Source organism: Adiantum capillus-veneris, chromosome 22 (genome assembly GCF_014529385.1).
Source record: "Adiantum capillus-veneris isolate H3 chromosome 22, ASM1452938v2, whole genome shotgun sequence".
In the NCBI taxonomy this organism is placed as follows: Eukaryota; Viridiplantae; Streptophyta; class Polypodiopsida; order Polypodiales; family Pteridaceae; genus Adiantum; species Adiantum capillus-veneris.
The window spans coordinates 83,322,118-83,466,296 of NC_140952.1; positions in this window are offsets into that span (position 1 = coordinate 83,322,118).

Genomic DNA, 144,179 nt, shown 5'->3' on the forward strand with positions numbered 1-144,179 from the left:
AGAGTGTGTGTGCTACAAGAGCTACAGGTATTCGGAATCACAAACGGAGAGCAGCAGCGTGTTGCCCACGAGGAGAGCTACGCGTTGATGCTTACATCACGCACGTTCATCTGTGTTTTGGCAGATTCACCCGCGAGCTACTTTTGGAGTTTTGGTGAGTAAACGTTGTCCGCTTTTGCATTTCAGCATATCCACGTGATCAGAGCGAGTAGATCTACACATTAGGCATGTTAGATTTTAGAAACAGTGACCTGTAAAATCCGACCAGACATCCTACGTGTTTTCTGCACGGAGGGTATTGGGATTAGGATTTGTGGTTAGAGACCTTAGGGATAGCGGCCTTCCAGTGTATGTAGGACTTCCCTTGAGTTTCGTGAAGTTTCGAGATCGTTTGATGGGCTTTTGGCTTGTGGTAGCATCATAGGAGACTCTCACATTCACAGAACCAATGGCATGTAGATTTGATATCTCTGTAGGAAGTAGTCATTAGTCGGTCGAGTAGAGGTTCACACCCTTTGCTAGCTTCCACGCGCCTGCGGGTTTAGCTTCCTCCTCAGTTGACATTATATGTTAGGTGAGTTCTCGCTATGCTGACGTCCATTGCGGTGCATCCGCCAACATTGGCGCCGTTGCCTGGGACGAGGGCCCTAAGTAGGTGACCGAGACTAGTCGTTGAGGATAAAGGTCCCTCTGGCTTGCCAGAGTACTATTTTACATTTAGATAGGATCAGAGGGTGGTGGACTCTCTAGGTCTTAGGAGGAGTCTAGGGAGCGTGTGTCTAGCCTGGATCTTCCGTCTTAGGTAGTATTAGGTAGTAGTAGGTTGTGGTGTAGAGAGTAGGAGTTGGAGTGGTAGATGTGGTGGTAGGTTGACTTGAGAGTCTGGGTGAGGACAGGAAGCAACCAAGACATCAAAATCACCATCTCACATGATGAGTAGGAGTAGGGTAAGTAGGATATCTTGATTGATGATCTAGAGTACTTTATGCATGTCTTATTTGCTGTTAGGCTCATCAGAGAATTGGAAAATGCTAAGTAGGAAAGATGGTAAATTGTGTTTGGAAGCTGATTTGAAGTCCAAAAGTTTCTATGATTATTGCTGAGAGCTCTATAGAGCATAGGGAGTACTACTGCCAGAAAAAATTTGCATTTTATGAGAGTAGACATCCTACGCGTAGGATGTCTCCAGTGCACTTTTGGCAGGGAATTTGGGGAAACTGAGGTTACTAGTGTGTTCAGAGGGTAGGTTTTACCCTAGTAACATATTGACTTGAGTGTTTTTTCCTATTTTTGTTGACCAAAAGCCAAAAGGCGGAGTCAGACAACATAAAATTTCAAAAAAGGCTTAAATTGAGTGATTTTTGCATGTCTTTGCGATTGTGAAGTATGCTTGCACTTGCTGAGAGCATAAGAAAGCATCAAGGACACTTCAATCTGAAAAAATAAGCAGTAGACATCCTACGCGTAGAATGTCTACAGGGTGATCTGGGCATTTTTTTGAAAATCTGAGGTTACTAGTGTGTTTAGAAGGTAGGTTCTACCCTATTTTCACCTGGAAAGTGGAAATTTGACCAAATTTTGACAGATTAAAGCCAAAAGAAGAGAATTGCTAGACATCCTATCCAAATTGTATCCAAGTCCTAATTTTGAGACCAAACCATAGGATGACTCTATAGGCATGTTCTAAATGTTGTATTGAGTGCATGTGATAAATTTCATCTCATTTGGGTCAGTGAAAGTGAAGATTGAACAGACTTTAGCGTTTTTGGACAGACAAAAGGCAAGAATAGCTAGTTTTGGGGTCTTTTGACATCCAAACTCAAATCTAAGCATACCAGTGGGTTGCTGAAGACTAGTTGAATCTTTGGTCCAAGTTTGCGTTCATTCTAAGCAAAAAGACATCCTACACGTAGGATGTCTATTGCATGATTTTGAGACCAAAATTCTAATGTGACCATGCCATGCTTTCATATAGCCTTAGATAAGCCTCCTAGGCAAATTTGGTCCAATTTGGAGTTGATTTGACTTGGGAATTCATCAAAACAGACATCTGGCTTCTGGAACAGATTCTTGATCATTTGACCAACCTTTAGGTGTCAGAATCAAAAAGTGAGAAGAGCTGTGTGTTTAGCACATCAAGGGGAAGCTATAGTGCAAGTTTGAGCTTAAAAAGAGCAAAAAGACATCCTACGCGTAGGATGTCTCCAGCTTGATTTAGGACTCCAAACCAACATGTGAGCACACCACTGTGATCAACACAACAAGGAGAAGCTGGGGTGAAAATTTCAAGTCATTCTGAGCAAAAAAACATCCTACCTGTAGGATTTCTCAAGGTCATTTTTAGGTCCAAATGAAAATCTGAGCATACCATTGGGTTGATGGACACAAGGAAAGTCTTAGGTTCAAATTTGGGCCAATTCTGAGCAAAAAGACATCCTACCCGTAGGATGTCTCAAGGTGATTTTTAGGTCCAAATGCAAATCTGAGCATACCATTGGGTTGTTGGACACAAGGAGAGTCTTAGGTTCAAATTTGGGCCAATTCTGAGCAAAAAGATATCCTACCCGTAGGATGTCTCAAGGTGATTTTTAGGTCCAAATGAAAATTTGACCATACCATTGGGTTGTTGGACACAAGGAGAGTCTTAGGTTCAATTTGGGCCAATTCTGAGCAAATAGACATCCTACGTGTAGGATGTCTCTTGCATGATTTTGAGGCCAAAACCCTACTATGACCATATCATAGTGTTGTATAGCCTTATATAAGCCTACTAGTCAAGTTTGGCCCAGTTTGGAGCTGATTTGACTTGAAAATTCACCAGATCGGACATCTGGGTTCTGAAACAGATACTTGATCATTTGACTAGCCTACAAGTGTCAGAATCAAAAAGTGAGAATAGCTGTGTGTTTAGCACATCAAGGGGAACCTGGGATTCAATTTTGGGCTAAATCTGAGCAAAAAGACATTCTACCCGTAGGATGTCTCAAGGTCATTTTTAGGTCCAATTGAAATTTTGAGCATACCAGTGTGTTGTTAGACTCCAGGGGAACCTGTGGTTCAAATTTTGGCTAAATCTAAGCAAAAAGACATCCTACCGTAGGATGTCTCCAGGTGCTAAATGAACTTCTGGGGAAATTTTGACCTCATACAATTGTTTATCATGTCCTATTAAGCTTAGCCATCAAGTTTCACGTCATTTGGACATCATTTGCTCCTGAAAAAAGACATGCTACCCTCTGAGTGCACCAGAAGCTTATGCAGTCCAAATCTTGACCTTTTGGCATCCAAATTCAAATCTGAGCATAGCATTGGGTTGCTTGACTCAAGGGGAATCTAGGGTTCAAATTTTATTCAATTCTGAGCAAAAAGACATCCTACCCGTAGGATGTCTCCTGCATGATTTGGACCCTATACCAACATTTGACAATACCAAAGTGTTTCATAGCATCTTATAAGCCTGCCAGTCAATTTTGGTCCAATTTGGAGCTCATTTGACTTGAAAAATCAGCTGATAGAGTATCCAGCTTCTGAAACAGATTCTTGAGCATTTGACCAGCTTAGAGGTGTCAGAAACAAAAAGTGAGGATACCTAGGGGTTCAACACACCAAGGGGAGTCTCTGGACCAAAATTTTATTCAATTCTGAGCAAAAAGACATCCTACCAGTAGGATGTCTAGGAGCTTATTTTGAAATTTTGACCATACCACTGTATTGCTAGACCCAAGGGGAACCTTTGAACCAAATCTTGCTTCATTCTGAGTAGGAACAAAATTTGCGCGTAGGATGTCTCCAGGGGGTTTTTGGGCAGGAATTTGGGAATTTTGAGACCACCAGTGTGTTCAGAGGGTAGGTTTTACCACAGGAACATGTTGACTTGAGTGTTTTCCCATGTTTTTGATGTCCAAAAGTGAAAAGACGAAGCCAGAAAGCGAAAAATTCATAAATTGCTTGTTTGGAGTGATTTTGACATTCAAATGAAATTCTGAGCATACCAAGGTGTTGCTAGACTCAAGGGGAACCTTTTAACCAGATCTTGCTTCATTCTGAGCAGGAAAAAAATTTGGGCGTAAGATGTCTCCAGGGGGTTTTTGGGCAGGAATTTGGGAATTGTGAGACCACTAGTGTGTTCAGGGTAGGTTTTACCCTAGGAACATATTGACTTGAGTGTTTTCCCATGTTTTTGATGTCCAAAAGTGAAAAGATGAAGCCAGAAAGCGAAAAATTCATAAATTGCTTGTTTGGAGTGATTTTGACATTCAAATGAAATTCTGAGCATACTAAGATGTTGCTAGACTTAAGGGGAACCTTTCAACAAGATCTTGCTTCATTCTGAGCAGAAAAAAATTTGGGCGTAGGATGTCTCCAGGGGGTTTTTGGGCAGGAATTTGGGAATTCTGAGACCACCAGTGTGTTCAGAGGGTAGGTTTTACTACAGGGACATGCTGACTTGAGTGTTTTCCCATGTTTTTGATGTCCAAAAGTGAAAAGACGAAGCCAGAAAGCGAAAAATTCATAAATTGCTTGTTTGGAGTGAGTTCGACATTCAAATGAAATTTTGAGCATACCAAGGTGTTGTTAGACCCAAGGGGAACCTTTCAACCAAATCTTGCTTCATTCTGAGCAGGAAAAAAATTTGGGCGTAGGATGTCTCCAGGGGGTTTTTGGGCAGGAATTTGGGAATTCTGACACTACCAGTGTGTTCAGAGGGTAGGTTTTACCCTAAGAACATGTTGACTTGAGTGTTTTCCCATGATTTTGATGTCCAAAAGTGAAAAGACGAAGCCAGAAAGCGATATATTCATAAATTGCTTGTTTGGAGTGATTTTGACATTCAAATGAAATTCTGAGCATACCAAGGTGTTGCTAGACTCAAGGGGAACCTTTCAACCAGATCTTGCTTTGTTCTGAGCAGAAAAAAATTTGGGCGTAGGATGTCTCCAGAGGGTTTTTGGGCAGGAATTTGGGAATTCTTACACCACCAGTGTGTTCAGAGGGTAGGTTTTACCTTAGGAGCATGTTGACTTGAGTGTTTTCCCATGTTTTTTATGTCCAAAAGTCAAAAGGAGAAGTCAGAAAGCGAAAAATTCATAAATTGCTTGTTTGGAGTGAGTTTGACATTCAAATGAAATTCTGAGCATACCAAGGTGTTGCTAGACTCAAGGGGAACCTTTGAATCAAATCTTGCTTCATTCTAAGCAGAAAAAAATTTGGGCGTAGGATGTCTCCAGGCCAGTTTTAGGGTCCAGCTGTAATTTTGACCATACAGGGGTGTTCACAGTGTCACAGAGATCCCAAATCTTCTTTTAAAATTGAATTTGGACTCATTTTGACCATTATAAACTGCATTTCACTATTTTGGCCATAACTTTCACAAACGGTATTGGATTGGAAAAGTTTTTATATCAAAACGTAGCCTGAGAGCGACACTACAGATCTTAGAGCAAAACATGAACTAAATGTATGCCGTTGGCAACCATTTAGTTCAACTTTGAAAAAAACGTCGTTTAAGGCCTCAAAATGCATTCAGAAGTCAGGTGTGTCTAAAACCGACAGTTCGAAAGAATTGTGAGAAAACGATCACGATTTTGAACATAGTTTTGACTTTTCCCTAGGAGAGGGGCTAGTGAGCCATAAGTGAGGTCATCGAACCTAGTCTCTGGAACAGACCGCTCAAATCAACCTATACCGGACACGAGTGCATGTGAGATTTTCATTATCGGGAAGCTGAAATTTGAAACCATATTTGGTCTCTAGGCCTTCTAATTGACCATTAAAGACTGCTAAGTTAGCATATTGAAATTATCTTTTGGGAAAACCATTGGTCACCCACGCGAAGGTGTAAAAGTAACTACGGCCTAGTGTAAAATTTGAGCGTCCATACACAAATCTGGTAGCAGTAAGACCATACACAAGGACTCTTGATTTTTCAACAACAATCGCAAGTTTTGGAGAAACACAAGATTTTTGCTAGCAAATCGCTGCAACTTGTGCATAATTCTCTTGTGCTAGCTTAAGTTTAGTTCAGCTAAAAGCGAACTTGAAAGTCACTTCCAAGCTCACGGAACAAGTGTGGCCGTCAAAGGCACATCAAGAATTTTTGCATTCATTGTGGAAAATTTTGCCAGCTAAACAAAATTTTGCAAATTCTGTGCTAAAGTGAACACAGGTTAACTCGACTCAAGAATCGCTACGAAGGGAGCAGTCATTGCAGTATAGTGGTAAGTTGCATAACTTATCACAGTGCTTCCAATAGATCGAGGCCTGCTAAAAAGCTCTAGGCAAAGTAAACAGGCAGACAAGTCAGTATCAACCTTGGCAAGCAAGGGAGCTGAGAAGTTCAAGCAGTGCAAGCAAAGCCTAGTTCAGAAAACTCAGAGATTAAGGCATCCACAAAAGCTGAAGGACCTCAAGCAAAAAAGACCGACACAAGGGTGCTATTAATTTTTATTAGCATTGAGGCAAACAATTAGAGCTATCACTGAACTGGTACAACAAGGGAGTCAAGAAGAAAGCAATGGCGTCTCAAAGGAATCAGATGAAGCTTCAAGTACATCCACAGAAATTACAAGAGAGCAAATTTGGATCTATCTAATTGGATACTACAAAGGACTACCATGCTATGAGGATGTCAATCGGAATTTGTACATCAAGACAAAGAAAGATACAGAGGAAACTCGGACATCTCAATATGTGGAAGTTGAAACAGGGAAGAATGTACTACACCCACATCCAGATTTCATGGAAGACTGTCTGGGATCAATTTTAGGCACGGAAAATACATCGACAATGAGATAGAAATGTTGTACAAGGATCAACTTGGAGATATCTACACATATCCTCCAAGTAGTTTTCTGTACAAAGCACAAGATGGAAAATGGAAAATTGGTACCCTCTATGGAGATGAAGGCGGTCGATACTACAGGGCTGTCACAAGTCATGAAGTTCCTGTAGAAAACAATCATTATTTTGCAGCAGAAGCGTTTGGCTCAAGAGGAGAAGACTACATGTCTAAAGGTGGTAATGTATACCATCTCGTCATGGGTTTACCTCTAACTATGCACCTAGAAGAATTGACACCTACAGTTGTCACTACACAAATGAGTGACACACAATAAGGCACAACACAAGACACCACATGGAAAGACACGGCACAAGTCTCGTGCACCGCACCAGCACAAGACAAAGCACAAACACACCAAATTGCACAAACAGGGAATACGCCGGAAGTACCAGCTATGAAGATAGCACAACTTCAAAAAGAACTAGCTCGATCTCAAGAGCTACTTAACAAAGCACAAGAAGTCATATCATCGGGCATTAAACAAATGCCAACATCACATATGGAACCCTCTCGGATGGGGGGATTTCAAACTCAACATAGAGACCTAATCTCTTCAAGAGTGGGATTAAGAAGTCTAGTTTTACAAGAAGCAGTGTCCTTTTCAGGAGCCCAAGTGGAATTTCAAGAAGCATTGGAAGATGCCGAGCCGGAAGAGAGACCACCAAAAATTCACGATGCCAAATGTAGAAGGTCAGGTCAAGATGTCATTGTGGTCAACAAATACGGTAGGCACTATGAAATAGCCGATGTGAAAAATATGGATGAGTTTAGCATTTGTGGGCAACCTGTAAGTCACATACTTGGACCCCATCCAAAAGCACCATCCAGGGAAACGGAAAACAAAGATTCGGTTAGATCTTCACCCTCGGTGCAAACCTCGCCAAAATCAACTTGAAAACATAGCCCTAAAGCTATGCAAAAGCCCCACATCAAAGACCATATGCTGATGGAAGAATTAGCATTACGACTGCTAGAAAGCATGGATAGTGATTTAATCTTGTATGCAAGCAATATTGGAAGCTATTTTCAGCTTCTCAAGGACAAGACAATGGAGGATAAAGAGACGAAGCCAGTGGATACACCTAAGTCAGTCGTAATCTACAGGTTCATGCATGCAAAGAAGAGGTCATATCTGTATCGAGATACCATAGGAAATCATTATCAACAGTACTATGGAGAGCTGCCTCGTCCAAAGAATGCAAATGCTGAGATAGAGGCATATTGTAACCAGTGTGCCATCAGTCATTTAATCAAGTACTGCCCAACCAAAGCTCTACCTAGAAAAGAAGAAGCAACAAGCCAAAAGCAAAGTTCAGACAGTGACAACAAGGGAATGGAAGCAAGAATCCCCAATGAGATCTCCGGAAAAGAAGCAGATCTTGTCGCAGAGCACAAAAGATAGGCTCAAGACACAGTTGCTTGAAGTCAAGGGTGTCAACGACATTATCATAGAGAATCAGGCTTTCAAAAAAGATCAATTGAATCAGTTGATTCAAGATCGCTTAAAGAACCTCAGTGAGGACAAGTCAAAGCATCCACAAGGTGATGAAGATGAAGCTCGCAGTTCAAGGTTCGAGAGCAAAAGAAGCCAAGATTCTAAAGATGGTAAGTCAACCCAAGAAGAGGTGGCAGAGGTAACATCAAATCTTAGTGCCACGTCACAAGCGGAAGGCATGCAAGAAAAGTCAACGAATGAAGCTGAAATTCCACAAGGAAATTCCTCCACTTTGGAATCTGCAGTGGTGGTTAAAGAAATCAAAGACCAGCAGAAGCTAAAAGACGATGTAGCTGAAGTCTTAGAACCCACCGAAGAACAGGAAATGATCGACTCCAAGATTGACTACCAAGGAAAAGCAATGCAGGATATGAATGAATATTTTCAAGAAGAGACTCTACAAAAACCCATGGAACAATGGGAACCAAAGGCCACGACGACCATTGCATCAGAAGAAGAGAGTCAACCTCAACATCCTGCTACACAAGCTTCAAAAGATTTCCAAGAAGAAAAGTCACCATTGAATGACCTTCAAGTGCTAGAGGAAGTAAATAGTGACAGAGAGCTTCTGAAATCAAGAATCAAGGCATCACAGTTAGAAACTAGCAATGAAGACCAACAAGCAGCTCGGGCTATAGACCTTCCCCAAAGCTATAGATCAGAAGATAGTAAGCACTTGGGACATGCTACAACCAGTCAAATGACAAAGAAGTTCAACATACAAGAGGATGACAAAGCTTCCAAGGCACAAAAGTCCAAGACAAGTACCAAAAGCAAAGAGGACATCAGTTACATGGCAGCCAACAAGAAGATTAAATTCTCATTGGATGCCCATGAGAAACTGAAATTCAATTTTACAGCAGAGATAGATTGCACTGCCACGACTAATGTGATGTCTTATGGGTTGTGGTTACTTCTAGATAAGCCAGAACTGTATGAAACTCAGGTACAGGTTCCTATATCACATGGAATAGCTGTCACAAGTTTAGGAATTGCAAAAGCTACCCTTACACTACGGTCAAAGGTAATCAAAGACAAATTCCTAGTGGTGGATTTCTCCAGAATGAGTATACATTTGATTTTGTCCAAGCACTGGGCAAAAACATTGGCAAAAGAACCTGAATTTTCAACGATGGTCATCACGACTAGCTCTCCAGAAAGCCAGCCTACAACCGCTCCAAGATTATCAGCTACTGACAAAGGAAAAGACAAAATAATCCCACAAACGCCCTACCAACAAACACATCCTCTGCAATCAAAGTCTTTAGCCAAACCCATTCAGGTTCAAGAAAAATCTTCTACATCATCCGTCAACATGCTTCCACATCAAAGGCAGCCTCCAAAGAAAGTCTTTAAACCGAAATATCCTACACTGCGAGATCACCGTCGACAAAAGTCTTCAAAGGTCTGCATTAAAGCTAAAGAAATCAAAGTCAAGGACCCAATATGGATCGCTGATCCAAGCCAATTGATGAATGGTAAACACATGGGATGGATATCCTCCCAGTACAACTTAGCAGAGCAAGACTATTATGAGGGTCAAAAGAAACTTTGGTTACCAAAACCACAGACCTTGGCTTATGTGGTGGATAAAGGTTTCAAAAAGCATCCCCAAAAGCAACAAAGCTTATATTTATATCGCCAAAGGAGACCAACCAACAAGGCTCGCCAAAGGTACGCAGGAAATTTTTAATCCAGCTAGCCTTCATACCAACATAGGACTTCATCGGTAAAGAATCCCAAAAATGGCACTCTTGTACATCTCAATACGACATCAAAAACATCATGGGAAGTGCCATCTACAATTCTTCAAGCACAAGGTTACTATCAAGGAAATCGGAGAATCTGGCTACCAAAGATGCCAGGTAAACATTCTTCAATCAAACGACTTCAGCTTGAAAATAATCGCAATTTCACGGAAGGAAAAATTGAGGACAATGTCACAATTAAGGCAAAGGATATTTGCAAAGACACGCTAATCACACAATGCAGATACAAATGGGTGCCAAAAGAACAACACATACCGAAGAAGATTGAAGTCATCTCTAGCTCTCAAGAAATGTCAAGACATGATAGACAAAGTGTTATGGAGAATGGAGCGAGCCAATCTTCTCAACCAAGGGACCAACAACAACAAAAAGAAATTTTGACAACCAAGGTCACCCAGGTATGGCAAAAGAACCAATATTGCCAGTATGGTCCTTTACAAATCCTCTCTTCGAGGATGGGAGTTTTGAATTTCAAAACCTATTCTTGGTCGAAAGCTATTCTTGGTCGAAAGCTCCCAAGAGTAAGTCAAGACGCCATAAAAATCATGGCATAAGAGTCAAGAGTCGGGCAACTGAGCCACTAAATGAGCAAGCGTCAGACCCAAGCTTCATGTCTTAATATCTTTTGTGGTCTATGAGTCTAGATATTTAGATTATAGCTCAAGCTGGAAGAGTTGAGAATATGTAAGTCATGTCGCTCATGCTGGATAGGTGAGCATAAGAGTCGAAGTCTAATTATTTTAATCGGTGGAGTAGCGGAGTAGTCCAAAAAACACTCACGCACATGTACACAGTGAGGAGAGTGAAAAAAACCTCGAGCATCAACAGCCTCTTGTGAGTAACGGCAGCTCTTGAAGTCATATATATTTTTGCTTCTATAGCTACATTCACTCCTGGAAGCACCCATTCAAACTCTTCTTGCACAACATATTGTTTCCCATGCATCTATCTGTGCAATCATATATAATGTCCCATCATTGGACATTTGCATTTGACACGATTTGTGTTCCACCCATGCACTTACACAACAAAATGACGATGACAAAGCAGTAATAGGTTTCATAAGCATTTGCTCAACAACAACGACTCTGACTTCAAGCTACTAACAGTTATCCAATGTATATCCAGTCAATAATAGTAGCCATACGGCCATAAGTACTTTAACTCAACAAAACTCGATTACATCAAAACATAAGTACATATAGCCTTACATTTAATTGTGACTAAAGGCATTTTTTTCCCACTGGGTTTTTCCCTTTAGTCCTCTCCAGGTATCCAAGACCTTCATTTTGTAATATACGCCACATTTGATTTTTTATATAAAAACAGAAAAGTAGACCAACGACATCCCCAAACAACTACATGCTCATCCACTAGAAAATCAAAGGGGAGCAGCCCAGGAAAAATTCAAAAAGGCTTCAAGTTTACAGGTACACGTGCAGGATGACACCCAAAGAACAAACAATACAGAGCTGCCAAGATAAAGACTTGTTGCAACAACAAACCTCACTCAACCTATTCACGATACAACAACCAATCGGAGGAGGAGAGCTATGGCTTCAACTACACTACACGTACAAGAAAAAGGTAACTCTACAACATAAAAAGCATATAGTAGAAGCAACAACAAAAGCTTCAACCGACACCAAAACATGAAGCACTCGTCAAGGCCACTGCTCACATAGGGTCTTGTCGGGGAATTTGGAGGGGGAGAGTGTTGAAAGGTCAACCTTTCAACAACGCTTCCACAAAGATTCCATGAAGATTCCCCAAAGATTCTCTAAAGCTTCCATATGAAGATGCTGATGAAGTGATGAAGATGAAGACGGATGTTGTAATGTGAAGATACAAGCTCATGGACATCATCGAATATCCCGTTATTATTATTTTGAGCCATTACGGCCACTTTTGTAATGTTTATAGGAACTTCATATTTTAAGTCGGCAATTGTATTTTGGTCGCAAATGCTTGTTGGATGAGCAAAGCCAGCTCACGGTGTTGTAATTAAGCTCTATAGAATTCTAGGGACAAATCAGGTCATTTTGGTGGGACATTTTGGTGGGACATTAGCTTTTCTAAGGCTTAGTATATAAACCAAAACCTAAAGCTTTGTAAGGGGACTTCTAATAATCTTATCTTTTGTGTCGACTGGGAGACTGCGAGAGAGTGAGAGTGTGTGTGTGTGTGTGTGTGTGTGTGTGTGTGTGTGTGTGTGTGTGTGTGTGTGTGTGTGTGTGTGTGTGTGTGTGTGTGTGTGTGTGTGTGTGTGTGTGTGTGTGTGTTACAAGAGCTACGGTGGTCGGAATCGCAAACGGAGAGCAGCAGCGTGTTGCCCACGAGGAGAGCTACGCGTTGATGCTTACATCACGCGTGTTCATCTGTGTTTTGGCAGATTCACCCGCAAGCTACTTTTGGAGTTTCGGTGAGTAAACGTTGTCCGTTTTTGCATTTCAGCATATCCACGTGATCAGAGCGAGTAGAGCTACACATTAGGCATGTTAGATTTTAGAAACAATGACCTATAAAATCTGACCAGACATCCTACGCGTTTTCTGCATGGAGGGTATTGGGTTAGGATTTGTGGTCAGAGACCTTAGGGATAGCGGCCTTCCAGTGTGTAGAGGACTTCCCTTGAGTTTCGTGAAGTTTCGGGATCGTTTGATGGGATTTTGGCTTGCGGTAGCATCATAGGAGACTCTCACATTCACAGAACTAATGGCATGTAGATTTGATATCTCTGTAGAAAGTAGTCATTAGTCGGTCAAGTAGAGGTTGACACCCTTTGCTTGCTTCCACGCGCCTGCAGGTCGAGCTTTGTCCTCAGTTGACATTATATGTTAGGTGAGTTCTCGATATGCTGACATCCGTTGCGGCGCATCCGCCAACACTACCTGTTGTAAATTCACCTGCTTTTGATAAGTCAATAAAAGCTCGGTTTCCTTGTACATGATTTTTGTCTGAGAGTCTCTAAATGATGCTAATGTTTTAACAAAACAAAGTGGTAGGAATTCAGAAGAATTAAACTTGTCTAATTTTCTAAATAGATTCCAAGATGTATTTATCGATGACATCCCTATGGAGTTACCTCCAAAACGAGGAGATGATGACCATAAGATAGAGATTCTACCTGGGAGCTCACCCCCTAATAAACCTCCTTATAGAGTTTCTCAATCTCAACAAGAGGAGATTATGAGGCAAGTCCATGAATTGGTAGATAAGGGTATGGTGAGGTCTAGCTCCTCTCCCTTTTTTTCACTAGTCCTTCTAGTGCAAAAGAAAGACGGCACATATCGTATGTGTGTTGACTAAAGAGCACTAAACCGGATCATTATCAAAAACAGATTTCTCGTAGGGATGACCTAACCCAAGGAGTTTACATGAGTTACAAAGCTTTATTGGTATGTGCGCATACTATAGATGCTTCATAGGAAAATTCTCTCAATTAGCAAGACCACTACATGACTTAACAAAGAAGAATTTTAAGTATTCATGGACTACTAAAGAGAAAAATGCTTTTGACAAGTTTAAAGAAAAGATTACCTCCCAACCAGTGCTTACACTATTGGATCTCTCAAAGCCATTTGAGGTCCAATGTGATGCTTGTGGAGATTTCCTTGTAGAAGTTTTTCTCCAAGAAGGGCATGCCATAGCATATGAAAATCGAAGACTCAACACTAATGTGGGCATATATGAGAAAGAGCTACTAGTTGTTCAACATGCCCTAGACACACAGAAGCACTATCTTTTGGGAACTCCATTCATCTTACAAACGGACCACCAAAGTCTCAAGTACTTCATGATGCCAACCAAGCTTTCCAACAAAAAAATGAGGTGGTCAAATTTTATTTTGCAATTCAAGTTTTATATTGCTCATATTGTTGGTAAGCATAATCAAGTGGTCAATGCACTATCATGACGACCAAGGGAAAATGCAGTGTGTATAGAAACTCACAATGATCTATCTTCTATGATACATGAGTATGCTACTCACTCTGATTTTAAGGAGATAATGTCAGCCCTTGCCTTAGGGAAGAAAGAAGAACCATTCACCTTGTAGAATGGTTATCTTCTCCATATTAACACATAGCAACAGGCTATGTGTTACTCACTCCCTTTGTGAGAAAGTGATGTATGAATCCCATGCTCCTCCCTATCCGGGGCATAGAGGAATTCAACCTACTCTTTGAGGAGTAGAGACGTATTTTTATTGGCCCGCCATGAAAGTGGACATACAAGAGTATGTTTCAAAATGTGTGGTACGCCAAAAGACAAAGTATGATAGAGGGAAGCAACCTAGATTACTCCAGCCATTGTCAATCTCTAATTTGCCATGGGAGAGTATATCCATGGATTTTATCTTTGGATTACCTAAGTCTAACCATGGGAATAGAAGAATATAGACAATAGTTGATAGGTTTAGCAAAGAATCACTCTTTATTCCTATCAAAAAGACTATTAAGACACATCAAATGATGGCAATCCTCTTCATATCCCATCTTTTCAAACACCATGGATTTCCAACATCCATTGTGTCAGATAGAGATCTTAGAATGACCAGTAATTTTTGAAAAGGTCTCTTTGAAAATCTAGGTACAAGGTTGAATCTCTCCTTGGCCTATCACCCACAAACAAATGGCCAAAGTGAGATAGCTAACCTTACAATTCTCAATCTACTAAAGACTTATGTTGTTGAAATAGATCAATGCTCACAATGGGAGAAGTATTTACCACTTGTAGAGTATGCGTACAATAACACTGTCCATACTACTACAAGAAAGGCACCTTTTGAAATCATTGATGAAAGACCTAAAAGTCCCTTGCCACTTAAGATATATGGGACGATCTTTGTTGCCAATGAGTATAGCCAAGACCTACAAGAATCTTTCCAAAAGATTAAGGAGGCTATATCCATCTCCCAACAAAGGAAAAAAGTTACTGCTAACAAGCACAGAAGGGCCTTAACGTTCAAAGAAAATGATTGGGTCTTACTTAAGTTTCCCAAGGCTGGCGAAGACATAGGCAAGGGCTCTATGAAGCTTATTTCGCATCTTCGGACCTTTCCTTCGATGAAAATTCCACTCGCATGCTCGCGTGCTCTCTTGCTCTGCTCATTCTCAGCCCTTCTCCCTCTTTAAATTGCCACGTCGACCTGTCGCTAATTATTTCGCGCATTCATACCTCCTCTGTTGCTTCCTCAGTTTCCTCTGTGAGCTTGTCTTTCTTGGTTCCACCTGCTTTGTCCTCCTTCACCTGCGTCCTTGGTGATTAGTGCCATTGACGTGCTCACTTTGGCATGTGAAATGGAGACTGTTGCGAGCACCACCTTCAAGGGCTTCAAGATCAAAGCCAGGCAGTAAACTTGAAACCTTCAAAAAAATTAGAGAGATTTTTAGTCGGGTCTTCAGGGAATTCTGGAGGGGACCTTCTGGAGCTGGTGATGGAGGTACAGACGAAGGGGAACTTCTGGAGAGGAAGGACCTGCTGGATCTAAAGATGGAGATATGGCCGGAGGGGACCTTCTAGAGAGGAAGGACTTTCTAGAGCTAGTGAGGGAGGTACGGACGGAGGGGACCCTTCGCTAAGGGCTGAAGAAATTTGGCAAAGAAGAAGCACGTAATAACTCACGGCCATGATTACCGCATTGGAACTTGACCTCGCCATAGTTGATGGAGTGCATCCACCACCCCTTGCTCCTACTGTAGCAAATCGGAGTAATGCCGTTAGTGAGGTTTCACAATGAATGGGAGGCACAGAGTAGCAATGGTTTTTTCCAGATATGCATTGAAGGCATCCCCGCTCCCACTAACCATATTTGATGTCCGTTATCTTTAAATTCAAATTAAAGTAAAATCAAATAGTACGTTGTCAAGAAATTTGCGGTCTTTCCAGGAAAGCATCGGGCTTATGGCTGTGAGAGTTTATGAGAGAACTCCAAAAATCTATATGAAGGAGTTAAACCATAGATGCCATGAAGTCTAGGATTTGGAAGGAAATGCAATCAAAGAAGCCCCCCTCTTTCTCCCTTGCACTCACACACTCAAAGAAAGAACACAAAAGAGAATATCAAAACAGCACAAAGATGAAAACATCAAGGCTATGGTCATATCGTATCATGGGTAATATGAAAGGGTTAATAGATGAGTTAATGGCATTCAATCTTTGCTAACCAAATAGCCTATGAATTTTTCTTTGGAATATAGTTTTGTGCTTACCATAATATATATGTTTTGTCTAGTGATTGGGATTAATTGTGTGTACTAATCCTCTTGGTTCATAGCAAGATAACTACACTTACATCAAAAGAAAAGTTATAGTCTATGAGAGGTAGTATAAAGATATGTTGAAAGAAGTATTTCATTGAGCCTTTCTGGGCCAAAGAGAAACACTATGCGTTGTTGAAAGTGTATTTTACGGCTAATCCATACGTTAATTCTAATAGATCGCACAGAGTGGAAGCGATAGAAATTCTCATCATGTGGATTATTCATCTAGGATAACTATAGTATGTGCAAAATATAGATATGAGAAAGAGAAGAGAAGAGAATTTCCCTCATAAGCCCTATTCTTGCCCTTAGGCAATAAGGATACTACGGGGAGAGATGTACCTGTAGCAAGGAGAACCTAGAATTTGTAGAGAGAATGAATTTCTAAGAGTGAGAGAGATAGGTTTGGTTAAGGAGATGAGATTAGATATATATATATGTTGGATTAGAAATGAAAAAAAAACAATAAGAAATCAAGAAGACATCAATATAGAACACATCTTACTTGGCAAACCCTTCGGCACCATTATTGATGGAGACAGAAGAAGAGTGGAGAGTTCAACTTTTATTGATACACCAAGTTCAAGACCTTCTTTGATTAGAGTTGATCTTCCAAGGTTAGCTTGCAAGAATGGCTAGTCTTCCTCTAGGAGAAAGTGTAGGCTTAGGCTTATGTTAATGGCTAAGTACAATTTGGCATTACTACCCACTCCCTCATGAATTCCTCTCACCAATGGCTTGAATGCTTGAGCTGTTTTCAAGGAAGAAGAGACCCCTTTTATGGGTGAAGGGAACCCCCAAGGGTTTACACAAGAAGAGAAGAGCCAATGTAAATAGAAACTGGAAAAGCTCGAAATGAGCCATCCCTGCATGATGTGGGCAGACTGGGGTCTAGTATTTTGATCATATCTCCTCAACCAGGGCTTCAAATAAAAAAGTAAAAATATCGGCAAAAACTTCAGCTCATTAGCTACGACTTCCATTTTAAAATATTTTTCCCATTCGAATTGGAACCTTGTGTAAAAAAATGATTAAAATAGGGTCCATTCTGGCAGCAAAAGTCTTCCTGTGGTTCCCTTAGCCTAAACTTTCATTTGATTTCAAAGGACACCTCATGCCATATGAAAGGATGACATTGCTCCTTGACAAAGTTTTGTAATCATGCTTGAAATAATACATTGAAATCAGTGTATCTTTGAAATCATGCCACCTAGTATCCCACTAGGATTTGATTCCCTCCTAGTAGCTATTTAAAAAGAAATATAAGAAAAATATGAAAAATACATAGAATATATATATATATTGGAGTTTACCCTAGATATAGGATCTAGCTAGGGTGTGAGATGATAATGAGATAGTAGAAATAAAGAATCAATGCTTTTTTGCCCCAAGTTAAAGAGGCGAAGCCATTGACACTTTTCTCATAGTATTTTCTGATGGTGGTAAAGTAAGACTAGGTTACCCTTGAGATAAATAATAGGATGAGATAGAAAGCATATTATTATACTCAAATATGCATATGTACATTATAGAAAATATAATTATGTATCTAAAAAGCTACAAGATAACTCTTGTAGCATGTGTTCCCACTATGTACATGTCACAGCACGACATCCACCCCTTCTAAACCTGCACATCCTCCGGTATGTGCCACATTGTCTCTTTGTAAGATTAGCCCTCTTGTACATCTTCCTTGCTTTCTTCTTCGCTGGATGATTCCAAAGCTTAATCTTCACTTTGATCTTCACCTATGTTTTGTTCTTCCTCCTCATCAAAATCTTCTAGATCATTGTCTCCTCTTCTCTTAAACATTTTGATCCTTTTTCCTGCAATGGGAATCTTTACTTCTGTACAATCTAGTTCAGACAAGAAGTAAGTAGCATTTTCATGCACATGTTTTACAACATACGGTCCAAACCATCTTTTTGAGAACTTACGCATGACTGTGTGTTGGTTATCAAGGCTACTATCATACACTAAAACCCAATCACCTTTGTTAATTGCTTTGCTCCTAAGCCGATGTCGCGTATCAAAGTAGTCCTTGTTTTTCAACCTTGCATTTTTGAGTCATTATTTTGCAGTCTCAATGTCTCCAGGTCTTCTCTCTAGTTGCCTTATGTGCAATGCAAGGAGACCTTCCCTGCTAAGCCCCTCTTGCCAAGGTAGTACACTCCATGTGGGAATTGTATCTTCAATCGGCATCACTGGCTTTTGACCATACATTAGCTCCGCAGGCATGTAGCCAGTTACTGAGCTATGTGTTGTACGATTAGCCCATAAAGCATATGGTAACACTTTTGGCCACTCACCAACTCTTCTTTCACAAGCCTTGGCCAAAGCTTTGATGATAGGAGGATGCCCTCTTTCACTCTTTCCATTGCCTTCAGGGTTGTAAGCTGTAGTAAGAGAAAGCTTGATTCCTAATCTGGAAAAGAAGTACCTTGCTTCCTCAGCATCCATGTTACCATATACATTTTGGTAGTGATGTGTGTGAACACACTAGGACCGCCGGGGCATTTTCTCCCTCTTTAGGAGGTTTTTTCCCCCATGCATTGTATATACGCCCATCCCTTTAGGGCTATCTATCTTTCCATTGCACACTAAGTAACACACTCTCTATTCTGTGCCTTGAGCTTCCTTCGTCTTCTCCAAGCTGTGTGTGTTTCTCTGCAACCCTAATTCCAACAATTGGTATCAGAGTAGGTCACGTCCTCCCGGGCTTAGTCGTCAGCTGCTCCAGCACACGCCTGCTCACTTTCTCCAATTTCAGTGAGCTTTGGCGAGCGTTCACAGGTCTACTCAAATTTTCGATTTGGGCTCATTTCGGCCTCCGTTTCCACTACAGGCAGTATTGCACAGGCTATTTCGTCATTTTGTGCAGAATTTCTGTCAGTGCCGTTTTCTGCATAACAGGTGCCTTATAGTCTTCTACGGTTTGTGCTATATAGCACAGGTTGTTCCCGCTCCGTTTCTCCTATTTTCGGGCAGTTTTCACATCAGGTGTAGCATTTACCATGGCTGACAACAACAACACAGATGTGTTCATGATGTTTGTTGCTGAGGATAGGTTGGATGGGGACAACTACCCTATGTGGGCTTATATGATGCAACATGTTCTTCTGTCAAAGAGTGTCTGGAACATTGTGCAGGGCATTGATGTACGTCCTGGTTCTGAGGATGTAGGCGATGTTGAGGATGTTGTAGGTCTTGCTACAAGGATTGCAACTGTTAGAGTTGTTTTACCTACGGCAGAACAACCTCGTTGGGATGTTAAGGATACGTAGGCTCATGCATTGATTGCGTTGTCTGTGAAGCGCACCATTGTTCCTCACATCCGTTCAGCAAAATCTGCAAAACAGGCTTGGGATATTCTAGTAGGTCTTTATGCAAGCCACAATGAGGCTAAAATTGCTTTGCTCCGTAAAGAGCTAGAGTCGAAGATTATGCATGAGGAAGATGATATGGACACTTTCCTTGCTAGTGTCAAGGATATCAATGAGCAACTTATTTCTGCAGGTGAAGTTATTTCAGACAGTTCCCTTGTGCAGACTGTTCTTGATGCATTACCAGATTCTTACCGGACTTTTGCTAGTACTTCGAGACTTATGACCCAAGGAAATTCAGAAGTTGTCAAGTTTGATGCATTATGCGCATTGTTGTTACAAGAGTCACTTTCCACAAAAAACAGGACTAAACAGCATGCAGTTTAACAGGCTTTTACTGCTTCTCAAAGAAAGGGTGGTAACAGCAATGCATCCACTTCTTATGGTTCTACTGCGAGTGGCAAACATTCTGTTCCTAATGCTTCTGCTGGCAGCAATTCATCTGGAAATTCTGGTGATAAGGGCAAAAAGAAGATGCGTTGCCATTATTGTAAAGCCAATGATCACTTGATCAAGTCGTGTCCTAAGTTGAAGTCCAAAGAGGCTAAGAAGAAAGAGGGTGGTTCCACTGCAAATGTTGGTTCCACTACAAATGCAGCCATTGTTGAGTCTTCTGTGAAAGGAGACTGTGTTGCTGATGTTGATGCAGAATGGGCTTTTAGCGCAGAGTGCACTTACAATCCTGATGTCCATGATGCATGCTTGTCAGTACTGCAGATTCACATGTGTGGTATTTCGACAGTGGTGCTACAAAGCAAATTACCTCACATCGTGAATTGTTTACCTCTCTCGAGTCTGTCCCTCATGGGAATTCAATCACTTGTGCCAACAACGCATCTTATCCATTTCAGGGAGTTGGAAAGATTGTGCTCACTGCTGATGCACTTTATGTACCTGGGATCAAGAAGAATCTCTTGTCTGTATCCGCACTTGCTAGACTTGGACTTGTAGTCAAATTTGTGGATGACAGATGTACAGTTCATGATCTCAGTTTTGGTGATGAAATTGTTGCATCTGGGCTTTTGTGCTATGGGCTGTATAAGCTCACTTTGTATGACAAGTGTGGACAAAATTTTGCAAATGCTTTTGCAGATTCAAGGGCTATTTCAGATGCAAAACTTTGGCATGCACGTTTTGGTCATCTGAATTTTGCCAGTTTGCTGCGTTTGCAGAAATTTAATATGGTTGCTTCTTTGCCGCCTCTTGAAGCACCTGTCAAACATGTTTGTGAAGGTTGTATTTTGGGTAAGATGTAGCGTTCTAAATTTCCAAAGGATGGTTCAGTTCGGGCCACATGCAGGTTGCAGCTTGTGCATAGTGATGTTTGTGGGCCCATGCAAACTCCGTCCTTGGGCAATTACCTGTACTTCGTGACTTTCATTGATGATTACTCTAGGCATGCATGGGTATTTCCGCTTAAAGCGAAGTCCGAAGTTTTTATGTGCTTCAAACAATTTCTGGCTATGGCTGAAAATGTCTCGAAATGTACTATGGGCACCCTCCGTTCCGATCGAGGGGGGGAGTATATGTCTCATGAATTTAATGCATTTTTGGCTAGTCGTGGGATAAAACACCAATGTACAGTGCCTTATACACCTCAGCAAAATGGTGTTGCTGAGAGGAAAAACAGGTCACTGACAGAAATGGCACGATGTATGGTCAAAAGTCAAGCTTTGCCGCATTCTTTTTGGCTTGAGGCCATCATGTGTGCCACTTATGTACTTAACATGTGTCCTACGAAAGCTTTGTAGTCTATTACTCCATATGAAGCATGGCATGATAGAAAGCCTTCTATTGAGCACATGCGTGTTTTTGGCTGTTTGACATATGCTTTGGTGCCACAAGTGCAGCGCAGAAAATTGGATGATAAGGCTGTGAAATGTATTTTTGTTGGTTATAGTGCTGAAAGCAAAGGTGACAGGTTGTATCATCCGCAAACAAAACGTATTCTGTTTTCTCGGGATGTAGTGTTTGTGGAAGATTCTGTTCAGCCCTTGCTATCATGTACTAGAGACAGTAATGTAAGCTCACAGGACATTTATGACACTTTGTTGCCTCTTTTCAGTGGTGGAAATACGAATGTAAGTTCCAATGAGGCAAATGTACAGCCTATGGGGATTTCTGAAAATGTTTTAGATCAGCCTATTACTGATGCAGATGTACATGATGTACTTGATGAGGAAAGGGTTGAAAATGAGCAGGCTAGAGGTATGCCAAAATGGTTGGTGCACACTTTGCCTGACAGTAAATTGGATGCACCTTTGTCTAGTCGTACTCGTTCAGGCTCTCGCCATGCATCAGATTGTTATGCTTTGGCTGTGTCTAGCTTACATGATGTTGAGGAGCCTCTATCTTTTGATGAAGCACAGAATTCAGAAAATTGGATGGCTGCCATGCAATCAGAATATGATGCACTTATAGAAAATGACACATGGACTTTATGTGATTTGCCTCCTGGAAAAAATGCCATTGGTACGAAGTGGGTTTACAAGTTGAAACGCAAGCCGGATGGTGAGATCGATCGCCATAAGGCTCGACTTGTTGCAAAAGGTTATGCACAACAAAAAGGCATAGATTATGAAGAGACGTTTTCTCCCACTTGTCGTATGACTACTGTACGTTTTCTATGTGCATTGGCAGCTCATTTTGGTTGGGATGTACATCAATCAGACATTGTTACTGATTTCTTGAATGGTGACATATTTGAGGAAGTTTATGTAGCGCAGCCTTGCGGTTTTTTCATAAAAGGATAAGAGGACAAAGTGTGCAAATGTAAGAAGGCTTTGTATGGGTTGAAGCAATCTCCTCATGCTTGGTATGAGAAAGCCGACACTCATTTGGTTAAATGAAGCTTTCGTAATAGTCCAACAGAAAGCACATGTATGTAAAGCATGAGGGTGATGTACTTCTCATTGTGGTTCTCTATGTTGATGATTTGCTGATCACTGGACCAAATGAGAGACATATTGCTGAATTTAAGGCTGATTTGAATGCTACTTTCAAGATGAAAGATTTGGGATTGTTGCATCATTACTTGGGTATACAGTTTAAGCAGTGTGATGGTGGTATTGCCTTGTGTCAAAAAGGTTACATAGAGACATTGCTATGTAAGTTTGGACTTGAGGATTGCAAACCTATTGCCACTCCCATGGAAACAGGTTTGAAGTTGAGTCTACATGATGTTGGCGATCCTGCTGATGTCACTCTTTACCAAACTGTTGTTGGCTGCCTTATTTATGTATGCAACACAAGGCCGGATATTCAGTTTGCAGTCTCACAGGTCATCAGATTTATGCATAGCCCATGGCCTAAGCATTGGCAAGCTGTCAAGAGGATTTTCTGCTACCTTAGTGGCACTTTACATCTTGGCTTGTTTTAACCCAAGGGGGGATCATTGCCGCCAGACTTAGATGCTTTTTCGGACTCAGATTGGGCTGGTTGTTTTGACACGCGAGTGTCCACAAGTGGTTTTTGTTTCATGCTTGGCAGTTCATGTATATCATGGTTGAGCAAGAAGCAACCTACTGTGGCCACTTCGAGTTGTGAGGCTGAGTACAGGGCAGTCTTCACAGCTACGGTTGAGTGTGTATGGCTCAGACGCCTTATGGCTAATTTGGGTGTTGGACAGGACACTGCCAACACTATCTACACTGATAGTCAGAGTGCATTGGCAGTTGCGAGGAACCCAATTTTTCATGCTTGCACAAAGCACATTGAGGTGCATTACCACTATGTCAGGGAGAGGCTCTCAGCAGGAGAGATCAGCTTGGCTTATGTGCCAACATAGGACAACCTTGCAAATCTTTTCACAAAGGCATTTTCTCGTGAGAAGCTTGAAGCTTTCCGCAAAGCTTTGGGCTTACTCCCCTTTGTGGACTGATCCTATCCTTAGGGCATGGCATTTCCCTTTACTCATGTGCCAGCTCTCGTTCACCGCATCACTCCAGGGGGGATTTGTTACCATATACATGTGGTAGTGATGTGTGTGAACACACTAGGACCGCCAGGGCATTGTTTCCCTCTTTAGGAGGTTTTTTCCCCCGTGCATTGTATATACGTCCATCACTCTAGGGCTATCTATCTTTCCATTGCACACTAAGTAACACACTCTCTATTGTGTGCCTTGAGCTTCCTTCCTCGTCTCCAAGCTGTGTGTGTTTCTCTGCAACCCTAATTCCAACAATCCAGTTCACCTCTGTCTGCGGTGATCTTTCCCACACAACCATAACGGCAAATCACCTCATCAAGAAGGATTTTGCACATAGCTTCTGTGGTTTTAGCTCTTAATGCTCTTCCTTCAACCTGATTAGTTAGGTCCTCTCATGCAAGAACCAAGTACCTCATCTGCCAGAGTTCTAAAGGCATTATGACTAGATCCACAACCCATTTATAGTGCATGGCTAGTGGATATGTAGGGTGCAATCCATCACAATGTCGAACATTTGAATACATTTGACAAGTTACACATGACTCTACAAACTAAGATACATCTTTATACATACCCTTCCACCAGTATTTTTCTTTCAACTTGGAGAAGGTTGCCCACACACCCCTATGTCCAGCCCATAGACTCTCATGAAACTCTTGCATGAGCTTTACTTGAGTCTCTTTTTTACATATAACCCGTTGTGGTGTAGCACCCCGTTGTTAAGGATGCTTCCACAAGTAACCATCCCTCAAAAAGTACCCATACGCTTTCCTGCGTATCCTCTTGAATTCTTGTTCAGACCAATCATCCTGTTTTGTTAGAGTACTCAAGTAGCTTCCAATAAGAAGCCAATCACCTTCATAAAGATCTTTCAAGAACAATTCAAGTGGATTAGTCATGGAGACATTGTTACCTTTGACATGAGAGATGGAATAGAACTTTATGCCCACATCATCTCCCTCGTCAATCATATGTGACTCATCTTCATACCTTGCCCTTGATAGCATATCTGCCACTGTATTGTCTTTACATGCAATGTGCTTAAACTCGGGATTTAAGGACTTAATGTATGCAATCCCCTGCAACATAGCAATGTCTGGCATTGAATAGCTTGTAATCATTCCAAGAAGTGGTAAACAATCTGTTTCTACAACTACACATGCACCAATTAAGTACTCTTTCCCAATTTTTAAGGCTGTAACCATACCCCATAACTCTCTCTTTATCTGTGGATAGTTTCTTTGGTGAGAACTTATTACCTTTACTCCAAATCTTACCACATACCTGTGTCCTTCTTTGTCATCTTGCCCTATTGCCCATCCAATCCCTGTAGGACTGGTGTCTACTCTCACAATTACTGGCCTTTGACACTCACAGTCTACCTTTCTCAAAGTTGGTGAAGACTGAAGCAACTCCTTTAGCTTTCTCATGGCTTTTACATGTGCTTCTGTCCATTTAAACTTTTGATTCTTTCTAAGCAGTTGATAAAGTGGATCAGCTACATGTGCATAATGTGGAATCCAAAAAACATAAAAGACACATGCTCCCAGGAACCTCTAACCTCAGTGATGCTAGTGCACGTTTCTTTCATTGTTTGGATGGCATCTACCTTTGTTGGACAAGGTTTCCTACCATATGGCCCGCACATGTGCCCCATAATGAGCACTTCATTGACACCAAACATAGACTTTTTCCCTGACAAAGTAAGATTCATTTCCTCAAACCTAGATAGAATTTTATCACAATCATTTATGTGATTTACCACAAACCTGCAACATCCCCTGAGATCCAAAGCTTCATCTTTCTCACTTTCTTCACATCCTTTGATAGGCAAATCATCAATGAAAGGCATTGTAATTTGAGGAATAAAGTCACGTAAGACCTTATTCATCCCATTCATTATATGTGCAACCGAGTTGGTTGCCCCCTGTGGCAAGGTACACATCCTTACCAAACCCAACGGTGTCCTCATAGTTGTCAAGCCTTTTATTTCGATTGCAAGATAAAATTGATCATACCCTGAGTAGAGATCCCCCATCGAGTAGATTGCCCTCCCTGCAAATGCCTCTGCAAACTCATCCACAATCGATCCTATACCTACATTTTTAATTGTCACTTTGTTCACTGGTTGCATATCTTGGATGAAGCGTAGAGCTCCATTCTTCTTTGGAACTATGAACCACCTGTTTGAGTATGGAGCACGAGAAGGCTCCAAAATTCCCATTTTGACTTTCTCATTTAGTAGCTCTACTAACTTTGGCAAATGTGCCTTTGGAACCAGAATAGGCCGCAAATTCCAGGGCACATGAGGTATTGTGAAAATTACCATAGGAGCTACAATAGAAGGATCAACACATCCTATCTCATGTGGCTCAAATACAAAAGCCTTACCATGCTTTGAAATCATTCCTTTGAAGCACTTTGTCTCCTCTTGTGTTAGGAACTCCTCACAGCCAATTTGCAACTCTTGAAAAGACTCCTTTGTGAAGGTATTCCCAATCTTTTTAGGATTACTTAAACTTGGTTGCAAAGAAGGTTGCTCAATCTTTTCCCTGTTGTTGGGTGGTAAGGGTGAAGCTTTTGTTTTCACCTTCTTTGCTACACTCTTGTATTTAGTTTCGACATGGACTTGTGGGCCAAGTTTTTGATGTTCTTTGAAGGCTTCTATGACTTGGTACATTTCCATAGAGCATACTTCCACAACACTATTTTCAAAATGCAAACTAGACTCCATTATAGCATCAAGCTCACCCATAGTATCTACAAAAGAAATTTGCTCACACAAACCCAAAACATTTTCAGTAGGCTCTAGCAACCCACTCTCTTTCATGCCTATTTGTACATTATGTACATATTGCCTCTCACATCTCTTCAAATCTTCAAGTTTTGTAAAACATACTGATCCATTCCTTGTTACCAAGGAGCCCGTTGAGAAAGTTTCACCTATTTTTGGATCAGGCGAGACCCTTTTTCTTTCTGTACCACTGCAATCCCGCTTTACAATGGTACTTGGCCAAAACCCATCATTTCCCTATGGTCATGAAACTCTTTGCTTACCTTTGCTAGAGGATGATCTCTGAGGTTGTCACGATTTCTTTCATGGTTTACACAAAGTGTGAGAAATTGGACAGCTGGTTTACCATCTTTGCTACGTATTGATAGCCGTTTTTCGGCTCTTTGTAATTACCACAGTGAGTTACCTCACCCTACCAAAATCACCCAAACACTTTGGCTATCCCTACCATTTCACTGTACATAGGCGTGCGTGAGTCACGGGACTTTTCCCATATCTTCTTAAAAAACCCTCAATTAGTTAGTCATTCGACTAGTTGAGCCAAAAAAAAAAAAAATTAAAAAAAAATATTATGGCCCATGCGTATGTAAATATTTCTTTATATATAGGGCCTAAATAAAAGATTTTTTCATAATTATTTTGGTATTTATTTAAATATTTCTACCTAGGTGTGTGTTATTTATGCTCTGTACATTGCCTCACCATTACCACAATTTTTTCTTACCATTTTTCATACTCTTTATTCCATATAGAAATATTTTCATGTAAGCTTCTCTTATATTTGGTGTAACTCCACCCCAACAAAAATCCAAAAAAACTAGTTTTATTTATATGTATATTTTTTCACTATTTTGATTTTTCCCTTCCTACATCTATTTTGTTTTTTTCTAAAAAATTAGAACACCAAAAATATTTATCTTTTTATGGTAGCCTCATAATGAAAGAGATTTCTTTTGACCCCTTTATATTTTTTCCACTTATATTATTTATATTTGACATGTACATATTTTTTAGACCCCTCAATATTTGATTTTCTTAGTTGTACTATTCACTTATATCCTAATCTCAACAATATCTTCAATTATAGACCTACCAAATAAGGTCAAGGGTAGGTGACATGCATACATGCACTATGGAGGGCTCACTCTTGGAGGTATTCAAAAGAATCATCCAAAGAAGGACCCCACAAGGACCTTGCAGTGGAAAAAACGGTCGGTTTTGCTGAATTTTTAAAGTTCACTTGCTCTCCGAATTTGAAAAGGTGATACAAACAAAAGTTGTAGCTCGTGGGCTGAACTTTTGCCTCAAAGTTTTTCATATTTTTTTGAGCTACGAGCTGTGAGCTATGATTTTTTTAGTGGACCCCAGTTTTCCCATGCTATGCAGCCACACTCTCTCTTCCACTTTATCATTTTCCTCTTTCACACACACTTCTCCACTCATCATCCCCATCTCTCTCACCACTCCTCTCTGCACACTACTCACCTTCTCCTCAACCTTGAAGAATAAGAGAAACCATGGTGAACTCATACCTCCCACACACAATTCCATTCCAAAATTGACCACCTAGTCTCATTTTTCCTCCTCCAATTTACCCATATCTATCACAAAAACCACAAAATTCAGCCTCTTCTCTTAAAAGACAGCATCATGGTGGTTGATTACTCAGCTTCAATTATCTTGTCTCTCAAGGAAGGTCAAGAGTGGAGAAAAAATGTACCGTCAAAGCTAGTGGACCGTCAACAGGCGTCAAAATCGGCCCTACTCAAGACACTTGGAGCATCAACCTTGTAAGAAAGCCACCTTTTCTTACCTCTTAAGAGTTTTTTTCTTCCTTATTTGTATCCTACATGGATACTCCCATTGTAAATATCCAATTCCATTTGTAAATTAATACTAACTCTACTAACACTAACCCACTATGAAAAGTCCTATCACCTCCATTTCTCTCCTCTCTCTTTCCTCACCAACTTCTTGATAATTCCAAGCAAAAGAAATTAGATAAATTGCTGAAAATATAACCCAACCATGGTTAGAGGAGTAACCCTAGCCTTCAAAATTGCTATAAAAGGAGGGTGTAGCTAGCACAAAAGGGGGAGCCATAAGCAAGAGCACTATGCTATAGCTTGAGAAGCCAAGCTCAACCTCTCTAGAAGGAGCTCTTGAGTGGAAGCTCATTGTCTTATGCATGTGCATGTGTTGTAATAGGGGATTAGAAAGGGAACTCTATGCCATTGTAAGAGAGAGAGTGATCATTCAATTGAGAGTAGGAAATCTATCATTTCTCCTACTAGTGTAAGCCCAACATTTGTTGAATCAAGGAGGGTGGATTTGGACTAATCTTGGATACTTTGTCTCCCTTCCAACGTGAAGTAATGGACAACAATGATGCGTAAGTGTCTTGGTGTTTTTTGTTAAGTTCTTGATAGCTTGTCTCTGGTGTTGTCATCAATCTAGCCATAAATCCCACATACTGTAAGAGGGCGACAGGGTGGAGAGGACTCCCCTGGCCTTAAGACAGTGATTGGGGTGGCTTTTCTTGTGATGTTTTGTGGTGAAATTTACGCAAGCTATATTGAACAAATACTAATTTCACTTTGATTTGTCATGACAGATTTGTAAGAAGGTATTAATGCAACAAGCACCCCCTCCCCCCTTTCTCTCTCTTTCTTAAATATATAGTTGTGTTTGCTTGATCATTGCCGATACGTTTCAAAGCAGCCCGAGCACTATCTCTCTCTCTCTCTCTCTCTCTCTCTCTCTCTCTCTCTCTCTCTCTCTCTCTCTCTCTCTCTCTCTCTCTCTCTCTCTCTCTCTCTCTCTCTCTCTCTCTCTCTCTCTCTCTCTCTCTCGTGTTTTAGTGTGTGAGAGTGTTCCATTGGTGTTAGGGTTAGTGTAAATTCCTTGCTTGTTTGTGGGTTGCTCTAACGATTCTCCTCTTTTGCGTCCTAGTTCGCTCTTAAACTAGGTGGTGTCCCTTGTGTAGTTGGGATTTGGCTGTGGGTTTGTTGTTTTGGTTTGTGTTGTATTGTGCCCCAGCCCCATTGAGCAGCACGGGAGCCTTGAAGGGTGTCTAGAGGTTTCTCTTCTTGTTGCCCGCCCCGGACCGCCTCAGTATCCTAGCATATGCTAAACCATCATCCATTACCTTTGTTTCCATTTGAACTCCCACAATGTAGGGTTGTCCAAGGATGAGATGGTATGAAGATGTATCCTGTACAAAGAAGTTTTGGTCAATCTTTACATCACCTATTGTCACCTTCACACCTGGACATGCTGCATACAATTCACTGGATGAATTCTTTTCCACTTTTACCATCCAACCATGATCTATGTCCATCGGCCATTTGCACTTGTTGTAGAGACTCTTTGACATTATGTTTATTTCTGAACCATGGTCAATCAAGGCAACAAATGGCTCTTCAAGATCACCTACCTTGACCAAAGTTTATGTAGTAGCCCTTGCCCAGTGACTTCGTGAATAGTAGCTCCTAGGAATAGCTTCAACTTCTTCATCACCATTTGAGAAATGCACTTGCTTCACTCTCCCACTAGATTGGTAGCATCCTACCACAGCTCCATCATCCTCCTTATTTTGCAACTGCATCCCTTGTGTCTTCAAGGTTTCTCCATCAACCTGTGGACGAGCAACCTCAGCAAGACTTTGCCTCTTTCTCTTGATGATGTCAATGATCTCCTCGTGGAATTCACGCTTTGCAATGCCAAGGACTTCCCCCAGAGTGAACTCAATCTTGCGATTCAAAATCCTTTCGTCCAAAACTTTCTTTAAATCTGTAGCAATCTCAATATCAGATTGTAGTTTATAAGTTGGGCCTTTTGTCTTACCTTTTGTTGGCTCTTTCTTCTTTCCTGTTGTAGACTCCTCCATTAGTACTTCAGGTGGAGATGCTCCTTGTATCGAGGGTGTTTGAGAAGGCATTGAGTCGCTTTTTTCCCCACTTCTAGAAGCTCTTTTTGATGGTCCTTCATCAGCATTCTCACATCTACGCTTCTCTTCTACAATAACCTCATTTTGTTGGCATTTTGTAATGTAGGCATGCACTGACAATGAGTCCACTGGATCATTCCATCCTGTTTCTAGACGCTTGCAATCACCTTCTTCATGTAGAATCTCTTTTATAAGATTTTCCATTTTAGCTAATTGCATGACATTTGGCCAAATTTGACCATGATGGTCACTCACCTCTTTATCACTAAGATGCTCAATTTTTACTCCATAAGTAGCTGCCTCAACTGAAGAGGTAGCATGGTTAGTTGCCATATCTTCAACTAAGGTTTGCATTCCCCCCTTCCCAAAGTTAGTTCTCAAGGATAGACCTATCTCTCTTAAGTGGATCTTACCATCCTTTAAAAAGACAACATCTTTTGACAAAGCATCACTAAAATCATCACAATCTCTTCTTGCATGGTATGTACTATCACACCAAACACATCTATTAACAAACCCTTCTTTGGGCTGTTGTCTTTGCCTAGGAAGTGGACCTGATGGTTGGCCTTTTTCTTCAAGCTTTGCAAGCTTCACCTTCAAGTCACGCATTCCCTTCACAAGCTCATCTAGCATGGACTCATCAAACTTAGGAGCAATAAAAGTAGACTTTACCATTTTGTCAGAAGTTGAGGTGGAAGGACTTGTAGTGTTTACTACCATCTTGTCGCTTCTTCTTTGTTGTTTGGTAAGCAGTGAGACAGCACCTTCAACCTCATTCCAATCGGTCTTTAGTCCTTGCTCAGCATCTATATCTTCAAGAAGAAGCTCCAAATTTTCTTGAAACTCTTTACCTGTAGCTTGTAAGAAAAGATATGTCTTCTCTGCATCTAGTGTGGCCCTTTCTGTCCTGGTGAGTTGTGCATAGTGCCGCTCAAATTTCCTATGTAGCTTTGTTATTGATAGTCCTTGCTTTGGCTTGACTACCCATTCTAAGAATGTCCTTTTGGTCACTCTCTTAGAGTCCTCCATGAAATATTCCTCCTTTAAAGCTACTTTGAGCTCTTCCCAATTTCTCTCATGCCCATCTTCAATTCCCCTAACATGTTCTCTAATTTCTAGAGCAACAACTAGCTCAAAACTTTGAATCATCTCACCTTCTGACACGTGATGCATCTCCATCTCCTTCACATACTCGCGTACGTACTTGGTTACATCTCTACCATTGAACTGATCCATCCTGTTGACAATCACTTGTATGGCTTTCGTTGCTGAAATCTCCCTTATTTCAGTGGTAGGTTGTTGTTGCATGAACATTGCAAATGCTTGAAACATTTGCATTGTTGTTGGGTCAAAATGCATACCCTGTTGCTCAACATGATCACCCATGGTTACTCAAAAACTATCACCCTGACAGTTTCACGTCGGGTTAACCAAAAATATGTCAAGAAATTTGCGGTCTTGTCAGGAAAGCACTGGGCTTATGGTTGTGAGAGTTTGTGAGAGAACTCCAAAAAACTATATGAAGGAGTTCAACCATAGATGCCATGAAGTCTAGGATTTGGAAGGAAATGCAATCAAAGAAGCCCCACTCTTTCTCCCTTGCACTCACACAGTCAAAAAAGGACACAAAAGATAATATCAAAACAGCACAAAGATGAAAACATCAAGGCTATGGTCATATCGTATCATGGGTAATATGAAAGGGTTAATAGATGAGTTAATGGCATTCAATCTTTGCTAACCAAATAGGCTACAAATTGTTCTTTGGAATTGTAGTTTTGTGCTTACCATAATATATCTGTTTTGTCTAGTGATTGGGATTAATTGTGTGTACAAATCCTCATAGAAAGATAACTACACTTACGTCAATTGAAAAGTTATAGTCTATGAGAGGTAGTATGATGGGATCCGATGAAAGAAGTATTTCATTGAGCCTTTCTAGGCCAAACAGAAACACTATGCGTTGTTAAAAGTGTATTTTATGGCTAATCCATAGGTTAATGCTAATAGATCGCACATAGTGGAAGCGATAGAAATTCTCATCATGTGGATTATTCATCTAGGATAACTATAGTATGTGCAAAATATAGATATGAGAAAAGAGAAGAGAAGAGAATTTTTCTCCCAAGCCCTATTCTTGCCCGTAGGCAATAAGGATACTACGGGGAGAGATGTACATGTAGCAAGGAGAACCTAGAATTTGTAGAGAGAATGAATTTCTAAGAGTGAGAGAGATAGGTTTGGTTAAGGAGATGAGATTAGATATATATATGTTGGATTAGAGATGAAAAAGAAAACAACAAGAAATCAAGAAAACATCAATGTAGAACACATCTTACTTGACAAACCCTTCGGCACCATTATTGATGGAGAGAAAAGAAGAGTGGAGAATTCAACTTTGATTGATACACCAAGTGTAGGGTTTTATTCCCTTTAACTTTGTTGGCAAGTGGCTCCTCTTGGTTTACAACTGGCTCAAGGCTAAGCTGAGGGAAACCTTTCCCAAACAGTGTGCTCAACCTCAAGCTTGAATGAAAGGGATCGCCCTGAGCAAGCCTTGGAAGCATGCTTTGGCCTTTGGACTCCAAAAGTTGGGAGCATGCTCCAACCTTTACACTCTCCACTCTAGAGTGCTTATGCAATGGCCCTTAATCTCAAGTTTGAGCTAGAGTCTTTCACATTCTCTTGTCACAACAATTTAGTTCTAGACAACTAGAGGATTCAAATTTGGATTTCTATCATCAATGAACATGTCTACAGTATGTAGAAGCTAATTCCCAAGACCATGTATAATTGTAACATTCCTTGTTTCATCTTTGTCACCACAACAAGGATAGCCACATGGTTGAATTCCATGTACATTAGACCATGCTCGACCTAGAGTTTGGGCTTAAAGTTGTGTTTTGACATAATGCCTACTCCTAGAGAATCATGCTTGAGGATGAAGGTTCATGAGAAGTCATTTCTGAACAAGTTTGTAGTTTTGATACATGCGCTTTTACTAGTCCACGAATTAAAAACCACTAAAGACTGCATACAAAAACAATGTGCATCCTTAAACATTGTTCACCTCTTCTTAAGAAATACTATAGAGAACAAGAAGAATTGTCCCATTTTTGTGTATTTTTCCCATAATTCCTAAATATGTGTTTTGCCATCTTCTTCATCTCCATTACTATGCTATGCTAAGCTACAAGAGTAACACAAGTGAGGATTCCATTTATTTATCGTATGTTACTTCTTCTTCCTCTTCCCTTCCCTCACTTCTTGCTAGCTCTCTCCACCTTTGAGGTGTTTGAGGTCCTTGGATTGAGGCCGGGGACAAGTTAATGCTTTGGTAAGATAGTTAAGGGCATAATCTTGGTGCATGAAGCTTTCCATCTTCATTGCACTAATGAGGTCTCAAGGAACACAAATGTTGTATTGTATTGAGTCTCTAAATGGGAGAATCTATAATACAAAATCCTTTTGGAGGGGGGACAAATCCGGTTCTCAACTGTTGTTGAATTTCTCTATCTCTCTGTCTTTTTTACAAGTATTGTTCATGCCAAGCTAATTAGGTGTAATGTTCATTTTTCTACTCAATCAAATAATGTTCTTATGCTCCTTAAAGAACCCTCTTAAAGAAAATGTTCACTATGCTTATGTAAATTCCGCTACTATCCATGTCAGTCATATTCCATTACAGATTAATAGTGTTTTTTTTTAAGGTCTCAAAAACAAAACATCGAAAAAGGAAATGACAAAAGAAGATTTGTATCTTGTGGACATTGCAAAGCTTATGGAAAGATGTCCTTGTGAACAAGGTCCTCAAACCATTAGATGCCACCCTGAGTGCTTATAAGTTAGTCTTAAACCAAACCAGACTTTTGAGGAAAGATGGATGATATATCCATATGCAAAGGAGGCTGAGAAACAAATGTTGGAGATGTGCAAGAAATTGATTGAAAACATCGGCCTTGATATCACCAATCAAGCCCTCTAATCAATATATTCCTAAAAAATGCATAGTTACTTCAAGGTGTCGAGAGAAAATACTGAGGAAAGAATCCCTAAAACAAAAAAAGAGACAGAACCGCATATAAGGCTAATGCTAATCCTTTATAATTAGAGAATCACTTGTTGATTAATATAATCTCTACTTTCTTCATTAGACTTAATTCTTCTATATTCCATTATGTCATGAAGCAGTTTCACCTTCTCATTATTCTAAATTTGAGTGTGTGGTGATGATTTCTTGCTTATTGACCACTCCTATCATTCTATGAGTACTCAATTTGTGATATTTAACATCTTAGGTTGATTAAGTGAGTTCTTAATCTTGTGATTATAGTATGTGCCCTATTGTTTGCGCATATGTGGATGGGTTTAATGAGACTCAAGCACCATTCACCCTTGTGCGTGTAGCTTTTGATTAAGTACCTTGATTGACATGTGGTGATTGGAGAGGCTAACACCAATCCGATTAGTGTGTTCTTGTCCAAGAGAGTGCTTTGAGATTCAAGTCTATGGCAAGTTGGACTTTGGTGGGCTTAATGTGTGTAGGTGAAGCTTGATTGATGATTGTGGTGTGATTAGAGTTCATGATTCATGGCTAATCTCTATTGCATTAGAAGAGCATTCTTTTGAATCCTCTCATTCAATACATCCAATGATGCTCATGTCTCCAAGCTCTAGCCGAGTTGTCAATCCAAGGATTGATAATTTTGTTGGTCTTGGGTTTTGATTAGGTGATGCTACGATGACCCCCAACATTTGGTGCTGTTGTCGAGGATCGATAACCTAAGCTAGTGAGTAGAGGATGTTTAGAATAGAGTAATTTCACTACTAATTTCATCCATTTTTGAGTGTGTAACTCAAATTAGTGTGATTTGATGATGTTTTTGCAAGTAATTGAAGCTAATTCTTGAGGTATGAATACCCCAAACCCCCAATTTCACTAATTTCTCACTAACCATTACTAATTTTGCTTCATTTTCATGTTAATTGTACTAATTCCATGCTAATTTTTACTAATTTTTTACTAACTTTGCTAACCTAACTGCTAACATTTAATGTGTAATGTATGTTTAATCCCCTTATAAGAGGTGGAATCATCACTCTAATCAAGTTAATTGTGCTAATTTATGTCTAATCTATTGATTTAAGTGGTCGATTTTTGGCCTACAATGGTCAATTTTTGGGCCAAAATTAGAAGAGCTACACGTGTATGTGCAAGGTGGAGCCATTGCATGGAGCAAGGAATAGCTTGGAAAGCATTAATAATGTTCAATTGAATTCTTGATTGCTTAATGTTTCTCCAAGTGTGCTAATCACTTTCTAAAATTAGGTGTGTAAATCAAGTCACCTTTATTTTGTGCCTAATTTGAATGAATTTAGAGTGAAATTGATGGTCAATTTTGACCAGTGAATGATGTGTGTGTCAAGATTAAGCTTGATTTGCAACAAGAATTCATGTGTGTGCATAAAAATCATTGTGTGTGTAATGCACCAAAGAGGGAAAAAACTGTCATAAAAGTCAAGTGTGTGTGCACCTAATCTTGAGTGTGTGCATGCATAGAAATTGAACAAATTGATGATAAGTGAATGTGCAATCATGGAAGTGATGTGTATGTTAGGAAATTCCAACTATTGGATAGGCCTAATTGCCAAGAATGCGCAAAAATTGAGTGTGTGTGCCCATCCAAGACCACTTGATTTTCAATGATTGATGGTCGATTGGGGCACCCAAATGCTTTTTTATTGTGAAATGTGCATGAAAAGTGTGTGCAATCATTAGGTGTAATCCTAAATGCATTGCCAATTGAGCCAAATTTGAACTTTTGTGCTAAATTTTTGAGTGTGTGCATTGCTTGATTGGACCAAGATAGTGTTAATTTTTTAGAAATTGAGCATGCATACATTCATTATGCTTGATCAAGTGTGCAATTTTAGCATTGCAATGAGAGATTGATGGATTATTTGCATAAAATTTTGGTTTAAATTTGGGTGTGCAAGCCAATCGATGTCATGTGCAATCCAATTTGTGAATGAATAATTGGTATTTTCTATCAATTATGATAATGAATTGGCCAAATTCTTGAGGTGTATATCACAAATTGGCTTGAAGATTGAGATAAATCACTCAATTGAAGCTCAATTTTGAAGAATTTTTGTATTGCCATGCTAATGATTGATCAATGTTATGAACATGGCAATGTTACATTGATGTGTGTGCACAATTGTACCCAAAAGTCGTGTGTGTGTGTGTGTGTGTGTGTGTGTGTGTGTGTGTGTGTGTGTGTGTGTGTGTGTGTGTAGATCAAAAATGACAAATCCAATTGGATTTGGATGATTCAAGCTTTGAGATATGAGAAATTAATTTTGCAATGATTAAAAATCGAGCTTGAGTTTACCAATGTTTTGTGACAATTGGTCTGCATAATTGTGGATATCATATATGAGCAATTGAGTTGCAATGATTGATAAGTGGCATTGAGTTGGCAATTGAGGGAAAAATTGTGCAATAATAAATTTGTGCATGTCCCAACAATTGATTGTAAATTGATTCAAATTTTTTCATAAATGGGAAGTTGTTATGCATGATTGATTGACCTAATTTTTCATGTGTGTAATTCCATTCCCTTTTAAACTAAGATATGGTTTTATGATTATTCAATCATGCTCAAAAATTGAGATCAATTTCACAATGTGTTGGAACCAAATTTTTTGTAAATCAAGCTTCGCATTGTGAAACTTTTACGCTCAATCCATGTGTGTAGTGCGCGAGCTTAATGCTTTTTTGATCGTCTTAATTGAATTGAAAGTGAACAATTAAACAATCAAGGCTGAAATTTAGCATTGTATGTATGCATTAATGATTTATCAATGACGGTATGAAAGAGTAATTGGTGGAAGTTTGCTAGAAGATGTTAGCAAACGAGAATTTATGCCAATTCTCTAGACAATCTTTGTATACTTTAGTGCTTGGGTGCTCCATAATTACTATTGTAAATGCATGAAATGAATGAATATGTTCATATCCATTGCCACTCTTTCATGACCCCATGGGAACACCCTCCTAAGGAGATTTCTTTTAGAATTCAAACAAAGAAAAAGCCTCTCATGCTACTCTTGTTTGAATCGTTACAAACCTCACCTCACTGCCATAACTTTCGACCCCATCGTGATCCCTGGCCTGTCCCATGCCACACACACACACCACCTCTCCTGGATTCGCTCTCCTAGATTCTCTCTCCTTTGTTGCTAATTGGCTCGCTCCAGTGAACATCACTAAGCCGTTCAATACACACACACACACACACACACACACACCAATTTGCCCATTTATGGTGCATTAAAACACACACCTTATACCCGTCGACCCCACCCTCTTTTGTTCGCCATGCCATTCAGTTCATCTACCTGTGGCCTTATCTATCGTGAAGTGCCCCACCCTCTTTTGTTGGCCATGCCATTCAGTTCATCTACCTGTAGCATTATCTATCGTGAACTGCTACGGATCTGCCACATTCACATGCTGTAGAGCTTTGCCACCATTAGAGAAAAAATCACTTGCCCACTAGATGCGCTATTGATATCAGTTTATTTGGGGCTTTCCTGGGCCCTGGGTATCCTGCATCTGCCGCCATCAAGTGGCACCACTTGCATTGTTTCATAACACAACAGCGCTAAATCCTGGCAGCTCACAAAACACACACACCTCGTTCCCTTCCATCTCTCTGTCATCCCACTCCAGCTCCCTCTCAGGCCTCGACCACTCTCACCTTGCTTGCTGCCAAAACAACCCGCCTTTTTGCTATAAGGCCCTTGCTACTGGTTGGTGGTCCCACCTTGCCAAGTTTCACCTTGACCATAATTATGAATAGCTACGGCATGCCCACTGCAAGCATTGCAGAGCAAACATTTGCAAATAAACACACAAAAAATCCCTAGCTCTCACATAATGAGACTGAGAATCCCTTGGCTTTCCCCTCAAGCACCCTCTCTCTCGCTACCACTCGCTATCAAGGCATGCCTCCATCGCTCATTCAGTACACCCACACAAACTTTCAAATTCTCCTTCTCAACTCCTTCTCCTCGTCTCAATTGCACGATCCCAACCGAGACTGCCACAGCATAACAAAAATGAACAAAAAAATATGTTTTTTTAAAAAGGGAGGGGGTTTCCACACCTATCACCTCGGGAAAAGAAAAAAATTGATTACCATCTTGAATGTGACCAATTGGTCAACAATAGAGAATGATTCAGAGTTGGATTTTGAAGCTGCATAGAAAACTTCGACACAAGTGTGATAAGTAATAGCTTTCAGAATGGATGTCAAAAAAGATGCATGCTTCATGAGTTATGATTTCTTTATTGTGTGCCTCATTCACATGGAAGTTTCTTTCATGCACTAATGCTTAAAGTGTTGAAGATGATGATATCAAATTTCATTGGGCATGCAAGAAATTTTCATTGCGATGAAAAATTTGGTTATTACGATCTTTCTCATCATTTAATCAAGGCATACATATGTTTTTGAGTTGCACTTCAAAGTTAACCTTGATTGTTGAGAAAGAGAATTTTTTGCACTTCATGATAAAATCTTTGTCTTTCTTTTTTGGCACGTACACTGAAGGTGATAAATCATGCACTAAGTTTTGAACTCTCGTGCAACTATATTAGCCAATTACACAAAACTGGGTATTGAGACTGCATTGAAAGAATTGACATCTCACTTCTTCATATGCTCTCTCTCTTTGGCAATGTATGTCATATTTGCTACTATAGAGCAAGGATGTGGACATCAATGGTATGCTATGCTTGTGTGATCATTTGCATGCATAAATGAGCTCTCATTCCACCAAATTTTTGGCTTGTGCATGGTTTGATGCTTGATTTCATTGGCATTTTCATTGCACTACATGAAAATTTCTTTTGGGCATGCATGAGAGCTTCATTTGTCAAACTTATTAGCAATCTTGGTGGAGACAAGTGCACCAAAATTGGGCTTGAATGTTACATTTTAGTGCCTGATTATGATTACAACTATCTTTTTTGCACTAAAAGAAGATTTTCTTCGATAAAAGCTTTATTTTGACAGCCCATAAATAGCAGTTGATTGAAACATTGTACTAGAATTTGAGATTGGCATTGCTTGATATATTCTTAGTGATAAATATGTATGGAATTTTTTTTGGCACTAACAATTGAGCATTATTTTGAAGGGTTGTGGGAAAATTTGTGATTTCATTGATCCAAGGTGGTAGTCGGCATTGCATTAACTTGCAAAATTTCACTATTCATAGCCATTCCAATTCTTATGATTAACACTTGTATACATGCTAGCTCATAGCCTGCTCTAAAATTGTAAAATTTCATGTGAGCTAGTTGTTATCCAACTTTTTGAGAGCTTTATATTGCATTAGTTGTGACATTATACTAATAGATTAGGAGCTTTTTTATAGCCCATAGACATGATAGACTTGGATGCTTTATTATGATGGGTCGTATATTTTTTGGCTAGTAGGTTTATCAACTTGCATTAACCTAGAATCATAATTGATTGCTTGTGTTTCATGCATAAAACTAAAATTTGAAGTGGTTTAATCTTCATAATAGTTTAGGTGTTTTTTTGCTTTATGTTGTTAAGTTTTTTACTATGATTGACCCATCTTTTAGAAGCAAAAATTGCACTTTGCAAAATCTTTCATTGTACATCATGTTTTATTCATCCTTCTTGGCCTTTGATAGTCATGACTTGTTTTATGATTTGAAGCTCAACATTCCTCCATGGACGTGATTTCTACCATGTCATCGGTGATTTTCTTCATCGGCACACGAGAACGTGCGCCAAATTAGGAGGGGGGGAATGTTAGCAATAGCTAACACATGCTACACCGATTATGCACCAAGCTAGGGATGTGCTATGGATGTGCATAATATTTTCTATTCACGTAAGGTCTTGGGCTCATTTGAGAGTTCCAAATTGTATATGCTAGATGGCTCAACTTAATCCCATAGTAGAAAGGCTTGTGGTGCATGATTTATAAGAAGCCCTTTTATGCAAAGAGGCTTCATTCTTGAGTATCATTCTTGAGAGCTCTCTCTTGAGTGATCTTGGATGGCCTATCCTTGAGCATAATGCCCATGCTTAAAAGGTTAGTGCTAATCCTTTGTAATTGGAGAAGCACTTTTGACTAATTTAATCTCTACTTTCTTCATTAGTCTTAATTCTTCTATATTCCATTATGTCAAGAAGTAGTTTCACCTTCTCATTATTATAAATTTGAATGTGTGGTGATGACTTCTTGCTCATTGACCACTCCTAACATTCTATGAGTACTCAATTTGTGATATTTAATATCTCTAATTAGGTTGATTAAGTGGTTTTTTCATCTTGTGATTAAAGTATGTGCCCTATTGTTTGCTCATGTGTGGATGGGTTTAATGAGACTCAAACACCATTCACCCTTGTGTGTGTAGCTTTTGATTAAGTACCTTGATTGGCATGTGGTGATTGGAGAGGCCAACACCAATGCAATTAGTGTATTCTTGTCAAGAGAACTCAAGCACCATTCACCCTTGTGTGTGTAGCTTTTGATTAAGTACCTTGATTAGCATGTGGTGATTGGAGAGGCCAACACCAATGCAATTAGTGTGTTCTTTTCAAGAGAATGTTTTGAGATTCAAATCTATGGCAAGTTGGACTTTGGTGGGTTTAATGTGTGTAGGTGAAGTTTGATTGATGATTATGGTGTGATTAGAGTTAATGATTCATGGCTAATCTCTATTGCATTGAAAGAGAATTCTCTTGAATCCTCTCATTCAATACATCCAATGATGCTCATGCCTCCAAGCTCTAGCCGAGTTGCCGATCCAAGGATTGATAATTTTGTTGGTCTTAGGTTGTGATTAAGTGATGCTACAATGACCCCCAACACTTTGTTGATGTAAGGTCCACAATTCTTTCACAAAGATTGTGGTCTTAACTTTAGTGCCATTGACCTCTTGGAATTTCCCAATAAAGATATTGGCTAGTAATTTAGCGAGCTCTTAATTTGAGATGTGAGCCTTTTCCTTGGAGGAGATTTCCATCAGCTCATAGAGAGTAACTTCCCACTCCTTCTTAGTTCTTCTGTGACGCATTGTGGCATCAAAAAATCACCCAATTACCTTCAAAAATTGATCAAAACGTTATCAAAAAATTCAAAAATAATGCAAACTTGACCATAAAATGAACAATGAGCATAACTTGATCATACTTGCACGGCCAAATTATGCTAGGTGAATGGAACATCCCTATGAACTTGTTCTTGAATTTGGACTTGTTTGCTAATCCAAAATTCCTCTCTCACTTGGGTGACTTGGAAACATTTACTCAAGCTTTCAATTGATCTATTCCTAAAAATATGTGTAGCACGCTTGATAGAGGGCCTAGAAGCAAGGTAGTACAAGTGGCCAAGCTCACACAAAAATTTAGTGGAGACGAAGATATTAGAAAGAATATTGAGGTATTTGAATACATATGTGATTCTCTAAAAGAGCACAACGAACTACATAAGTGCAAGGCTATAAGCTTGACTCTAAGTGGGAAAGTGGGGGATTGGTATAGGACCTTAAATAATGAAGAGTGCACGCACTATCCTACTCTTAGGAGATTGTTCTTGAAAGAGTACATACAAGAGGGGCTACTTGGGGGTGTAGCATCTCAGCTCTAGAAAGCCCAAAGGAAGGAAGGTGAGTTAGTGAGAGACTTAGTGGCTTAAAGAATTTGAATTCTCGTTGTAATCCAAATGAGCATTTTAACAATAACCGGCTACTTGATAGATTCATTAGGGGGTAGCAACATGAGGATATCTATAATTCCCTAGTCATTATAGGAATCAGTACTTGGGAAGTAGTCACCACCAATGCAATCCAATTGGAAGACAATTTAATGATTGTAGGAGAAAGAGTGTATGTCTATTGAGGCAAAATAAACCAGCGCGCAAGCAATTAGGCATGAGCTAATGACCATAAAACCCATTGTTAAAAAGAAAAAGTTATTTGAGATGACTTTGATTGACCTCCCCAAGACGATTCAAGAAACTCTCAAATATAATTGTGCTCCACAAAACAATCATATGTATCCAAGAAGGGAGCAACAATGGTGCTCAATTTTCTTTGGTCCACATAGCACTAGTGAATGTCCTACATTTAGAGTAAAATTTAATGGGAATCGCAATGCATGTGGGAAATATGGTCATCAAGCCAAGGATTCCATAGTAATTAAGCACGCGATGGAAAATAGACCATCTTTGGCATGGATGGACACACCTCCAATTCTTGCATTGATGCCTATCCCACCTCTTGAGCAACTATCACAGCACATGGTCCCTAGGGACCAAAACATTGTTCAAATGACACAATTACCACCTCTAGTGCTAGGACCAAAAACCCCACATCTAAGAGTCGCCCCTATGAACTGAGTGTGTTGCAAGTCATCTAGTGCTTGTGTCAATTGCGAGGATGATATAGACCCTAGTATTCCCTATGGAGTGGATCACTTAAGGAGTGTTCACAAAACTACATGGAGGACTCTTGGGGACAAGTGAAGCCTATTTATCAAGTAGTGTTTCTTGCAACAAGAGGCCAAAAGATCAATCTCACATCCAAGAGACCACCTCAATGTTACAAGTGTGGGGGTCCCACATCATGTAGCGAAGTGTCATGTTAGACTACAAAAGAATGCCACACTAGTGCAGACTAGTCCATGGAGCACATCTACAATGCCAATACTCACATGTAATTGATGTGGCATAGATCATTTGATTGCCAATGTCCTAATAATCCAAATGCACCAAAGATCATGGATGCTATTGAACTTAATTGATATTATTGAGGCATCATCACAAACTACACATGTGGTATCGATAAACACACTCACACGATCAATGCTCCAAAACCAAAATTATATCCTTGAAGAAAGAGATGCAGCTTCAATTGCTCAATGAAACAAGAAGAATAAAACATGAAGGAATAGATTTCAAAAAGCAGCAAAGTTAAACCCTGGTTCAAAGACCAACATAGGGACCGATGTTGACCCCGTGTATATGAACGACCTTGAAGATGATTCAGATTGAAATGGGACCATGGAGACTAAGATGACCACTATGAAAGAAAAAAACAAGGAGAATCATCATAAGCCACAAGGGCCAAAATCCAAGGAACCCATGAAGAAGATCAAGACCTACCCAAACCCTATAGAGGAGATCAAGCGAGTCAAGTAGTTAAAGAGTTTGGTAGAAGAGACCCAAAGGGAGCTAGAGCCAACACCTAGGTAGATCCAGATTACAGACACAGTGTTTCCTACGTAAAAGCGGCCTCACAAGGACCATAAACTGCTAGCCATAAATAGTGCCATCCAGGAAGAAAATGACTTTAAGACATGGAAAAGTGGACATACTCCATTATTATTGGAGAGAATGTTCAAGGAGGGATTTCCATACCTATTACAAAAATGGAGATTCTATCTTCCTCTTATCAAGGAATGGAAAAGTGGATGTACTCCATTATTCTTGGGGAGAATGTTCAAGGAGGGATTGCCATACCTATTACGAAAATGGAGATTCTATCTTCCTCACATCAAGGAACTAAAGCACAAAACAAAAATGGCCAAATTAATTGATTTCATGGCTTTGGAAGTTAGAACCACCATCATGTCTAAATTGTATGGAGATCCCGAGCTATTCCTAGCTTTTTGAGCTTTCCTCAATGGAGAACATTAAAAGTTGGGTTACCACAATTTGCACAGGTGGATAAGGCTAACAAAGTACCAATTGAGGAGGAAACCTTAGATCCACAACCCAACCTAAATGAGAACTCTGTTTTTGAAATGGTTGTTAACAAGTTGTGACACTACTTTGAAGGCGACGAATCCAATGCGACCCTACCAATCACTACTAAAGGATTAATTGTGAAGGGAATCCTTGATGGAACTGGGATTAGCATTGTAACTAAAAATTGTTGGGAATCTATGGAAGACCTAACCTTGGGATCACAAACATAGTTGTAAAGATGACCAATGGGACTATTGTTAAACCTATTGGGATGCTAGAAGATCTCAAGATCAAGGTCCATGGACACAAGGTAAGGCATACTTTCATTGTTCTGGATTTTACCACGCATTCTATGGCATATGAGATGATATTAGGGCGTACTTTCATAAGGGAAGTACAAATGGTGCATAAATGGTCAAAAAACCACATCTAAGACTTTGTCATTCGAGTAGATTTTTGTAACCGATCGAGCGCATCCTCTAGGAAACAGATTTATAATTGACCATAGATATGACACCACAATTCACTCAGGCCCATTGCAGTATTTTTACACATGTCAACAGGACACTGATGTTGGGGAAAATTCCCCTTATATGGATGTTTTACCAAGATGGCTGATTGTGTCCACCTAGCACAAACCATGGACACCTAGGGAAATAGAGGGATGACCTGGGTAACACCTAAGGGGAACGAAGTGCCATAGCTCATACCTTTAAATATGATAGCAGCAATGCCTATATCTTTTGATGACATACAAGATGTAGGCTTCATAGATGTTGTAGTGTCTCTGAAGACTATAGCCCATACAATTTGGAGTCTGAATCATCAGTTGAAATTGACTATGAGCTTGATGGAGAATCTGAATTGAACATTGGCACAAACATAAAAACAAACCATTCGGAGCCCAGTAGTAGCCTATATGACAATCTAGCTTGGAGAAAAGAGGACACGTGTAGCAATTCATCCAATGATTATGCACTAGAGACAACTCGTAATCAAAAATTAGACAAGAGGAATATAATATTTAAGAGGCAACGATATCAAGCAAATGTGCGTGCTTGAATGAATGAAATTAAATCCACTACAGATTGGCTCAATTATGTGGGGGCATGTGATGCTCATCGAAAGTTGGTAGATAATTGGGGCGAATACCTTTAGAGGGTCATGTGGTGTAGTCCACAAGCCCTTGACATTGCACAATTAGAGATCACATAGAAGCCAAAGTTAAGTTGTACTGTGAGGAGACGTCAAACTGAAAGTCAGCTCAACAAAAAAAGGAAGCGGAAGTAAAATCACATTCTATGAATCCAACAAGATCCCACCGACTTACACCCTACACCTGAGCATTTCAAATCTTACACCATAAGGGAGTGTGAGGTTGTGTAAACAAAGGCCCAAAGAACACCTATTGAGGGAAGTAATGGAGTCTATGATGGTTTGATGATAGTTAAGGATATAGAGTTAGCTGACCAAGTGAGGAGTCCAAACCTGTCTTCATTGCCCAAGACCTAAAGGAGACCAAGGAATCTATACTTAGGGATATCCTCAAGGAATTCAAGGAAATATTTTTTTGGACATATCACGATATGAAGGACATTCTACCCTCCGTAATGCAACATACAATTCCAATGATTAGCACTGCTAATCTAGTCCAATAAAGACCCTATCCAATGAATCCTAAGTATGCAAAGATTGTTCAGGAAGAGCTCAAAAAGCTTAACAAATATGGATTCATATACCCTATTGAGCACTCAAAATGGGTATCTCCCATAGTCATCGTGCCAAAAAAGAATGGGAAGGTCAGAGTGTGTGTGGACCTCAAAAAGGTTAATGCAACCACTAGGAGAGACCATTATACATTACCCTATTTGGAACATGTGCTTGAAAGGGTAGCTGACAAAGAGGCATATAGCTTTCTAGATGGGTACTTGGGTTACAATCAAACTACGATTGCACTAGAGGACCAAGTTGAAATTACCTTCATAACAAAATTTGGGGTGCTCACATTTTGTGTGATGGATTTTTGCTTAACCAATGTCCCTATGTGCGCTCCTTGCCGCACTCTCGAAGCAAGGGACTTACCTAACACTGTGTGCGAGCCACAAACGGCTCCAAGCACACAACTAGCTTAACTAGTAAGCTCAAAAGAGGGCAATGGTGTGTCACTCACCGCTCTATGCTCCTGCCGTGGAGGATTCCTTGCCGCGAAGAAGAAGGAGACGCCGCTACGTTGCGCTCAACCGCTTCACTGCCGTCGTGCCGCCGCAATGCTCGATCACACCCACACACTCTCTCTCTCTCAAGTACACACACACACACACACTAGTACACAAGGAGATGGAGAAGGAGATGGAGCAAGAGCACTCTTCTTGCATTGCACAAATGAGAGAATAAGAGAATTTTAGGTTTAGTTGACTTTTATATGAGCTCGCCCCATTCACACTTGGGTGCCCATGCTTAGCCAACTAATCCCTTGAATGTTCCAGTTAGAGTGCGCCTGTCATCGGCGATCACTCTTACCCTTTTTCTATTGGACCGACAAGCCCGGTACCTGACTCTACCAAATAAATAATACAATGTCCGCCGTAGGTTACAACGTCCGTCGTAGGTGATAGGGTGTCCGTGAGCCGTGAGGGTTAACATGCCCCCCTTCCTGATGTAGATTCCTTCCTCGGAAGCTATTGAGTTGAAGCTTGTTCCTCGAAGTGGAAGAGAATTTGAGATGAATGTCCTTAGCCTTCTTCAGTCACTGCAAAATCAAACACCATTGGCACAGTAAATGCATTCTCATAAGCGATTAAAAAGCATATGCAATTTTAGGCAGACAAATTGATTGGTAACAAAAATTTAAACCATTTGTCAGCAATAAACATTAAATTGCAATATAATCAAATGCATAAACAGATGTAAAGGTAAAAAATTAAACAAGTCTGGGGTCGTTAATTTAACGGTCGAAAGGCACTAAAGATCGACTATTAATACCATGGGTAAGCTTCTTAATTTTCTCTGGTCAATTAAGTTGTTTAATCGCGAGAGCCAAGTATTTCATGTTCGAGGGCTGACTAGAGGCTATACCTAGAAGACCTTGTAGTTAAGCTACGATAAAAGGAATTTCTCATGAAATCATCGCCTGACTGATTACCTTTACTTTGACCCCCCAAAGTCTTTTCACAGTGATTCAATTTTGATGTGTGTGCTTATTTTGTATGCCTTGGGTTTTTTGCTTTTCAAGGAAAAGCGCCCACACTGGGAACCTCTAGGGCTCTAGTACCATAGGCGATACATGTGAGTGTAGTACCAATTTAAGCAGGGATTTCTCTTCCAGCTTAAAATTTTACATTGTGGCACTTTGAATTTTTTTGTTTTGTTTGTTTTCGTCATTTTAATTTTGTAGCTTTGGGGGGTCATATAACTCTGATACACCTCCCCAGGCTCATCACACTAGTAAACTCCCTTTATAATACTTAAGCTAAAGGTCAATAGGGTCAAGCCCACTAGAAAGCCCTCGTACATTTCACACAATGCTGCCTAAATCGGATTAAGAACCTAAGTAACCATTGCTTATTAGGAAGGCATTCCCCATGGTATTAAGAGAAGATTTCTAACACCTAGCTTGGTCAATTTAGCTTAGTCGGACTGCTTGAGTTTTAAACCTAGACAAGTGATTATGACAAAAGATTACATTGAATTAAATTTTTGATACTAAGCAAATGCATTGAATATTATGCTACCAATCACAATTAAAGCAGACAAACATGGATGCAAAAAAGATAAGGGGCAATGCTAATGGACAAGAAACACCTGTTTGTGTTGATGGTCGCGCTTGATTTAAAGTGGATGAGAGAAAGATTCCATGAAGGTCCAAATCCTAACCACAGCAACACGTTCCTGTACACACTAAGAAACACAAAGAATACCTCTAGGAGGCACATCAGTGGGAAAAAGGAACTTTGCTAATCACTCAACTCTAAAACAGAAACACTCCTATCGTACTAATCCTACCTACCCTCCATCACTGTAGTGATGAGGATCAAAGGTGTTTTATGGCATAGGTTTCTGTTTCATTGTATGCGAATGTGTAGGTCTGAGTCAATGTTTTGACTTTTATTGTGCATACTTGTTTGCTAAAATCTTGCTCTTTATTTTTTATTTTTATTTTTGTGAGTATAAGGCTATATATATACATTCCCTAAGATTGGGAGATTGAGAGGTCAGGGAAACAAGGTTGAAAGGGGAGTGAGTGAATGATGTCTGTCAGCATCTCCCCCCTTCCTTGGGTAGATCATACCGTTTGAAATGAGCTCATCACCCTTTGAAACCAATCGTTCCAGTTGGTAATAGGTGAGGATTTTTGCCAGTATTTTTCTATTACCTTAGGTGCCTCGTCGAGTTGCAAGGGTGGTAAGGAACTCTCCCAGGATCGAACTTGAAGTGGTTCATCGGGTGATTCTTGAACACTGGGAGGTGTGGATTCTTCTGTAGCTTCATGGAGGTCCACTATTGTAGGTGGAGGTTGTGGAGAAGCTTTTACTTCTATGGATGCATTACATGAGGAGCTAGAAGCTTCATGGGACTCCCCTCTTCTTGAGCTAGGTGGAGCAAATCGTTCTTTCTTCGGTACCCAAACTAGCTCTGGAGCGGGTGTGTAGCATTCCGTGATTTTTTCCTTTCCGCAATTGTTGATTCGTTTTGGAGCTACGGGATTCAGTTCACATGGGTCAGGTGATAGGTAAGAACACAATTTACGTTTTGGCACCCAGATTTGATCATTTCCTTGATAGTAGCCTTGGCCTTCCAATAGTCGTTTAGGTATCCATCGCAACATTTTCTTACTTTTGTTGGAGCGAGTGGGACGTTTCTTACAAGGCTTTTGTTTTTTAGCACTAGCTATGGTCTCTAAAGAAGCTTTAGGGACCCACTTGTATGTTCTTTTTGTTACATTAGGATGAGTCTTGACAGAAGCTATATGCATGGCTTGTAGCATATTTAAGGGTACGGGAATTTCATCCCCCTCAGGTGTTACCCAGGTCGCCCCCCTGTTTCCCCAAGTGTCTATGGTTGTTGCTAGGTGGACCCAATCCACAATCTCCGTCTCAGTCATCCCAGGTAGTACATCCATATAAGGAGAATCTTCCCCAACATCAGTGTCCGCTTTACACGTGTAACAATACTGCAATGGGGCCGAGTGAACTGTGGTGTCAGATGTATGATCAATATAAACCTGTTTCCTAGGGGATGTACTCGACCAGTTACAAGATCCACTCGAATGACAAAATCTTGGAACTGCAAGTAGACATGGTTTTTAGACCAGTCATGCACCTTTTTTGCTTCCCTCATGAAAGAACGTCCTAAGATCATCTCCGATGCCATAGTGTGCTTGGAGAAATCCATAACAATGAAGGTAACTCTTATTTTATGTCCAAAGACCTTGATCTTGAGATCTTCTACAATCCCAATAGGTTTAACAATAGACCCATTGGCCATCTTCACTACTATGGTTGTGGTCGCAAGGTGAGGTCTTCCCATAGTTTCCCAGCAATTTTTAGTCACAATGCTAACCCCAGCGCCACCATCAAGGATTCCCTTCACAGTTAGTCCCTTAGTAGTGATTGGTATAGTCACATTAGATTCATCACCCTCAAAGTATTGTCCCAACTTGTTAACAGGTATTTCTATAACAAGGTTCTCATCTAGGTTGGGTTGTGGATCTATGTGTTCCTCCTCTATTGGCATCTCCCCGACTCCATCCACCTGTGCAAATTGTGGTAGCCCAAACTTTAGTTCTCCATTGAGGAAGGCTCAAAGAGCTGAGACTAGCTCGAGGTCTTTATATAGTTTGGACATGATGGTGGTTCTAACTTCTGAAGACATGAAATCCATCAATTTGGTAATGTTTAACGGCACCTTTTGGCCTTGAGTCCCTTGACGTGGGGAAGATGGGATCTCCATTTCTTCGATAGAATCAGATAGTCCCTCTGTAAACATTCTTTCCATCAAGAAGTGAGTACGCCCACTTTCCCATGACTTTAAGTCACTTTCTTCTTGGATGACACTAGGTATGTCCAAGGGTCTATGGACTTGGTGAGGTTGTTGTTGTGTAGGGAACACGGTGTCTGTAATCTGGATCTTCCTAGGTGCTGGTTCTAGATCCCTTTGGGTATCTTCTACCAAACTCCTTAAATGCTTGACTCGCTCAATCTCCTCTGTAGGGTTTGGGTAAGTTCCTATCTTCTTTTTGGATCCTTGCCATTGTGGCTCATGAAGATCTTCCTTGTTGGTTTCTATGTTAGTGGTCGTTTTGGTCTCCATGGTTTCACCTGAATCAGAATCTTCTTAAGCATCATTCATATATACGGGGTCATCACCAGTCCCTATGTTGGTCTTTGAGCTGGGGTTTGACTTCGCTGCTTTTTGCGATCTCTTTCTTCTTTTTTTGAGATTGGGCAATTGATGCCGTGTCTCTTTTCTCAAGAATATAATTTTGTTTTTGGAGCATCGATCGTGTGAGTGCGTTTACTGGTACTATGTTTATAGTTGGTGGTGTCCCATCAACAATCTCTATTAAGTTCAATGGTGTGATTTTCGGTGCGTTTGGATTGTTAGAACACTGTGCGATCAAATGATCTATGCCACAACGATTACAAGTGAGTATTGGCATTGCCAATGCACTCCCTTGACTTGTTTGCATTAGTGCAGCATTCTTTTGCATTCTAATGGGGCACTCAGCTACTCGATGTGGACCTCCACACTCATAGCATTGAAGAGGTGGTCTCTTAGTAGTGTAGTTGATATTTTGGCCTCTTGCCGCAGAAGCGGTCCGGGGCGGCCAACAAGAAGAGCAACCTCTAGACACCCTTCAAGGCTCTCGTGCTGCTCAATGGGGCTGGAGCACAACACAACACAAACAAAAACAACAAACCCACAGCCAAATCCCAACTACACAACGGACACCACCTAGTTTAAGAGCGAACTAGAACGCAAAAGAGGAGAATCGTTAGAGCAACCCACAAACAAGCAAGGAATTTACACTAACCCTAACACCAATGGAACACTCTCACACACTAAAACAAGAGAGAGAGAGAGAGAGAGAGAGAGAAAGAGAGGGAGAGAGATAGTGCTCGGGCTGCTTTGAAACGTGTCGGCAATGATCAAGCAAACACAACTATATATTTAAGAAAGAGAGAGAAAGGGGGAGGGGGTGCTTGTTGCATTAATACCTTCTTACAAATCTGTCATGACAAATCAAAGTGAGATTAGTATTTGTTCAACATAGCTTGCCTAAATTTCACCACAACACATCACAAGAAAAGCCACCCCAATCACTGTCTTAAAGCCAGGGGAGTCCTCTCCACCCTGTCGCCCTCTTAAAGTATGTGGGATTTATGGCTAGATTGATGACAACACCAGAGACAAGCTATCAAGAACTTAACAAAAAACACCAAGACACTTACACATCATTGTTGTCCATTACTTCACGTTGGAAGGGAGACAAAGTATCCAAGCTTAGTCCAAATCCACCCTCCTTGATTCAGCAAATGTTGGGCTTACACTAGTAGGAGAAATGATAGATTTCCTACTCTCAATTGAATGATCACTCTCTCTCTTACAATGGCATAGAGTTCCCTTGCTAATCCCCTATTACAACACATGCACATGCATAAGACAATGAGCTTCCACTCAAGAGCTCCTTCTAGAGAGGTTGAGCTTGGCTTCTCAAGCTATAGCATAGTGCTCTTGCTTATGGCGCCCCCTTTTGTGCTAGCTACACCCTCCTTTTATAGCAATTTTGAAGGCTAGGGTTACTCCTCTAACCATGGTTGGGTTAGATTTTCAGCAATTTATCTAATTTCTTTTGCTTGGAATTATCAAGAAGTTGGTGGGGAAAGAGAGAGGAGAGAAATGGAGGTGATATGACTTTTCATAGTGGGTTAGTGTTAGTAGAGTTAGTATTAATTTACAAATGGAATTGGATATTTACAATGGGAGTATCCATGTAGGATACAAATAAGGAAGAAAAACTCTTAAGAGGTAAGAAAAGGTGGATTTCTTACAAGGTTGATGCTCCAAGTGTCTTGAGTAGGGCCAATTTTGACGCTTGTTGACGGTCCACTAGCTTTGACGGTACATTTTTTCTTCACTCTTGACCTTCCTTGAGAGACAAGGTAATTGAATCTGAGTAATCAACCACCATGATGCTGTCTTTTAAGAGAAGAGGCTGAATTTTGTGGTTTTTTTGATAGATATGGGTAAATTGGAGGAGGAAAAATGAGACTAGGTGGTCAATTTTGGAATGGAATTGTGTGTGGGAGGTATGAGTTCACCATGGTTTCTCTTATTCTTCAAGGTTGAGGAGAAGGTGAGTAGGGTGCAGAGAGGAGTGGTGAGAGAGGTGGGGATGATGAGTGGAGAAGTGTGTGTGAAAGAGGAAAATGATAAAGTGGAAGAGAGAGTGTGGCTGCATAGCATGGGAAAACTGGGGTCCACTAATAAAATCATAGCTCACAGCTCGTAGCTCAAAAAAATATGAAAAACTTTGAGGCAGAAGTTCAGCCCACGAGCTACAACTTTTGTTTGTATCACCTTTTCAAATTCAGAGAGCAAGTGAACTTTAAAAATTCAGCAAAAACAACCGTTTTTTTCCACTGCACAAGGTCCTTGTGGGGTCCTTCTTTGGAAGATTCTTTTGAATACCTCCAAGAGTGAGCCCTCCATAGTGCATGTATGCATGTCACCTACCCTTGACCTTATTTGGTAGGTCTATAATTGAATATATTGTTGAGATCATGATATAAGTGAATAGTACAACTAAGAAAATCAAATATTGAGGGGTCTAAAAAATATGTACATGTCAAATATAAATAATATAAGTGGAAAAAATATAAAGGGGTCAAAAGAAATCTCTCTCATTATGAGGCTACCATAAAAAGATAAATATTTTTGGTGTTCTAATTTTTTAGAAAAAAAACAAAATAGATGTAGGAAGGGAAAAATCACAATAGTGAAAAAATATACACATAAATAAAACTAGTTTTTTTGGATTTTTTGTTGGGGTGGAGTTACACCAAATATAAGAGAAGCTTACATGAAAATATTTCTATATGGAATAAAGAGTATGAAAAATGGTAAGAAAAATTGTGGTAATGGTGAGGCAATGTACAGAGCATAAATAACACACACCTAGGTAGAAATATTTAAATAAATATTAAAATAATTATGAAAAAATATTTTATTTAGGCCCTATATACAAAGAAATATTTACATACGCATGGGCCATAATATACTTATATTTTTTATTTTTTTGGCTCAATTAGCCCAATGACTAGCTAATTGAGGGTTTTTTATTTCAGTAAGGAGATATGGGAAAAGTCTCGTGACTCACGCACGCCTATGTACAGTGAAATGGTAGGGATAGCCACAGTGTTTGGGTGATTTTGGTAGGGTGAGGTAACTCACTGTGGCAATTACAAAGAGCCGAAAAACGGCTATCATTAGCCCTCCCCCTGGATGATGGTATATTCATGTACCATCATAGAGCATCTTTTCCAAAGAGAGTGCTTCAGAGTCCTTGACGAGATTTTTATTGTTTGGCCCCTTAGAATTTTGGCTAGAGTTACACTCATGCTTCATGTAACAATACTTACATGAGACAGTGGCCTTTTGACAGATCTTTGGTAGATCCTTTGGTAGAAGGCGACTCAAATAGGACTTCAAGCGATACCCGTTTACTTTCGTGGAGTGCTCTTTACCATTCAAGTCCATAAGCTGATAGTAACTTGAATTGAAAGCCTTCTTGACTATGTATGGCCCTTGCCATCTTGTTTCAAATTTGGCATCAAAACGATTATCGAGTCGATTGTCATACCTTAGCACAAGATCTCCTTCATTGATGCCTTTGTCCTTCAGTTTCTTGTCAAGCTTCTCCTTTGTCTGTGTGGCTTTCCTCTTATAGCCCTCGTATGCTGCTTCTCTTTTCCACTCAAGCTCAGATAAGGTAAGAAGTCGATCCATCCATGCTTCTTGATCATCTTGTGCTGATTTGCCATGAAGTCGCATTGTTGGAATGTTTAGCTCAATTGGCTGTAAAGCCTCTTGACCATAGACCAAGTGAAATGGTGTGAACTCCGTGGCTTCCCTATATGTGGTTCGATACGCCCACAAGGCACCATCCAAGAAGTCATCCCACAACTTTGTCTTGTTTTTCACCATCTTTCTAATGATGCCTGCAATGACACCATTATCTTTTTCTACCAAACCATTTGATTGGGAATAGTAGGGTGTACTGTGACGATGTAGAATGTGAAGTTCTTCACAGACTTCTGTGAGCAATCCCTTTCTAAACCCTGGACCATTATCAGAAACAATCTCCAAAGGTGTGCCAAATCTACAACAAATGTGAGCGTAGACGAATTTGCTCACTGTCCTCTCATTTACCTTTGCCACACTTTGTGCTTCCACCCACCTAGTCATATAGTCTACAGCCACTAGAATGTAGAGTTTACCATTTTTTGTCCTAGGCAGAGGACCCATAGCATCAATGCCCCACTTTTCAAAGGGTCCATTTGCAAGCACGATTTGCCTTGGACCATAAACCAATCTTCTATTCCCATTTACCTGACAATTGTGACAACTTTTACACCAATGTTGGACATCCACATGCAGACTTGGCCAAACATACCCCGCACGCAAAATCTTCTTCACTGTTAATTCTTGGGCAAAATGACCACCACATGCTTCTTCATGCAAACCTTTTAGAATGGCTGGAATTTCCTCAATAGTTGGTACTCTTCTGCATACTTGATCCCTCCCTCTTTGATAGAGGGAGCCTTCTAGGAAGAGATATGCGCTTGCCTTCTTCATGAGTCTCCTCTTCTGAGCCTTCGTGAAGTCTTGTGGAAACTCGCCCTCCAAAATGTAGCTAATAATGGGAGTCAATGACTCCAATCCCTGGTATCTCGGTTGCTTGACAGTTGCTGCCACCATGATGACCTGCACTTCTTTCTCAACACATGTAACTACTTGCTGTGCAAGTAAATCGGCATCTTCATTCTGTTTCCTAGGAATATGATATAGTTGCACTTCTTCAAATGGATTAAACAATCTACGAATGGCATGAACTTTTGTCCGTAAGCTTTCATTCTTGCATGCCCAAATGCCTAAAATCTGTTTAACAATGAGAAGTGCATCTCCCTTTACCATGAGGCGTTGTATCCCTTGGCCAATGCACATCTTCAAACCATGAATTAGTGTGTCGTATTCTGCTTCATTGTTGCTAGCTGAACTTGGTAGATTGAACTTCTCTTTCATGACCACCTCTCCACTTGGGTTGAGCAACACTAGCCCTCCCCCTGCTTTTCCTGTGGCTCGACGAAAAGCTCCATCAAAGAACAAGCTAAAAGCATTAGGAATACTTTTTGGTGGTGGTAATGGTAGGGTCTTTACTTCAGGCACCTTAATCTCCTTTTCATGCACCCTATAAGTGAGAATCCCTGCCAATTGTGCACGCACACTATCTTCTACCTTGAAAGAGTATTGAAACTCTTGCAACTCCATAATCCACTTTGAGATCCTAGTACTAAGATTCATTTGAGATGACACCCAAGGGAACAAATTCTCTGCGGTGAGAATTACAAAAGGTTTTGGGAGCAAGTAGGATCTAAACTTCCTTATCGCAAACATGAGAGAAAGCATCATGAGTTCTGCCTCCGTGTAGCCTCTCTCCAAAGCATTCATGACCCTACTAGAAAAGTAGATGGGTCGCATCCTGGTACTGTGGGGATCTTGTTGTAATAAAACTACACCAATTGTTTCCTTCCCAACACTAGAGCTAGCAAAGAATGTGTACTCCCAACATGGAGGCATGAGTGTTGGTAGCTCTGACAAAATGACTTTAATGTTACAAAAGTACTCTTCAAGCTCATCAGACCATGCAAATTCTACTTGTTGTGTCAACTTTTGCAAAGGATGAAGCAACTCCGAGGCTAAGTGAATGAAGCGTGACATGTACTTCACCTTCTGAATGAAAGAGATGACCTCCTTAAGACTCTTCGGTGATGGGAGCTCAATAAGAGCCTTTGCCTTTGAAGGATCCACCTCAATGCCTTTATAGGAAACCTTGTGACCGAGCAAGATCACTTCATCCTCACCTATGTGGCACTTGTCGGGGTTGAGTTGACCTCCCATGTCGTAGAGCTTCTTTAATCCTTCTTCTACCCTTTGTAGATGCAATGATTTTGAGCTATAAATGCAGAAATCATCAATGAACACCCTAATTGACTTTCCAAAAAATGCTTGAAACACCATGTTCATGAAACGTTGGAATGTTGCAGGAGCATTTGTCAGACCAAATGGCATGACTCTAAAAGCATAACAACCCCAAGGAGTGATAAAGGTTGTTTTCAATTGATCTTCCAATGCGATACCTATTTGAAAGTAGCCTGAGTAGCCATCACACACAGTGTACTTCTCATGACCAGCTACCTCATTTAGTATCTCATCCTGAAATGGGAGGGGAAAGTGATCTCTTTTTGTTGCCTCATTGAGTGGACGGTAATCCACACACACCCTCCACTTTCCGTTTTTCTTAGGAGTGACAACAACAAGAGAGACCCACTCTGAATTCTCCACTGGATAAATGAAACCTACTGCTAGAAGCTTTCTTACCTCCTTGAGTAGAGCCTGCTCCTTTATAACTCCTAGCCTTCGTAGCTTCTGAGCTTTAGGTGTGGCCTCAGGCTTTAACTCAATCTTGTGTTGAACAACATCTACTCCACGCACGTCGGTGTAGTCTTTAGCGAAAAGCCTAGGAAACTTCCTTAGCACACATTTGAACTCCTCTCTTTCATCCTTTGTAAGTGTTGTTGATAGCATACCTTCCAGCATCCCTTCATCTTGAACACCTTCGTTCTCTTGAGGACCTACCTCCTCCAAGCCTTGACAAGAGGTCTCTTGGTTACTTGGCTTAAACCTTACCCCCATGACTTCAATGGAAGACTCCTCTTCAATAATGCTGCTGCTACTTTCTTCTTCTGAAGTGCTATCGGTCCAACCTTCTTCCGTCTCACTTTGAGATGATTCTTCATGGAGCTCCTCTTGGCGTTGCTCCTTCATGTCAAAGACAACCTTCTTATGATTGTCATTCCTGCAAATTAATTTCCCACTCTCCCAATCCTGCAAAGCTCGCATTTTCATTAGCCATGGTCTTCCTAGGATAAATGGATAACCACTTCCCTTGGTCGACATAACATAAAAATCCACTGCCTTCTTAATGCCAAAGGCCTCCACAAAAACATTTTTACAAATGCCTACGCACCTAGCCTTGCTATTGTTTGCCATTTTCACTTTGATTTCAGGTGTCTCATGGATGTGCATGCCTAGTCTTTGCATGAGCCCTTCTGTCATGATGCAAATTTGTGCACCCCCATCCACTAGACCTTTCCTAACCAATCTTCCTTTTATGTAACAATCTAGCACAGGTGTAATATCCTCGTTCATTTCAGCACGTGCAATTTTTACAACAGGAAAACTCTCTTTTACCTTTCTCCTAGTGCTAACTGCCTTTGTTAAATCCCTCCTAACTTGTGGGCATAATACAAGAAACTGAGGCCATGAGATATCAAGACCCTTACCTCGCATGTCTTCCAACAGGTTGTATGGAGCCATACCATGTCCAAGAGGGAAGTCTTGGAGATTGATACGACGTCGAGTCCTCTTAGCTTCCTTGGTCTCCTTTGCCTTCTTGCCTTGTCCATGGTCACTCTGTGATGGGACACCCTCTTTCTCTTTACCTTTTCCTCGGCCACGCTTAATGCCATTTGCTTCCATGTCAACCTCATTTGAGTTTGTCACCTCTACCACATGCACATTTGGATCTGGCAAAGGTGGAACTCCTTCTACCCCTTGTGGAGGTGGTCTTGGTCCATTTGGTCTTTGTAGAAGCCTTGGTTGTTGACCAGTTCCTTCACCTGCATTCATCACTGAGTAATTCAAGTTAGGTCTCCCTGGCTCCCCATGGGGCCAAGGACAATTATACATCCCATGTCCAGACTCTCCGCAATTCCAACATTGCAAGACTCTCCTAGGTCGTGGATCTCGCTCTTCAGACTTCTTTGCTTGTCCCTTTGGACCTACAGCTTGTGCAAGGTGAATTGACAAACTGCTTAAAGATTCATTTAACTTCTCAATCACTTTAGCCGTTACCTCAGGAAGCTCCCTAGATGTTGATGCTTGTGACTTACCTTTGGGTCTAAGACCTTCTATTGGAACCTCTCCCCTTAAGCACTTGAGTTTCCTATACTTCTCAGCAGCCCTAGTTTCAGCTGCATCAAAAGTAGTAGGTGCACCCGCCTCAACTTTTACATTAAGGTCAGGAAAGAGTCCGGCTATGAACCTCTCCTTCTTTAAAAATTCTGCACCATCACCAGGGTTAGCAACATTTCGTATCCATAGAGCCCAAAGACGTAGAAACTCTTGCTTGTACAAGTAGTAGTCATCTAAGTCTTTTTGCTTATGAGAAACAATGTCTTGCCATAGTTTTTGAGTGTTTTGGGGATCAAAGAAGTATTTCTTGAAACGATTCAAAACTTCTGTGTAATTCCCCTTAACTTCCTCAGGCAAAGAGTCAAACCAAGTGCTAGCATCTTTCCTAAGGACCACCTCAAACATTTCTACACGTTCTTGATCAGTTATTATCCTCTTGATACGGCAAGACATCTTGAAATTCGCTAAAAATAATTCTGCATCATCTCCAGGCTCTCCAAAGAAAAGAGGATACCCAGACATTTGGCGTTGGCTTTCCATTGAATTGATTTCAAAGTGACACCCGTTTTTGTTTTTCTTTCTTAAAAAGATTTACACAATAATGTTTTCTAGCTTGCAATCTATTCTACAACAAAATAAAGATATTCACATCAAACGACCTATGATAATCAATAAGAGGTAGGATGACAGGGTTTGGTGATGCGAGAATTTCTCCTACTCTTTGGGCACCAAACATGAACACCATACGTTGTTGAAAATGGATTTTCCTACTAATTGCAATGTTTATTCTAATGTGTGGAGTGAAATGGAAGGGGAAACCTCTATTCCTGGGCCATTATCCATGGTCTATGCATGACCTAATGCTTAAAACAAAACAAAAATATAGACGTCCAAACTAAGGTCGTACCTAATGAGAGGCAAAATAAAAGGATTTACTGAAGCGTTTATCTCGGCCAACCTAAGAAGACCTAAAATTCTACGAATGACACGTTGAAATTGCAACTTAGTACTAACAATTATGTGTACCTTTTGCCTTGCAATGGGAATGAAGGGATCATACAAATTTTCGTGATTCATGCAAACTACTTCACTATGCTAAAGGTTGATTCTACACAAAAATACACAAGCCGTCCTCAGTGGGGGCACCAATTTGAAGGGGTCCGGGGCGGGCAACAAGAAGAGCAACCTCTAGACACCCTTCAAGGCTCCCATGCTGCTCAATGGGGCTGGAGCACAACACAACACAAACCAAAACAACAAACCAACAGCCAAATCCCAACTACACAAGGGGCACCACCTAGTTTAAGAGCGAATTAGGACGCAAAAGAGGAGAATCATTAGAGCAACCCACAAACAAGCAAGGAATTTACACTAACCCTAACACCAATGGAACACTCTCACACACTAAAACACGAGAGAGAGAGAGAGAGAGAGAGAGAGAGAGAGAGAGAGAGAGAGAGAGAGAGGGAGAGAGATAGTGCTCGGGCTGCTTTGAAACGTATCGGCAATGATCAAGCAAACACAACTATATATTTAAGAAAGAGAGAGAAAGGGGGAGGGGGTGCTTGTTGCATTAATACCTTCTTACAAATCTGTCATGACAAATCAAAGTGAGATTAGTATTTGTTCAACATAGCTTGCGTAAATTTCACCACAACACATCACAAGAAAAGCCACCCCAATCACTGTCTTAAAGCCAGGGGAGTCCTCTCCACCCTGTTGCCCTCTTACAGTATGTGGGATTTATGGCTAGATTGATGACAACACCAGAGACAAGCTATCAAGAACTTAACAAAAAACACCAAGACACTTACACATCATTGTTGTCCATTACTTCACGTTGGAAGGGAGACAAAGTATCCAAGCTTAGTCCAAATCCACCCTCCTTGATTCAGCAAATGTTGGGCTTACACTAGTAGGAGAAATGATAGATTTCCTACTCTCAATTGAATGATCACTCTCTCTCTTACAATGGCATAGAGTTCCCTTGCTAATCCCCTATTACAACACATGCACATGCATAAGACAATGAGCTTCCACTCAAGAGCTCCTTCTAGAGAGGTTGAGCTTGGCTTCTCAAGCTATAGCATAGTGCTCTTGCTTATGGCGCCCCCTTTTGTGCTAGCTACACCCTCCTTTTATAGCAATTTTGAAGGCTAGGGTTACTCCTCTAACCATGGTTGGGTTAGATTTTCAGCAATTTATCTAATTTCTTTTGCTTGGAATTATCAAGAAGTTGGTGGGGAAAGAGAGAGGAGAGAAATGGAGGTGATATGACTTTTCATAGTGGGTTAGTGTTAGTAGAGTTAGTATTAATTTACAAATGGAATTGGATATTTACAATGGGAGTATCCATGTAGGATATAAATAAGGAAGAAAAACTCTTAAGAGGTAAGAAAAGGTGGATTTCTTACAAGGTTGATGCTCCAAGTGTCTTGAGTAGGGCCAATTTTGACGCTTGTTGACGGTCCACTAGCTTTGACGGTACATTTTTTCTTCACTCTTGACCTTCCTTGAGAGACAAGGTAATTGAATCTGAGTAATCAACCACCATGATGCTGTCTTTTAAGAGAAGAGGCTGAATTTTGTGGTTTTTTTGATAGATATGGGTAAATTGGAGGAGGAAAAATGAGACTAGGTGGTCAATTTTGGAATGGAATTGTGTGTGGGAGGTATGAGTTCACCATGGTTTCTCTTATTCTTCAAGGTTGAGGAGAAGGTGAGTAGGGTGCAGAGAGGAGTGGTGAGAGAGGTGGGGATGATGAGTGGAGAAGTGTGTGTGAAAGAGGAAAATGATAAAGTGGAAGAGAGAGTGTGGCTGCATAGCATGGGAAAACTGGGGTCCACTAATAAAATCATAGCTCACAGCTCGTAGCTCAAAAAAATATGAAAAAACTTGAGGCAGAAGTTCAGCCCACGAGCTACAACTTTTGTTTGTATCACCTTTTCAAATTCGGAGAGCAAGTGAACTTTAAAAATTCAGCAAAAACAACCGTTTTTTTCCACTGCACAAGGTCCTTGTGGGGTCCTTCTTTCGAAGATTCTTTTGAATACCTCCAAGAGTGAGCCCTCCATAGTGCATGTATGCATGCCACCTATCCTTGACCTTATTTGGTAGGTCTATAATTGAATATATTGTTGAGATCATGATATAAGTGAATAGTACAACTAAGAAAATCAAATATTGAGGGGTCTAAAAAATATGTACATGTCAAATATAAATAATATAAGTGGAAAAAATATAAAGGGGTCAAAAGAAATCTCTTTCATTATGAGGCTACCATAAAAAGATAAATATTTTTGGTGTTCTAATTTTTTAGAAAAAAAACAAAATAGATGTAGGAAGGGAAAAATCACAATAGTGAAAAAATATACACATAAATAAAACTAGTTTTTTTGGATTTTTTGTTGGGGTGGAGTTACACCAAATACAAGAGAAGCTTACATGAAAATATTTCTATATGGAATAAAGAGTATGAAAAATGGTAAGAAAAATTGTGGTAATGGTGAGGCAATGTACAGAGCATAAATAACACACACCTAGGTAGAAATATTTAAATAAATACCAAAATAATTATGAAAAAATATTTTATTTAGGCCCTATATACAAAGAAATATTTACATACGCATGGGCCATAATATACTTATATTTTTTATATTTTTTATTTTTTTGGCTCAACTAGCCCAATGACTAGCTAATTGAGGGTTTTTTATTTCAGTAAGGAGATATGGGAAAAGTCCCGTGACTCACGCACGCCTATGTACAGTGAAATGGTAGGGATAGCCACAGTGTTTGGGTGATTTTTGTAGGGTGAGGTAACTCACTGTGGCAATTACAAAGAGCCGAAAAACGGCTATCACCGCAAGAGCAGCTACTTGATATACAGGTTTTACTTGTCCCCAATGGTCTTCCATATAGTACATAGGACACTCCTCAAGCATGTCGACTCCATAGGTGATACTAGAGTCTATGTCCTCTTCGCAATCTACATAAGTACTAGATGACTTGCAACCTATTTGGTTCATAGGTGTAACTCTTGGATGAGGGGGTTGCGGTCCTAGCACTGGAGGTGGCAACGGTGTGGTTTGGACCACATTTTGGGTTCTAGGGACCATGTGCTGTAATGGCAACTGTTGCTCCATGGGTGGGGTAGGCATCAATGCAGGAACTCGAGGTGAGTCTGCCCAAGCTATAGGCGGTCTATTTTCCATGATGCGTTTAAGCATTAGGCAATCCTTCGCTTGATGGCCATACCTACCACACGCGTTACAAGTCCCGTTAAACTTTACTCTGAAAGTAGGGCATTCACTCGTAGTATGTGGGCCCAAGCAAATTGAGCACCATTGTTGCTCCCTTCTTGGATACATATGAGTGTTTTGTGGAGCACAATTACCCCTAAGGCTTTCTTGGATGGCCTTGGTGAGATCTACCAAAGTCATCTCAGATATCGTTTGCTCTTTCACGATTGGCTTTATCTTCATTGGCTCATGCCCTGACGCTTGCGAGCTACTAGACTTCGGCTCCACAGACACTCTTTCTCCTGCAATCTAGCATCTCCGTCTCCACTGAATTTTTGTGTGAGCTTAGCTACTTGAACTGCCTTGCTCCTAGGCTCTCTATCAGGTGCACTACGCATGTTTTCAGCAATAGAGCGACCGATAGTTTTGAGCAAATGCTACCAAATCTCCTATTTGAGCAGGTATAATGGGTGTATGTGCTCCTGGAACCACATGTGAGATGGGATTTGGCCTTGGCCTTGGCATACGCGCGGCTCTTGGGTCCCATATTTCGTATGGTGGTGTACCAGACGGTGGTCCAAACTTTACAGGCATTGCCCTAGGCATAGGGGGTGCCTAATATGGCATGTTATTATTAAATGGCATGGCTCCCCTTGTATAAGAGCTTGGATAATGCCATTGTGGATTGTAAGCTCTTGGAATAATCGGAGGTGTAGGAGCTACGTGAGGCTGAGGTACAAGAGGTGCACATGATTGATACATACATGTAGGTATAGTTGGGGGCACTGTGCTACTAGGCATCGGCGCAGTATTAACAAATGAACTCCATGGTGTACTCCTTGCCATGCTCACCACTGGGATATGCATGGTAGCCGTAGTGTCATTAAGAGAAAGATGAGCTAGATCTGGGAAGGTAAAGCTGCCACTTGTAGGCTCAGATTGTACTGAGGCTCCTGGCGAAACAACATATGGACGATCAATGGGCCTCACTGAGGGAGTCTCCATTTGTGATAGGGTTGGTTGGTTGGCCTTTCCCGTATCCAAGAATCTCATTAGGCCTGTTGAAGGCATGTTGATCCCTGTGTTGTGTCTTTCTAACTCGACAATCCTATGGAGGACATCACAGACTTTCTGTTGTTGCTCATCTATGCTAGTAGCACCCGATGTGGATTGTAGAACATCTAACCAACCCACATGATAGGTGTGTTCTGTGTACCGATCCGTTAAAGCTTCTGCTTGTAGGTCATACTCTCAATTTTTGTTTAGGAATATCCCATCTAGGCATGGCGTGCTGGAGGTTTCCCTCGAAGTGGAAGCATTATTGCTCCCCATCGCTTGCCCCTCCGTGACAGCTACCTTGGGAGCACTCGGTTTCTCGACTAGCATGATTGTTGTCATAGGAGCCTTTGCTTTCAGGGCTCGACTTTGTTCTAGCCTTCGTAGGTTCTCAATTTCCCTCTCCCTTGTTGCTTGCATATAGCGTTCGATCTCTTGTACTTCGGCAAGACTCCTACCATCGAGTAGTAGAACCTCAGAGGGAGATAGTCCTAAAGGATCAGGAGGTGCAGTGGATGGAACATTCACATGCACACTCTCAAGAAGCATAGGGTCTATTTTAGGCATGAATGACGAATTTACTTCCCCACTCCCTTCATTTATTTCATTAACCGCATGTTCGGAGCGAGTAGCTCTACTAAGGGTCTCTTTTAAGCGGCTAAACACGCTGGACCCGGGCCGTGGGCCCATGGCATGCATGTCTTGACTTGAAATATCAGGGTTTGGTGTAGGATACCCCTCCATGACTTCGTAGTCAGAGGAAGAATCACTAGACGCGATATGAGGATCTTGGGTCGTGCTACCTTGAGTCCCGGCCGAAGGTCCAGAACCTAGGGTGGAGGAATAATGGGTGCCCGCGTAAATGGAGGCACTACCAATATGCACATGCTCTAACACTCTTCCAGAGCGTAGGTTCATATGACTTTGATCCCCTAGAAGTTGTCAGTGAGTGCCCGTGAAGGTTGCTCACCTAGTATTTTTGGGTGTTTTGCAACCCAAGTCTTTTCTTTATTTTTTATTTTTTATTTGTTTTTGTCCTTTTTTTTCTGAACCAGCTATAGAATAGAACGTATGATAGCTAACGAGCGTCTCGGTTAGAGGAACGTGCCGTGCTTTACAGCCCTCCGTTTGGTCACTTTATGCCCTCGGAATCCCTAAAACCGTCAATTTCTAGTAGGGAACTAAACTCAAATTAGAAAGTCTAAGGGTGCAAGTGGGAAGAGAAGGGAGGAGAGTGGAGGACTTGCCCCACATGCTCTCATTCCCTCTTGAGGGGGTAGGGTATATATATAAGAGTGAGTCTAGTATATATCATAAGACTGTGGACTGAGGCTTGGGCTTGGGCTTGGGCTTGGGCTTGGGCTTGGGGAAACGATCCCGATCAAAATTTTAGTGTAGCCCCCCAGTCACTCATGCTTAAATATTTTTGGATTTTTTACAAAAAAAAATTCTTTTTTTTCTTTTTTTTTTTAAAGGCGACGACCGCGCGCGGCTTAGGTGACCCTTTCTTGGCCACACACACTGTCAACACCTACCTAATCTCTCTGTCAACAGCTCACAGCTCACTACCTTATCTACTTACTAACAGTGCTGCTAACTACTTATTGACAGTGAGCTAACTGTCCACCTACTTCCTCTCTCACTACCTTACTATGCAAAGACTGTGTGCAGGCAAACCTTAACAGAAAACTGTGTATAGACTGTGTGCAAACAGAAATTGCTAACTGTCTACCTACTTACTCATTCACAGCGAACAAGCTAACGACTACTAATTGTGCAAAGACTGTGTGCAAACAGAAAACACAACATTATGCAGAAATCACAGAACTTGCAGACAATACAGAAATTAACAACTTGCAGAAAAATAACTCATTCCTCTTCTTTCCTACTACAAACAACTCATAGAAGAAGTACAAAGTGCCTCTTGGGCTTAGTGTAGGGCGATTCCCCGGCAGCGGCGCCAAAAATGTGCGCTCCTTGCCGCACTGTCAAAGTAAGGGACTTGCCTAACACTATGTGCGAGCCACAGACGGCTCCAAGCACACAACTAGCTTAACTAGTAAGCTCAAAAGAGGGCAATGGTGTGTCACTCACTGCTCTATGCTCCTGCCGTGAAGGATTCCTCGCCGCGAAGAAGAAGGAGACGCCGCTACGTCGCGCTCAACCGCTTCACCGCCGTCGTGCCACCGCAATGCTCGATCACACCCACTCTCTCTCTCTCTCTCTCTCTCTCTCTCTCTCTCTCTCTCTCTCTCTCTCTCTCTCTCTCTCTATCAAGTACACACACACACACACTAGTACACAAGGAGATAGAGAAGGAGATGGAGCAAGAGCACTCTTCTTGAATTGCACAAATGAGAGAATAAGAGAATTTTAGGTTTAGTTGACTTTTATATGAGCTCGCCCCATTCACACTTGGGCGCCCATGCTTAGCCAACTAATCCCTTGAATGTTCCAGTTAGAGTGCGCCTCTCATCGGCGATCACTCTTACCCTTTTCCTATTGGACCGACAAGCCCGATACCTGACTCTACGAAATAAATAATACAATGTCCGCCGTAGGTTACGACGTCCGTCGTAGGTGATAGGGTGTCCGTGAGCCGTGAGGGTTAACACCCTACTACATTTCAAAGATTAATAAACACTACTTTTAGAAAAGATTTAAGGGAATTTTGTGAAGATTTTTTAGATGACCTTTGTGTTTATTCTTCTTGGAAAGAACATCTATCATGTCTACAAAGGTGTTTGAAAAGTGTAGGCTATATCGTATCTCATTGAACCCTTTCAATTGCCAATTGTGGGTCAAGCATGGAGTTATTTTAGGGTATATAGTGTCCAAGAATGGTATCTCCACTGCTAAAAGCAAAATTAAAGTAATTTTAGAATTGCCACCATGCACCAACTATAAGGGAGTTCAAAGATTCATGGGTCATGGCGGTTATTATTGGCGGTTTAGTCTATTTTTTCCAAATATAGCTTGTCCCTTATACAAGCTTCTCATTGAATTTAAATGGGCCGAAGAGTGTGACAGGGCCTATGAACTATTGAAGAAATCCCTTGCAAGTGCTCCCGGATTTTCAGGGTGCCTAACAGGGATGTTATCTTCCATGTGCATATTGATGCATCAAACTTTGCTATTGGGTGTGTTCTAACTCAACCAGGAGAGCATAGATTGAACTACCCCATTGGCTTTATCAGTCACCAATTGAATGATGCTGAAAGAAACTACACCACTATATAGTGAGAAGGTTTAGCTATGATTTATGCAGTAAAAAAATTTTGCTATTATTTTCTTGCTAACAAGTTTTTTTTATGTGGATCATCAAGCGTTGTTGTATCTGGTGAACAAACCATTCTCCATGGGAAAAATTACACGATGGTTATTGATTCTTTCTGAGTTTGATTTCATTATTGTGGTGAGACCTAATAGAAGACATGTCATGACTAATCATTTATCTTGCATAATCAATGGTGAAGCCCCTACTAGAATTGATGATGAATTGTCTGATACTTCCCTATTCCTAGTCGAGACCATGCTCGAGTGGAGTGAGAAGATTGTAAACTTCTTAGTTAATGGATTTCCGCCCAAGAAGGAGCTTTGTAAGGATATAGCTCGGAAGCTAATCAAGGAATGTGAACCTTTTTGTCTACTTGTTGGAACTCTCTCGTGAGGATGAGTATCTGTAAGTTGCAAGAAGCACATATAGGCATAGCAGGAGGGTATTTTTCAAGAGAACTAACTATTAGAAAGGTGTTACAATCAGTATTGGTGGCCCACTTTATTTAAGGATGCATCAATTTTTGCAAAAGGGTGTGACGAATGCCAACATTACAAAACCACACAGTAGAAGGATAAGAAGCCCTTACATCCTATTAAAATGACTCAACCATTTGAAAAATGGAGCTTAGACTTTGTAATTCCAATTAGTCCCAAAGCCCATAACACTCAATCTCAATACATTAGTATTGCCATTGACTATGTGACAAAGTGGGAAGAAGCTAAGGCAACACGCAAGTCAGATACCAGGACAATAGCTAAGTTTCTCTTTGAGCACATTATTACATGATTTGGTTGTCCCTTTGAAATTGTGACTGACAATGATACCCATTTTATAAATGAAATAATAAGGGAACTACATCTTATTATCCACAAGCAAATGGCCAAAAGCCAAGAGCATTAACAAGTACATAATCTCTATTTTAATCAAGATGGTAGAGACTCATTGCACAAATTTGGATTTGAAGCTGACATTAGCTCTATGGGCTTATTGTACTACTTATACAGTGGCTATTAATTGTACACCATTCAAGACGATATATGGACAAGAAGCAGTTATGCCATGGAGTTTGTCATTCCTAGTCTTTGAGTAGCTTCACAAGAAGGTTGGGATAGTAACCCTTTAGTTAAGCATTTATATATCTTAGGCAGAGCAGAAGGGTGTGGGTAAATGGCATAGAATGCAACGAGCTGGTCCGTAGGGTGATTTAGGGCACAGGCGAGTAGGAGGTGCCAAGGTGAGGGCGAGTAGAGAGATAAATGGTAAAGGCAAGTAGAGAGAGGGGGGTGAGTAGAGAGAGAGAGAGAGAGAGAGAGGGTGAGGGTCAAAAGAGAGGTGAGGGCGAGGAGAAAAGGCTTGGGACTAAGGGAGTAAAGAGATAGGTAGAGTTGAAGGGAGAGGCGAGTAAGTGGGCAAAACTTAGGATGAGGCGAGAGTGGGCCGACGGTGAGCTGGGTAATCAATGCCTGCCCAGGTGAGGGAAATTGTAGTAGCGAGTGAGAGCACAAGGCAAGAGAGGCTAGCGAGCTAGTGTAGGGGTTGAAAAGGCATGAGAGAGTGCTAGAATTGAAATTTGAAACAAAAACATTAAGGAGGGCCAGATAGCAATCAATTGAAGTTTGAAAGGGAGTGTGATGAACCATATTGTAAGCAATGCACAAACTTGGGAAGATAATCCTCAAGGGAAGATAGAAAACATCGTAGAAATCATCCAGAATAAAGGGACTCTAGGCACTCTAGGCAACAATTACAACAATTATCAATGGTGATGAAATCAAAGATAACAATGGTTAATCAACTAATGGTGAAAGCTCAAGAGAATGCTATCCATAAACAAGGAGCAATATAGGAGGGCAAACAAATGGAGAGAGACTGTGAGAGTGAGAGTGGGGAAAACTCAGCGGAGACGAGAAGCAATCAAATTGTGTGCAAGGAAGGCATGTATAGACCAAAGATATCTAAGTGTAGCATGGTTTGAGGCAACAGCCCTTGCCACAACGGCAGTAGCTTCTTGGCCTTCTTCAAATACTTTGCCAGGTATAAAAGGACGAGTGAGCCTTTGCCAAACTTCCTGGTCTTGTGGGGCCAATCATGCCAAGCCTTCCTTCATTGGTGCTCTATTTTCAAGGCCTTGGCCGCTAATAGCCACTCCTCTTCCAATTTGGTGAGTCGATTAACCTTAGCAAAATGCTAGCCTTCAGGATAGTCCACCTTGAATGTTGTGACCTTGCGCAAAACCAAAGTGAAACTCAAAGGGTGACACTTCCTCTAGTCCAAAAGCTAGCTAAGATGGAGAGTGTTAAGTTGTGGCTTTGAAAAATTTGTTAGTGCTTTTAACCTACCCGTTGGCCCGAGGGTAGTAGGAGCATGACTTCCTGTGAAAGATTTTGTACCTAGCAAAAAGGTTGGCCAAGAGCTCATTGAGACAAAGTGGGTTCCTTGATCACTAGTGATTTCTAGAGGGCAACCAAACTTGTAGAGTATGTTTTCATACATAAATTTTTCCATTGTGGCTAACGTGCAGTCAGAGGTTCCCGCTATCTTTGCCCATTTGGTAGCATAGTCTGTAGCAACCAAAAGACATTTTATTCCCTGGTTGGCCAACCAGGTTGATTGGCCCAACAAAATCTATACCCCGTCACTCAAAAGGAAACCAGCTAAAGAGATCACAAGGGGTGGTTGGCATGGCGGGTTGGTTTCAGGGCACACCATTGGCATGAATCACAAGACCGAGCATATTGCACTCCATCACAAAACATGTATGGCCACCACAACCTAGTATGTAGAATGCGACAGTGATGTACCCTGGGTAGTGGCCACTTGTGCTGGTGGAGTGAGCTTCTTCTAGAATGGCTTGAACTTCATGTGGCAAGACACAAAGGAGAACAATCCCATCTAGACCACTGTTGTACAGCATATCGTCAATCATGGTATAGGGCTTACTTTTGATAAAAAGTCTCCTCTTTTGCAAGCTTGATAGATCTGGTGGATAAGAACCTGTGGACAAAACATGCATAGCGTATGAGTACTAGTATGTGGCAGTGTCCACCTTAAAAAGAAAATTTTTTGGAAGATCGTCTTCTACTCCCGTGGTTGGCTCCCTTGACTCAATCCTAGAGAGATGGTCGGCCATCTGATGTTCTTTGCTAGGGCAAAGAACAACCTCAAAATCAAACTCCTGAATTATTAATAACCACCTCCAACCCATCCGACTACTTGGGGTTTGCTCAGTAGATATTCCAGAGCTTGGTGGTCCTTATTACTACAAAATGGATACCCAAAAGATAATGCCTAAACTTTTGTAGTGTAGACAATGGCCAAACCCTCTCTTTCAGTGGTAATATATTTTCTTTTTTCCTTGGTGAGTAGCCGACTTTCATAGTAGATAGGCCAGTCTAACTTGTGCTCCTTGCTAGGTTGGGTAAGGGCTGCACCTACTGCTGTGATGCTAGCATCAATGTTCACGTGAAAAATGACTGACCAATCAAGTGTGACTAAGATGGGGGCATGTGTGAGGCATTTCTTCATATAGTTGAAAGCTAGATCTTTTGCAGAGGTCCATTGGAAGGGTTGGGTTGGACTAGTGAGGCAAGACAAAGGTTTGGCAATATCCACATACATTCTAATAAACCTTTGATGGTAGCTGGTGTGGCCTATGAAGCTCTGCACTTCTTTAGCATTCAGTGGCCTAGGCATGCATAAGATGGCTATAACTTTTTTTGGGTCAAGGGCAAGACCTTTAGCAAAAACAATATGACCTAACAGAGTGACTTGGGTGACCATGAAATGACACTTATTAGGGTTGAGTTTTGGATTTACCTCTCTACAACGAGCAAAAATGAGAGCCAATTGCTCCATGTGTTCTTGGAAACATTCCACTTGACTTGCACAGTCTTGGCCCAAGAAGCAATAAAAGTCATCCATGAAAATCCGTAGAAACTTGTTGGGGAAGGGCTCAAATACAATGTAAGCTATTATGTTCTAGGAATCTGGTGAATTCTTCAGGCCAAAGGGAATCCTCTTGAAGACGAAGACTCCCCATGGAGTAATAAAAGCTGTTTTGATTATATCATCTCCTAGAATGGCCATTTGAATGTGACCACTAAAAAAATCCATAAAAGCGAGCAGGGCATGGCTGGCTACATCTTCTAACAGTCTCTCAAAAAAGGGGGTAGGAAACACATCTGGGATGGTGACCTTATTGAGTGCTCTAAAGTCTACAAAAGCTCTAATCTTGTTTGATTTTTTCTTTGGGGCAATACCCATCGATGAGAGCCATTGTGTGTGTTCAATGGGCTCAATGATACCTACATCAATTTCTTTCTTGATTGCTACCGCGTACTTAGGGTTGAGCTTGTATGCCCGGCCTCGCACAGGCTTGGAATTTCCCTGTAGGGGTATGGAGTGAAGTCCCAAAGCTCGGTTGAGGCTTGTGAGATTCTTGTATAACTAGGCAAAGACATCCTTCCAACTAGTAATAAACAAAATCATCAAATCTAGTAATTGTGGATGATCCCAGAGCCATGTTGCTAGCAACACTAGGTTGGATTCTTCTGTAGTACCTAGGTTGACTTCTTTGACAGGATCTTGATAGTGGTGTGGGCTCCACTATTTAGCTACATCCTGGCCAGCTTTGATCAATGCTTCCACATCATGAGCATGTGTCTCATCAATGGGAAAGCCTTGTGCCTACTCCTATAACCATCCTTGAGGAAGTCATCCAGAGGCAAGGAGCTGGTCTACTGACTCTCTGGTGGGGTGCGGTTGATACTAGCCTTGCCCTTGGATAGGGAAGAATCCTTTGTGTCTTCTTCTTGTTGCACTTCTAGGGGAGACTTCCTACCGAGCGTGTGCTCAGTGAGGGATCTCTGATATCAAGAGACTTCACTTCTTCTTTGATATATGGTCTTCCTCAATAGCTTCCACTCCAAGAGCTTGTTGTCTTCAATGGGGACTATGGGTAAGACCTCTTCCTCTTGTGGGGTCTCTTTGGCCACTTTAGCTTCTGCCTTTTGGACATCATGCTGTGCAATATTGAGGAAAGACCTTCTATTGGATGGGTCGGCTCCACTTTCCCGCAGTTGGAGATGGCTATGCTTAGTGTGGTGATCCACATTGTATCATTACCCTAGTCATGGAGTGCACATGTATGTCATAGCCAAGGCCTACCAATTAGTAGAGAGAAACCACCGTCCACTTTTGGTAGTTAGACCACCATAAAATCAAGCCAAAAAGTGAAGTCTTCTACTACCATTGGGACATGTTCCACCACTCCGACTTGGTGTAGTTTGCATTGGTTGGCCAAAGCGATAGTAAAAGTGGCCGTCTTTGTAGGCACCAAGCCAAGGTGTCAGATGGTGAACTCTGGCATGAGGTTAATATCTGAGCCACCATCTAGAATGACGTTTGTAAACTACTAGCCATAAATGGACACTGAGGAGAGGACTTTTGTAGTCTATGAGGGGTGCCTGTGGGTAGGAAATCATGTATGACTCTTCAGTGGAAAGTGTTGGCAGATGCCCACCACTATTTGGGCACGAGGGGTAGAGATCTTGGATTTCCTTGAGAAGGTCACCTCTAAAGGTAGGATTTATTTGGAGAAGTTCATACAACAAGACACTTTTGTAGGTGGTTTTCAGAATCTCCTCAAATCGCAATGATGTTAGTCTGTGTAGCCTTCCTTGTGGCAAAACTTGGGCTTCCATGTCCTGTAGGTATTCTGTGTATGCTTGCTCCAATGTCAATGGCATAACGATATTCTATGGCTCTATCACTTCTTCTATTGACTGCAACTTAGTTGCGCCGTGGGGGATCTTGTAGGCAAAGGATTTTCCATGGGCATGGAGAGATTATGGGCTATTCTTTCGGCTCTTTTGAGTAGTGCCTGAGATTTCTTGAGACAAGGTAGCAGGTGAAGGTGAAGGGTGAGGAATGAGAACATGAGTGGATGGTGAGGGAATAGTGGATACATTGGGCTTCTGTGAAGTACGCAGAGAACTTATTAAGATCGTGTTGAGAGAAGAATATGGGTGTTGCTTTGGGCAATAGTGATCTTTGGCATCTAGACAATGTCTCCATGGTGGAGCTCCTTTTGTAAGGGAACATCTAGTTTGGTAGTGACCATATTCACCACATCTATAGCACATCACCGATCGGTTGGCTAGCCGAGGGTTGGGTGGACAAGGAGGGTGAGGTGTCATTGGAGTAGAAACTTAGTGTGGGTTAGGGGTGGTATAGAAGCTATGTATCATAGGACCACCATAGAGTAGGTACATTGGTGGATGGTAACAATGGCAAAGATGTACTAGGGCTTAAGTGGGTAGCCCAAGGTGAACTGGTAGAGGGGCCCATAGGAGAAGTGCTCATGTGCACGGCCAACGATTGCTACCATATGAAGGGTGTCCACCATATACACCAAAATAGAACTGACAGTGGACCATCTTGGGGCATTCCTAATGTGGATGGTTGGGGTTGTTGCAGTTTTTGCACCATACTTGGGCCTTGGCCTCTTGATGTGCTTTCAATTCTTCAAGATCCCTTTTGAGTTGTGCCATTATATCTTTTTGTTCAGAGGACCGAAATGATGTTGCTAATGAAGTCTTTTCATCTTGTAGTGCTCTTTGCAGCATAAGGGTTTCTAACTCTCTTTTGAGAGCAAGCAAGGTGTCAGCATTAGGGTCATTCATAAGAACAGCAGGAAAAGAGTTACCTAGAAAGCTGGAAAAGTGTAGTCATGCATTTTTTATTCTCATGGTAGTTGCAACAAAATCATCCATGGTAGCTTCAACCCGCAAGGTTTCTTGAAACTTCTGTTGATTCGAGGCAGGCAAGGCCTTCTCCACCCACTTCTTGATCATGAAATCACTTAGTTGTTGGGGTAACCTGGCTATAAAGGATCTAGCCCGTGTCATTAATTCGGTGAAGGTTTCCCTAGGACCCAACTCTAAGCTTTCCATCTGGTCCAAGGCCTTCTCCCTATAGTCTCTTGGTTGAAACTCAGCACAATGAAGGCCACTTTGAGGGCATTCCAATTGGCAAAGTGGCCCTCTGCAACCTGACTATACCACTTGTCGGTCACTCCCTCCAGGTGGAGGGAAAAAGCAGCATATAACCATCTTCTTGGTTTAGCCCACGGCTTTGGCAAAGTGACAAGGACTGCCACACATGGTCAATGGTGTCCTCAAGAGATAGTCCCTTAAAATTAGGAAACTTGATGTTGACCCTCAAGAGAGGGTTGTCAGTTCCTTCGCCATGAAATGCATGATGAGAGAAGTGGGAGGTGGCTTTGGAGAAGAGGCCAGAGGAGGAGATGAAGGTGGGGATGGCAAAGCTGGCCTTTGTGATGGAATGGGGCAAGGCTTGGGAGAAGGTAGAGGCAATAGTGCAGGCAAGGTAGCAAAAGGCGAGTACAAGTGACAACCGTGATGAATCTTCACAAGACTTCTTAGATGTGCTCCACTTGACTTAGAGCAAATAACATGCATGCATAGATGCAAAACGCGGTTCCCTAAATTTTAGGCTAAAATTTATGATAGGTGGTCTGAGCCCTGGAATGTGGCCACACTGATGGCTTGCCTCAATGTAACTCTTAGGTGACTGGCTATCTTGCAAGACCCGATAGAACGGTCCCACCGGGTGTGCCAAAAATGAGAACATCTGTAGATGGCAATGGTGCACACTGTGCTCTCTGGTGGTGGGGTGCTCTAAATGCAGTATGCATGCGGACTCACAAGCTACCTCAAATCAACAGACACAGCAAAAACATGAAAATGGAACTGAAAAATGAACTCAACAATGAACAAGAACTAAATCAGTAGACAGTTGAGACAACCACAAACCCTCCATGGCAACACTGTGCCCTTAGCCAAATGACCATACAAGACTAGTCTGGATGCGTCCAACTTTGCCCAATCCACTACACAACAAGGTACAAGGGGGATGTAGAGGCTGAGGTGCAATGGAGAGTGATGTGGGTGCAAAGGTACAAGACAAAACTAAAAACCACAATGTAACTAGACAACAGGACTACAAGGCTCACAGGCCCAACAATAGACAACCGAGTTGAAGTGCTCCAAAGTCTAAGGCCCAAGAGTGCAAGGCTAGTGCTCTTGATGGTGACACACACAGTGGTAAGGCTATGGCAAGAATAAGACTCACAAAACTCTGGCTAGACTCTCAAGATTGTCTCTCTCCAAGGTTGTCCACATGATGCTATATATATCCACAAACCAAGGCCATCGCATGGCCACCACATATCTGCTCATATTGGAAATATCTAGCCAAGGCAACTCTTGGAAACTAAAAATATCTACTATTTGTGGCCTAGTGAAGCCACTGGTGAGTCTCTCCACTAGTCACCTAGCTGGCCACTGGACAACCCTAGCCGCCCTAGTCCACCATCGCCCCGTGGCTACTAAAGAAGTGTCGTCTAGTAGCTCTTGAATGCTTTGAAAGAGGTGGCCATAGGCTAGCCACTCTATACATGGTGAAGGCTACCTTTCTAGCCAAGGAGATATCGGTCAGTGTGTCCACACTGGGTGCCAGTCAGTGGGCCCAAGAGTGCCCAAGCTTGACTATTAAACCCAGGGGATTCACCATGGAAAGCTTACCGCACCACGTAAGTGTAGGGGAGGGGGGTTTTGTTACAAGTTACATAAGCGTATAAGTTAGGGGTAGCCTCCCAATAATTTATCTCCTAAGCTTAAAAATAAGGGAGGGGGTATCATATTTAGGGGGGTAGGGGGGAAGTGAGAAAAGGGAAAAATGAAAGGAATTTTTTATGTTTGAAAATCATGGCTTTCCAAAAGATTCTTCCCTCAAACTTGTGAGTCAATAGCTACCAAGATACATGCAAGAACCAACCCTGCTTTGTATCAATTGCTTGTTTTGATATTATAGCTCATTTGTTGAGGGATGAAAGCTATAAAGAGCTTGTATAGATGAAAATTTACATGGAGAACCTAACACAACTTTATGACCATGTTTTTTGAGTAATTTAGATGGGTCAAAATGGAGGAGTAGCTAGAGTGCAGACTGAACGGGCACATGGTTTGAAAGTCAAACTAAGACACATTGAGGGTACATCTAGTTATGAACAAAAGTGATTCCTTAGTACATTGTCAGTCACTATGTCAGTCACTATGCTACACGCTCTTTGACTAGTTTTACTCAGTTGGATCATGTGAGACCTAAATTTTATATGTAAGATAGGGGTATGATAGTTTTTTGCATTGACTTTCGTATAAGCGTAGAAAGGGGGCTCATATTCCCTAATATGAGTCGTATATAGGGGTTTTATTAAAGTTGTCCGCTCGTAGGTGGCGTTCCGTTTTGTATATAGAGTGAATCCCCCGGGCTATTAAACAACTCTAACTTGACTATAAAAATTAGGAAGGTTACCCTTGGGGTTAATAGTTGACCTTTAGTGCTTATCAATAGTTAAATTAGCGATGCTAGACTTTTTGATTCGTTGACCTCCACAAGAACTCATGAGCTTAATTATATTGCATTTCAATGTTTAATGTGCAAAAAAATTGTTTAATATTTTGTTACCAATCATTGTTTGTGCTTATTCACTGCATAAGGAATTTTTTTTCCATGTTCTTATGAGAACGCAGTTATTGTGCTATTTCTTGTTGATTTTGCAACATTTGAGTGAAGATAAAGAGTCAAGCTCTTGCAGAGGACAAATTCACCCTCTTGTAGTATTAAACTTCTTGATTGAGAGCACGTCCATGGGCCACTACTATCATCAAGATGTTTAACTACTATAAGACCCATACTATGAGTGGATCCACCAAGTTCCTACTTTTTGAACACACATTCCTAAATTCCGAGGACAGAATCTACATCAGGAAGGGGGGCATGTTAACTTTTAGCACCATTTTTATTATTATTATTTGTATTGAGTCATGGGTCGAGCTTGTTGGTTCCCCTTTTGTAGTCATGGGTGATAGGCGCACACCAGATTTAGTAGAGAGAGACGGAGAGACAGAGAGAGACGGAGAGACAGAGAGAGAATATTTTTGATTGTTGATCGATTGTTGGTGCCCATATGTGGACAACGGGACGACCCACATAAGTGGTATGTAACCTAGTTTTTGGTCATTCTCAAATGTATAGTTTTGCTCTTCCGCTCCTCCTCTCCTATGTTATCTCTTAAGAGAGAGAGAGAGAGAGAGAGAGAGAGAGAGAGAGAGAGAGAGAGAGAGAGAGAGAGAGAGAGAGTGTGTGTGTGTGTGTGTGTGTGTGTGTGTGTGTGTGTGTGTGTGTGTGTGTGTGTGTGTGTGCACGTGCGCAAGCAAGCACGATACGACGCAGTGTGGTGGTTGAGAAGCGGTGGCAACTCCCTCTTCATTGTGGCACGGGTTTCCTTCATTGGCAGCTACATAGAGGTGAGTGACACGCCCACATGCATCTATGAGTTTACATGCATCTAGGTTGTGTGTTTGTAGCTTTCGTGGCTCATACATAATGCACAGCAAGTCCCCTATGATCCGACACAATCAATGTCCCCCAAGGGAAGATTGGAGCAAAACAAAGACCAACTCCTAAATGTTGACTTCTATCAACTAAAATCAAAGTGCAGAGATCTTCTCAGAATTGAGTTTGGACATCATTAGAGAATTCGGCAAGACAAGATATGATTTTTGTGAGAAGTGCGATTGATCAATCCAAGAATTTTTTGACTAACAGAGTGGCTGTAAGCTCATATCTGTCAAGTGTTTATTGTGCAAATTGCAAAGGTTAGAGCACTGCAGCTTGAGGTGATTTTGAGTTGGAGATTTTTTAAGCAACCAAAGAGGCAATAGGTTAGGGTTTTGCAAGAGTGATTATTTCTTACTGTATTTGAGATCAGATGGATTTTACTCAATTAGAAACCCTACCATAGGAGACCAAGTGAGAACTATTTCTACTGAAGAGAGTGTGAATCAAGGACCATTAGCTCCCTTAGAGCCGATCATTGAGGACATTCTGTCCGATACAACATCAGAGAGATCTTACACCTTCATGCTGAGGAATTCAACAAGGTGAGTTTTAAGGAGTCATTGAATGTGGAAGTAGGACCATCCCAACAAGCACCCAAAAGCACTTAAAGTATCGATTCAAAAATGACCACAGTGTAAAGATCTATAAAGATGGTATGGATCACTACTGCATGAAATTAGAGGAAAGGCCCAATGAGTATAAGGACATGATGCATGTTGACTATAGCAGTGATCAATACTTTGATGAGGAGGGAATGATGTATTTAGTTGTGCAAAATCCCTGTATTGTGGACAAATGGGGAATGACAGGCATGAACGAGAAATTTGAAGTAGAGTCCAAAGATGAGCCGCCTAAGTTGGACAAGCCAGCCAAACTAAGGCATGTGAACGACACGAAACTAGTCAACGCTGACAATAACCACATATGGCTATATAAATACAATAATGGTAAACAAATGCACTATTACAAATACGATGAACCCTACACAGGAGAGTTATCGAAGCACAAAGGTTTGTATGATTTTACATACATTGAAGGTGTAGACAGCCATATCATCATGCTTGATAAGTATGGACATAGGCACTCAACAATAGACTAGAAATATATTATATCACCCATAGTACAGTCATGCCTACTGTACTGAATACCAGACTAGAGACAAGAAAAATGAGTCTGAAATCTTGAGAGTTGTTGATTCAGTGAGCCAACATCACTTTTTAGTGACTAGACGGATAGAATCCTTGGGTTTCAAAGTTCCAATGATCACACAATAGGGGTAGTGAAGCTCCTAGTATGATATATAGAATGAGAGATTTGATTACCTTGACAAAAGAGAGCGATGTGCATCATGAGGGAGAGGGCCATAAAAAGGACACCAACTTTAGTTCCTAGTGGGAGTTATGAGGCTAGAGTTATCCTAGCAAGAGAGCTAGGAGTAGTGAGAATAGTTGCAAAAACATGACATATGTGCCCATCTCAAGTAGCTAAATATGCTTCTAAAAATTATAATGGATCAGAAGATCCATATTCTCATGTCTCAATCTTCAAACAAGTTTTGAGAGTTGAACGTGGTGCAGCCAAAGTGTGTCGACCCTAGCAGAGGGTGCAGGTAGTGATGCGTATTCTTATAGATGTAGGCATGGGTGATAAATCAATTACAAAGGCCCATTACAAGCAAGGATATCCAAGAAGTGTATGTTTTATGTGGTTATTAAGGCCTAAGCGTAGAGATTCCATGCTTGAAGAAAAGGTTTTTACATGTGAAAAGGCTCTTAGGACATGCAAGGCAACTTGGGTAGAGGAAGCATGTGGTCAGTGGTAAAAAGCAAAGTGAGTGAGAGACTTCACACCTTTGCATGAGGGAGGCAAAAAAAGTCTTAGTCTGTAAAATTTTTGTAAAACTTTTTTTTTTGTAAAAACGGGCCGCTTTGAGCATTTGTGTGTCTCACGCACAGAGGCTAATTCTGCACCAATTAGGAGATATTTAAGTTTTTGTACTCTACTATATTAAGGGGGGATGCATACAGAATAGAGAAGGAGAGAGCTTTGGTTATTGTATGCTCCACCATAGCCCATCAATTGAAGAAGAAGCAAGATCTGATTGTTCTAGTTTCGATGTTGTTCGCACTCCCCTTTCTTCTCGTCTGCTCTGTTGCACGGTGTCTCTGGGTGTGTGTAAGCAGGTGTGCCCCCCCCCCCCCCCCCCCCCCCCAGAGAGAGAGAGAGAGATGTGATTGTATGCAAGAAATTGATGTGTTTATGGGTGTGAGGTAGATGGTGCTCCGCGTGAGTCTGTGCGCATTGATTTGGGTATAATTGGGAGTTCATTTGAGAAAAGGATGTGTGTATGTGTATGTGTGTATGTGTGTATATGTGTATGTGTGTATGTGTGTGATTCTGTGTGGATAGGGGTGCAGCAGAATCCCTGGGCTATAGAGAGGCAAACATTGTGTGTGTTGGATGTGTTCCCTCTTCCCCTTTCCATCAGTAGAAGATGGAGAGGGGGAAAGGGGAACACACCCAGAACACAACACAATGCCTCACTGTATCCCAGGGTATACACAGCGCCCCAATCCACTAGAGTTCACCTTCAAAACTCGACACTAGTCACAAGCAATCCATTGTTTACACACAACCATATGCATTCATGTTTTACAATGCACCAAACAGACCCAATCATTCCGCTCTGTCCAACTCACAGCCTTCCACACGCACACAGTCCCTCTCTATCTCTCTTTGCACAACCGATCTCGAGGGACACACGTTGACACACACCCAAAAACGTACGCACGCAAGCAGAGTAAGGGGAAATCGATGCCAAGAGACAGCAATGATGGATTCCACTAGCATCAACACAACCATGTACAAAACAGCTCAATCGGCACAGCTTTGATGAGCTCAAAATCCGAGGTCGGTAGCCATCTCTCGCTATCCGTACCGTCAAAATGGCAAAAGCCCCTACAATTTCACGTGCATCTCCTTTATAGGAGTGGCTAAAAGACCAAGAAAAGAAAAAAAAAATGAGCTTTCCAGCTTGTGCATCTCAACTTGAGATCATTTTGGTATTTTTGTGCATTGCACCCACTTGGCATGCTTATTTAGTATGTTTGCATGGTGGACAACTCCTCTTGCTCTTGTCCGCCCGGCTTGGCCGTCCACCTTGACTGCCCTTTGGACTTGCCCATTTACCCCTCTTTGCACATGGGGCCCCCCTTGGGCGACCTTTGAATCCCCTCTCTCTCTCTTACACAGGACCTGCCCCTTGGGCTCTCTCTCTTTCAATTGTCGTGGGATAGTCCCCCTAGCACTAGCGATATCGCTAGTGGGGGCTCCCCCTTCCCTCTCAAAAAATTGGGCACATAGCGAGCACGTGTGAACTGCCTCTAGCCGGCTGACAGTGCCATATCATCAGCCTACAAAGTCCACTACAACATATGTACCGGCCAACGCGCCACCAAAAGGCCGCTAGGACCCGCCCCCGCTCGCGCTAACAATGCCGCCCAAGGGCCCTCCATTGCCACTCAAGGAGATCTCTCCCTTTCTCTTGCTTGTGAACAAAGAGGGACATGGCCCTACTCATATAGTCCCTCCTTCCGTGTGCACGTCTTGCATGTGGGACTTTCCTTGTGCCACATGGCAGCTTGTGAAAGCTCCACCCTTTAAAGCCTCCCTAAATCCCCTTAAATTTCCAAAAAGCAACTTTCTCTTTTTCCCCGGTTGCAATTGCCCACCAATTTTAACCTACAAGCTTGATGATCGACCTGTGAAGCCATGCTGAAACCCCATTTTCTTGACTCTGAACCCCCCCCCCCTTGCCGCATTCGAAGATTCCCAAGTCCACGAACCGAGGCCACAAAAAATTAGAAAAATCATATGTCACTTTCCTCCGCCAAATGCTCCAGACTTCATCAAGTCAACGCTCGAGGCTCATAATCAAGAGCCGTCAATCCCTGTTGATCCAATACATTACATGGCACCTTCTCAAACTCTGTCGAGGTCCAAAAAATGTCAGATGGCACAACTCTCCATGTGGTCAAAAGTGGGCACAAATTCGGCCCTCGGCAAAACTTCAAATGGTCATAACCTGCAATCCTTAGCTCCAATCTGCAATCCGAAAAGACGGGTATGCTCCATAATTCAAGAACTATGCGTCTATACACTGACATCCACTTGGGCAACCTATCCCTAGCTGCCTTGTCCGTCTCAGATCTACAATGCACGCACCTTCAAACTCAAATATCTTGGACTCTTTAGCTCCATTTGATGAGTTGTCTAGACCTGCTCCTTCAACACTTCAAGATCTACATTTCTAGGCAAAAAGATTGCACCTTGAACCTCTTTCATCTGCTGCCCAATAGCCCTTTTTGGGCCTATAAACCGCATCAACCATACATATCCGTTGCTACTTGTCTCCCCTGAATCTTTGTAGCTGCTCTTGTCCTTTGCCATGCTTCTGCTAGCCTGCGCATACCTGCCGATGCCATCTTCTATGGTTGACCAACTTTGGCTACACAAACGTTGGTGCAGGCAAAGTTGGTCGACCATAGAAGATGTAATGGGTAGGTATGTGCACGCTAGCAAAAGCATGGCAAAAGGCTGGAGCAGCTATGAAGATCATGGACTGACAGGTAGCAGCAGAAATGTATGGCTGATGCGGTTTATAGGCCAAGAAAGGCTCTAGAAGGGGCTAATTTGGGGAGCAAGTGAAGGAGTTTCCAAGTGCAGTCTTTGGGCCCAAGAATGTAGAGCTTGAAGTGTTGAAGGAACAGGTCCAGAAGGCTCATCAAACCGAGCTACAGAGCCCAAGATATTGAAGTTTGAAGGTTCAATGCATTGCAGATTCTTGTCAGCTATGGCAGCTATCTAGGAGACAGGTGGTCCAAGTGGATGTCAGTGTATAGGCACGTAGTGCTCAATTTATGGAGCATACCCGTCCTTTCAGATTACAGATCAGAGTTACGGATTGCTGGATATGGCCAGTTGAAGTTTTGTTGGGGGATAGGTTGGTGCCCACCTGACCACATGGGGAGTCCTTCCATTTGGCATTTTTTTGGGTTTTGGCAAGGTTTGAGAAGGTGTTATGCAGTGTATGGAGCTAACAAGAACTGACTACTCATCAAACGGAGCTCGGAGCAAGAAGTTATAGAAGTCGGAAGGTAGGGGCAGTTGCTCGAGAACCAACCCAATTGCTTTTTCCTGTCTTTCACGGCCTTGATTGGTGAGCCTAACAAAGTTCAAAGGGGGCAAGGTTGGTGTGGATCAAAGCTGGCAAGGAGAGCTCTCAGGGGAGTGTCATGGTTTGACTATCAGATATGGTAGCAGCAAGTGACACCACTTTCAAAGGGAGTGGAAAGGGAAAAAAGGGTTTTTTTACATCTTAGGGCATTCAAAGGAGGCCTCAAAAGGCCCACGCTCTCACAACCTGCCACATGGCACTGAGCATATCCCACATGCATGTGGTGGAGGGGAAAACTTGGGATATATTACCCAAATCGTGAGTGCCATATGGTTCACACCATGGAGAGTGTGTTGCTTGTGTGGATTGGCTATGGCGTTGCCAATCGGTGTTGCGTGAGTTGTGCACGGTGGCTCCTTCGGGCGCAGCTGGGCATCGCCTGACGGCCTTTTGGTGGCACTCTTGGTGGTAGTAGCCTTAGCTGGAATTCAATGGCTATGATGTGGATGCGAAGATGATGTGGCATTCCCCCCCCCCCCCCCCCCCCCCCCCCCCCCCCCCCCCCTCCAGGTTTTGTGACAATGTGAGGGAGGGCACTAGCGATATCGCTAGTGCCTCCCCTTGTGTTCTTGAAAGAGACAGAGAAAGAGAGAGAGAGAGAGAGTTCAAAAGGGTCCAAAGGGAAATTACAAAAAGAGGCTCAAGGGGTCTGTCCCCCCACAAGGGTAAGTGGAGAGCAAGAGGGAGAGAGAAAGTCAGTTCAAAGGCGGTCCCAAAGGGCAGTAAGGTGAAGTATAAGAGGGAAGAAAGCCGGGCGGTTGAGCTAGGCGAACAAGGTTCCCATGCAATTATTTCCAAAAAAGGAATGTGCCAAGTGCAAGCAATGCAAGGAAAATGCTAAGTGGAGCTCAAAGATGATTGAACGAGCTAGAGAGCTCACCCTTTTTTTCTTTTTTAGGTCTTCTAGACACACTCCTATAAAAGAATGTACACAATACTTTTTTAGGGAATTTTTGCCATAAAAGTTGTTGAAGACTTGCAAGCCTGTGTATTGGAAGCTTGCCACATTGGAGCTGCAGACTTGGTTGTAATATCTCCTTATGCAATACTACTAGGCCTTTGCCCCTCTCTCTCGTGTTGCTTCTCCCCATTGCCCCCCTTTTCTCTCTCTCTTTGTGTGCTTGTTAATGCTTGCGGAAGGGTATGCCTGCAGAAGCTTCTTACAAAGAGGGCGGACTCGGGGTGTTTTGTGAGCCGGAAAGGGTGAGTTGAGCAGTGTAGGTGCATTTGTGCTAAGTGGTGTTCCTGTAGGGTAGGAGATTGTTGTTATGTGTGCAAAGGCGGGCCTGTTAGTGCAAATTAGCCAATTTGAAGGTGTTATTTGAGAGGTTAGGGGTGTTGTGGATACCCTGAGCTGTAGGGAGGCTTTGTCTTGAGTGTCGGGTGTGTACCTTGTTCCCCCTCTACAACATATTGCAGATTTCCACACACAGTATGAAGAATATGGGCTAGCATTGGAAGGAACAGTCTTGATTTGGTTCTAACCTTTGAACATAGGTGATTTTCCAAGCACAAACCAAATTTTGCATGAATTTTCTGAGGAATTCTCTAAAAGAGGAATCAAGCTTAATATTGTGTCCCAAATCTATGCTTTTAGGAAAAACAAGAATGAGAAAGTGAAGGAAGTTTCACTTTCCTACAACAGAGTTACCACAAGATGAGATGTTATCAATTCTCTTTATAGAGGTTTTGAGGAATAAAACTCTCAAGAAGAACATGCATTTGGAAGCATGCACGGCGTTTGAGCAAGTCACTAGAGAGGCATTAGTTGACAATTGTAAAGCATATGGCAAGGTGACAGAAGAGGCAAAGAAATTGATGAATGTGACTAGTGATGCCTTTTCCATGAGGAGAAAATCCACAACAAAGCGGCATGTTCAAACTCCTACTGACGGGAGCAAAGCGAACCCCGAACCCCCGACGGCCTCTAAAACACCGGGGACCGAATGGAGCGCCTCGAGCCTGTCATGGTAAGGCAAACAGGGGCACCACCTAGCTTCATTGGCTAGGACGCAAACAACACACCACCATAACAAAGTTTTCATCCAAGAGAGATAGATGCTTGGGAGTATTGATGAAGAGGAAAGGGAATGAGATCAAGTGTGTGTGTGTGTGTGTGAGAGAGAGAGAGAGAGAGAGAGTGAGGGAGGGGGTATAGCGGCTTAGTACTTAGGCACCACAAAAGGATGGCGAATCCGCACACCCTTCACACATACACAAGCTCACTCCAAACACAAGATTAGGTGGCGATTCCGCACACCTCACATGGGCAAAACATTGCAAGAAAACATACTCACAAAACCTCAAGCTTTATTTAGAGAATAAGGCGATGAAATGGGGAGCATAAGGTAGGGGTATGAGAAGGGAGAGAGTGGTAGAGCACATGGCGGATAGGTGGGAGTTGATGGCGAAGACTCGCACGAGGGTTATGGCCATCATCCTTCATTTAGTTGCCCTTCATCTTCCATAGCCAAGGGTGTAGAGGTCATGCTCAAGACAAGCATGGTGATTGCGGTGATGGTGATGGTGTGGGTGTGTGTGTGTGCACTAGGCACACACAGTGCATAGTGTGTTCTTTGGTGATGTTGTGTGTGTGTATTTAGTGTGATGGTGACCCCTCTTTATATAGGGGAGGAGGGGGGAGGAATTCTAGAATTTAGAAATGAAGAAATCATTATCTACATAGGCCATGTGACTGTGGGGCCCACTTGTCTGGCTGTGTGTATATGTGCCAGAACAACAGTCTCATGAGAGAGAGACTAAGAGAGAGAGATGGGTTGATGAAAAAAAGTGAGAGGTGACATGGAGAATAAAGTAATTACAAGAGGGGAGAGAGGGGAGTGTGTTCAGAGGTGAATCTGTGTGCAGATGTATGTGAACACAAGAAAAATCACGTAACCACCGGGTGGGGATGGGTCTGTGGGCACCTTTTTCAGTGAAACTGAGTGTGTGAGAGTGTGGGGGAGGTTATTTAGCTACAAGACAAGAGACATGGCACCCTTTAGAGAGAGGGGGGGGTATTTGGGTCATGGGATATGATAGGAGAGAGAAAGAGGGGGTGGGGTATACTATTTTGGAAGATATGGTAAGTTGCATGTGAGTTAGGGTGCATTATTGGTGAGTTATAATGCATTATTGGTGAGAGGTGGGGTAGCTTGAGGGAGAGAGAAAGGAGAAAGGACAAGGGGAAGAGAGAGGGGGTTGACCTTTTGAGTGGAGGAGAGGAAAAGGGACACACAGCGGGACAACAGTGAAGAAAAAAGGAGGCAAGGTGGGGATGGGCTACCCCGCAGGCATGAGGTGGCCTATTTTACCTTTCTTATATATTTACATAATCATACTTTATTTTTTTCTTACTTTTTCCAATGCCTTTTATCACTCCCTCCCTAAGAGGGGGTTTTCATGGGGTGGGGACAAGAGAAGGGGGGTATGGGAGCTTGGCTTGTGAAACGCCCCCATCACTACCATGACGAACATTGATTAAATAGCTGAAGAAGTGGCAAGGAGGATGAACCAAAACTTTAGATAGAACCCAAATATACAACAACCACCAACAAGAACATGTGGAACTTGTGGAGGGGATCATCCCACCCCATGGTGTAAAACTCAGCCGAGACCAACAACTATAAATTCATAATGCATTTTGAAGTGGTGTGCTATAGAGCAAAAAAGGACCAACCACAAAACAAGTGAGTGTTTTTATAACAAGAATTACGTGAGGAAAAGACCATATGGACCTCCAAGGGTGTAACCATTTCCACCACCACTGAGATACCAAATAGGCCCGAACAACACAGTCCAAGGGAGAGACAAACCTCAACCAGTGTTGGGTTAGAAACCTCCTTTACCCCAAGAAAATTGATCGATCGTAAGGTACACACAACCTATAGAAACACTTGCAAGTCAGAGAATAATACCACCAACTTCATACTATGAAGAGCCGCTCCAATCTTATGAGAAGGAATCAAAGGTACACACAACCTATTCAAGCAAAAATTGAGAGTATGTCAATGAGGACCCAAAGGAAATCATGGAAAGCTAAACAAGACAAAATGAAAGGAAAAAATCTAAAAGAGCTAACAGTCTTAGAAATTGAGCTACAACAAACTAAAGAGCAGCTAAAACAAGAAAAGGAAAACAAGGGACAAATTGGAGGAGCGGTGTCATCGAAGACATCATCGAGAGGTTTAGTCTTGTGGATATAATTATAGAACCTTTAAAGGATCTATTGAAAGCTTATGAAGCTAGACTAAAAACCAATCAAACATTGGAATAGAGATGGTTGACATATCGGCATCTGGAGATTGATAAACAAAGACTTGGGTTGAAACGTGCAAGAGGCTCATAGAGACAGCTCAAGCTCTAATGGAGCTAGAGAAAACAAACATCCCTAGACAAGACATATTAATCCACAAAAGACAAGGGGAGATTGTGCACAAGGAAAATAAAACAAATCATAAAATGAAATTAGAAAACCACTATTGGAAAATAGGGTAGTGGCTAATATGATAGATGACTTATAGTCACAAGTGATGATACTAATTCCTAAAGTGGAAGAGCCATGGCCACAAGCCTTATGGGAAATGATAAGGAATAAAAAGGATGGTAGTAAGACTTTCAAGTATGCACCTATCCCTAAGGTCAACATGGATCATGAATTTTACCCAAGATATATACAATCTCTATATGGTGATGTAGGAATAAAAGCATATATAGAGAGTAAACCTGAAATGTTGAAAACTTTGTAGTCTTTTATAGGAGAACATGAAACGAAATTGGAGGTAGTTCCCTCATAATAGAAGTCAATTCCAAAGCTGATGGACACTAAGAGCCTACATGAACTAATGTCTATGGGGAGAGGTAGGCAAAAACTTGGACAAGGTGAAATTGAAAATTCCTCTTCAAGAGATCCCCTTAGATGATCAAGTGGGTGAAATGACACAAGACAAACCAAATGCAAAACCAATACTTGTAAACAAGGTGGGTGATTACCGTGAAGGAGAAGAAGGAAATACCACCTTGCCAGTCGAATATAAAGGGGTAAAAATGATGGCTATTCTTGATAGCGAGACTAGAGTGGCCATTGCCACTAAAGAGATATAGGAGAAATGGGAAAGACTAGCTTTCAAGAAAGCAAGAATGGAATTACAACGTGCAGATGGTTATGTTGAGAGGCCTGTAGGCATGTTGGAACAGATTATAATAACCTCTTGTGGGATAGAGTATGAACATACCTTCGTAAAAGTAGATTTTGGCAAGGGCAAAACTTTAATATCATTTTAGGGAGACTATTTATGCGTCAACTTATAATAGTACAAGATTGGGGCTACAATCGCATCTACTTGAGGCACAAAGAGATTACAATGAGGATCAATGTAATAGAATATAACTACAGAGATATTAGTCAGACTCCGATGGAGGAGTTTGACTCAGCCACATGATCAATGAGTAAAAGATACTTGCATGGCTACATAATAAAGCACGTCTTTTGATGTGTGGAGCTTCCGAGTGTGAGAGCTTAATGAGAGAAGATTGTATCCTAAAGAGACCAATAGAGGATAAGGATTATATCTCAAAACCATTTCTCAAGGAATTGTTTGGACCTTTTGGTTGGAACAAATACTAGCTACTCTAGATGTATGTGTAAATAAGGTAACCCCAATGAGATTGTGTGATGAAGAGGGCTCTAATATAACGCCCTTATAGATGGTGAGTGTTATCATGGAATCAGGGTCAGAGACCAAGCACCTAGATACACAAGAAACTGAATGTAAATGTATAGTTGATGAAATCTCCATTAGGGACTTGAGTGAAAAAAACAAGGAGGAATTCCAATCAGGGTCAGAGACCAAGCACTTAGATACACAAGAAACTGAATGTAAATGTATAGTTGATGAAATCTCCATTAGGGACTTGAGTGAAAAAAACAAGGAGGAATTCCAAGATTCACAAGATAATGAACTTCCACAGATAGATTCAAAATGAGCTAACAAATAGCTCTAAAAACAAAATAAAACCAAACAAAAAAGATGCAATCTTCTACAGTTTTCCTAACCAAAAACCTTAAAGATAAGAAAGGTATTGCTTGAAATGAGTGAGGAAGCAAAAGCGAATTAGAGTAAGACACATGCCTCTTATGAGGAATAAAATGTAGTATTTGATGATTGTAGGAGCAATAGATTGTGGCAAGGACAAGATTGTAAGGAGACTTACGAGACCTGCTTCAACAAAGACAAAAAATCCTAAGAAACAAAGAAAATCAAAAACCAAAGGCACAATTGCAACGTCATCTATGATGACAAAAACTAAGCATAAGCGAGAATACCAAAAATTAAAACAAATCATGAAAGAGGTTTGGACAACTGAGATGGAGAGTGAAGGGGGATCAAACAATTTGATGTAACCTCTCACTACAAGAGATACACCATGCAAGATCAAAAGATAGTATTTCAATGACCAATGCAGGAACTTAATGAACCAAGGACATCTTACAATGGTCCTGAGAAAGCCAAGTGCATAGATTTAGTTGAGCTAGGAGAGGAATAAAAAGTTGTGTATATTGCCATTGACCTCACTGAGGAGGAAGAGCAGATCTTGATAGCCATGCTCAAAGAATATAGAGATGTGTTTGTATGGTGCTACAAAGATCTTAAGGGTGTAGATCTCGACATCTGTCAGAACACTCAATACCCCTTAAGGGTGATGCAAAACTCCACATGCAATGTCCATGTACAAAAAATGGAACCTTCGTGAAGAAGATCAAGGAGGAGATAGACAAATTTAAAAAAGTAAAGTTTATCTATGAGATTAAGCACACAAATTTGGTTTCACCAATTGTGATATGCCCAAGAAAAATGGAAATTTATGAGTATGTGTGAATTTCAAGCAACACAGCTATGTTGAGAGACAACTATCCCCTACCTATTATAGATCATGTGATAGAATGAGTTGCATGAAAGGAAGCATATAGCTTTCTTGACAACTTTTTAGGCTATAACCAGCTTTCCATAAAGCAAGAGGATCACCATAAGACATCTTTTGGTACAAAATGGGACATATTTGCTTAAAGAGTAATGCCATTTAACTTAACAAATGCACCTGCTATATTCCAAAGGTTGATGAGCCATGCTTTTAAGGAGTATGTAATACTATTCTTAGACATTTACATGGATGACTTATGCATGCATTCTCTATTGAGGAGTGAGCACATAGAACACTTGAAAAAGATCTTTGAAAAGTGTAGAACATATTGTATTTGCTTAAATCTAGAGAAATGTGTTTTCATGGTAAGATAGGGAAAGATTTTAGGGCACATTGTGTCCAAGAATGGCATTTCTAAAAATCTTGTGAAGATTCAAGTGATTATTGCTCTTTCAAGACCTAAAAAGTTAGGGAGATACAAGCCTCTATGGGCTATTGCAGATATTATCGATAATTCATCTATATGTATGATTGCCAAACCCCTCTACTCCCTTATCACAAAATTTGAGTGGACCAATGAATGTGAGGAAGCATTCCAAACATGGAAGTAGAGATTGATTTTTGCCCTAATTTTGAAGGATCCTGATTAGACAAAGATTTTTCATGTCCACATAGATGCATCAGCTTATGCTATAGAGTGCATTCTAGCACATCCTAGAGAGAACAACGTGGATTTTCTTGTATGGTACTCCAGGTAGAGAGTTGAATAGTACAAAAAAGAATTATACGACCATGGAAAGAGAAAGATTAGGGGTAATTTATATTGTGAAGAAGTTTAGACACTACCTTCTTGCAAACAAATTTGTATTCTTTGTGGATCATAAGGCACTATTGTACTTGGTGAACAAACCTTGCAATACAGGGCGTATTGTTAGATGGTTCATCATATTGCTTGAGTCTGATTTCATAGTTGTGGTAAAAAAGGAAGGACTCATCAAAGGGCTGACCTTTTGTCAAGGTTGACTCATGGGGATTCACCTATTGGGGTTGATGATGACTTGCCTGATTCATACCTTTTTAGCATTGAGATGGTACCAAGGTGGAGTGACCCATGTTATATCTTTGCTCACCATTGGATCGTTATTACAAGTTAAGAGGCATCCATTCATTATTGAGGAAACCAAAATGGTTATGCTATTAGCTAGAAGGCTATATAAACAAGGAAATGCTAGAATATTAAGGCTATTTATAGAGCCAAGCAAGAGACAAGTGTATTTGAGCTAGGCTCATGTACAAAACATAGGGATTCACAATGGAAATACACAAACATATCAAAGATTGAGGATTGAGGAGACTGGGCATATTTTGGCATAAAATACAAAAAATGTTTGTGATTATATTAGTTCATGTACCATTTGCGCAACCAAAGCACCTATAGAACATGTGACATTGTTCAAAATTGTTGTAGCACCTAAATGGAGCTCATACATTGTGGATTACCTAACAATGGAAACCTCATTGGAAGAATTAAGCAAAGCAAGAATTAAATCCATCCAAACTAAAGCAAAAAATTATTTGTTGATTGAAATCACCTCTGTAAGATAGAGAAGGATCATCAACTATGAATGTGTGCCATAGAGAGAGAATACACTCCTATTCTAGAGCAAGCCCATACTAGACAAGCAGGTGGATATTTTTTGCCAACAAAACTGCAAAAACAATTCTTGTAGCGGGAATTTGGTAGCCTACCTTGTTCCTCAATGCTAAAGCTTACATGAAAATATGTGACAATTGCTAGCGAACAAAGGTACATATGCAAAGAGATGAGATACCTCTACGACAAAGATGGGGGCAAGAGTATTTATCAAACAGGGCATAGATTTTGTAAAACCCATAGCACCTCTAAGATATCGTATACATGCTCATTACATCATAGTGGCCACAGACTATATGACCAAATGAGTAGAATCAAAATCAACACAAAAGAATGATGCGAGGATAATAGCACAATTCTTGTATGAGAATATCTTTACAAGATATGGGCTACCAATTGAGATAGCTAGCGACAGAGGGACTCATTTTGTAAATGAAGTGATATAATTTTTGCTAGATGTATTCATGATAGTTCATTGCAAATTGGCACACTATCGCCCTCAAGCTAATGGTCAGGCTGAGATCACAAATAAAATTATGCACAGTGCTCACAAAGATAGTGAGTAGCGTTAAATGGTAACCTTGCATTTACACTACATTTCTACTCAAATGTATATATTTTTTATCAAAGTTTTAACCTAATGTTCATTCTCTCTTTCCGTAATAGTCTTTTTCCATACAAACACCTTACCCTTCTTAGATCTTTATGCATTTACATGTAAATAGTAAACTTAATTCTACTCTTCTAGTTTTTTTACTGTATATTCTTTTAACTAATTACCTTTACTAATTTAAATAGCTATCTACATCCCATAATTTATAAATAAATAATTTATGGGCACTTATCTTACCCATCTTCTCTCAAGGGTAGGGTTAACCTTGTAGGCCTTCCCTTCCCCACCACTATGTGACCCAAGTCTTGGATCATTTACTTGTGTTGATCAACAAATATTAAATATAATGTATATCTCCAATAAATCAAACTTTATTGGAGCCTACCTCATTTGTTTAAGGTGGATTCTCTTTTGAAAAAGCATGCTACACCTTGGATGCATGCTAAAGGGCCCCCTACAAGGAGACTTGGTTCAAAAGGTGTTTTGGATGCATCTTGAACGCCTTAGCTCGTGGGTATACTTGAGGAACACTCCAAAATCAGCTTAAACACTTTGAGAAGGTCAACTTTGCCTTTTACAGCACCCAATTATGAGTTACAGGCTGAAAGTTATGGTGAAAACAAGGTGCTGCGGACACTGTTACTACAGGTTAAAGTTACAATCAGGTAAACCACAAAGGTGAAAAGTTTTCTTGACTTCTTCAACATTCTAAAATACCAATGGGGAGTTAAAAACCACTTGCATGTGGAGGGGTCGGCTCAAGATGCTTCCAGAGACACAACAAACAGGATGGGGACACTCTGCAGGAGCCACTGGAGGGACATCATGGTGGGGCCCACATACATTATCAACCCTTATGGAGCCTCCACGACCTAAAAGGCTATTTTTAATGAAAACATAAGTCCCTTATTTGCATAATTGAAGGAATGGTCAAAAGGGAACCTAACTATGGTTAATTACCTACCCTAGTCAAGTTTAACCTAACCCAAGGTCTTGTACAACTATAAAAAGGCCCTTTGGCAAGCACAAAAATAGATACACACCTACTCCATTGCTGCAAATAAGCTCCTCTAAGGTTAGGGAAGCCCTAATCTCTCTCTCCTCTTGTCTCCCTATCCATTTCCTAAGCTCGCTATCATAAGCGGCACCATAGAGAGAGCATCAATATGCTATTGCTACCATTCTCTTGCAAACATTTCTCTTATCATACTCATCCCTAAATAAGGATTGTAGATTCTATATGAGAGCAAGGATATCAAGTTCAATGATCTATCTCATGGTTTGATCAACAAATTGTTGCAATTGGAGTGTCGTCGTCACACTTTTGCTTTAAACGCATGTAAAATTGGTAAGCCTATCTTGGTAGCTTCTCATATTTTGTGCTCATTGGGTTGCTTGTTTGTTGAGAAAGTTTTTGTGCACCATAGTGTCTATTTGCTTGGCTTCTCTCCTTATGTTGTGTGTAAGTAAGTCTTGGGGCTGCATAGATGGAGAAGAGCTCTCTATGCATGCCGCCTTATGTGTGTAAGTAGTCTCTTCTTTGGGAAAGGAAAGGAGTTGTCAAGTATTTGTGCATTGTGGTGTTTTGAGTTTTGAGGTTTTGTGATTGCTTTTCTTAGAAGTATATGAGCACTAATATGGTGAAGGTCAATCTTTGCATGTGAGTTTGTGCAGCGTTCAAAGGGATTGCTTAAGGAGTGTGTGTTGAATGGTTGAAGGGCATTTTGTGTTGAAGCACATAAGGAAGGTGTGAGTGTGTGTGTGTGTGTGTGTGTGTGTGTGTGTGTGTGTGTGCGCGGTTTGTTTTGGTTTCCTTCTTTCTCCATAAAAGAGGGTGGTGCCCCTAAGAAATATGCGTGTGTAGGTCTCACGGAGTGGTTGTGTGGTGGGAGCCTTGAGTTGAGCCCCATCTCAAAAAATCCGCTCTCAGATAGTAAGTGAATTAAGAGCATATTGGGACCAAAAGCTGCATTTAGCTTTATGGGCATACAAAGTGGCTTACAAAACATCAATTGAAACAACGCCTTTTAATATGGTGTTTGGTCTTAATGCCATAATTCCCATAGATTCCTTGATTCCAATGCTTAGAGTAGCCAAAGACTTAGATAGGATATGTCATGAGCTATCTCAGAGGTTAGATATTCTTGAAAAGCTAGATGAGACGCGCTTAAGAACTGTCACGACCATTTATGCTCAGAAAAGACGCATGAGATAATTTCATGGTGAACATGTGATTAATAAGGAGTTTAAAAGAGGAGACTATGTGTTAATATACACCTTGAAACAACCACTCCAAGAAATTAAAGAAGCAAGGTAATGGCCCCTTCGTGATTCATGACATGTCACCTAGTGGAGCTATAAAGCTTGCTATATTACAGGAAGAAGAGATACCCACTTGGATCAATGGTTTCAAGTTAAATGGATATCATATGCCACTGACCACAAAAGAAGATCCATGAAGCTACGGAAAGAAAGAAACAAGCCAAGGATCATAAAACAAAGGCCTGGGAGGAAGCTAAGCTGAGGATTTTAAAGCGCAAAGAATGAAGAAACAACTAGCGAATTCAGCCACAACCAAAAATGGCACCTCCTTAAATAGAAGTAATTCAGATGGAGTATAATTGGCTTGGAGGCATGGATGTATGCATCAAAATCCAACTTCTAGATGGATCAATAGAACGAGCACTTGTGGACATAGGAACAAGAGGCAATGTCATCAATTATTCTATATACAAGAAGATGGCAAATGCACCACTATCGACAAATCAAATGGAACTAAAGACTGCAAAATTAGGGAAGATTGTGAGCTTAGGCCAAATCAATGCATCAATCACTATTGACGGCTATCAATGCCCACATCAATTTTATGTCATGGCAGATATAGATATCAACGAGGCAATTATCATAGGTATTCTATATACAAGAAGATGGCAAATGCACCACTATCGACAAATCAAATGGAACTAAAGACTGCAAAATTAGGGAAGATTGTGAGCTTAGGCCAAAATGCATCAATCACTATTGATGGCTATCAATGCCCACATCAATTTTTATGTCATGGCAGATATAGATATCAAAATGAGGCAATTATCATAGGTGTTCCTTGGTTGCGAACATACAAAGCAACACTAGATTGGCAAGAGGATGCATTAAAGTTCATACTTCATGACACCTCTTATGTCACTCCACTAGCACAAAGTGATTACTTGTGGATAGTTCAGCCTATTGTTGCAGATCCATAGCAAGTGATGAAACCTACACCTATACGATATTTCAATGAACAATCAACAAGATAGGTATGGGTAAAGAAATACACCATGGCCACCAAACCTAAACAAACATGGATATGCAAGGCCACAACTCAAAAAGTGGTAGCCAAAACAAAACGGCATAGTACTCCTACAAAATCTCGACAACCTCAAAGCAATTATACTTGGCAGTGGCAACCAAAACGCCAGACAACGACAACCAAAACCATGGCACAAGTACTTCAACAACCCATAATCAAGGAAAGAGAACAATATTTTCAAGTACTTTTATTTGGCAAACAAAAATTAGATGAAGCCTCTATAGCAAGCACCACCAAACAAACGATTTAATACCCACATATTGCACAGCATAGTGTTTTTTCATGCATTTCTTCCATTGGCATGATAGGGCCACATTACACGGCCTTGCATAGACACGGTGTTATTGCCCATGCACATTGCACAACCTTTTGTCCGGGACGACTCAACATAGGAAGGGGTGAGTAGCAACCTATGGCTAATGCAAGATGAAAAGAATTCATGTGTACATTGTATAAAGTATGTTTTTTGCTTTTTATTTGGTTTTTACATCTTATAAGGCATATTGATGAGCCATTCTGACCAAATTTTGGCAATCATGATGCCTAGAGCGAGAGCATGCATATATGAGTGTGAGGAATTGTTTTGACTAATTTTTGGTCGAATAATAATAAATTCCAACAATTTCTTTAATTTTTACTTAATAAGGATAAACAATTAATAAAATAACCCAAGAGAACCGAAATCAAGTTTTGAAAGCAAACACCAATCAAAGCTTCAAGTGTAGCGAGTTCAAAAGATTGGTGCAAATCAATTTTTTGCCTACCTTACGACTAGTCAAAATTGCAAAATCAAGTGCAAACAGTGGCACAAAATCCAAATCACGAGTTGTGTGAGCCATAGGTGATATGACATGAGCAATCTAAGCGATACACTTTGGGTCCCAGGTAAATCGGATACTTTTTTGGGAAAACAATCATCATGATGTGTACTTCAAGGCTACATGGTCAATTTCTAGATTAGAGAGGGAACATGGATCACGATCCATGTCCCCCTGCACCCAAACTTCTCCCCATGAACCCACAATTACTCTGCATCAAAAACAATAAAAAAGGTGTCCAAACATGGATCGTGATCAATGCCCCAACTTGTTCAGATTTGGATCATTTTTTGTCAATGGCTAGAGCACAGCTTGGAAGGATTCTCCTTAAATTTGGTGAAATTTGGAAAGCATTTGACCTAAAAACTCCAAATTTTCCATAACTTAGAGTTCAAATGATCATTTTCACCCAAAGCAAGCAAAAATGGTGCAAAACCCAAAATTTTGATGACCCATGGTTGTAGAAATAGGCCAGGAGTTTCCCTAGAAATTCCAGGTCAATTGGCTCTGAAACATGGATTACGATCCATGTCTCCTAGATGTCATTTCAACCTGGATTTGATCCACTTTAGCTTAGTGTACATATAGGCCAGGGCATCACGAGTGTCAGAAAAATCTATAGGGTTGGCTAAAATTCAAGATATTGTACCTTCAAAGTCTCCAAGTATCATAAATTAGGACTTTTTGAGAAGAAATCTTGAATTTAGAACTTGCGAAGTTCTTTACATGACCTAAGGAGCCAAAATGTATCTAAAAAATGCTTGATAGGAACATAAAACTTGGCATCATTGGCAGAATGCCTAATTAGGGTCAGATTGTGGTGCGAATTGACAAACATGTGGATATAAAGGTGTTCTTCATCATCAAGGCATCAGATCACAGAATACTAACACTTACTAACCACAAGAAAAGGCTTCAAAAATCAATTTTGGTCAAAATCGGACATATGTGGCCATAAGCTGGAAATTCATGCTAACTTAGTGAATTTTGATCAAAATTTGAAAAGAGTTCATTAGTGTGTTAGGATTGGCTATTAGGACACAGTGACCAAACATGGATTGCGATCCATGTCCCCCTCCCATATTTTTGACCCAAAACCTAGCCATTTTGACACACGTGCTATTTATAGCCCAACCTCAAAGTTTCATAGCATTTGGATACAAAACTCTTCAATAGTATTTGATTCCAAGAGACTTAGATCTTTCTATAATCGACCCCTCTTTGTAGGGAAGCATTTTTGGAAGTTTTATTACACATTGTACTAGCCCTAGATGGATATTCTCCACTTCATAAGTAGCATATTTTGTACACATTTTTCTAGTGCTTCATCTATTGCAATTCTAGTTTCCTTTGGGTTAATCTCATGTCTCTTATCTAAAGATTACTAATCGTGAATGTCTCTTTGCTCTAGTGTTCAGGAAAGGCTTGTCTCAGCTTAGCCTTGAGCAAGTTGAAAATCGAGATTAGCCGGTTGCAAAACATGATAAAGGAAAGGAAAATCGATTTTAAAAAAAACAAGAAAATAGTTCAAAAATTCTACAAATTTTTAACACTCTACTAGTGTTTTCGATTTGCATTTTGACAAGGAAAAAAGACTTTCTCAAACACTACTTTACTCTAACCACCATAGCCAATTTGTGGAGTACAAATTGCAAGAAGTTGTCTTCACACACAAAAAACATGGTAAAAAGTATCACCTCCAACATGTTCTATTGGCTTCATTAAAAAAATAAGAATCGACACAAATACCAAGGTCACATAGAGGACAATAACGTCAATAACTTTTAAAGCATAAAATTTACATTTGCATAATAAGAGCCATGGTTTTAAGTCATTTGGCAGTCCAAGAATGCGCTATTGTTTCAAGGGAAGTGTGAGCCCTTAGATTCAAATGTTGTCCTAGAAACGTGATGGTGACGAATACATTGTAGTAAGACCTACAAGTTAAAGATGTAAGGCTAGTCAGATCGCCCCTTTGATGTATTCTTTCTTGGTTAACCTTGTGCAAAAGATATGCCAGGACTCTTTGTGATTTTTTGAGTATTAAGTAATTCAAGCTCAATTGACCACTTCTATTAAAAAAATTACAAAACAGCCTCAAGCTCAGGCCGAGGAGCCTTGAGATGTTGAGATTACAAAATGGATGTCTACCGCCTCTCACCGAGGCTAATCATAATTATAGTTCTACGCTTTTACTTCTCGTAGGCATGGGTAGCCCTAGACCAATCACCCAAAGGATTGTATAATGTTATGGGTGACAACTTATTTCTTAGAGTCAATAGACAAGTTTTGGGAATAGCACTGAATTTGTAGAATAATGCTAAGCACCACTATGGCCTTGCCCTTTGGTCTAAGTTTTTTTTTTTTTTTGCCAAACTCACAATAGTGAGTGTATATATTAGATATTCCACAAAGAAATGTACAAAGCATCCTCAAGCTCGTAACGAGCCTTGAGGGATCCAAGGTTACATCGAGAAAATACACAACCTCAAACCGAGACAAATCATAATCAAATGGCCTTTACTCACCACAATTGGCCCCGATGGCAAGAGCTACCCTGATCCACTCGTCCAAATTCTTGCCTTTTCCAATCACACAAAACATGTGCCTACTTTCTTAAGCAATCTCTAAGAAGTTGGCAATAGAGAGGTCCTTAATCAGACACTCGGTAGTTCTTGGCCTTCCACATATGATGGAAGAAGTAGAATCTAACAATTTGAGTACATATTAGAAGTGCTTGACTATTCATCCATTTTCCTCTTAGGAACAAATCATTCTTGGAGAACCCTATCTTCCAAGTCCTCTGGATCCATTTGCAAATCTTACCAATCAGGATGTAATCCCCGAGCACTTCTTGAAAAGGTGGGATAGGTCCCCTTTGGCCTAAGTTTTAATTAAGCCACAAACTATAAGAAACGTTGTGGCCTTGCCCTTTGAGCAGAAGAAAAACATCCTGTTGAAAATTCCAGCCCTCACAAAAAGTACTTAACTCTATCTCTTTAAAGCTTGTCCACTGCTAATAAAGAGAGCATCTTTTAAAATCTCATGCTATATGTAAGAAGATATTCTGACACCTTGGAGCCCCACTAGGGGTAGATGTAAACCCCAAGCAAAACTTCACTTCGGTCATGGAGAAGATAAGAAGCAAGATGCATAGATGGCAATTGTGCTTTTTCCCTTCCCCAGCATAGTCAAAGTGATCAACTCATTCATGCTCTTGTATATAGCTTTTAATGGTCCGTTGTTGAAGCTTGCCAAATGCAATTGGAAGTTTCTTAAACCGGTAAAAAGATTCCTATGGAAGAACAACACCAAAGACTTGACTGCCTTGGCACTGGGCTAGTTGGGAAATAGTGGCGAGACTGATTGAGCAAGGTGGTCTCTAGATTTTTAAACCTAGTATCCACACGGAGTCCCATTGTGCTAAGTTTGTTGTTGCACTAGCGAAGCAAGACTAGTCTTGGGCTACTATGCCAAGGCCATGATGGGCAATGCCAGGATCTACTTGCAAGGTGGTTAGTGGTGAGGGCGAGCTTTTTGAAATGGGGCCTCTAAACCCAAACCAATGGGCCTAGCCTCACAAAATGTTCGTAAAGAGGTACACACACTACTTGGGGCACCACCTTCTTTTGGGAGTGGAGAAGGAAACCGATCAAAATAACACTTGCACTCACCCACTCAAGCAACACACTTTGAAAACCCCCTTACTCTATATACACTTTGGACACTTGAACACCATCAACGATTATGCAACCCAATGCCGTGCATCAAATGAAATATGCAATTTGTGGAATAGCATTCATCTTCTCCCCATAAGAATACTCATAATACATACAAACTCCTCCTCTCTCAAGCACTCATCAAAAAATCATGCACACAAGACTTGCCTCTCAAACACACAAGAGAATCACTTACATCAAACTAACACACTTTGCATAGAGAGCTCATCTCCATCTATGCAATGCCGTGACACAAATAAAATCACCATGAGAGGTAGCCACATGCATATGTAATGAAGCAAAAGAGAGTTGGAGTGAGAAATTTCTTTAGACCAATTGAATAAGTGTGGAGAAACAAACCAATGGTAAATTGAGAATAGAACACTTACTTGATTTCTCGCACACCTTTTAAGGGGAGGACAGACGCTGGCTAACCATCACGAATTGCGACACTTGAAAGTTTTGAAGATGATTTAATGATCATTAACATAACCATGAGAGAGATCATGATGTATTTACAAGTTATTGAGGTGCTACAAATGATTTATTGGGTTGATGGAGTAAGAGATTGTAGAATAGAAAGAGTGGAGGATAGAGTTGCACTTCCTCCAAAAAGGAGGGTTAGGAGGGAGGATGTGAAAGAGGGAGAGTTGGGGTTTTCTCTACTATTGATCAAGAAACAACATGAAGTTGAAAATATAGGTGTGTGTCCTTGAGTCTCTCCAAGGGGGGCTATTTATAGTTGTGTAGGAGTGGGATTTTGCTACACTTAATTAGGGTGAGTGATTAGCCCTAATTAAGTGTCCTTTGACCACTCATTGAATATTGGACATAAAAGGGACTATTTATTCACCAAAAATATCATTTTAGACCGTGAAGGCTCCATAGGGGTGCATAATGTAGGTGGGCCCCACCATGAGGCCCTACGGGTGGCTCCTGCGGGGTATCTCAACTTGTCTGTCTTGGCATTTAGAAAGCATCTTTAGGTTGGTCCCATCACATGCAAGTGACCTTGAACACTCATTGCTCTTCCAGAAGATGAGTAGGGGAAAAATAAGATCTCACCCTCTTGATTTACTTGATTTACAGTTCCCTTTTGCTGCGAATCTGACAGATTTACACTATTTTGACCATGACTTTTTACCTGTAGCTCGGAATGACATGCTTCAAAAGGCAAATTTGACCTTCTCAACATGTTTGATATGAATTTGGACTATTCTTCATGCCCATGCACCAAGGAATTCGGTTTGGAAGGTCCACACTAGGCTAGGGAACCTTTTGCTTCCAAGTCTTCTTGTATGGGCCCTTTGCTTGTATGCATCCAAGGGGAATCATGCTTTTTCAAAAGGGTATGATGCTTAAACAAATAGAGGAGGGCCCAATATTATTTGCTTGTGAAAAGAATATACAATTTGAGTTTTTTTGAAAGGAGAAAAACTATATGTATATTCTTAAGAGATATTGGGCCACCTATGTAGGGGACATAGAAGACTTGTAGAGATGGACCATAATCTTTGGTAAAGACAAGTGGAGAGTTGATTTTCCATGGTAATTTATCTATATGGGATGGAAGATGGATATATTATTTTTCTACTACTAATTCACAAGAGGTAAGAATGTTTGGGGGTAGATAGTTGGTTATTGTATGCTTACTTTTATTTACAAAGCAAAAAAGAAAAGGGTGGTAATATAAATATATGACCAAGGTGACATTTTTGGGAAGAGTACAATGTATGTGTCGCCACAAAGGTTAAACGAAAAGGGGGAATTTACTCTAGATAACTTAATAGCGTAGAAAAAATATATACACATATGAGGAAGAGGACGTTGAGTAGGCTGAAAAATGTTGCAAAAAGATGGTTACCATTTTATGCCACTCAGTGGAAAGGGCTCAAGATACATGACAAATTGTGTGCCCTTAGGTGGACTAGCCTGGAGCTCGGGGGTGCGACGGACGAGCTTGTTAGGAAATGCAAAAGCACAGAGGAGAGTTTGGGGTGGGGTGAACTTACAAGGTATTATCACAACTCTGCATCTCATTGGTCCCTGTGGCTATCTAAGGTGGCAAGCATCTCTCTAAACCCATTTTGGAGGGAAGCTACTAGAAAGATAAATAACAAAGGTATCTGATGTTTGGGCCAACTATGAGATTACAACAGTAACTAGTGGAAAAGAACAGACCAAATGGTTCTCTAGTACAACCTTGATGGGAATGAAAGACTATTGATCAGTAGAGCCCTGGTACAGATGGACAGCTAGTGCTTACCTAGTTGTGAGTCTGAGTTTGAGTGGAAAGCATGGCGATGGCCTAAGGACAGACACTTTAGTAAGCCTCAAACCAAAGAAGTATATCAAACAATTATGGCTTCGGTGTATTGGTTCTATCCATTGAACAAACGGTGGGGTATGAATTGGCCAAAGTCAAGATGAAAGGAAGTCACGAAGAACATATGATGCCCACAGAGGCCACTCAATATGAAGGTCTTTCTCTGGAAGGTATAGCGGGGAGCCTTGCCGATGGGGGTTAAGGCTCTCCCTAGGGGAATTGGCCCGGATAGAGGCTCTCAATGCGGATCGGTTAGAGAAGACCTCTCTCAATTGTTCAAGGAATGCCCTGCGATCAACGGCCTTGCGGGAAAGGTATGCAAATGGGTGCAAAGGAAGTGGAAGATAGTCTTCTATAAGAACGATCTTTTTTTGGTAGAGAAGGTTATCAAAAGTAAGGAGCTGCTTATTGCAACACAAATTATTAGTTATGTGACTTCAAACATGTCTGGAAGGCTAGGAACGCAGTCGTATTTTCAACAACACCTTGGAAACAATCAGGTTACAAAGATAATACAAGAAAGCGGGGGGGTGATCCTAGCCTTTGGGAAACGTAAGAACTCTAATGAATGGAACGTGTTAATTGACACTGCAGTAATTGACTTTCATAGATAAAGGCCCTACGTGTACCGTAGGGTGGATCCCCTATAAGTCGATGTATCAATGACCTCTTAGAGATTTCATGGCTTGGCACAAGCATGGTAGGAATTTGTCATTTTTTGTGGTCGATTGAGAAGTTGAAAATCAACCTATCGATGAACATACTACCATATATATACCCTGGCTACTTTCCATTTTAATAAGTGAAATCTTCATAGATTCAAGAGCATGGTAGGAATCTGTAATTTTTTGTGGTTGTCAATATAATCTACTCGCCATTGTAAATTTTGCGAAGTTGAAAATCAACCTATGGATGAACATACTACCATGTATATACACTGGATACTACCATGTATATACACTGGCTACTTTCCATTTTAATAAGTGGATGAAGATTCCTTTGCCAAAAGTAACGCTTTTTACTTTTTCCTTTGACTTCCAAGTTTGCAAAGGCTTTTCCTTAAGCTTGCAACTAGGGTAAAGGGGCCAATAAAAAGCCACCCCCTGAAAGGGAGACACGGCTGCGCCAATGAATAAGACCAATCAAAACCAGTATTGAGACATCAAACATCGGATGCTTTAGTGGTTAGCATGAGTGATGATCAACTTCGGCCGTCAGATTTCCGGATCAAGCCCCGTTGGCCCATTGGCCCGTTTCTCACCCTACAGTGTTTCACTTTGCAAGCCCGTTTTTGTTACACGCAAAAATTCTTTTGTTGTCGTACGACACCTGTGATTGACTATTCGCATCGGGCTCTTTGCTGGTTGTTGCAATGAGCATTGGCCTTCTTTTGCGCAACTGCACGATTGATTTTGTGCAGTATGCTTTCACCAATTGCCCATGCCGCTTAGGTGGCCTAAAGTTGGCCCCTTTACACTAACGCAATCGTTTTTGCTACTTTCAGATTTTGTTGATGTTCTATTGACAAACATCTTCCAAAATCATCTCATCCTATTGTTCCTAGCCTCATCACGCTCAGACAACACAACACATAGCTAATATGAAGGTGACAAGGTATGGACATCAAAAAATTGATCAGAGCAAGCAAAATCATTTGATATTGTTGCATTGGTTAGATATAAATACAGTGCTTTTTTTGCAACAGAGATACGTGCTTAGATGTTGTTCCTGCTAAGGATATTTGAAAACTTGCATATTAGTGCATTGACTCTATTCAACTGCACTTTCGGGATACAATTTTGCTATGTAGAGCTAACACATGTCGTTCTAAGGTTGTTATTTGTACATTCGTGGCATTCGGTGCATAATTGTTCGCCACAAGATTCATGGCTTGTAATGGTTCTCCAATATCCTCCCTGAGTGATGCTTGACCAGCATGTCCACAAACTTCTTTCAAAACATGCAGCAATATGCATTCAATCCTTTCAAGCCGAGGGTCATCAACAAGTTCCAGCAATTCATCTTCTTGCGATCCATGCTACTTTTCAATTGGTTTCTCTCCTCCATTGTGACGTGCACCATACAAATGCAATGGTCTTCCAACTCACTAATCTATTTCGTGCCAGCGCAACAAAAACCAGTTAGACGGTGGTTGACAATTTGCATAGGTATTGTCACTCACAAATATACTGACGATATCTTGGTATGTGGTTGTTGTTGGAAACACCATACACCTCCAAAGCGCTTTTATCTTATTAAGTTGCATTCCACGGACTTCGATAAAGGGTAGTACTTCCCACTTTTTATCATTTTGTTCAAAGTAGAAAGAAACTCATTTCCAATTGGGTGTTTCAATTGAATCTCCAAAAAAACAATGCTCTATCAAATATATTAGTTGGCGCCAAGCAAACCTTATTCTTTAGTTCGCTATTCCATACAATGCATAGAGCTCAATGCCCTTCGTGATATCGTCAAATAGATGTTGTGTTCAACTTTTTGGAAGTGTGCTTGGCCTTAATCCTTCAACCAGTACCTGACCATGCCCTGAAAAGTATGTAGGGTGTGTTGCCTCAATGCACGACATAGAATTGTTCCACCCAAAAGGAGATCGTGTCCCATCCCAGGTACCATTTTACTTTTTTTGTTGATTACAATCACCGATGACTCCCACAGTCAAGCAACCATTTGCAAATGCAAATGGAACGAAGTCCCACCTCTCTCAACTGAGCAGATGCCAACCACTATTTCTTGCTCAAGGAACGCACGCATCCGTGCTAGTAGCCTTGTGTCAATATCCACCACTAGCTGATATTGTGATGCTAACCTCCATCACTTTTGTTCGCTCACCAACCAGCTTTTCTTTCCCCCGTTTTTCCCTCCTCAAATTGTTTCCCTGATTTGTATTTCCATTGAGGCGTGCCGGCACTTTTAACCATGCCATCCCTTCAACATTCGACAACCTTGCATTCACCCACACCTCAAGTGTATTACCTGACAATGGTTCTTCCACACAAACTTTTTTACTCTTCCACACAGTGTGTTAGTATACACAATTCCAAATCGAACAAATGCAAATCCTAGTTCTCTGACATACTTCATTTCAACATGCCAATCACATAAATACTATCACATAGATCAATGCTCGTTCGGGACGTTCAGTGTGTGTGTGTGTGTGTGTGTGTGTGTGTGTGTGTGTGTGTGTGTGTGTGTGTGTGTGTGTGTTTAAGTATGAAAAAACCCCTCATAATTAAACCATACTTAGACAATTGTATGAAATAACAATATTTTAAAACAAAATGTCATAAACCTCAATTATCATTTCATATACACCAATACAACATTCTGTATCTAATGGATAATACAATCATTTAGATCAAAAATTTGATCTTTGATCACTATAATATCTTAGTGTTGTATCTTATGTGCCCATCCTTTGGGATGAGCTTCCACTACATCTACATGTAGAAGGATCCAGCTGGTACATTAGTTGGTACATTGGACGATCTTCCGTTACTGTCGCAGTTTTCGTTGTAATCCCAAGGAAAGAATCTCTTACATGTCACCATCTAAGAAACACAAGCCTGTCAGAACTGGCATTACTTGGGAAGACAGGTGTCAACGACTCCCTCCCCTTGTTATTGGTGTCAAAAATTACAACAAAACCAACAACATAACCTAGATCAAATATGAAGTTTAAAGAATGAGCCATTTCTTTACAATAAAGTTTTCTTTATTTAATTCCAAAAAAAATCGGACAACATCTCCTTTGTAATTTAAATCGATTTTCAAAAGTCCAGTTACATGCCATCTCATCCGAGACCCTCACGTGAGGATTAAGGCCCTTTTTTAACCATTAAGTTGTTTTCAAAGTACATCACTAACATTGATTTAAAAAGTTAAGCTTTTATTCAACAAAAAGTATTTTATGCTTATTTTACCACCACCAATGGACTCATTCCCATGGAGATGCAGTTAAGAGTCATAAAAAAATCCAGCATTCCATCAACAAGGTACTGTCAACCACAAACGGTATGACTTCACGCCATGCTTTAAAACCTCATTCAATAAATAGAAATTCAAAGTTTTCTTTAAGGTTTAGGGTCTCGATCCGTGTATACAAAAGTAATTATATGATGTAAGTCAGGTTCTTAGTCAGCTTGAAGTCGTCAAGCCGAACCTCACAGCATATCAAATTTCAAATTTCTAGTCAAATCCATCTCTGCTGAGACCCTAACAGGAGGTTAACGACGTCAGAAACGAAAAACAAGTTCAAAAAATTATGTTCTCTATTATTCCATCTTCTAGTTTACCACTCTCTAAAACGTACAAATTTGGGCAGCTTTTCCTTTGTAAATTGGACACATTCTCAAATATCCAGTCCATGCCATCTCTTTTGAGACCCTCACGAGAGGTTTAAGGCTTCTAGTATCCAATCCAAAGCTAGTATTGACAAACCAAGTAATGCCAATCATATCATATTGTGTATGTCTCTAAAGTTCAAAAACACCTGATCAGCAATTTATTTGTATTCCGGCAGTCAACCAAAAGATGCCATAGGCTGCCATCCATGATAACTCAAAGATTCATCCAAATATGCGAGTTTGAAAAAAATCCAACCCGTAACCTAGCAATATGCAACAAGCTTGTATAAATTTATAACTTAAGTAACAAGCGATGACTTTCCACCCAAAATTCTGTACAAATATGGTAGTAATTTGCTTGTTCAATCCACATTACCAAAAAAACCGTTCCGGAAAACCTGCAGTTCCTGTGTTATATCAACCTAGAGCTGCTACTCCACCTCCAAGTATCAGCCATAGATAAAAAGCACCTCAGTATTATAAACCAATTTTATTAATGTCAGAAAAGCTTTCCATTTATGTGTCATGACTTTGTATGTTCAGCTAGAAACCCATTGGAATTTTAGTTTGACTCAATGCATTCTATACTAACCCAGAGTCACATTTAACATCTATATGTATTATACAAGCCATTTTTAAAAACAACTATATGCAGCTTTTGTAAATGTAATTGCAAAAATTTAAAAGTACCGAGTATTCCTGATCAGCCAAAACAACTATTATACATCTAATGCGCCTGCAATCACTACAGATGTGTACCGTTTCCAAAAAATGTTATCCATCCTGAGTAGGTGCATAGACACCTACCTATTATGCCGATGTTGAAATGTGGCTATTGGTTGCAGCCAGATTTGTTTCCGTAGTAGCATAGTGAATGTAGAGCGATCAGAAAATACGAGTTCACGAACAAATCCATAGCCTGCCTGGAAGGGTTGATAAAGTGGAAAATCTGCCATATCAAATCTATCCAAAGAGCTGCAAGGCCAGCATTTCCGCCATTGCTAATTGTGTTCATGCAAGGATTGTCCATGATGCTGCAAGCAGGGCACCAGGGTATGGCGAGTAGGAAGAAGTATATGCACTCTATCGGATGTGTGTGTGTGTGTGTGTGTGTGTGTGTGTGTGTGTGTGTGTGTGTGTGTGTGTGTGTGTGTGTGTGAGAGAGAGAGAGAGAGAGAGAGAAAGAGAGAACCTATGGTGGGTCGCTAGCATAAGCAAAGGTGCAGCCATCTCTATGTGTGAGTGTCTGTGTGAGTGTCTGTGTGTGTGTGTGTGTGCGTGCATGTAGTACGCGCTTAGAGAGCCACGCACCTGCGAGGGAAGGAGCAGAGGGCAATGAAGCAGGTCCGGGTAGCGTATACGAGATGAGAGAGGGAGTCTTGAGATTCATTCCGCAAAGAAGATAAAGTCGCTCATCATGTATGAACGATAGTGTGTGTGTGTGTGTGTGTGTGTGTGTGTGTTATATACTATGCAAGGCAAGTAAAGTGCCCAGAGCTGTGTTAGCAAGATATAAGCAGTAAGAGAACTACCCGAGAAAATGGTGCTATTTTTAAGGTGTATAATGCATGCACCAAAACACACAGATTGAGTGGGTGGGTGGGTAGAAGTAAATGCTCGAGTCAAAGTACATGTGATCTGGGTTGAGCAAATTTGGGCTACTATCCCTGATTGATATGCAGTGAGGTATATCATACGCATCCAACTGTACCATGAATATCGACCAAATGGGTAGCCTTAAACACATTACGCTATATTTAAGTTGGAAACCAACTACTCAAGCCAGCCAAATATGATCACGACCCTCAATTTATGATAAAGAAGATAAATAACTTAAAGGCTACCACCTTTCCTTGAGTGAGTGGTTGCTCAAAAATTTACTGACTTTGTGTGTGTATTGCACACCATTGAGAAGGGCGGGCAACACCAGGATGTATCACCAAGCCAAGGGATCCCACAAGGACTTCCAGAATGCCGTCATAGAGTAGATATAGGAATCGACATTGTCAGCTCGTAGAGTGAGACAAAGGTCGTGACTGGAGAATTGCCGAAATAGAGTATATTATCTATATTTAATAAGCAAGGGTGTGTGTAGGTGTGGTATACATTTGGTAGAGATTTGGTACCATGAGCAATTACATGTGGTCTTCTCTAGAGGCTCGGTGAAACTTTTCTAGAGAGTAGTAGCTCTAGGTTAGCACACCAAAAACGAAAGCTGTCAACCAAGGGTTAGCCAATGACCTGTCAACTAGATAAGTGTGTGTGTGTGTGTGTGTGTGTGTGCGCGCATGCATGCATGCGTGCGCACTCGCATGCACGTCTGCATATGATTGATAGCAACATTGGGCGGGAAAGAGAGAGAGAGAGAGAGAGAGAGAGAGAGAGAGAGAGAGAGAGAGAGAGAGAGAGAGAGAGAGAGAGAGAGAGAGATTGATTTATCATCCTCGGAGGTCCTGTATGCCCTATGTGTTTGAATTTAGGGTTGCAGGAAAAGACAAACAGCTTGGAGAAGATGAAAGAAGCTCATGGCACACAACAAAGAGTGTATTACTTAGTGTGCAATGGAAAGATAGATAGCCCTAGAATTATGGGCGTATATACAATGCATGGGGGAAAAACCCTCCTAGTGAGGGAAAAAATTCCATGGCGGTCTTAAGTGTGTTCACACACATCACTAACACATGTATATGGTAACAAATCCCCTGTGGAATGATGCGGTGAACGAGAGCTGGCACATGAGTAAAGGGAAGTGCCATGCCCTAAGGGCATGATCAATACACAAAGGGGAGTAAGCCCAAAGCTTTGGGGAAAGCTTTGAACTTCTCACAAGACAAATGCCTTTGTGAAAAGATCTGCAAGGTTGTCCTGTGTTGGCACATAAGCCAAGTTGATCTCTCCTGTTGAGAGCCTCTCCTTGACATAGTGGTAATGCACCTCAATGTGCTTTGTGCGAGCATGAAAAACTGGGTTCCTCGCAAGTGCAAGTGCCAATGCGCTCTAACTGTCAATGTAGATAGTATTGGCAATGTCCTGCCCAACACCCAAATCAGCCATAAGACATCTGAGCCATACACACTCAATCGTAGTTGTCAAGACTGCCATGTACTCAACCTCACAACTAGAAGTGGGCACAGTAGCTTGCTCCTTGCTCAACCATGATATACATGAACTACCAAGCATGAAACAAAAACCACTTGTGGACACTCACGTGTCAAAACAACCAGCCCAATCTGAGTCCAAAAAAGCATGTAAGTCTGGCGGCAATGATCCCCCCTGGGGATAAAACAAGCCAAGATGTAAAGTGTCACTCAAGTAGCGAAAAATCCTCTTGATAGCCTGCCAGTGCTTAGACCCTAGGCTATGCATAAATTTGCTGACCTGTGAGACTGCAAACTGAATATATGACCTTGTCTTGCATACATAAATGAGGCATCCAATAGCAATTTGGTAAAGAGTTACATCAGCATGATCACTAGCATCATGTAGACTCAACTTCAAACTTGTTTGCATGGGAGTGGCAATAGGTTTGCAATCCTCAAGTCCAAACTTACATAGCAATGTCTCTATGTAACTTTTCTGACACAAGGCAATACCACCAACACACTGGTTAAACTGTATGCCCAAGTAATGATGCAGCAGCCCCAAATCTTTCATCTTGAAAGTAGCATTCAAATCAGCCTTAAATTCAGCAATATGTGCCTCATTGGGACGGGATTGGGACCAGTGATCAGCAAATCATCCACATAAAGAAAAACAATGAGAAGTACATCGCCCTCACGCTTGACATATAATGTGCTTTCTGTTGGACTGTTACAAAAGCCTCGTTAGAGTGCCAGCCTTCTCATACTAAGCACGAGGAGATTGCTTCAACCAATACAAAGCTTGTTACATTTGCACACCTTATCCTCTTGTCCTTTCTTGACATAATTGTGAGGCTACGTTACATAAAGTTCCTCGATTATATCACCATTCAAGAAAGCAGTAACAATGTCTGATTAATGTACATCCCAACCAAAATGAGTTTTCAATGCACTTAGAAAACGCACAGTAGTCATACGACAAGTGGGAGAAAAATTATCTTGGTAATCTATGCCTTTTTGTTGTGCATAACCCTTTGCAACAAGTCAAGCCTTATAGCAATCAATCTCACCATCCGGCTTGCATTTCAACTTGTAAACCCACTTTGACCAATGACCTTTTTTCCAAGAGGCAAATGACATAAAGTCCATGTGTCATTTTCTATAAGTGCATAATATTGTGATTGCATGGCAACCATCCAATTTTTTGAATTCTGTGCTTTATCAAAAGACAGAGGTTCCTCAACATTATGTAAGCTAGACACAGCCAAAGCATAACAATCTGATGCATAAGATGCATGGCAAGAGCCTGAATGAGTGCGATTAGACAAAGGTGCATCCAATTTAATGTCACGCAATGTATGCACCAGCCATTTTGGCATACCTCTAGCCTGCTCATTTTCAGCCCTTTCCTCATCAAGTACATCATGTACATCTACATCAGTAATAGGTTGATCTGTAACATTTCAGAAACCCCCATAGGCATAACATTTGCCTCATTGGAATTTACATTCAAACTTCCACCACTAAAAAGACGAAACAAAGTGTCATAAATGTCTTGTGAGCTGACATTATTGTCTCTAGTACATGACAACAAGGGCTGAACAGAATCTTTCACAAACACAACATCCCATGAGACCAAGATACGCTTTGTTTGCAGATGATACAACCTGTAACCTTTGCTTTCAGCACTATAATCAACAAAAATACATTTGACAGGCTTATCATCCAATTTTTTGCATTGTGTTTGTGGAACCAAAGCATATGCCAAACAGCCAAAAATACGCATGTGCTCAATAGAAGGCTTTCTATCTTGCCATGCTTCATATGGAGCAATAGAGTGCAAAGCTTTTGTAGGACACCTGTTTAGTACATAAGTGGCACGTATGATGGTCTCAAGGCAAAAAGAATGTGGCAAAGCTTGACTTTTGACCATACATCGTGCCATTTCTATAAGTGACATGTTTTTCCTCTCAGCAACACCATTTTACTGAGGCGTATAAGGCATTGTACATTGGTGTTTTATCCTACGACTAGCTAGAAATGCATTAAATTCATGAGACAAATCGGAACGAAGGGTGCCCATAGTACATTTCGTGACATTTTCAGCCATAGCCAGAAATTGTTTGAAGCACATAAAACCTTCGGACTTTGCTTTAAGAGAAAAAACGCATGCATGCCTGGAGTAATCATCAACGAAAGTCACGAAGTAAAGGTAATTTCCCAAGGATGGAGTTTGCATGCGCCCACAAACATCACTATGCACAAGTTGCAACCTACATGTGGCCCTAACTGAACCATCCTTTGAAAACTTAGAACGCTGCATTTTACCCAAAATACAGCCTTCACAAACATGTTGATAGGTGCTTCAAGGGGCAGCAAAGAAGCAACCATATCAGATTTCTGCAAACGCAGCAAACTGGTAAAATTCAGATGCCCAAAACGTGCATGCCAAAGTTTTGCATATGAAATAGCCTTAGAATCCACAACTACATTTGCAAAATCCTTCCCAACTTGTCATACAAAGTGAGCTTATACAGTCCACTACATAATAAGCCAGATGTAACAATTTCATCACCAAAACTGAGATCATATATTGTACATCTGTCATCCACAAACTTGACTACAAGTCCAAGTCTAGCAAGTGCAGATATAGACAAAAGATTCTTCTTGATCCAAGGTACATAAAGTGCATCAACAAGTGTGAAAGAACTGCCATTTGCAGCAGTAAGCACAATCTTTCCAACTCCCTGAATCGGACAAGAGGCATTGTTGGCACAAGTGATTGAATTCCCATGAGGGACAGACTTGAGAGAGGTGAACAAATCATGATGTGAGGTAATGTGCTTTGTAGCACCACTGTTGAAATACCACACATGTGAATCTACAGCAACTGACATGAATGTATCATGGACAGCAGGATTATAGGTACACTCTACACTAAAAGCCCATTCTGCATCAACATCAACATCACAGTCTCCTTTCACAGAAGACTCAACAATAGCTGCATTTGTAGTGGATCCAACATTTGTAGTGGACCTGAACCACCCTCTTTCTTCTTAGCCTCTTTGGCTTTCAACTTAGGATATTGCTCGATCAAGTGATCATTAGCTTTACAATAATGGCAACGCATCTTCTTTTTGCCCTTATCGCCAAAATTTCTAGACGAATTGCTGCCAACAAAAGCATTAGGAACAGGTGATTTTCCACTCGCAAAAGAACCATAAGAAGTGGTTGCATTGCTGTTACCACCCTTTCTTTGAGCAACAATAAAAGCATGTTCAACTGCACACTGTCTAGTGTTGTTTTTTTGGAAAGTGACTCTTGTAACAATCATGTGCGTAATGCATCAAACTTGACAACTTCAAGATTTCCTTGGGTCATAAGTCTCCAAGTACTAGCAAAAGTCTGGTAAGAATCTGGCAAGGCATCAAGAACAATCTGCACAAGGGAGCTGTCTGAAATGACTTCACTTGCATCAATAAGTTGCTCATTGATATCCTTGACACCAGCAAGGAAAGTTTCCATATCATCTTCCTCATGCATAATCTTTGATTCCAACTCTTTACACAGCAATGCAACTTTAGCCTCATTGCGACTTGCATAAAGACCAGCCAGAATATCCCAAGCCTGTTTGGCAGATCTCGTTGAACGAATGTGGGGAGTAATAGTGTGCTTCATAGACAACGCAATCAATGCATGAGCCTACACATCTTTTACATCCCAACGAGCTTGCTCAGCTATAGGCAAAACAACTCTAACATCAACAATCCTTGCAGCAAGAGCTACAACATCCTCAACATCGCCTACATCCTCAGAACCAGGACGTACATCAATGCCCTGCACAATATTCCAAACGCCCTTTGACACAAGAACATGTTGCATCATATAAGCCCACATAAGGTAATTGTCCCCATCCAATCTGTCCTCAGCAACAAACATCTTGAAAGCATCTGTGTTGTTGTTAGCTATGGTAAATGTTGCACCTGATGTGAAACTGCTCGAAAAAAGGAGAAACGAAACGGGAACAACATGTGCTATATAGCGAAACCGTAGAAGATTGTAAGGGACCTATTATGTAGAAAATGACACTTATAGAAATTTTGCACAAAATGATGAAATAGCTTGTGCAGTACTGCTTGTAGTGGAAACGGAGGCCGAAATGAGCCCAAATCAGAAATCTGAGCAGACTAAACTCCACCAACTGTCCCGAAATTTTTATCGAATTGCGAACGCTTGCCAAAGCTCACAGAAAGCGAAGAAAGTGAGCAGTCGTGTGCTCGAGCTGCTGGCAACTAAGCCCGAGGGGACGCAACCTGCTCTGATACCAAATGTTGGAATTAGGGTTGCAAGAAAACACACACAGCTTGGAGAAGACGAAAGAAGCTCAAAGCACACAATAGAGGGTGTATTACTTAGTGTGCAATGGAAAGATAGATAGCCCTAAAACAATGGGCGCGTATACAATGCACGGGGAAAAAAACCTCCTAGTGAGGGGAAAAAATGCCCCAGCGATCCTAAGTGTGTTCACGCACATCACTACCACATGTATATGGTAACACTATGGGACCAAAACATGCGTACAAAAGGGGTGTCTCTCGCCAGTTATATGAGAGAGAGAGAGAGAGAGAGAGAGAGAGAGAGAGAGAGATACCTCTCGCCAGTTATATGAGCAACACCTCGTCGTCGCCAGCTCTCAAATCGGACAGCAACACGTCAAAGACATAAAAACAAAAAAAATGCACAGTTTAACGCATGCATGCTTTGACATGCGTATCTCCATGCCTCTTGCCACCTACAACCAGGATATAGAAATCCTTTCGAGCGGATTCTTAACCAAAAATTTGGTAATTTAAATTATATTTACACTATTTTCTTGCAAAATCCAAACGAGTGTTTTTCTTTTCACTCTCCTCTAAAGCGGCTAGCTTGAATTTCCAATAGAGTCAAGGCTAACCTAAGACGCACTTTTCCCGAAAGCTTCACTTTTTTTATCGAATTAAAAATCTTTTTTTTTTTCAAAACTCACAATCGTGAGTAAAGTATATTAACAACCGAAAAGAATCACTTGGTGGAATACACAAGATGCTTGATTGAATAGACAAGAAGCGACGAGATGTTCCAAAAAATTTCTAGATGAAAAATTTTAGCTCTTGGACAGCATTTGTACCTTGGATATGTCCTCAAAGTGAGGGTACCTTAAAAGTGGGCTTTTTATGCCTTGTTTCACAAAAGGCAAGTTCCTTTCCCTTTTGATGGACCCAATGGTCCCAAATGTGTCCAAGAAGTTTCTTCAATTTCAAAGGTAGCCGAATCAATGTGATCTCCATGGCTAGCTTTTTAAGCTTTTGACAAGTACTCTCTCCTTAGCTTGACATGTCAAATCAACCTGTGAAGGAACTCCTTTGTCTAGAGATGAAGAAATAGGCCTAGGCCTTGAGCTCCATTTGAATTTTTCACAATTCACATTGCCAATTGTTCAAAAGCTCAATGTTTGAACTTTGAAAGTCCCACTCGTTTGTAGTTAAGGGACCCACCAAAATATACCATCCTCAGGGGGCACATTATGAGAGTCAAATTATGGAACACAACCTTGGGTGAATGGGTGTGCTAACTGGGTCTCTCATTCAATAAGATAAGGCATGACCCTCAATTATGTTATTTAGGGCACTTTCACACGAGGAGGGGTTACATGTTTTGCAGTGCCTCCCTCCAACTGCCATGAGTCATAAAACACCCACACTGAACTTTTCAGCACGACCCCAAACTCATCATTGGTCGTCAATAATATACAGTAAATAATTAAAAAATTTGAAATCTTCAAAACGTAAACTACGACGTCGTTAAAACCCATGCCCCTTATTCAAGATGGAAAAAATAGTTTTGATTAAAAGATAATATCTTGCTTTTAAACGAGTCAAAATATAAGCCAATCATGACATTAGAGAGGACCTCTGAGTCTTAAAAACGGTATTTGAAATATACCAACACATATGATGCCTCCTTACGAGCAAGGCTGAGGACAGTTGCACCCCGAAGAGCTTCAGTCCCCCCTCCCCCCCCCCCTCCCCCCCCTCCCCCCCCCTTTCCCCTTTTTGAATAATGTCTACCCCCTCCCATCATGTGTGTGGGTGAGAAGGAAGGGGTAGAAATTTTTAAATTATGGGTTACCCCCCTCGTGTGAAAGGAACCTTAGGTAATGCGTTTCTCATGAAACCATCATCATTAGTGTTTCCTTTTCAAGGTGAGAATTTAGCTTGCCTAAAGGTTAGGTTTCTTTCAATTATGCCTTGCATTATGTCGTGCTTTGTGCAATCTCATGAAAGCCATCACCTTAAGCTATGTAACCTTTACTCACAAGGCAATGGGCACTTTGCCATCTCATGAAAGCAGCATTGCTCCACAATCAAGCTCTTGGACTTCTGTGCATCTGGCTTTTTTTTTGTTGTTGTAACCATAAACGTTGGCAGAGATATATTTATAAAGCCAAAAAATCACAACATATAGGGAAACTTAAAAAGCAAAAGTACATTGGGTAGATGCATGGGACAATTGAACACTCTCACCCAATGTTTAGGAAAAGTGTGCCTCAGTTTCGCCTTCAGCTGGTTAGAAATCCAAGCTAGCCAGTTGAGGAAAGAGTAAAAGAAAAAAAAATGTTTAGATTTTGCAAGAAAACAGTGTAAATATAGTTTAATTTGCAAAATTTTTACTCAAAAATCAGTTCAAAAAGATTTGTGCATGTTTATGACAAGGGTTTTTCTTGAGCACAACTCTCACCATATCAATCTTCGAACGGGAAGAAGAACATGAAATGCCCATCCAACGCACTCACAAAATGAAAAATTTTGAACAAGAAGAAGGTGCAAACTAGTCCCGCGTGCATCTAGCTTAAAATTGAAGGTCTTTTGTGCTTTGCTTGAAGGTTTCCTAATCAAAGTTGATGATTCGAGCAAGAAAATCCTAGGTTGGCATGGCATTGTCAGCCTTGGCCTGGCGTACAAGGCAACAACGTCCAGGAGTCAAGTTTTATGAAGGCACAAGGAAGATGGTGGGTTGGGCACTCATCTTCCGACAAACAAAGGTCACAAGGGCAAGGGATTCTCTCAAGGAGGGGGACTTGGCTACACTTAGCTCTAATCGGTGTCTCCAACCTCGCTATTGGCAGTGATCTTTTTTGGACAGGGGTCTAGTGGTAGCCCCCTCTTTGATTCTGAAGGGATACTCTACACACCCTGTCTTTTGGTGCACTTATGTCAGGTTTGCTGCAATGGCTTGCCTATTGAAGTATAATGGTGGTTTTGCTTGTGGGGTGTAGCCATCTAGTGGCTCCCCTCACTTCCCTTTTGGTGATATCCCTTTTGGGCAAGTGTTGCAGTGGCTTGCCTAGTGAAGTATGATGGTGGTCCTGCTTGTGGGGTGTAGCCATTTGGTGGCTCCCCTCACTTTCCTTTTGGTTATGACCCTTTTGGGCTCCACTCATTCTTTGATTTTACTCTACGGTAAAGGTGGTCTTCCTTGGCAGAGGGCTAGTAAGTGGTAGATGCTTACTCTTCGGTGGTGACTAAGGTGATTCTCGTAGGTTTCTCCCTGTATGAGATGGTGCTTTGTTTGATAGCTAGTTTGGATCCCTTTAGCTTAGCAGGTGATTTCTTCTACAGGATGGCCACTTTATCAGACTATTTTATTTTATGTACTTGGGTAATGGATCTTCTTGAGGGGGATGTCTTATGGGGGTAGCAGTCATGTTCATGTTACTATATGTGATGTGTGTGAACACACTTAGGACCACTGAGGAATTTTTTCCCTCACTAGGAGATTTTTTCCCCCGTGCATTGTATATATGCCCATTCATTCCAAGGCTAAATTATATTTTCATTGTACATCTTCCACGAAGGGTCTTAAAAGACTCACGTGAAACGCATTATGAATCTTCCAAGTATCAGGTAATTTCAGCCTATAAGCAACATCGCTGATCTTATCAAGTACTTGAAAAGGCCCATAGTAACGCATGCTGAGCTTTGAAAACAACCGTTTCTTGCCCTTCATCTTCTTCAACCTTGCCTTTACTAACCAATATACTCTCTATTGTGTGTCTTGAGCTTCTTCATCTTCTTCAAGCTGTGTGCATATTCTTGCAACCCTATTCATTAGGAAGTGAATGGGGTATAGGAGGGCCTCTTTATTTGGCAGTTTAAGGGAATGCTTAAAGCTAAGCCAAGTTGACGAAGCCTAAAAGAGAGGGCAAAAAGGCCTATGCTGAGTTTTTTTAAAAAAACCATTTTCATAATTTGACTTTGAAAATAGTCTATTTAGTAACCCAAAAGAGAGGTGGGCAAATGAATTTTAAAATGTCCTTTTCCCACCCCTCTTATCTCTCTAACATATAAAACACTCTCTCTCACTTAGAACTCAATAAAGGAGCCACTTTTCAGCCCCTCCCCCTGCTAGAAAAGCATATTTTTCCCATTCTCTCACTGCATTCTCTCTCTTGTCACTTTCCCTCCCAATCATTAAGGAACATTCTTGGCTGCCTCTTTCTGATAGAGTGCAGATCCTCCAAGGTTGCAAATCTACCCTCTCTCCCACTCTCTCTTCCTTTATTGTCTTTCTATCTCCCTCTCTCTCTCTCTCTCTCTCTCTCTCTCTCTCTCTCTCTCTCATGCTTCTCCCACTCCAGCTCCAGCTGAGAGAGATGGAAAACTCCATTATCTCTGTGTGCAGTAGCATTTCTCTCTCTACACTCATGATCAACAATTCGAATTCAAAGGAGAGTGAGTTGCACTCCCCCTCTTTCTTCCCTCCACAACATAATCCTTTTCTCCTATCTCTGAGTACTCTCCACTTCTTTCCTCCATAGCCACCTTCACCTGCTTGTAGTAGTCACCATTACACACTCTCTATTATTTGATTGATTAACTAACACAAATGTCATTCAATCCCCTACCACGTCAAGACATTACAAACAAGTCAAAATGATATCGATTAAATGCTGATTTAGAGCAGGAGTACCTTATTGTGCGACTTAGCACATCTAATCCCAATGTTGGAGATCAGCTATGGAACCTCGGATGCAAGGCAATCAACTTACAGGTTGATGACCATATTTACCTTGGCGATCCAATGACCAATGCATCACCGCCTTTTCGTAATGTCACTCAACTATTGCGTTTTATTGGAGATGGGAGAGACGGATTGTTTAGCTACTGCTAGAGATTACATTCAACTTTTTTCAATGAAAGGGAAGCAAGAAAACATCTATGTGCTTCCTACCTATTCATCGTTGCAAGAGAAGTACGTGAAAGACAATCAACAAGTCAAAGAGGAAGCCAACGAGAAGACGAAGCAACTAAACGGCGAGATGTCAAAGCTTACTAAAAAAGCAGAGCATCAAAAAATGGAGCAAGAGCACCATATAGACAATTATGTTCAACTACAACAGACTGCATGTAATATGCATCTGCGAATCAATCATCTCACACACATTCCATTGGGCTACCACATTCGCAAGCGCAAGAGACATGCGATGTCTATGCTATCTTCAAGCGGTGGAGCTCAAAAGAAACGTATTCGTCAAACTCGATAGGAATACAAATGCAAGCTTCTAATTTCTTATATTTTTTGCAGGTTGCTGTAATATTATTTCAATATGCAGGACCTTGGCTCGGATGATGATGGAAATTGATTCTAATGCTCAAACGACTGGACATACCCTCTTGTAGCATATCATCAAACCAAAGGAGTTGGTGGAGCTATTATGATCCATCCAATGCTGGCATTGCTAATGTTTTACTATTTCAGTGAGCTAAAGAACATTGTGTCACCTCAAGAGATGATGGCGGTGTATGACAGCGCAGGAATAAGTTTCAAGGCCTACGAAGCTTTGTATAGACTTGTCACACTAGGTCACACAGCAAAAGGTTAGTTTAAGTTGCTGCCAACACCTTATAGTGTCAGCGTTGCAAAAAGGTGCACCACCAATAATGATGTTGCAAGCTTGTTGGGTGGATTTCAATCTGTAGAGGATGCCCTGCCATTAGAAGAGAACAAATCCTTCCATTGCAACGAGTTCAATAATGTCTATGTTGACTTGTTGAAGCTCCAAGAGTCAATGATCAGGTTTTATGGGTTGACACAGAAAGAGTGTGATGGTAAAGTTATATTTGTGATGAAGCTTGATGAGTGCCAGATTGTCAAAGGTCAACGCGTGAAAGGGTAAGCATTACGCTTACGAACAGAGACTTGGTGGGCATCGATGCTGAGCTAAATGCTAACAAGAAGGGAAACACCAGTTTAGGCGTTCAGTCCAAAAAGAATATTTGGTAGCTGGTAGCTTTTCATCTCCCACACGAGACACATGAGTCCCTCAAATGGTATTTTAATCATACCCCAATTGTTGATGTCATTTGGCAACAACAAGAAGGACAACGATTGCAGGTTTCAGGGTTGCGTACGTTCCAAGTGGAGTGGCATTTGGCAGGAGACTTAAAAACTCTCAAGTGTATACCAGAGTGTAAGCAAGGTGCAATGACCCTCTTTCCATGCATTTTTTGTTGCCAGAGTAAAGTCTCATTAGGAACTGAGGGCAAGGGTTCAAAGGCCAGCAAGTCAAAGGGCGGTAAGGGTAAGGGTAAGGGTGGCAAAGCTGCAATCAACTTTGCGAAAGGTGTGACCACCACACAAACAGTGGGTAAAGCACTACAACAATGGTTTCAAGGTATCCTCAGTTGTAACCAGAGTGTACCCCCTAATCGAGACATAGACGATCCAAATTGGAATCCTATTCTACCGATTCCTTCAATAAATGTGCATGTGTGCACTCTTCATGCCCGTCTACGAATTCTTGACGAGTTGCTTATGATCCATATTAATATTGCTTGGAATATGGAGCCTGCAGAAACAAGAGAAGAGTGTATTAGAGAACTCAAATCTATTCTATCAAGTGTTGGCCTACATGGGGGTTCAGTAGAGTTATCAAAAGGCATCTGAAAGTACACAGGATCATCCTAATAAAATGTGTATCTAGGCATATGCTTTTAGACTATTATGACTCCCAAAGTCCCAATGAGTTTCAATTGTGGAAAAAGGTGTATGCCATTACCACCTATAGAGGTAATGAAGCAGCACTAGGAATTAAGTGTGCTTGTGTGTGGCATCTTGTAGATAATATTTTTTGTTTGCTTGAAAAGGCAAAGCTAACCTCTGCTAAGATATCCACCTTAAAGTTTGTAATCAATAGTTTCACAGCACAAATGGTGGATGCCTGGGGAGAGATGCACATAACACATTACATGGTGGGTTGAACACTTTGTCTTTGCAATAAAAAAAACATCAGTGTTTGAACTAAAGTTTTATTATTTTTGCAACACATCCGTTTTGCTCATAGCTCATTTTTTCTCGACACAATTCGGTTCATTGGGCATCTGGAGTAGCCAAGGAATGGAGAGCTCACACTATCAAGCAAAAGCATTGTATTTTAAAAATACACGGCATGGAGGTGGGAGGAAAAAGAGCAATGCCCTACACGAAATGTTCAATTGGTTCTACATAGTTTTAGCGAGGAGAGAAAAGGAAGAAGACTAGAGTGCAAAGAAGTTTGAAATGCAGAATAGAGAAAGTGGTTAGCGTGAGGCGATCACAATCGTGTAATGGGAATGGCCTATGAACTTTGAGAGTAGAGGAACTAGGAAATTTGATGAAGCACTTCTGTGAGATTACTTTCTTAGCATAGCGGGTGAACTTAATTGATGGTAGCAACATAAACATGGTACTTAGTTAACTTGGCATGAACAATACTTTTGCAAGAGAGAGAGTTTAGAGAACATGACAACAGTTGAGGGCCGGATTCATATGGAGCTGGTCCCCCCTCCAATAGGCATTTGTATTATAGTTTCTCCCATCAAGAGAGACTTGGTAGAATACAAACTTTGTGTTCCTTGTGACCTAGGTGATGCAATGAAGATGGAAAGCTTCATGCATCACAAGCATAACGTAAACTTTGTCGAAAGCATTAACTATCCCAAGCCTCAGTCCCAAGGCCTCAAACACCTTCGAAGGTGGAGAGAGCTAGTGGGGAATGAGGATAGGGAAGAGGAAGAAGAAACATTCCATAGGAGAAAGAAATAGTTCCTCACTTATCATCACTCTTCTTGCTAGCATACATAATAGCATAGTAATGAAGATGGAGAAGATGGCAAGTTTAAGCATTGAAGCATGGCTCTTGGTTGGATTTGCATTCCATAGCCAAGAGTGTTGGTGTAGGCTCTCACTTCTCACAAGCTTGGAGAAGGAGGTGGAGTTCCTCAACTTTCACCAAGTGAGAACGATCCACAAAATGAGTGTGTGTGTGTGTGGTGTATACCCCCCAGCACATTTCTAGCCTTTCCACATGCTTCAAACTCATTGGACCCCTCTCCCCCTAGCCAATCACATACAGCATGCATTCAAGTACACGGGTAGTCTTTGGACAAGTGTCCTCCTTACCCCTTAAAGAGAGAGAGCTTGAAAATATCTAGATATTTGTTGGATGGAACTAGAAGCTCATTGGACCCCTCTTTAGCCCAACCAATAGCATTCAGGCACACCATGTGGCTAAGCATAGGGAGAGTCTAACGTGTGTCCCATCTGCCCCTTGAGAAAAGGGGTGCCCTTTGGGTGAGTGGGAGGTTAAGTCAAAGATTCCCTAACTTTGGGACTTTCCCCCTCCTTTGTAGGGTCTCTTTTTGACTCAAGCACCTTACCCCCCATGCATGGGAAGCTTCTTAAGCACCTTCCTCATTAAGTTTTTAGGTCTCTTTTTGACTCAAGCACCTTACCCCCCATGCATGGGAAGCTTCTCAAGCACCTTCCTCATTAAGTTTGTAGGGTCTCTTTTTGACTCAAGCAACTTATCCCCCCATGCATGGGAATCTTCTCAAGCACCTTCCTCATTAAGTATGACAAGCACCTCAAGTACCTTAGTCATCAAGCATGACAAGCACCTCAAGCACCTTAGTCATCAAGCACGACAAGCACCTCAAGCTTAGGTTGGGTTCCCGCCTCAACCGCCTCAAGCTCAGCCCTAGTTTGCCTAAGGTCAAAAGACTTTTAACACTAACCATTGGAGGTCTTTAATGAAGCTAACCCTAAGGTCTTTTAAACTCCATTTTATGCACAGTGCTCTTTGATAGACTACCTCTTTTTGGACCCCTATTGAAATGTAACCACCTCTCCTCTTGGTCCCTTGCTGAGGTAAGTCTGGAAGCACTTATTGCACATTGCTCTTTGTTAGACCATCTCCTTTTGGACCCCTATTGAGATGCAACCATCTCTCCTTTTGGTCCCGTGTTGAGATAGGTTTAGAAGCATATGTCTCTATTCTAACTCTTGTTCCCGTTTATTCTCCCACATTAAATGACCAGTTTAATATGAGAAAATCATTTGGTAAAGTTAGATATCATATTTTATGACTTTACCTCTCTCTTGAAATCATAGTCGTCCTCGACTATAAGGTAGAGAAGATAAAGCCTAGTCATTAGTCCATGTTTCTTAGCGGGTAGAGGATCCCTTTTTACCCTACGACATCATTCCAAGATGAATGACTAATCCATTTGGTGCTTGGGAGATGTATCTACCGCAAGCATTTCTGCTCTTTAGCCCATATCATACTTCCAAAGTAGAGTGACAAGTTCTACTTGGTGTTGGGAGATGTCGTCACCACAAACATTATTCTAAGCATGCATACTATTTAAATTTGCGCACAATAAAAAGAGAACTAGTCTTATAAGACAAAAACATTTTGCATTTAAAATGCATTTTCATATGCTTACTCTAGTGGGGCATTGTAAGCATTGACAAGGTTCATACTATCCTTAAGCTAAGTTCCTTGCATCCATTTAGCATCTTTAAAAGGATAATTCTTTAACTTAATAAGATATCGTCAAATAATCTTACCGTTTCTTAATACCTTGTCTTCATGTCATAGGATAGACTTAGATTGAAGTACTTCTTCTTGATCTTTGATTTTTGGAGGGTCTGCAACTATTGCTTCTTTTGATGGCGCTCCTTTGTAAGGCTTATATAGATTCTCATGGAAAACATTGTGCATGAACCAATGGTTGGGCAACTTCAATTGATAAGCCATCTCATTGACTGGCTTAAGAATTTTAAGGATCATAGTATCCTTTTGCTAGTTTAGCATCATACTCTTGGTGGTCCGTAGGACTCTTGCCCGTAGTATGCCTCAGATGAGCCTTGAGAAACTTTAGCAAGACCCAATCATTTTCCTTAAAGGCTAAGGCTCTGCTGTCCTTATTAGCAGCATCCCTTTTCGCCTTTCCTGTGAGATAGATATAACCCCTTTAATCTTTGTAAAAGATTCTTGTAGGTCTCGGCTAGATTCATCAACAACAAAGATCTTCCCATGTACTTTAAGTAGTAAGGAACTTTTGGATCTTCCTTCTTTAACCTTAAAAGGTAATTTCCCCATAGAAGTATGTACAATATCATTGTACGCATACTCTATAAGAGGTAGGTACTTCTATCATGGAGAGAATTGATCTACTTCCATGACATAGGCTTTTAGTAGCTCAAGAATCGTTAGATTAGTTATTTCACTTTGGTCATCCGTTTGTGGATGATAGGCTGAAAGAGAAATTTAATCTACTTCCTAGATTCTCAAAGAGACCCTTCTAGAAATTATTGGTCATTCTAGGATCTTTGTCAAACACTATGGGTGTTGGAAAGCCCTTGCATGTTGCCATAGCAACTGGTGCTCACACCACAGTGGAAACCACGCCACAAAAGTTTCCACCGTGTGTCAAACAAAGAGTAATCAAGGTAATACCAGACGGCTCAGTTTTTAAAGCAAGAGAGGCAAGAGGAGGAAAAGAATGAGAGAGATGGAAAAGAAAGAGGCAGTTGAGAAGGAAGCACAGAGAGTACAAGAAGAGCAAAGAAGATAGAGAGAGCAAGAGGAATGGCAGAGAGAGCTCATTTAGCGAACTTACAGGCAGAGAGAAAGGCGATAGAGGATAGAGCTCAAGCCACCCAACAAGCAAAGGTTGGGAGCTCAAGGCCTTCAAAAATACCTCAAAGAGCCAAGCAATGTGCACAAAGAAAAAAGGATAAGGTGGCACCTGAAGAGCAACAAGCCCAAGAGAGAGGAGGAAGAAGTATTAAGATGATCCTCCTCAATGGGCCAGGCAGGTGGCTCCTCGATCACCATCAATAGCACAAAAAAAGCGGAGATGAAAGCCAGGCAAGGTTGCTATGCGTGAGATCAAAAAATATCAAACGAGCACTAAGCCAATCATACCCAAAGCGGCCTTCTCTCGAGTGGTGAGAGAGATGATGGATGAATATAGAAATTCTGTTACACGTATACAACGTGCAGCTTTACTGGCCCTGCATGATGTTGCTGAAGACATTTTGGTGTAGCTTTTTCAGGATGGCATCTCCTATAGGGTGCATGCTAAGCGTGTAACATTGAAAAATACGGATTTAGCTTAAGCAATCAATTTACAAAATGAAGGATGCCTTCATCAAAAATAGTTTATCCCATGTACTCTCTCTTGATGAGACTTGTAATCTTTTCTTATAATATCAAATATCAAATTTCTACCATTCCGTGCAATTGTTCAAATTTGTTTTGTACATTGTTTTTTATAAGTATTTGAATTGTTGGGTATGTTAAACTTAAGTTGACCACCACATCACACGGTTCGTCTGGCAGTGTCAACATGCACAGAACCTCAAACATGCAGCAATCGGGCGGCCGGGGGCATGTCTTGGTGACGGGTGCGCATGGGCTTTTTTTGCCTTGTCCGACCCCACTGGGCGCCTTCATGGTCATTTGTGGTCCGGTTGACCCCGTACGCCCCCTGTCTCACCCCGTTTCGCAAAAGAATCATCGGGACGTGCTCCTCGGCCGCTCGGTGGCTGCATGTTCGAGGTTCTGTGTATGTGTTGCAGAAATGAAATTTATTGGACAATATGAATTTAAAAAAAAACAAGTACTGAATGTTGACAAAAACAATTATTCTGTATGATTTGGATATTACATCATGGTCGATTAGTTTCTCTATGAATTGAATTTGTGGGTATGGGGCGAATGGCTAACTTTACGCCAAGGGATTTTACAATTTCCTTTGGGTTTGTCAACCCTTGACCTAGACTCAAGGCGGAGTGGGAGAGGAGCGAGCCTGGGTGCTTGCCTGTAAAGGCATACAATGTTGCCTCTCAGTCCACCAATATACATTTGTGAGCATTTTGTGAGAGAATCTTCAGCGAGTATGGCACTTAATCTTTGCACTTTAGCAGCTCCATAGAACCATTCTTGGAGAACTCAGTGTGCGCAACTCTAAGAATCGATGGTCCAGGTGGCTCGGGTAGTGCCAAAGTGAGCTATCCCTACCCATGGACATGTCGCACGAACCTCCAATACGCATTGCGAACTTATCAACATGGTATGCCGTCTTCAAAGCATTTTAATTGACCTTAACACTTGTAGAAGGAATAATAGATAATCTACCAGGTTAAAATTTGTTTACCTCAATTTCTTCATCCTTCTCTACAAGATTTTTCTTTGTAAGATTGATGCTAGATCGATCATCTCTACCAATCACGATCAATGGTTTGTGTGGATGAAATGCGCTTTTCGGTACGCTTTTGTAGAAAGAGGCACATGATTTGATTTCCACAAGTGTACTTGCTATTGTTTGCACCAACTTCTATTCGTTTTCATTGGGGATGAAAGAGAGGCTTGCTGGGAGATCTTGGCCTTCAAAGTCAATTTGAAAATTGAATTTCTCTTCCTTTCCACTGGGATCCTTCATGCTTGCATAGATAGCAGGCACTACAAGCGACTCATCTTCTCTGAGTTCTAATGTTTTGGCAATGTCGCCAAGGAACAAAAAGTGACGATCATCCACCACCACCGCATGCAAAATGAGAATTTGGAGGTTTGGACCTCTTCCAGCACCTCATCTCCCTCTATCATTCGATCTTCCTCCTCAATGGAGCTGGGATCTTGCAAGAGGACGAGTGTAATAGATGTTTCAGTCTGCTCATCAATCTCTTCGATACTTCATTTGATCCCTCCACAATGGTCACAGGTGGTCTTTGGTTGACCTTTTCCTTTGATTTTCCCTTATCCATGTCCTCAAGCACAAGTAAGACCAGAACCATGTCCCAAGAAATGAATTGGGTGCCTATGCACCCCATGTCCAAATCTATGAGATCATCTTCATCATATGTCCTGTAGTCCCATTCCGTGAGGCCTTTAATAAACCTCACCAAGCGAAACCGAAAGTTTTTGTCGGCCGCATAGAGATGCTTCAAGAAATCCATTGGCAACCACGCCGTGTTGGATCCCTCAAAGATTATGGCATATTCTTCCATGTGTTGTGCCATGTAGTCAAGAAAGCTTTTGAATGTCTCTGCATGAAGGTTGGCAGTGGCCTGCATGTCAATTGTCCCCTTGCACACACTGAGTAGTTCATGTGCTCGATCTTCAAGTCCTACCTTTTCTAATTATGTGAGAAGTGCATCAGTAGACGTTGCCATGGGTTCGTTTGGGAAAAAGATGCAAAGAGAGCTTACAGCTAGAGTTCTGTAAATGTGAGAAATGAAGTTTAAAACCTAGAAAGTCACTTCTATACCCAAAGTCACTTTTTAAAAAGCACTTAAAATTAACGTCAAAATAACTTAAAACTATAATTTTAAACAAAATCACGCGACAAAGCATTGAAAGACACCAACATTGAAAACATTTGTGCTCCACATCAAAGAAATTGCATGTTTCAATCAAAAACTTGAACAAGTTGAGAATAAACAAGTATGCGTCGAAACGAAATTCAAAACACCGTATGTATAATGGGAGAAAAATCCTTGTCAGTTACAAGTTTTTACAAAGAAACATCCCGAAAACGAAACGTTCTCACAGAGAAAGCTCTTCTCTTTTCTGGAGCGAACAACCTTTTCATTGATTACAAAGAGATATTGCTTGGGCAAGGTATATTTGAGATTAAGATACTCACGAAGGTGACTGAGGTGCCAGTCATTGTTCACTATAAAGTGGTGCACTACATTATCATGGAGGCGTATTTGCAGGTCAACTTATTCTTCTAGCAGCAACCTCAGAGTCTAGTGCCTCCCATTCTCCCTATGTTAGCTTCCATCTTCTATAGGGAAAGACCATCGACAAGCTTTGCTTCACAATATTGCATCTGAACACCACATTGTCAGAAACTATAGAGCACTTGATTTTATCTGCCTGGTGGTTGACCACCTTAGTTTCCCATCCAGCTGCAAGGAATTCGTTGATCTCACTTCCCCCTTTGCAAGTCCACATTGTTAGTGTCCTATGAACACTCTAAAGTCAAAATATAAACACAAACACATGAAGAGACACAACCATGTTACCGTGGCTTTGTGGGAACCATAGGTGTACTTCATTGCTACTTGCACATCCACCTCAGTTCTCCTTTTGGTTGCTGCAATCAAGGCACTATCTAGGTTAGGCCATTCCAAACTCTCCAAGGTTGGCGAGTGAACCGAAGAAAGATTACCCTATCCATTTCGCCTAGGTGTGACATAAGTATAATTATAAAAAAAAATGTCACGTGAGGCAAGCTCAGAGGATGGAACACCAGCATAGAGAAACTTGCCAAGCTCAGTGTGGATGGCCTCAAAAGTTCCTGTGAAGGACTCAATTAGCTCCCACTCTACAAAAGCGGATGGAAAAACATCTGCAAACATGAACAAGCAATGGAAATCTTACAGTCATCGACAGCAACACACAAGGCAAAAATACTACATAGGCAACCAAAAAACTTGAAAGAGGAGTAAAATTGTAATTTGCAGGACACCTCGATGGAGCCGCTACTATCTCTAGCTTCAGTTGTGAAGCAACATACACATGTTGCACCTTCGCAAGCCTCTTGTGTTTGCTTGAACTCCATGATTCTTCCCTTCCAATGTTGTGCTCGCGAAGCCATGTGTCTCCTTGTGAGACCTTGTGTGCACCTCTTCAGCTGGGTTGCATTGTCACCCACATCATTTGTTTAACTCCATCGTCACCCAATATCCATTGTCGTCTTGTATATTGCTGCATGAAATGGATTCATTGACACTCCTAGGTCGTCGAGTACTTGATGATGCCATGGGGAATAGTGGCACAACCCGTAGACAAATAATTATGATTAGACATTGCACGTCCATGTTCTCAGCTGTATAAAGAGCAAAATTCTTGATGATACACAAAGGTGAAGGATGTCACTTACTGTTATACTGCTCCACCTGCTTGTTGGCTTAATGGGAAAGATAATGTTGCAAAGCTTGAGAGGGAAGTAGATCCTCTCTAGAGAGCTTATGGAGAAGGAGCGGGAAACCTGTTGAGGAAAGAAAGAGGGATGATCTAGCAGATTGATATGCTGCAGATCTTCAACTTTAGCTAGAGGTGTTTATTGAGGTGCATGGAGACATGGAGAACTTCATCTTGAGGAGAATGCAACCCTCAAGAATGCAGTAAGCTTGAGGAGGGAAAGGAGGTTCAAACTTCTGTTGCATAGCTTTTGGGAGGGAAAACTAAAAGGAAGGAAAGAGAAGCAACTTGCAAGGTGAAGTGAAGAGAAGTGAGAGATGGTACAATAGAGAGAGAGAGAGAGAGAGAGAGAGAGAGAGAGAGAGAGAGAGGGAGGGAGGGAATGATCATCACATTTTTGGAGGGACCCCCTTTTAGGAGAGAGCGGGGACAAACTAGCAGCCACTAGAGAGAGAAAGAATTGGTTTTTACTCAACTATTTAGAGAAAAGTTTAGTTTTTTTAATTTAAAAGAGATTTTCTCTTTATATTTTATAAAAGAATACAAGTTTGACCACTTACCTTTAGGCCCTGCCATACCCACCATTTTAGTCCACATGGCATCCACCCATTTTTCCTTTCCATATTCTTTTTTAATCCCAAGGCAAATAAAGAGGCCCCCTTAGACCCCATTCCCTTCCTAATGTTCCAAAAATTGGTATCAAAGCAGGTTGCATCCTCCTGCGCATAGTCGCTAGCACATGCCTGCTTATTTTCGTCGATTTGGGTGAGCTTTGGTGAGCATCACAGAGGTCGACAAATCTTTCGATAAGCACTAAATTTTCACTACTCTAAATTTTCATTCGCACTCATTTTGGCCTTCGTTTCCACTACCGACAGTAGTGTGCAATTAATTTTGTTCTTTTGTGTAGAAATTTTGTCAGTGCAATTTTTTGAATAACATGTCCTTACCACAAGATTCTTTAGATTGTGCTATACTTGGCCTTGTTGTGAAATTTGTGGATGATAGATGTATAGTTCATGATCTCAGTTTTGGTGATGAAATTGTTGCATCTTGCATTTGGTGTCATGGGCTACATAAGCTCATTTTGTATGACAAGTATTACCATATACATGTGGTAGTGATGTGTGTGAACACATTTAGGACCGCCGGGGCATTTTTCCCTCACTAGGAGGTTTTTCCCCCGTGCATTGTATATATGCCCATCATTCTAGGGCTATCTATCTTTCCATTGCACACTAAGTAATACACTCTCTATTGTGTGCCTTGAGATTCCTTCATCTTCTCCAAGATGTGTGCGTTTCCCTGCAACCCTAATTCCAACAATTGGTATCATAGTAGGTTGCGTCCTCCCGGGCTTAGTCACCAGCAGCTCTAGCAAACGCCTGCTCAATTTCTCCAATTTTAGTGAGCTTTGGCGAGCATTCGCAAGTCGACAAAATTTTTGGGAAATCTCGAAGAGCTCAATCTGCTCAGATTTTTGATTCGGGCTCATTTCGGCCTCCGTTTCCACTACAAACAGTACTGCACAAGCTATTTAGTCATTTTGTGCAAAATTTTTGTCAGTGCTATTTTCTGCATAACAGGTCTCTTACAGTCTTCTACAGATTGTGCTATATATAGCACATGTTGTTTCCACTTTGTTTCTCCTTTTTTCGGGCAGTTTTCACATCAAGTGCAGCATTTACCATGGCTGACAGCAACACAGATGTGTTCTAGATGTTTGTTGCTGAGGACAGATTGGATGGGGACAATTACCCTATGTGGGCTTATATGATATAATATGTTATTGTGTCAAACGGCGTCTGGAATATTGTACAGGGCATTGATGTACGTCCTGGTTTTGAGTATGCAGGCGATGTTGAGGATGTTGCAGGTCTTACTGCAAGGATTGCTGTTATTATAGTTATTTTGCCTATGGTTGAGTAGGCTTGTTGGGATGTAAGAGATGCGCATGCTCATGCATTGATTGCATTGCCTGTGAAGCACACTATCACGCCTCACATCTGTGCCAAATCTGCAAAACAGGCTTGGGATATAGGTCTTTATGCAAGCCGCAATGAGGCTAAAATTGCTTTGTTGTGTAAAGATCTGGAATCGAAGATTATGCATGAGGAAGATGATATGGACACTTTCCTTGCTGGTGTCAAGGATATAAATGAGCAACTTATTTATGCAGGAGAAGTCATTTCAGACAGTTCCCTTGTGCAGACTGTTCTTGATGCCTTACCAAATTCTTACCAGACTTTTGCTAGTACTTGGAGACTTATGACCCAAGGAAATCCTGAAATTATCAAGTTTGATGCATTATGCACATTGTTGTTGCAAGAGTCACTTTCCAAAAAAACGGGACTAGACAACGTGTACTTGAATAGGCTTTTATTGCTGCTCAAAGAAAGGGTGGTAACAGCAATGCAGCCACTTCTTATGGTTCTTCTACGAGTGGAAACTCACATGCTTCTGTTGGCAACAATTCATTTGGAAATTTTGGTGATAAGGGCAAAAAGAAGATGTGTTGCCATTATTGTAAAGCTAATGATCACTTGATCAAGCAATGTCCTAAGTTGAAGGCCAAAGAGACTAAGAAGAAAGAGAGTGGTTCCACTACAAATGTTGGATTCACTACAAATACAACTATTGTTGAGTCTTCTATGAAAGGAAATTGTGATGTTGATGTTGATGTTGATGCAGAATGGGCTTTTAGTGTAGAGTGCACTTACAATCATGTTGTCCATGATGCATGTATCTCAGTTGCTGTAGATTCACATGTGTGGTATTTTGATAGTGGTGCTACAAAGCACATTACCTCACATCGTGATTTGTTCACCACTCTTGAGTATGTTCCTCATGGGAATTCAATCACTTGTGCCAACAATGCCTCTTGTCCGGTTCAAGGAGTTGGACATATTGTGCTTACTGCTGCAATGGCAGTTCTTTCACACTTGTTGATGCACTTTATGTATCTGGGATCAAGAAGAATCTTTTGTCTGTATCTGCACTTGCTAGACTTCGTCTTGTAGTCAACTTTGTGGATGACAGATGTACAGCACACGATCTCAGTTTCGGTGATGAAATTGTTGCATATAGTGTAATGTACCCAACATTTATCCATATAAGTCATTTCAGTTATTTTTCAAAGTAATTGAGATTCTCAATTTTGTGAGTCATCATGAGTTTATCAGAGCATCGGATTGAAATCGGATTCAGAATCTATTTATTTATGATCTTTCTTCATAACAATAGGTTTATGTGGGAACCTAATCTATGTGTGAAGAAAAAGCTTAGAGATAGTATTTTTAGGAAAGAAAGAGAGGTGAGTCAAAATTAAGATACTTCTTTCTTTCCCTCTCAAGATAGAATGGGAACTTGTAAGTATAGAGCTTTTTTTTAAAATCGTGCATAAGATTCGCGAACGTCAAAAAAAAAGAGCCGCGACGATACGCGAGCTTTTCCTTCTCCTATCCTTGAAACCCTCTCAGTATTCTTAGCACCCCCCTAGGTCCTATATAAGGGACCCTTCTCCTCTCACTTTGAATACACACATCTACGGAAGCGGAAGCTCTCTTGCAACGACGCGCCGGAGGGAGACTCTCTCCCTCAACCTCTCACCTTAAAGCCATCTCCCTCTCCAATCGTCGACGTGCCGTCTCCCGGTTTGTGAACTCTCTCTCTCTCTCTCTCTCTCTCTCTCTCTCTCTCTCTCTCTCTCTCTCTCTCTCTCCAACAACGCGCTTTTCTTTTCTCTATTCCAAAGCTATGGCTCTGAAGCTTGTAACGCGAAGTTCTAAGGACGCCCATGCCGTTGCATCACCAAGGAAGGTGGGAAGAAAGGTGTCTACTCCGAACGTATCTCATGCGAAAGCATCAACCGAAGAAGAAATCAAAGTCGTCCAACCTCCAACACAGGAGTTAGCCGCATGCACTCCAAATCCGGTAAGACAAATTATAACTTTGCATCGCTATTCATGTTTGACCTAGGAAGCTAAGGATAGGGAACCCCTTAAACTGTCCAAGAAACGTAATTCTATCACAAGAAACAAGCATATGTTTTCATAGATTAGTGAAAGAATTGTTTGATAAATTGTCATTGTTTATTGAATTGTTATTGCTCAATAAATTGTTATTTTTTGATAAGTGGATTCTGATTGATATGAAGGGTTGGTTGATCATGTTTGAAGAATCACTTAAAGAGAATAATTGTTGAAAGAATATATTTTATTTTCGTGGGTAGCGAGATGGTTCCACGGTTAGCGGAGATTAAGCTGAGGTTATCGGCTCTCTTTTGTTCCTCGCGGTTAGCGGGATGCCTCGCGGGTAGCGGGATGCCCGGCGGTTAGCAAGATGCCTCGCGATTAGCGAGATGGGAAAGTTACGCAATTCGTGGTTAGCGAATAAATCCTTTGCAAAGGCTCTGTTGGTTAGACAGAGAAAGTCCGCGGGTAGCGGCAACTCATGAGAAATTGAAAAAGTTAATTTTGTTGAATAATAGGGTTGTCTTCATCAGGCCTTGTTTGAATTGTTTTGGTATTGTTTTAAGGGCTCTATAAAAGAACCTGTGTTGCAATTAATTAAGGAACAATGTTTGTATATGTAAAACAGTGTGGTAAAAAGTGTGAGTGTGGTGTGGAAAGTGGGGGCTAGCTCAGGTTGCCAGTCAAGGATGGGTGGTCTCGATTAGTCGAGAAACTCTCCACTCCCTCTTATTAAGAGAAGTGAAATTAGAGACTTATTGTGCCAAGAGTCGAGATGGCCCAAATCTACGTGACACAAGATTACTATTTAGTTTACATATCATATTTATGGTTTATGGATGACGGTCGTGCCTCTTAAACGTGGGGAAAAAGACGTTGTTTATGGATTCTACATATGTCAATGGGATTTCATCTTTATGTTAGAAAACAGCTTCATTGGATTCCTAGATTTATCGACCTGGCTTGTGGCGTATGACCCTTATAACCACGTAAACGATGGATAGAGGACTTCCTCTCTTCTGTTGCTCATATCTCTACTTTGTGGAAACACAGTAGGGTGTCGTCAATGGAAAAGGAGAATAAAGGAAGGCCATCTATCAAATTTGCCCCAATCTTCTCGGGGTTGGGGACCTCACATATAGCATTTTATATCGTGGGCTGTATAAGCTCACTTTGTATGAAAAGTGTGGGTAAAATTTTGCAAATTCAATTGTGGATTCAAAGGCTATTTGAAATGCAAAACTTTGGCATGCACGTTTTGGACATCTAAATTTTGTCAATTTACTGCATTTGCAAAAATTTGATATAGTGGCTTCTTTGTTGCCTCTTGAAGCACTTGTCAAACACGTTTGTGAAGGCTGTATTTTGGATAAGATGCAACGTTCAAAGTTTCCAAAGGATGGTTCAGTTAGGGCCGCATGCAACGGCCCATGCAAACTCCGTCCTTGGGTAATTACCTTTACTTCACGACTTACACTGATTATTACTCCAAGCATGCATGGGTATTTCCGCTTAAAGCGAAGTCCAAAGTATTTATGTGCTTCAAACAATTTTTGGCTATGGATGAAAATGTCTCAAAATGTACTATGGGCACCCTCCATTTCCTTATACGCCTCATCAAAATGGTGTTGCTAATAGGAAAAACATGTCACTTACAAAAATGGCAAGATGTATGGTCAAAAGTCAAGCTTTGCCGCATTCTTTTTGGCTTGAGGCCATCATGTGTACCACTTATGTACTAAACAGGTGTCCCACGAAAGCTTTGCAGTCTATTACTCCATACGAATCAGGGCATGATAGAAAGCCTTCTATTGATGTTTTTGGTTGTTTCGCATATGCTTTGGTGCCACAAAACATAGCACAAAAAATTGGATGATAAGGCGACAAATGTATTTTTGTTGGTTACAGTGCTAAAAGCAAAGGTTACAGGTTGTATCATCCACAAACAAAGTGTGTTCTGGTTTCATGGGATGTTGTGTTTATGGAAAATTTTGTTTAGCCCTTGTTGTCATGTACTAGAGACAGTAATAAGCTCACAGGAGATTTATGACACTTTGTTGCCTCTTTTCAGTGATGGAAGTTCGAATGTAAATTCCAATGAGGTAAATGTACAGCTATGGGGGTTTCAAAAAATGTTACGGATCAGTCTATTACTGATGCAAATGTGCATGATGTACTTGATGAGGAAAGGACTAACAATGAGCAGGCTAGAGGTATGGGGTAGTTTGAATGTAAATTCCAATGAGGCAAACGTACAACCTATGGGGGTTTCTGAAAATGTTACAGATCAGCCTATTACTGATGCAGATGTGCATAATGTACTTGATGAGGAAAGGGATAAAAATTAGCAGGCTAGAGGTATGCCAAAATGACTGATGCATACATTGCGTGATAGTAAATTGGATGCACCTTCATCTAGTTGTACTCATTCAGGTTCTTGCCATGCATCTTATGCATCTGATTAGTATGCTTTGGCTGTGTCTAGCTTATGTGATGTTGAGGAACCTCTGTCTTTTGATGAAGCACAAATTTCAAAAAAGTGGATGGCTGCCATGCAATTAGAATATGATGCACTTATAGAAAATGACACATGGACTTTATGTGATTTTCCTTCTAGCAAAAAGGCCATTGGTACTAAAGTGGGTTTACGGTTGAAACGCAAGCCAGATGGTGAGATTGATCGCTATAAGGCTCGACTTGTTGCAAAGGGTTATGCATAGTAAAAAGCCATAGATTATGAAGAGAATTTTTCTCCCACTTATCGTATGACTATTGTTTGTTTTCTATGTGCATTGGTATCTCATTTTGGTTGGGATGTACATCAATCCGACATTGTTACTGCTTTCTTGAATGGTGACATATTTGAGGAAGTTTATGTAACACAGCCTCACGGTTTTTTCAAGAAAGGACAAGAGGATAAGGTGTGCAAATGTAACAAAGCTTTTTATAGGTTGAAGTAATCTCCTCATGCTTGGTACAAGAAGACTGACACTCATTTGGTCAAACAAGGCTTTTGTACAGTTCAACAGAATACACATTGTATGTAAAGCGTGAGGGTGATGTACTTCTCATTGTGGTTCTTTACGTAGATAGTTTGTTGATCAGTGGACCAAATGAGGGACATATTGCTGAATTTAAGGCTGATTTGAATGCTACTTTCAAGATGAAAGATTTGGGGTTGTTGCATCATTACTTGGGTATACAATTCAAGCAGTGTAATGGTGGTATTGCCTTGTGTCAAAAAAGTTACATAGAAACATTGATATGTAAGTTTGGACTTGAGGATTTCAAACCTATTGCCACTCCCATGGAAACAAGTATGAAGTTGAGTCTTCGTGATGTTGGTGATCTTGCTGATGTCACTCTTTACCAAACTGTTGTTGGCTGCCTTGTTTATGTATGCAACATGAGGCTGGATATTCATTTTGCAATCTCATAGGTCAACAGATTTATGCATAGCCCAAGGTCTAAGCATTGGCAGGCTGTCAAGAGGATTTTTCGCTACTTGAGTGGCACTTTATATCTTGGCTTGTTTTATCCCAAGGGGGGATCATTTCCGCCAGACTCACATGCTTTTTTGGATTCGCATTGGGCTGGTTGTTTTGACATGCGAGTGTCCACGAGTGGTTTTTCTTTCATGCTTTGCAGTTCATGTATATCATGGTTGAGCAAGAAGCAACATACTGTGGCCACTTCTAGTTGTGAGGCTGAGTATAGGGCAGTCTTTACAGCTACGGTTGAGTGTGTATGGCTCAGACGCCTTATGGGTGGCTGATTTGGGTGTTGGACAGGACACTACCAACACTATGTACACTGACAGTCAGAGTGCATTGGCAGTTGCGAGGAACCCAGTTTTTCATGCTCTCACAAAGCACACTGAGGTGCATTACCACTATGTCAGGGAGAGGCTCTCAACAGGAGAGATAAGCTTGGCTTATGTGCCAACACAGGTTAACCTTGCAGATCCTCTCACAAAGGCATTGTCTCGTGAGAAGTTCGAAGCTTTCCGCAAAGCTTTGGGCTTACTCCCCTTTGTGGACTGATCATCTCCTCAGGGCATGGCACTTCCCTTTACTCATGTGCCAGCTCTCGTTTATTGCATCACTCCAGGGGAGATTTATTACCATATACATGTGGTAGTGATGTGTGTGAACACACTTAGGACCGTCATGGCATTTTTTCCCTCACTAGGAGTTTTTTTCCCCCGTGCATATATACGCCCATCATTCTAGGGCTATCTATCTTTCCATTGCACACTAAGTAATACACTATCTATTGTGTGCCTTGAACTTCCTTCGTCTTCTCCAAGCTATGTGCATTTCCCTGTAGCCCTAATTTCAACAACAAGTGTGGGTTAAATTTTGCAAACGCAGTTGTGGATTCAAAGGCTATTTCAGATGCAAAACTTTGGCATGCACGTTTTGGGCATCTAATTTTTCCAATTTGTTGCGTTTGCAAAAATCCGATATGGTTGCTTCTTTGTCGCCTCTTGAAGCACGTTCAAAGTATGTTTGTGAAGGCTGTATTTTGGGTAAGATGTGTGTTCAAAGTTTCCAAAGGATGATTCAATAATGGCTACATTCAGGTTGCAACTTGTGCATAGTGATGTTTGTGAACCTATGCAAACTCTATCCTTAGGTAACTACTTGTACTTTGTGGCTTTTATTGATGATTACTACATGCATGCATGGGTATATCCACTTAAATTTGAGTCCGAAGTGTTCATGTGCTTCAAGAAATTCTAGCTATGACTGAAAATATCTCTAAATGTACTATGGGCACCCTCTGTTTAGATTGAGGGGGGGAGTATATGTCTCGTGAGTTTATTGCATTTCTAGCTAATCGTGGGATAAAACACCAATGTACAATGCCATATACACCTCTCCAAAATGGTGTTAAAAAGGTCGCTTATGGAGATGGCATGATGTATGGTCAAGAGCCAAGCTTTTCCACATCCGTTTTGGCTTGAGGCTATCATGTACGATACTTATGTACTTAGAAGGTCCTATGAAAGCTTTGCAGTGTATGACTCCTTATGAAGCATGGCATGATCAAAAGACATCTATTGATCACATGCGCGTTTTTGGTTGTTTAGCTTATGCTTTGGTGCCACAAATGCAATGTAGAAAATTGGATGATAAGGCTGTTAAATGCATTTTTGTTGATTACAAGACTGAACGCAAAGGCTACAAGTTATACCATACACAAAAAAAAAAACATATCTTGGTTTCACAAGATGTTTTATTTGTGGAAATGTTGTTCGGCCCTTGTTGTTATGTACTAGAGATAACAATGTAAGCTCACATGACATTTATGACAATTTGTTATCTCTTTTTAATGGTGGAAACGTGAATGTAAATTCTAATGAGGCAAATAAACATCCTATGGGGGTTTTCAAAAATGTCACAGATCAGCGTATCACTGATGCAGATGTACATAATGTACTTGATGTGGAAAGGGTTGAAAATGAGTAGGCTAGAGGTATGTCAAATTGGCCAGTGCATACTTTGCGTGATAGTAAATTAGATGCACCTTTTTTCTAGTCGTACTTGTTCAGTTTTTGCCATGCACCTTATGCGTCAGATTGTTATGCTTTGGCTGTTTCTAGTCAATGTGATGTTGAGGAACCTTTGTCTTTTGATGAAGAACCAAATTCAAAAAATTGGATGGTTGCCATGCAATCATAATATGATGCACATATAGAAATAACACATGGACTTTATGTGATTTGCCTCCTAGCAAAAGGCCATTGGTACAAAGTGTGTTTACAAGGTGAAACATAAGCCGGATGGCGAGATTGATCACTACAAGCTCAACTTGTTGCAGAAGGTTATGTAGAGAAGAAAGGCAAATATTTATGAAGAGATTTTTTCTCCCGCTCGGCGTATAACTATTGTTCATTTTCTATGTGCATTGGCAGCTCATTTTGGATGGGATTTACATCAACAGACATTGTTATTGCTTTCTTGAATGGTGATATATTTGAGGAAGTTTATGTGATGCAGCCTCGCGCTTTTGTCAAGAAAGAACAAGAAGATAAAGTGTGCAAATGTAAGAAAGCTTTGTATGGGTTGAAGTAGACTCCTCGTGCTTGGTATGAAAAACCTGACACTCATTTGGTTAAACGAGGCTTTCTTAATAGTCCAACAAAAAGCACTTTGTATGTAAAACATGAGGGTGATGTATTTCTCATGTTGTTCTATATGTGGATGATTTGCTGATTATTGGAACAAATGAGACACATATTGCTTAATTTAAGACTGAGTTGAATGCTACTTTCAAATGAAAGACTTGGGGATTTTGCATCGTTACTTGGGCATACAATTTAAGAAGTGTGATTATGGTATTTCCTAGTGTCAAACACGCTACATAGAGACATTGCTATGTAAGTTTGGACTTGAGGAATACAAACATGTTGCTACTCCCATGCAAACAGATTTAACTTAAGTTCATGATGTTGGTGATCATGCCAATGTCACTCTTTACCAAACTATCGTTGGATGCCTTATTTATGTATGCAATACGAGGCCCAATATTCAATTTGCAGTCTCACAAGAGGTCAATAGATTCATGCATAGCCCAGGGTCTAAGCATTGGCATGCTTTCAAGAGGATTTTTTGCTACTTGAGTGGCACTTTCCAAGGGGGATCATTGTGTTTGCTATTTTGGACTCACATTGGTTGGTTCTTATGAAACGTGAGTGTCCACAAGTGGGTTTTTGTTTCATGCTCGACAATTCATGCATCTATGGTTGAGCAAGAAACAACCTACTATGTCCACTTCCAGTTGTGAATTTGAGTACAAGGTAGCCTTCACAGCTACGGTGGAGCAATTCAAGAAGTGTGATTGTGGTATTGCCTAGTGTCAAACACGCTACATAGAGACATTGCTATGTAAGTTTGGACTTGAGGACTGCAAACATGTTGCTACTCCCATGCAAATAGATTTAAAGTTAAGTCTTCATGATGGTGGTGATCATGCCAATGTCACTCTTTACCAAACTATTAGATGCCTTATTTATGTATGCAATACGGGACCCGATATTCGATTTGCAGTCTCACAAGAGGTCAATAGATTTATGCATAGCCCAAGGTCTAAGCATTGGCAGGCTGTCAAGAGGATTTTTTCTACTTGAGTGGCACTTTACATCTTGGCTTTTTATATCCCAAGGGGGATCATTGTCGCCACATGCTTTTTTGGACTCATATTGGGTTGGTTGTTATGATACATGAGTGTCCACAAGTAGTTTTTGTTTCATGCTTGACAATTCATGCATATCATGGTTGAGCAAGAAGCGACCTACTATGGCCACTTCTAGTTGTGAATTTGAGTGCAGGGTAGTCTTCACAACTACGGTCTAGTGTGTATGGCTAAGATGCCTTATGGTTGATTTGGGTGTTGGACAGGACACTGTTGCCAACATCGTCTACACTGACATTCAAAGCACATTGGTACCTACGAGGAACCCAGTATTTCATGCTCACACAAAGCACATTGAGGTGCATTATCACTATGTCAGAGAGAGACTCGAGACTCTCAACAGGAGAGATCAGCTTGGTTGACTCATGTGTTGACACATGATAACCTTGCAGATATGTTCACAAAGGCATTGTCTCATGAGAAGTTTGAATAGTGTCTAAACACACTTAGGATTGTCGAGGCATCTTTTCCCTCACTAGGAGGTTTTTCCTCCTGTGCATTGTGTATACGCCCATTCATTCTAGGGCTAACTTACCTTTCCATTGTGCATTAAGCAATATACTCTTGTTGTGTGCCTTGAGCTTCTTCATCTTCCCCAATTTGTGTGTGTTTCCCTGCAACCCTAATTCCAACTGCTCATATCCGTGGCAACCTCAATATTTGATATATTTGATCTTGTTAGTTGTGTGTTGTGTTAGGCAGGATGTAATTCTGTTTTGTTTTTTGGCTCCATGGCTCTTTTTTAGCATGGAGATGATGTATGATTTTTTTGTTTTTAATTTATTACAGCTCACTATGTTGAGTGAGTACTGCTAAAAAGATTTCCTATTCAAAGTGCACAATTAAATTGAAAATTTGCAAGCCTTGTAGACGATTACCTCCTCCCAAAAATGATGGAGAGAATGGAGAATCTAGGGTTGCATCTTAAACTTGAAATACCTATTTAGTATACACAATTCTTTATTTTTACTAAGAAAAGGCCTCACAATGCTTGAATTTTTTGCACAAAATCTTTCTTTCAAGGATCAATGTCATAAATTCATGACAAACCAACAAAAGTGGAAGGTTTAGTGAACAAAAAAATGAACTTATGTGTATCCATTCTGTGTCGTTCCCCGTCGTTCTTTTTTTGTCATTCCCTGTCGAGATATGATGTTATGTAAGAAAAACTACACAATACAATAGACCTCATGCAATACACATGCCATGAGGGACAAGGGAAATCCAATGGCCCATAACAATAATAGGCTTTATACAAGGAATCTATAACTAAATACAATCAAAACCTACTAAGTGGGTTCCACCAGAGGTCAACCTGCTCTCACAGAGCATATTGTGCCCACAAAGAGGCAAACCATATAACAAGGTTATACATAGAAAGAAAAAACTTGGAATGGAGCCATGACAAAAGTCAAAACATCGTGTCCACCAAAAAAGTACCAATTGCATCCACTTCACTCAAGATCCATTAAGCCATCATCACCTTCACCACCATCAACTCTTGGCTTTAGCTAGAGCTAGTACCATCAAGGTGCATAGCATGCCAGAAGCAAGCCATCATCTACCACATGAAGATTGCTCCTCTTATGAGCCACAAAGCGACCATAGGTGCAGTTTTGTCGTAACAATCAGGACTGGAATAACGAACATCCCACCACCATATCAAAAAATAAAGCAACACATCTAGGAGACAAATAGGATGCGGAGATAAGGCAGTCGGGTGCCCCACCTATGGAAAATGCTTGCCCAACGTGCATAGAATGCGACCATTGTACTAACCAACCTCGTTGTTGCTGTCCAGACTCGCCAATGCACATCCCCCCTCCCAAGAGCCACTTTGCTCACGTGACAGAGGGTAGGCCACTAAACCCTAAGCAGGGTTGCCCCTTCTTACATTGTAGGAATGATGAGTGATATATTTCACTCATGACCTTCGAGTATAGCAAAAAACAAGGTGATCTGGAAAGATCATATAGGCATGTTAAAGCATTTGGCCTCCCAAAACACATTTTTTAAACTCCAGATAATCCCTTCAAAATTTTAAAACTTTAGATCAAATCAAATGGGGAAAAAAAAAATTAAGGATATAAGAAAATATGATTACTACAAATTTGAATCGCCAAAAAAAAATTTGTGACGATCATATAAAATTTAGAAAATAGTATATACACGTGATTAAAATTTGGCGGATCCTATTTGAAGAAGCCTTACAATTGTGTGCATTTCAAAAATATGTTTTTTCTAAGGATAAATTGAAGAAAATAAAGGAAAAATTTGTTTTTTGAGAACTATGTCTTTATTATAAGGATAAATCAAAGAAAATCGATGACAAAACCCAAAAAGGTGAAGTGAACCTCGGGAGTTGGGAGGCCGGGAGGAGCTCTTAAAGTCAAGAACCCACATTTCCAAATGAAATGATTTCCTTCATATCTTGAATGTTTGAAACTCTATTTGAGGGACACATGTCAAACACCTAGAGATGAAAGACCTTTAGGCGTCTTCTCTAAAGCTTGTTTGAACAAGCCAAAAAGGATTGAAGGGAGTGAATGAAAGAACATGTAGAGTGAATCTACATCTACTACTAGTATGTACTTTTGAAAACAACTTAGTTTTGAATGGCCAAGTTTTAGGTGGTGGAGGTATGCATCAATGACGAGAAGTTCAAGCTTGCCCCATTCATATGCATAAGCCCCTTCCCCCTTATACAAATAACTAGTGGTTTCAGACTTGTCTACCAAGTCTACTGTTCAATGGTTTGTGGCCCTCATTGCCACCTTCAGTGGTGGATTGTGGACATGTAGGGAGATGCACCGTCACCCACCCCAACACACACACATCCACATAGAAGACTCTATGCAACAGTCAACAAACAGTGAGAGGCTAAAATTTTACAGAGAAAGAGACCCAACACTTTTGCGCTTCTTTAAAGAGGTATTTGGGAATTGTTCCAACAATGTCACAATCTCTCCTTTTATGGGTGTATGTCAGAGAGAGAGAGAGAGAGAGAGAGAGAGAGAGAGATTATATGTGAATAAGAAGTGGTAATGGAAAAAACTATCACTCGAGTATGATGGATGAGTTATCTCAGTTTCTTATAGGATAAAGGCTTGACTGCTTTCTCCGGCATGAAGTCTTAAGTGCATCATTTCAAGGGTGGTTACCCTTGTTTTCTCCGAGTATCGGGGCCTTGAGTTCAAATGTGGTAGATTGATTCCCCATCCTAGTGTTAGAGTTTTGGCATCTCAAGTGAACTGCCCAAAGTGATCTTATTATTTATTTTGGCTTTTAGACATTTGTTTTACTTATTTGCCAAAGTCTGGGGAGGGAATTTTTTTGAGGTGGTAAATATGTGACCCCTTGCCCCCGTTGTAAATATGTGACCCCGTTGTACATTGTATCATCTATTCATTGCCAAGCTTGAGACTCTCTCTCTCTCTCTCTCTCTCTCTCTCTCTCTCTCTCTCTCTCTCTCTCTCTCTCTCTCTCTCTCGTCGCTACGCTTTCACATTGCCAACTTTAACATGGTATCAAAACTGTGTGCTTGAAGAGCCTTGGTGGAGACGTGCATTGTGGAGCAGCCGTGAGAAGACTCGTGAAGTAAATTGCCTCCCTCATCGCCGATGCTAACCCCCTTCATCCTTTCCTCCAACATTGTGAAACATTGGCTACCACAGCCTCTTGGCATTTCCTTGCATCCCCTCCCCGTGAGTGCCACCTAACAAGCATTGTCACTAGCATAGCGTTTTCAAGCGCCCCTAAGCCAACTCCGACAAGAGTCCTCCCCTCCCACTGGACGTTTCAACACGCTTTCCTTGCAGCCCTCTATCGACAACATTGCACCCCATCCTTGGTCTGCCTGGGTTTTATAATGCTGCAATCAACACGGCACTTGGGTAGCAACGACGACAATAGGGACACCGAGAGCATTGTTTTTGGGAGCGGCTTCGTGCCAACCCTGTGGCCATTACTAAAGTGCTTTGTGGCGACTTGGGAGAAGTGCAGATTGGAGCTCAAGAGAGGGATAACAAATTTTGAGGAACGGCTTGGAGATTGTGCGGCCACCTTTTGGAGTGTGAGAAGGTACTAAGCC